General features: G+C 44.7%; 2 protein-coding genes and 1 long non-coding RNA gene across 9 annotated transcripts; 2 read left to right on the forward strand and 1 right to left on the reverse strand.

The window, feature by feature from the left end:
- Positions 1–23090: 23090 nt before the first annotated feature.
- Positions 23091–73711, forward strand: LOC128341924 (solute carrier family 2, facilitated glucose transporter member 5-like). 7 transcript variants are annotated; one of them, XM_053288579.1, is made up of 13 exons: positions 23094–23408; positions 25568–25622; positions 28252–28347; positions 34969–35114; positions 44888–45012; positions 45495–45647; positions 45734–45859; positions 47364–47551; positions 68204–68314; positions 69445–69546; positions 71148–71223; positions 71351–71478; positions 73213–73706. In XM_053288579.1, exons 2-13 carry the CDS (start codon positions 25608–25610, stop codon positions 73537–73539), a joined length of 1593 nt encoding a protein of 530 aa, XP_053144554.1. In that variant the 5' UTR covers positions 23094–23408; positions 25568–25607; the 3' UTR covers positions 73540–73706. The 7 variants fall into 7 exon arrangements, with proteins under 7 accessions (XP_053144556.1, XP_053144557.1, XP_053144554.1 ...); XM_053288581.1 differs by lacking the exon at positions 45495–45647 and having other exon boundaries at positions 23091–23408; positions 73213–73711; XM_053288582.1 differs by lacking the exon at positions 34969–35114 and having other exon boundaries at positions 23092–23408; positions 73213–73710.
- An 8290-nt stretch (positions 73712–82001) lies between these two features.
- Positions 82002–120087, forward strand: LOC128345289 (E3 ubiquitin-protein ligase TRIM7-like). The gene is made up of 8 exons (XM_053297073.1): positions 82002–82109; positions 87213–87645; positions 92986–93081; positions 100576–100806; positions 103217–103239; positions 109604–109722; positions 113065–113097; positions 117846–120087. The coding sequence occupies exons 2-8, from the start codon at positions 87223–87225 to the stop codon at positions 118406–118408; spliced, it is 1488 nt and encodes a 495-aa protein (XP_053153048.1). The 5' UTR covers positions 82002–82109; positions 87213–87222; the 3' UTR covers positions 118409–120087.
- On the reverse strand, positions 106965–107959 carry LOC128345292 (uncharacterized). Its single transcript, XR_008316365.1, has 2 exons — positions 107823–107959; positions 106965–107414 (listed from the first exon to the last, which is right to left on the reverse strand). It is a non-coding gene; the product is annotated as an uncharacterized LOC128345292 (long non-coding RNA).
- Positions 120088–121896: the final 1809 nt, after the last annotated feature.

Below are 121896 nucleotides of genomic sequence, written 5' to 3' on the forward strand. Positions count from 1 at the left end.
GCAGTGTCTTCCTTTTAAACACGATGTACAGAGGCAACTTCTCACTGTTGCATGTGCCTCCAGCATCACTGTGAACAACTGTGAAATACCCCCCCCCCGCCCAATCACTGTGAACCAGTTTAGCAATCCAATTTTATCCAATTCTGTTTACAAGACCATTTGGGGATGGGTTGGAAGGTTGGAGAGCTCTTACCTCATTGTCAGCACAGACGTAGAGCCTGTATATGGGCCAGCAAACTTAGGAAACACATGATTAAGCCAGACCCAGCACCCATGGTTGAAAGTGAGAGATGAAAGTCCTCCAAGGCCTCCATGCATTTCCAGCATGTTTTATGCAGCCATCAAACTGGAAAGCCTCATGACAGCAGCAGTTGCCCTCTGACTGGCCACAAAGGAGCAGGAGGAGGACCCAGCCCTGCTGAAGCAGCTTCAGCTACAGGATCTTAGAGTGTGCTCTGCAGAGTGCCATATCCACAGAGGACAGCCCCTGCAGCCACAGCTATTATTTCCATGCCTGCTGAGTCCCGATAGCTGGGTGAGGTAAGTAAATCCACACAAACAGAAAAGCAAAGTAGAAGAGCAACCCTCTCCTCTTACCTTGGTTAAGAGCAGGGTACAAAACCTGGGTTACCCTCCTTCGAGCAACCTGGGCAGGAGGGATTTGAAGGGGTGCTTGCAATCATGCAAAGCTGGATAACCCATCTCCCACTCTGATTTTAATGATTGTGTGAATAAGCCTACTTACTTGGGAGTAAGCCCCATTAAATCAATTGAAACTACTGAGTGAGCTTAGGACCTCGTTGCATTTGCAGATGGGATCTGAGGTCTAATGGCCAAAGTGATTGGAAAAAATTTTTGACTTTGGGAATTATTGACTTTGGGTAGCATCAATAGTGGCACTTGCAAAAGCACATTTTGTCACTGCGGTTGTACTAGTTTACTCTTAATGGAGGAGGAACATTATGAATGTGTATATGGGCTTGTCCAAGAGGTTATGCTAGCATAGGGATAGCCAGGCTGAGGTGCTTCCATCATCCCAGGCATTGTGGCTGGGGATGATGCAAGCTGTAGTCCAACAACAGCTTGGAGAGCCTCAGGCTCTGTTAGCACGAGATTAATCTGGATGCTGCCCTTTCTGTTTCTCGTCTACCAAGCAGAAAGCAGCAACTACAGAATGGACTTTTAAGGCCCACCCTATGAAGGAAAACCACTGATTAATTCACACATCTACATGCTTTCAGCTTTCACCCAGAGCACACCACAAAGTGCATTGTCTATTACCAGGCCCTATGCTACAATGGCATTTGTTCCAGCCTTGACAGGAATTCATACCAGAACACTTTATACCACGCATTCCTATAATTACAGCACTAACCCAATGAAGCTGAAAGACAAGACCGACAGAGCTAGATGGGTATTCAGGAATAATCTGCCACAGGTCAGCCCCTGAAATGTCAGAATACCACTGGTTGTCACCTACAGCTCCCATATAAAACCACTCCACTGTATCATCTACTGCCTATCCTGGACAATGAAATGTCTCTTTTTCACAGGACTAGGATGGTAGACCTGTCCTCCTACAGGAGAGAGACAGCACACTTAAATGAATACTTACCATGAGCAAATTAATATAACAGGCAAAAAAACCCCACAGGGTCCATACCCTGCCTTAATTCATGATGCCAACTCTATCCCCATATCTGCTGAAACAACATTACAGGACTCAGTGTCATCATCTATACTATCAGGGGCTCACTCACTTGCTCATCCTCCAAAGTGTGAGATGTGCTCTCACCTGTCAATGGTGCTTTTCTGCTATCTACACAGAACAACTGATCAGTCTTTACGCAAAAGACACAAATGTGATATCAGAAATGGCAAGATTCAGAAACCAGCAGGAGAATGTTTCAATCCTGCAGCACACTCTTCTGCAGACTTGCTCTTTTGCCAACCTTCAACAGAAGAACTTCAAGGAAGACTCCAGTATGAGACAGCCAAATTAAAATGTTTAAAAATATCTGACATTACTCACTGTCAGGTGTGAAGCCTCATGGCCCTCAGCCAAAGTTCTTTCCTGAATGTGCAAAGCTCTGCAAGTCCTCAGAGACAATCTGAGGCAGAGGTGAGGTTAGTTGGTACCTTGTTCCCTTTCTCCCAGCTGGTACACCTCCTCAGGGTCCCAGGGTAGCTTCAAGCCCAACGCTGGTGGCTCGGTTTCCCTCTGCTGCTGCTGGCCCTCATCATCGGCCGAGCAGCACTTTAATATACGGGGGCATGCTGAGCACATCTCTCACCTTTTGGCGTCCCTCTGCATCCCACAGGGATGTGCACGGCTTTGGTTCTAAGTCCTTCTCCTATCTCCCTGTGTGGCTAGCTCAGTGCTCCTCCACCGCTGGTGTCAGCACGTGTACCATGATGTCATCTATTGAGGACATCAGGAGACACGTGCACAGCTGTGGACCAGGTCCTTGGTTGACTGCTATTTTGTATTTACTTATTTATGTATTGGATTATTATACTGTCAAATTATAAATCATCACGACAGTTTACAAAGAATTGACAGTTTAAAAAAATTAAAACAAAACCAGTTAAAAGCAAATGGAAAAAAATAAAAATAAATAAAAAACCAATTAAAATATCAACAAAAAGATTGGTTAAACAGGTGTGTCTTTAAGGCGTTCCTAAAGGCCCCCCAGAGAAGTTAAGCCTTTTACTCCAGCAGGGAGCTCATTCTGAAGCTTGGGGCACCTGCAGAGAAGACCCAAGGTGAACTCACCACTAGACAAACTAGTGGCAACCACAGGTGGACCTCTCCAGCTGACCTTGACAGGTGGTGGAGTTCATGCAGAAGAAGGCATTCTCTTAAATACCCTGGGCCTAAGCCATTTAAGGCTTAACGGGATCACCAGCACTTTGTATTTCACCCAGAAATATATCGGCAGCTAGTGTAATGCTCTTAAAACAGGACTAATGTAATCTCTCCGAGTTAGCCTGGGGATCAACTTGGCTGCTGAATTTTGCACTAGCTGAATTTTCTATACTACATACAATGGCAGCCCTATGTAGAGTCCATTAAAATTAGGGGTGTGCAAACTGATTCGCTGAGGAATCGATTCGGATAAAATCAGGGGTGATTCAGTGATTCTACCTCAAATCGAATCGCCCCGAAAAAAGGGGCCAGATCCAGGGCAGAATAGAATCACTCCCCATTTTACCCGAATTGATTTGGGAGATTCAGGCACCATTTTGAGGCCTGTTTTGCTGGGGAAATGGGCCTCAAAAGGGTGGGGAGAGCTGGTCTCCCAATTGGGATCAGTGGGTAGGCAGACTGATATGCTAAGTCCTGAGTGGTGTGTTGGTTTACCCGCCGATCCCAATTGGTAGACCATCTCTCCCTGCCATTTTGAGGCCCATTTTCCATACAGTTTGACCTGATGAATAGCCAGCCTGCAAGCAGCACAGCTCTTTTAAACGCCAGGGCAGGGTGGAATGAGAGGGGGAGGGAGAGGGAGAGGGAGAGGAGAGCAATGTTGCTGCCAGGAACTGGAGGCAGCTGTGTCTTGTTCAGGACCCCCTCCCCACAAACTCATTAGAATGGGCCACTCCTGCTGATGCAGAAGTCTCAGTCTTCGTCTATTGAGCAATGCAATTCTCCAGAGAGATCCTTTACCCCTTGTTTTGGGTGCACAAAAATGCAATGCTATGGTTACATTCCTCATTTAGTGTTCTACTACAGGTATTGCATTTGCCTTCATCTGAATTGTATGTTTGAAATGTATGGCAGGGCCAGGAGTATCAGCAAAAACATCTGAGAAATCAGCAATCAAGAAGCCTTGGAAAGGTTTAGGGTTGGCTCTACTAGTGATTATGTTGATGCTCTTGTGCAAACATGGAATAATGAACTAACTAGAGCAGTAGATGCAATCGCTCCTAAGTGTCCTCTCCTATTTGCTTTAAAGACAGCCCCGTGGTATTCAGATGGATTATGGGAGCTGGAGCTGATGGGAGGTAGACAATTAGAGCGCATGTGGAGGAAGACTCGGCGCAAGTCTGATCGGGCACAACTCAGAGCACATTTGTGGATCTATGCTCTGGCAGTGTGGGCGGTAAAGCAGTTCTTTTCTGCCTGCATTGCTTCCGTAAATTCACATCCAGCTGAGTTGTCTAGGGTTGTGAGTGGGCTCGTATGTACCCCTCCCCCTTGATTTTAAATGTGGAACCATTGGTCACTCACTGTGACTTTTTAATGACTTTTAAAAGGAAAAAATCTTTCATATTCAGGCCGAGCTGGATTCCACAGTTACTGCAGAGTCTACTGTGGAGGTGTCCAGCAACTCCTCTTATGGAAATAGATTGGATCGTTTTCAATTTGTGACCCCTGAGGAAGTGGACAAACTGCTTTGGGTTGTGCATCCTACAACTTGTTCTCTTGACTCTTGCCCAACTTGGCTTATCTCATCTGATAATCATATTATCAGAGAGGGTCTGGTAAATATTATAAATGCTTTCCTAAGGGAGGACAGTATACCTCCTTGTCTTAAGGAGGCTATTATTAGACCACTTTTGAAGAAAGTTGCACTGGATCGCTCAGAATTAGCTCATTACAGACCTGTTTCTAATCTTCCATTGTAGGGCAAGGTGATTCAACAGGTGGTGGCCTCTCAGCTCCAGGCAGTTTAGGAAGATGCAGATTATCTAGACCCATTTCAAGCTGGCTTTCATGTGAGCTATGGGGTGGAGATTGCCTTGGTTGGCCTGATGGATGATCTCTAACTGGCTATTGACAGAGGGAGTGTGACTCTGCTGATCCTTTTGGAACTCTCTGTGGCTTTTGATACCATCAACCATGGTATCCTTCTGGACCGCCTGAGGGAGGTGGGGGCACTGTGTTACAGTGGTTCCAGTCCTATCTCTCTGGTAGATTCCAGATGGTGTCATTTGGAGACTGTTGTTCTACAAACCGAGAAATAAAGTGTGGAGTTCCACAAGGCTCCATACTGTCTCCAATGCTCTTTAACATTACATGAAACCACTGGGAGTGATCAATATGCTGATGATACTGAGATCTACTTCTCCATGAAATCAGGAAATGGCATATTCCCTAAATGCCTGCCTGGAGGCATGGGCTGGTTGAGGGATAACAAACTGAAGTTGAATCCAAATAAGATGGAGGTACTGACTGTGGGGTATGTGTGTGTGAGAGATGACCCGAGAGATGGTTTAGATCTGCCTGTACTGGATGAGGTGTCATGGCCCAGACCTCTGAGTCAGAAGAGTCAGAGGAGGAGCAGGAGGACTTGGTTGGGAGAGCAGGCTCAGAAGCACAGCAGGAGGACCTGGCTGTGAGAACAGACTCTAGAGCTGAGGTGAGGCGGCAGCAGACAGGGGAATCTGAACAGCTCGCGGAGATGAGGGCTGAGGAGACTGATCAGGAGGAAGCTGGAATTTCACCTGTGTTAAGAAGATGTCTCAAGAGAAAGGCTCAGTGGGAGACACTCAAGTGCAAGATCTCACAGGACAGGAAATAGAAATGCTGAGTCAGGAAAGCCTGATTGGCTGCCGGTTATCTCAAACCCTATATCAAGCTTTACCTTGGTACTGTCAGCAACGTTGCCTTCCTCAGACAGTGTTCCTCGTACTTAGAATTGTTCACTCTTTCTTGTTTCAGCCTGTCCTTGTTCTGTTCCTTCCTTGCTCTTTTGTTTCAGTTATTGTTCAGATATCGTAGAGGGGGGCACCTAGTTTAGTTTCAAGGGACTTAATTTTGCTTATGCTACTTTATCTTTGACAGTCATTCTTCACTTTCGTCCATGCGGCTAAGCTGCTACTCTTATCTACAGAATTTTGATCTTTTTTTAAAAAATTCAATATTTATTGATTTTAACAATAGTAATGTTATCATTCATAACAAATAAACAAAAGTGGACTTCCCACACACATCTCTTCGTGAGTCATCAGCTATAAAGTTTACCCTTCCTATAATAATAATTCAAAACATAAATTTAAACACTTACAAACACAGTTAATCTACCCAACCCACAGTTTTTACTAAATTTCAAACCCTGCTGTAAAGTCCATAGTAGGAAAATAGTTCTTTAGATACAACAAAAATGGTTTCCAATCTTCTTGAAAACATTCTAAACTTTGGTCTCTTATCAGTGTTGTAAGTTTTGCCATCTCCGCATATTCCAAAATTTTTATCAGCCAATCTTCTTTTGAAGGCAGTTCATTACTCTTCCATTTCTGTGCATATATAATTCTGGCCGCCGTAGAAGCGTACATAAAAAATGTTAAATTAGTTGTAGAAATTGCACCTTGTGTTATTCCCAGCAGGAAGGATTCTGGCTTCTTAGGAAATGTCATTTTAAATATTTTCTTTAACTCATTATATATCATATCCCAATAGGCTTTAGCCTTCCCACAGGTCCACCACATATGAATAAAAGTGCCTTCAGAATGTCCACACTTCCAACATTTGTTTGGAACATTTTTATACATTAATGCCATTTTTTTTTGTGTCAGATACCATCTATACATCATTTTATAATAATTTTCTTTTAAAGCATAACATGCAGTAAATTTTAAGTCAGTTTTCCATAATTTTTCCCAGGCTGCCATTTCTATATTACACCTCACATCTTGAGCCCACTTTATCATGGTCGTTTTAACCACTTCCTCTCTTGTCTCTTCCAGAAGTAGAAGTTTATACATTTTAGAAACTAATTTTTCATCATTTTCACATAATTCCTTCTCAAAGCTCGAAATCTGATCCTCAAATCCAACTTTAAAATCCTTCTTATATATCTCATTTAACTGATGATACTGAAACCAATCTCTGACCAAATTTTGTACTTCAGTTAAACTTTTTAGCTTACAGTCCTTTTCCTAAAAATATAACAAATCCCTATAGGTACCCCAATGCAGTTGCATATTTACTTCTTTACGTGATAAAGCTTCAATCGGAGATATCCATAACGGAGTTTTATGTTCCAACTAATTTTTATATTTTAGCCACACCCTCATTAAACTCCTTCTTACATAGTGATTCAAAAAATCTTTATGTATTTTGCTTTTTTCATACCACAAATATGAATGCCATCCAAACCTTCTATCAAATCCTTCCAAATCAAGTATTCTAGGGTTTCTTAATGTTATCCATTCTTTTAGCCACGTCAAACAAACAGCATCAAAATACAACCTTAAGTCCGGCAAAGTAAGACCACCTCTTTCCTTTACATCAGTTAAATTCTTAAAATTAATTCTTGGTCTTTTCCCTTGCCAAACTTAGTTATATCCTTCTGCCATTGCTTAAAACAAGTTAAAGTATTGATTATAGGAATAGCCTGAAAGAGAAATAACATTTTAGGCAAGACATTCATTTTCACCACTGCGATTCTTCCCATTAAAGACAAATGTATTTTAGACCGTCTTTGTAAATCAATTTTCACTGTATTCCATATTTCAACATAATTATTTGTAAACAACAAAGAGTTATTATTTGTTAACCAGACCCCCAAGTATTTGATTTTCTTCTCCACTTTAAACTCACTTTTTTCAGAGAATCTGTCCTTAGATTTCTGATCCATATTTTTAGTCAGAACCTTAGTTTTGGCCTTATTTATATATCAGAATCAGCTTTTATTTCGATCAATGACCAGAACAAAAAACAAGCAAAAAAAGAAGGAGAGAGTAAGACATCATAAAATGGTAATACGCAACTTGCAAGCAATATAACAAAACTTGGCCACAGAGTTAGTACTCATACTATCAAATTTAGACAGTAATAAATCAAGATAAAAGTCATCTGAGCGGCCACGAAAAGGCTTCAACAAGGGTGAAATAAAATCTAAACGGGCATCCCTGTAGAGGTCACAATAAAGAATAAAATGTGCAGTCGACTCAATAGCACCTGAGCCACAGGGGCAGAGGCGCAAAACATAAGGAATCCCCTTGAACCTTCCCTTAAGCACAGATGTTGGAAGAGCGTTAAGACGTGCAAGGGTCAAGGCACGCCTAAATTTAGGAAAAGTTATGTTACTTAGGTAATCAGCAGGCTTAAGATTGTAAAGCTGGTTACCTATATACAAACCTCTAGGTATTTTGGAGGCTTCAACCTGTAGGTCAGTATCTATTATTCGCTGTTTAATAACCTTCATAGCTGTAGTAGAGCCCATCCTAACAAGTTCTTCAAGTGGGATCCCATAAAGTTGAGATTTTATTTTAAGCGACCGTTTCCATCTCGAATCAAAGGAGTCGGTCATAGTAAGAGGGACTAATCCCACTTGTGAGAACTTCAATTTTAACCAGAATAGGAAAATACATTTCCAATAAACCGATTCCAAAGTATAGAGGCCTGCCTCCCATCTAATAGCGGCATTTGAGACACTATTTGGGACCTGGAAGATGGATCTAAGAAATTTTGTCTGTATGGCCTCCAGAGGTGAAAAATTGCAGAAAGGGCCCAATTGTGCACCATACGTAAGCTGTGGGTGTACTTTAGCTGCAAAGAGTTTAATAGCAGCAGGTATATATGCAGCACCCTTAGTGAAATAAAAAGATCTAATTGAGTTGGCCGAATGCTGGGCTTTCTGTATGGTGTAATTCAGGTGGGCCTGACGGCCTCCCGAAGCATGGAAGACTATGCCAAGTTATTTAAATATTTTGACTTGTTCTATTAATTGGCCATTTATTTTCCATACATGGGGCTTGGGGCGTTTGGCAAATACCAGTACTTTAGTTTTCTGGTAGTTTACCTCAATGGCCTCCTCTGCACAAAAATAGCTAAGTGATGCAAGTGCCCGCCTTAGGCCGACTGGAGTCAGTGACAGGAGAACCATGTCATCGGCATACAGCAAAACTGATATATGTTTATGAGCCAGTTTGGGCGGATGAATAGAAGGAGCATTCATATGAGTTACTATAGAGTTAATATAGATGTTAAACAAAATAGGGGCTAAAATACACCCTTGTCTGACTCCTCTATGTGTGGGGACTTCAGCAGATAAGTGACCCCGTGCACTACAACGAACTCTTAGGGATGTATTTTCATGTAGCTTATAAATTAATAATAGGAGACACTTATCTATGGATAAATCCCTCAACTTAGCCCAAAGGCAGCCCCTAGAGATGGAGTCAAAAGCAGATTTTAAGTCAATAAATGCCGTATAGAGGGCAGAGCCAGCCAACTGGCCAAATTGTTGTATTTTATCCAAGAGTCTTCCAATCTTGTCCATTGGATTTTCTAAAAAAAAGCACAACATCATCCGCAAAGGCTCTCAACTTGTAATCTTGTTTCCCAATTTGGGGGCCATGTAATTTATCATCTTCTCTAATACTTCTACAAAGCACTTCTAGAACCAATATAAAAAGCAATGGGGAAAGTGGACATCCTTGTCTAGTCCCTTTTTGTATTTCACAATTGTCTGATAATTCCCCATTTACAATAATCTTAGCATATTGCTCCGAATAAATTGTCTTAATTGCCCTAATAAAGTTGTTGCCAACACCCATTACATCTAATAATCTCCACATAAATTGCCACAAAACATTATCAAAAGCTTTCTCTGCATCCAGAAAAATCATCGCCATCTGTTTATCATTATGTTTTTCATAATACTCCAGTACATTCAGGACTGTTCTCACATTATCTCTCAATTGTCTCTTTGGCAAGAAGCCAGCTTGATCTTCATGAAAGATCGGGTACATAGCTTGGGAGTTCTCCTGGACCCCAAGCTCTCCCTGGTTTCTCAGGTTGAGGCAGTGGCCACGAGCGCTTTTTATCAGCTTCGGCTGATACGTCAGCTACGTCCATTTCTAGAGGTGAATGACCTTAAAACAGTGGCACATATGCTGGTAACCTCCAGGCTTGACTACTGTAATGCACTGGGCTGCCTTTGTACATAGTCCGGAAAATACAATTGGTACAGCAGCCAGATTGGTCTCTGGGACAACATGAAGAGACCATATTACACTGGTTTTGAAAGAACTGCACTGGCTGCTGTTATGTTTCTGGGTGAAATACAAAATGCTTGTTATTACCTATAAAGCCCTTAATGGCTTGGGTCCAGGCTATTTGAGATCATGCCTCCTTTGTGATAATCCCTGCCAGCTGTTACAATCTTCTGGAGAGGTCTGGTTACGGTTGCCACCGGCTCATTCGTTGGCAACTGGCCATGGCTGGGCTTTTTCACTGGCCATGGCCGGGCTTTTTCTGTGGCTGCCCCAGGGCTTTGGAATAAGCTCCCTGCTGAAATAAGAGCATCTCCTTCTCTGTTTGTTTTCAGGAAGAGCCTTAAGACTCTGACTCTCCTGTTTTCTCAGGCTTTTATTTAGAATTAATTTTAATAGTTTAAAAAACTTGTTTTAATAATTTATTCTACAGTTTTTATTGTCATGTATTTTAATCTTAATCAGCCTCCTGATAACACCCAGCGCCAAATCTCCTGATGACCTCACCCAACGGTCTTATGTAGATATTAAAAAGCATTGGTGACAGAATGAAGCCCTGAGGGGCTCCATATAACAGCTCCTGTTTTGAGGAGCAACTGAACTGTCACCAAGCTCCACCATCTTGAATCTACCCGAGAGATAGGAACGGAACCACTGCAGGACAGTGCCCCCTATTCCCCAACTTCCTCATGCGATCCATGGTTGATGGTATCGAACACCGCCAAAAGATCCAAAAGAACCAGCAGCATTTTGATAACTGAATCTGCAATTCTGTGTGCACACACAGAAGGAACTAAAACTGCATTAAAGTCAGTGGGACTTGCTTCCCTATAATGAGGGAACAGTTAAGCAATCCCTGAAAAATGGTGTTGGGGGAAGGGGAGAATAATTGAAAGGTCCTTTTAAAAAGGTGAGTGGAAAACAATGGAAAAACCTTTGAGGTTAACCCACCACTATCCCACTCAGCACACAGATTGTTCTCAAAGAATCTGAAATTAGCCAAAGTGTCCGCAGGCCATAAGATCTGTCAGTATATTTAAAACAAAAATGCCAATAACCCATCCTCTCCTACTTTGTAGAGAATGCAGTAAGAAAGAGATAGAAACTGAAATAATTAGGAACAAATACGATGGAGTCAGTACTTCCATCTTATTTGGATTTAACCTCAGTTTGTTATCCCTCATCCAGCCCATTACTGCCTCCAGGCAGGCATTTAGGGGAGATATGCCATTTCCTGTTTTGCCATTATGCCTGTTTTGAAACAGTTGCACTGGCTGGTGATATGTATCTGGGCAAAATATAAAGTGCTGGTTATTACCTTTAAAGCCCTGAACGGCTTAGGTCCGAGTTATCTTAGAGAGCGCCACCACATGTTAAGGTCATCTGAGGAGGTCTGTCTTCAGTTACCACCAGCACATTTGGTGGCAACTCAGAGGCAGGCCTTCTCTGTAGCTGCTCGTGGGCTGTGGAATGCACTCCCAGCAGAAATACGTAATCTGAATTCATTATTGGTTTTCAGGAGAGCCCTTAAAACCTATCTGCTTGGCCTGGCATTCCAGGGTTTTTAAACTGTTTTAAGTGTTTTAACTGTTAATTGGTTTTATGTTGTTTTTATAGTTTTTGTTTTAAACTAATTGATTTTAATTGTTTTTATTTTAATGTAAATTGCCTTGAGCCATTTTTGGAAGGGTGATATATAAATCAAATAAATAAGTAAATAAGTAAGTAAAGGAATGAATGGCAGGTGTACTCCAGCCCAGCATCCTCTTTCTCACAGTGCTCAGCTACATGCTTCTAGCAAGCTCCAAAGAAGTGCAGCAAGGAAATCCCAGAAACCATTTCCACCCAGTGCCAACAGACTATTATTGTGGTGTAAACTATCCTTGAACATGGAGGTTCTACATGAGAGCCAAACTGCCTATATATATGGAGGCTTTGTTTTTCCCCATTTTTTTTTTTTTAGTGAAGCTTCCATATTCACTGGCAGTTTGGCTCTGATGTAGAACCTCCATTACTCAAAAATCACTAGACTGATGTGTTTCAAACAAACAAAAAATGCACCAGTCCAGTACACAAGAACAGCCGTGCTGGATCAGGCACAAGGCCCATCTAGTCCAGCATCCTGTTTCGCACAGTGGCCCACCAGATGCCGCTGGGGAGCCCACAGGCAAGAGGTATGTGCATGCCCTCTCTCCTATTGTTGCTCCCCTGCAACTGGTATTGAGAGGCATCATGCCTCTGAGGCTGGAGGTGGCCCACATCCATCAGACTAGTAGCCACTGATAGACCTGTTATCCATGAATCTGTCTAAACCCCTTTTAAAGCCATCCAAGCTGGTGGCCATCACCACATTCCATGGCAAGGAATTCCATAGATCAATTATGTGCTGTGTGAAAAAGTATTTCCTCTTGCCAGTCCTAAATTTCCCAACCTTCAGTTTCATGGGATGACCCCTGGTTCTAGTGTTGTGAGAGAGGGAGACAAATTTCTGTCTACCCTCTCCACTCCATTCATAATTTTATACGATCCTGTCTCCCCTTAGTCGCCTCTTTTCCAAGGTAAGGAGCCCTAGATGCTGTAGCCTAGCCTAAGGAAGGTGCTCCAGGCTCTTGATCGTTTTGGTTGTCCTCTTCTGCACCTTTTCCAGTTCTACAATATCATTCTTAAGGTACAGTGACCAAAGCTGTACGCAGTACTCCAGATGTGGCCGCATCATAGATTTTTATAAGGGCATTATAATATTAGCATTTTTATTTCCAATCCCCTTCCTAATGATTCCTAGCATAGAATTGGCTTTTTTTCACAGCTGCCACACACTGAGACAACACTTTCAATGAGCTGTCCACCACGACCCCAAGATCTCTCTCCTGGCCAGTCACCGACAGCTCAGATCCCATCAGCATATATGTGAAGTTGGTGGTTTTTGCCCCAATGTGCATCGCTTTACACTTGGTTACATTGAACCGCATTTGCCATTTTGTTGCCCTGTCCCCCAGTTTGGAGAGATCTTTTTGGAGTTCCTCACAATCTGTTGTGGAGTTCACTACCCTAAATAGTTTAGTATCATCTGCAAATTTGGCCACTTTGCTGGTCACCCCAACGTCTAGATCACAGTTTCTCAACCGCCAGTCCGCAGACCAGTGCCGGTCCGCGACGGGTTGAGTGCCGGTCCGTGCCTCCTCCCGTCACCACCAGCCTTTCTCTCCCCGCCGGGCTTCCTCTCCCCATCATTTTTGGCCGCTGCCGCTCAGCCGAAAGCATAGCTGTAGGGTATGTGTGTGAGCCTTCCATCCCCCACCTCCCCACCCGTCATCGTCGTCGAGCTTTCTAACGTCCCCATCAGTGGCGGTGGCTGATACAAGAGCGATGCCATGGCCTGCTGTCTGGCCCGGCGTCGCTTCCCAACTGCAAAGTGTGCTTGCATAGTTAATAGGCTTAACTGTGCAGGCCTGTCTCGCAGTTGGGAAGTGACGCCAGGCCAGACAGCAGGCCACGGCATCGCTCTTGTATCAGCCGTTGTTGCTGGGGTGGGGGTAGAAGTCTTGCACACCCCCACAGTTATGCCCTCGGTCATGCGGCAGAGGAGGCGGCAGAGGAAGTGGGCGGGTTCTGGCAGAGGAGGCGGGCGGGTCGGTGGGGAGGGAGGGAGGGAGGGAGGGAGAGAAAGGCATGCTCTTGTATCAGACGCTGCCACCAACGGGAGGGGGGGTAGAAGGCTTGCACCCCCCCCACAGTTATGTCTTCAGCCATACGGCAGCGGCAGACTCTGGCAGAGGAGGGCGGGTGGGCGGGCGGGCAGACAAAAATGGTGGGAGGAGGGAGCCGAGCAGGGAAAGAAAGCCGTGCCGGGGGGGGGGGGGGGAGGTCGAAACAACTGTTAAAGTTAACGGTGTGTATTGTCCACAAATATGTGATGCAACAGGATAGTGTATTATGCATACTGACCATGCAGCAATTGGGATGTCGATCAGCTCCCTCTTAAAATGCTTCAAGTAACTCTGTTCCTTCCCTTGGGTAATCCATGTTATTTACCTTGCTTTATTTTTAGGAATTTTGGTGGTATGAGTTACAGTGGAAGGGAATATGGTAATTGCCTGTGAAGCTGTACTTTAACAACTCGCTTTGCCTCATGCTGTGTGGCTTTGGGTGGCTGGAAAACCCTTAGGTTCCTGTGTGGCTCCAGAGAGACCACTCCACAGTAGACTTTGGGCAACAGTAAACAGGGTGCTGTGATGATGTTTATTGATTTCTCTAGCAACACCCCCTTAGCCTTTGTGTGGGAGCTGGGAGTGGCTGTACTATTGCAGCAGCAGGGAGGAAAGGTCTGCTCTGCAAGCAGCTGCTCTCATTAACACATTAACGCTTAACAACTGAAAGCCAGTCACCCCTAAAAGATGGACTTTGAGCAGTTTCTCCTCTGATCATGTTCCTGAGGCTCAGCGTAGGTTATCGTGCACTCTAAAGATATTGCAGTATGATGTTTATCCATATTGTAGCAGACAGTGTTGTGCTTTTATTTTCATAGTCCTTCGTGAGGAAGCTTTGGCGAAAAAAACTGGTACCTAGACAGTTTTCAAGGACTATTCTGGAACTCTGGAAATTTGAATATATCCACCTCAGTCAGCTGCTCAAGGCTTCGAACTTGGAATTCATCCATCTTAGTCAGCTGCTCTGCTTCCTGGATTTGGAATGTGTGCACCCATAACTCTTCATTTCTTCAGTGACCCATGAGGTTTATTATCAAAGACATCAAGGATACATCAAAGAAACATTAGAAACTATACTCTCTGGGTCCATATAGGAGTCTGGCTCCTCCTCTGTGCACAATATGTTTGACAGCAATATATGGATATATGAATATATGGACTGATTATACCATTTATTTAGTATTTATTTTTCCACTGCATTTGAGTGTTCCATCAACACGGTATTCTGATTGAGATTTCTTGATTTCACATGTTCTCCCTTTTGTAGTGTGATTTTCAGCGTAGGGTCTGGCAGGTCTGCCCATGATGTTTGCCTTCAGCCTCTACAGGCACAAAGGAAAGAACGTGGGAATGGACTGAGGCGGAAGGGAACGGGGGAAGCAGCAGGGAGAGAAAGCATTTTATTTAAAGAACAATGCATTTTATTATGTATTTTGTACAGATTTTATTGTATTTATTAGAATTTTTAATTCAGTTTATTTTATTTCAATTTAAATTACTCTTGTCCTGACAGAATTTCAAAAGTTAAATTTTGATTAAATTTACTTTAATTAATTCCACTTTGATTTAATTAATTGATTGATATTAAGTGTTACTTTAATAATCAGCACCCTAAAAATTGACCTTGGCCCCCATGAACTAAGTCACGGTACGTTTTGGCCCACCAGGTCATTTGAGTTATGCACACCTGTGTATAGTACTAATAGATAAACTTGAAACTCCTTTACTAACTGCTGGTCCAGGAAACTGTGCATGAAGGATGCAGCAGTCCTTGACTTCAAAAAGGTTGAGAAACACTGGTTTAGATCGTTTATGAACAGGTTAAAGAGCACTGGACCCAGGATCGATTCCTGGGGGACTCCACTTCCTACCTCTCTCCATTGTGAAAGCTGTCCTTTTATTCCTACTCTCTGTTTCCTGTCCTTCAACCAGTTACTGATCCACACATGAACCTGTCCCTTTATTCCATGACTGCTAAGTTTACTCAAGAGCCTTTGGTGGGGAAGTTTATCAAAAGCTTTTTGGAAGTCCAAGTATACTCTGTCAATTAGATCACCCTTATCCACATGCCTGTTGAAATTCAGTATGGACCTGAATCTTTGGGAAATGCTGAAAAACCTATTTTTAAAAATTAAAAAATATACTATCTGTGGTGAAAAAATGTCACCAACAGTGTGAACCCTCTTTTTAGGAGTTAAAAACATAAACTACTGTATCTCATCCAACATTCCCTTCAAATGCAGCATAGCCCCTAGTTCCCCTCTTAGTACCAAGTAAGGCCAAAATATTTCACTGCTGGCTATCAATTGCATTTTTAAAAATTTATTTCATACATTTAGATACCACTTATTTGCTAAAAGGTGAAAAAATTGAAACAAGTTATCACTTAAAACTAGTTAACAGCAGCAGCAGAGCAGCAGCAGCAACCACAAATAACCCTCAGCTAAAAGCCTCATAGAAGAAATGCACATTCAAGCCCTTATTTATTTATTTATTTATTTATTTACTTACTTACTTACTTACACAGACCTGGGATGGCTGAATTTTATTCTCAATATTGTTGCTGTTATTATAGATATCGTCACAGAATATAGGCCGTTCCCAGTAAAGCTGCTTTTTGTAATTGGCTGATGGTGATTTCTGTGGCCCCAATGGTGTTGAGGTGCTCTTCAAGTTGTTTTGGAATTGCACCTAGGGCACCAATTACCACTGGGATTATTTTGGTCTTTTTCTGCCACAGCCTTTCAATTTCAATTTGTAGATCTTTGTATTTGGTGATTTTTTCTGTTTCTTTTTCTTCGATTCTGCTATCCCCTGGTCGATTATTTTGACTTGTTTTTCTTTCTTCTGGTATATTGTGTGGCAGATGTTTGTCTGTTTGTAGTCGGAAGTCCCATAATATTTTTGCATCTTCATTTTCTACAACTTTTTCAATTTTATGGTCCCACCAATTTTTGGCTACAGGTAGCTTGTATTTTTTTCAGATGCAGGGGCATATCTAGGGTAGGGCTGGCAGGGCACGTGGCCCAGGCACCACTTGAAGGGGGGCGCCATTTTTTAAAATAATTTTTTTTTAAAAATGGCTGCTGGAAACAAAATGGCCACTGCGCATGCTCAAATAAATGGCCTCTGTAAGGCCCTAGGCCATGCTTCGCCTTGCAGAGGCCATTTGAGATGCACGGTGGCCATTTTGTTTTCAGCGGCCATTTCTTTTAAATAAAATATTTTTTTAAATGGCCACCGCACATGCTCAAATGGTCCCTGCGAGGGCCTAGAGGCCAGCGGGGGAAAGGGGAACCTTTGCAGACCCTCCCCATCTCCTGCTAAATAGTTTTTGAAATATTAAAAGATTAATGAGCTTGACTTGTATTATTCAGCTGATATTATGGTAAAGTTATCTGAAAGATGGGTGTCAGATGCTTGGACAGTGGGCGCAATATCAGTGCTTGCCCTATGCGCTAGTTTCCCTAGATACACCTCTGTGCAGATGTCCCAGTGTATCATCCCTGCTACCTTGTCATGCCTTTGTTTGTAGTCAGTCTGTGCGATCTTTTTACAACAACTGATTAGGTGGTCCACTGTTTCATCTGCTTCTTTACAAAGGTGGCACTTGCTGTTTGTTGTGGATTTTTCGACTTTGGCTCTTATTGCATTTGCTCTTAGTGCCTGTTCTTGTGCAGCCAGGATTAAACCCTCTGCTTCTTTCTTCAAGTTGCCATTCTTAAGCCATTGCCAGGTCTTGGTGATGTCTGATTTCCCACTTATATTGTGCAAACAAATATTGACCATGCAATGGCTTATTTCTCCATTTTTCTGCTCGGTTCTTGATTTGTTCTTTCTTGTAGGCCTGCTTTGTTTCATTGGTGTTGAATAGTTTCTCATTATTGACCACTTGAAGTGTATCTTCTTCACTGTCCTTGATATATTCTTCAAGGCCTCTTTTCTCCTCCTCTACTGTTTGATGGACTTGCTGCATTCCTCTTCCACCTGAGCTGCGAGGGAGGTATAGCCTATCTATATCACTGTGAGGGTGCAGAGCATGATTGATGGTCATGATTTTCCTGGTCTTACGATCTAGCTTCTCTAGCTCTGCTTGGGTCCAGTCTATTATTCCTGCAGTGCATCTGATAACAGGTACAGCCCAGGTGTTTATGGCTTGTATGCTGTTCCCGCCATTGAGTTTGGACTTGAGGATTTTTCTAAATCTCCTGATGTATTCACTTCCCATTTTTCTTTTAACTTCAGCGTGTGCAATGTTATCAGCCTGGAGAATGCCCAATTATTTGTAATGTTTTTTCTCTTCCAGGTTCTTGATGTTGCTTCCATTGGGCAGTTCTATTTCTTCTGTTTTTGTTATTTTTCCTCTATTCAGTATTAATGCCGCACACTTGTCTAGTCCAAACTCCATTGCTATATCGCTACTGAATATAAGGACAGTGTTTGTTTAGCAGTGATTCAGTTTCTGACTGGGACTTTCCATATAACTTCAGATCATCAGTGTACAGCAGATGGTTGATTTTACTTGATGTTTTAGATGTTTGGTATCCTATGCCTGTTTTGTTTAGTATTTGTGAAAGTGGAATCATCCACATACTCATTGCTTTTTAAAAAATAAATACCTAAATCCATGCAACACTTAGATTTGTTTTTCTTCTCTTGCAATTTTCTAAAATCATTTTGTCAATCAGCAGCAGGTCTTTTGTGCCTCTGATATTCGGGCAATTTCCTTTCTGTTCAACTGGAAGCTGTTTTTTAGTTAATAAGTGATGCATCACTTCATCTGCTATTATTCCAGTTAATAATTTGAACATGGTTGGCATGCAGGTTATCGGCCTATAATTACTTGGAACTGCACCTTTTGCTGGGTCTTTCATGATGAGATGAGTTTTCCCAGTTGTTAGACATTGTTCAATATCACCTCCTTGCAAAATGTGATTGAACTGTTTTGATAGTTGTTTATGAAGGCTTGTTAGGTGTTTAAGCCAAAAGCCATGCAGTTCATTGTCGCTTGGAGCAGTCCAATTTTTAATTTTCTTTGCTCTTTCACTTATTTATTCTGGTATAATTATTAGATCTTGCATTTGTTGGTTACATTTTTCGACCTCTTTCATCCAGCCTGCTTTTTTATTGTAATCTATTGGATTGTTCCATAATTTCCCCCAGAATTGCACTGTTTCTTCTTTATTTGGTGTTTCTAGGTTTCTTGCAGTTTCTCCTTCTATGCTTTGGTAGAAATGTCTCTGATTAGACTGGAATTGGAGATTCTGCCTGTGTTGTGTGATTCTGGCTTCGTATCTGCTAATCTTCTTTGACACTGCTGTTATTTGCTGCTTTATTATTTCCAGGACTTCTCTAATTTTCCTTGAATCTAGGTGGTATTTTTGGATCAGATACTGTTTGGTGTTGCTCAGCTGAAGATCCTGAGTCCTGTAGCGCACTTGCCACCAGATGTCCAGGGACTCCAGCACCTGGCGCGGTCCTTGTTGACCTGGGCGACGACCGATCCGGTATAGATTTATTAAACTTATGTCTCACCATATTGTTGATGGGAGAGGCACTCTTTGTCTGGCTCCTCTGGTGAGACCTGTCCAGTATGGTTGGACCTCTGACATAGCTCTCACCTTCCTCAGAGCACACAAGCCCCACAATCATCCCAAGGTAGTGCCTCATTAAATTATTCTTATTCTTATTATTAATTAGATTTCTATACCGCCCTTCCAAAAATGGCTCAGGGCACTTTACACAGAGAAATAATAAATACATAAGATGGATCCCTGTCCCCAAAGGGCTCACAATTTAAAGATAGACACCAGCAAGAGTCACTGGAGGTACTGTGCTGGGGGTGGATAGGGCCAGTTACTCTCCCCCTGCTAAATAAAGAGAATCACCATGTTAAAAGTTGCCTCTTTGCCAAGTTAGCAGGGATAATCCGTGCCAAGTTTGAGGCAGAAAGGATTTTTTTTTTTAAAGGCTTATTTATAGGAGGTAAAGGTTTGACAAGTGACTCCTATGCTTTGACAGGTGTTTGTAATTCTCCACCCCCACCCCCACCCAAAAGACTTTCAGGACTATGGAGTCCCAAGTGATTTCTTCATTTGTACTCTGTCGGTTAGACAGTCCTCACATTAGTGCACTTGACCCTCAAAAGTTCACATGTCTACCATCTTGGATTGGGGTGGATGACATTATCACAACCTACATCATTGGTGCATCCCTATGTGTCCCTACAGCTGCAGCCATATTGGTTCAAATTGGTTAACTGGCTCACAAGTTAGCCCACCTGCACCTCAAAAATTTATCTGTCCGCCATCTTGAATTGGTGTGGATTACATCATCACAAACTATGCCACGGAGGTGTCCCTGTGTGTCACTCACTGCAGCTGTACCTGATTTGGTTTAAATTGGTTAGACAGTCCACAAATTAGCCCACTTGCACCTCAGATGTTCATGTGGCTGCCATATTGAATTGGAGTGGAAGACATCAGCACACACCACACCATTTGGGCATCCCTATGTGTCCCTACAGCTGCAGCAAATTTGGTTCAAATTGGTTAGGCAGTTCATAAGTTAACCCATTTTTGCCTCAAAAGTTTACACATCTGCCATCTTGGATCGGGGTGGATGACATAATCACAAATGATGCCGTTGAGGTGTCCCTATGTATCCCTACAACTGTACCCAATTGGTCCATATTGGTCCAGGCATTGTGAAGTAGATGGACACACACACACACACACACACACACACACACACACACACGGAATGCCGGGTAATCTCATAAGCCTTCTGGAAAGTAGGCTAAAAATCACATTGGCAACCATCACCATGCACATGGCATTGAGGTCTAGCAGCTAGTAGTTTAAAAAACTGTTTCTACAACCACAGGGCTTTGTAGTCGCCAGGAGTCGACACTGACTCGACAGCACACTTTATTTTACCTGGAGTGAATCCTTCTTGGAAGTTGTACATTCTGATTGGGAAACTCTGACACCTAGGTCTGCTTCACACATGGGTACTGAACACTTGAATCCTGGCAGTGGTATGTGTGAACTGACTTTGTTGGGAAATGCTGCGTTTGAGCCAAGGTCTTTATAGCTGTGATCAGCCCCTTCACACACAGGACATTACTAGACTTTGCAGACAGCCATCCATTTTTGAACAAATATGGGTAAACTAGCCGACCCCCGCACAGAGCATCTGTTCGCTCTTTGGGGCCGGCTCCCGCTCCCCAACCCCCACCTGCCCCAGTCTCCGGCCAGGCCGAGTGCCAAGCCCAGGCTGCTGGGCCGAGCACAGGCTGCTGAGCTGAGTGCTGCGGCTGGGCCGAGTACCACCGCCGCGGCTGGACCTGTTGCCGCATCACCACCCCGCAGCTGGGCCTGCCGCCACCTCTTCACCCTGCGGCCAGGCTGGGCCCGCCGCCACCACCACTGCGCTGCCAGGCCCGCCGCCCTGCCCGTCGCTGCCGCATCACATCTGCGGCCAGGCTGGGCCCGCCAGCTGCCGCCTTGTATCCGCGGCTGAGATGGGCCCGCCGCCACTGCCTTGCATGGCCGGGTCTTCCGCCACCGCCTTGCATCCATGGCTGGGTCAGGCCAGGCCAGGCCCACCGCTGCCGCCTCGCATATGCCCAGCCAGCCAAGTCTCCTGGGTGCGCCAGCCAATCAGTCGCCTCCACAGCCCAGTCAATCAGCTGGGCTGCCGGGATGCTTTTTCCCTGGCACACCCAGGAGAAATATATATACTGTATATAGATCATCAGTGTGAGCTGTCATTGCTCAGTGTTGAGGGAAATACTCCCAGAGGGTGCCCAGAGATACTCTTCCTTTCTTATCACTTCACATATTCCAAATTCAAATTTAATTTTAGAGGATGTTAATGTAATGATTTTAGTATTTGCATAGCACTCTTATTATTTATTTATTTATTTATTTATTTATTTATTTATTTATTATTAAAACTTTTATACCACCCTTCCAAAAGTCTCAGGGAGGTTTACATTAAAACATTAAAACAAAAATAATAAAGCATAAAAACAATAATTAACAATTAAAAACATTGTAAAACAACAATTAAATAATCAGAAGAATTTAAAAACAAGTTTTAAAAAGCTGAGAAAGCCTGGTTGAAGAGATGTGTTTTCAGGTGTTTTTTGAAAATTGCCAGAGATGGGGAGGATCGTATCTCAGCAGGGAGCGCATTCCACAATCTCAGGGCAGCAGCCAAGAAGGCCCGTCTCTGTGTAGCCACCAAACGGGTTGGCAGAAACTGGAGACGGACCTCCTCAGATGACCTCAATGGGCGGTGGGGGTCATAGCGAAGAAGATGCTCTCTTAAATAAGAGGCTCTTGAGTGGCCCTAACCCTTTCAGGAAGTTTAGAAGACAATATAACCCCATCAGTGGGGAGATGGGGTCCTAGTTCAGTGGCAGAGCATCTGCTTTGCATGCAGAAGAGCCCAGGTTTAATCCCTCCCATCTAAAGGAAGGGCTGGGGGAGACTTCTGCCAGCCATTGTAGACCAGGGCTGCACAACTTTGGCCCTCCAGCTGTGTTTGGACTACAACTCCCATCATCCCCAGCCACAGTGGCCAATAATGAGATATGAGGTGGGGGACTGGAGTTGTGCAGCCCAGGCATAGAGAGTACTGAGCTAGATGGGCCAATGGCCATACACAGTATAAGGCTGCTTCCGATGTTCCTAAGGGCAGCCATGATAAAGAATAGACTCTTCACATACAGAGGCAGTAGACCTCTGGTTTCCAGACGCAGCAGGGCAGGGCCTTCACTTCTGCACCCAATAACTAGTCTCACATAGTGCTGATTTTCACAAACAGTGTCTGCTGCTGCTCCTACTATTACTATTTATATACTGCTTTTCCACAAAAGTTCTCAAAGCAGTTTACATAAAGAAATAGATGCTACAGTCTCTCCATGTACAGTAAGTGTTGCTGGTCCGTGAATCCAGTGGCTTCTCCCAAACACTCTTGGGGTACTTACAAAGGAGCCTCACTGAATGTATTATGACTGGAAGGTGGATGGATCAGAATATTTATATCAGGATGGAATTTCCTCTCTGCTGAAATCAGCTAGACACCCTGCATACTACTTCTCCTCCCCCTGCAGCATTGTGGCTCGGCTCACTTGCCTGAGCCGCCTTCAAACCTTGGCTCAGAAGGCATTTTTCTCCATGTGAGTGTTGCTGAACTACTGCTAGAAACAATATTGTAATCTTAACAATGGCCCTGTCAGGTCAGTCAGTATTACTCCCAAATGGCAGATGGCGAGGCTAAGGCCACCTGGCACGCTGGTGGCAGAGGTGAGGTCTGAATAGGGCACTTCCTGATCCGGAGCTCAGTGTCTTAGCCATCATGCCAGGGCTACACAAGTTTGGCCCTCCCGCTGTTTTTGAACTACAACTCCCATGGTCCTCAGCCACAGCGGCCAATAGTCAGGGGTGATCCGAGTAGCCCAATCATGGGGGTAGCCCAACCACAGCTGAAGGGCCAAAGTGGTACAGCCCTGCGCTATGCGATGCCATCCCTAGTGAGCCAGTCAGGAATGTGCGCAGTGTGATACGGATCCACACCCTTTCACCTCAGAGCCCAACTGTCAACAGCAGATCCTGGAACCTTCTGGCATCCTTTGCCTGATTGGCTCTCGCAAGGCCGTTCACCTTCCGAGTGTCTCATTTCAAGAGGACACTGGGCTGGGTTGACTTCTCCTCTCCTCACCAGTACAGGAAGAGAGTCTAGGTTAGTTTCCATGCTTTTTGTCTGTTTGTCCTGAGCACCTCTGTGGAGATCACCCTACGAAGAGCGGATTGGCCGCCTGTAGGTCGTCTCGATAGCTACCCATGCTTGGGCCTTTTTAGAGCCCAGTTACCCTGGAGAAAACAGTTTCAACTGGGGCCCTGTCCAGGCGTTATATAACACTGTACACACATAGGGCACCATTCTGCCTAGTCTAACCATTGGAAAGCCACCAGGGCCAATGGAAACAATGAAAGTAGCACAAGGCAAGAGGCTGCACAGTTATATTTATTTATTATTTATTATTTATTAAAATGTTTCTATACTGCTCAAAACTTACGTCTCTGGGCAGTTTACAACAGAATAAAAACAAAGTAAAACATTTGTTAAGACAGAAATGGGGCAGGGGACACACACATTACAACAATTTAAAAATTCCCAACAATACTTTAAAACAGCATTAAAACAGCATTTAAACCATTAATTAAAAGCCTGGGTGAAGAAATGTGTTTTTAAAGACTTTTTAAAAGCTGTCAGAGATGGGGAAGTTCTTATTTCACTAGGGAGCACATCCCAAAGCCTTGGGGCTGCTGAATATGGAGATTCACAACAGCCCCAAGGCTACCTTTGATGTGTGCTGCAGCCCTACCCACTTGCTAATGTTGTGGTTTGACAGTGCAAGATGACAGTCACTAAGGTGCTTCACACGATTGGTGTGAAGTGCCAGACCGGGTTTGTGTGGGGAGAGCATGCTTAGCCCGCTCTCCCTGCGCACAAGCAGTCGCTCGTTTCTGGGTGGCCAGATTGGCTGCCCAGACGAGTAGCTGTTCCGGTTGGGCGCTCCCGTGCCCAGCTGCAGCTCTGTCGGGAGCTCCGTGGGTCGGGGAAGGGGAGCACCACCATGCGGCGCCCTGGCCACCCCAAACCCCAGGAAGGCACCACACGAGTGCGCGGTGCCTTCCTGGGGTCCCCCCTCTCCCCCCCCCAGAGTGTCAGCTGCGGCTGACACACGATCAAATAAACAAGGTTAACGGAGCGCTCGTGCTCACCTCTGCTCCTGGGTCTCAGGGATGATGGTGCCTTCTGGAGACAGGGTGGGAGGTCTCCAGAGCTCCAGGGCTTCTCCAGGTGCACCTCCAAGAGGGATAACAAGCTCTGGCTCCTCATGGTCTGTTGAATCTATTATTATTATTATTTACATTTTCTATCCCACTCTTCCTCCAAAGAGCCCAGAGCGGTGTACTACATACTGAGGTTTCTCCTCACAACAACCCTGTGAAGTAGGTTAGGCTGAGAGAGAAGTGACTGGCCCAGAGCTTTCAGTAGGCTTGGGGTGGGGGGGTCTTGGCTGGGCCATGCTTGTTGTTGCTGCCCTCCTCCAAAACGGCCTCCCCCAGCTCAGAGTCTGTGGGTCCGGACAGAGAGGCAGGAGCGCAGCAGGCTGACTATTTCCACCCTCTTCCTTGGCCAATGGGCTGGTGGTGGGATGTGGTGGTACCAGCTCTTTCTCCTCTTCAGAGGGTGGAAGAAGCAGGAGGACCTGCCACCACCACTGCATTACCTCCAATGACTTGGGGTGGGGGGATGAGAGGCTGGGAGGGGAAGAATTGATCTGGCCAACCAGGGCTGTCCTTAGGGCATGGCAAGCAGGGCAACTGCCCCGGGCCCCGCTCTTTTAACCCCCATTAGAATTAACTGGAAGGGGGCCCCACACTGGCTGATTTGCCCTGGGCCCCACACCCTGCCAGGGCTCTCTAAGGATGGCCCTGTGGCCAACCCCTGATGCTGCTCCTGGAGGCAACATACTTCTAAGCACCAGATGTTTTAGGGGGGCACACAAGGACTATCATGGGTGGCCAATCTGAGGCTCTCCAGTTGTTGACAGACTACAACTCTCATCACCCCCGACCACAATTTTTTGTGCCCGAGGATGATGGGAGTTGTAGTCCAACAGCAGCTGGAAATTCATAGATTGGTTATTCCTAGACCATCACCACGATGTGCTTGTGAGTTCTCTTGGAGAGCCGTCAGGCTGGTTGTTGTTACAAGGTAAATGATGGACTAGTTCGGCCTTTGGCCTGATCCAGAAAGGCGGTTCTTATGTTCTTCAGTTGAAAGAGTCCACAAGCTCCTAACAAGACCCCACTCTTCTTTCCCTATAGCTGAGCCTGGTTTCTGTTCTCTACCCAAGAAAGCAAGGAGATGGGAAACTTCCAGGTGAGCTTGGAGGGTTTGTCTGTTCTTCTGGGTTTATACATCATTGACAATCTAAGCTAATGTGTTCTTGATTTCCAAGGCCATGGATTTGAGATTTATATGAGAATATGGGGGGGGGGATAGTAAATTGGGAAGACAGAAGAGTGGGGGAGAGGGATTGAGACAGAGACAGTAAAAAAGAAGAAAAGAAAAATATCGAAGAGGTAGCGGAAGGATATAACATCAACAAGGCTCATTTCTGAATAAATGTGTCTCGGATCAGGTCTGTGAGCTATTCCAGGCAGCAATAAAAAGCACTGGAGCTGTATTTTTCAATTGTGATTCCCCCTCGTTCCACACATGCTCGCAGACTTTTGTAGCCTTAAGCAGTGGGAATCCATATGCTGCCTTTATGGGCAGCAGGGGGGTCCTAATGCAAATTTTCTGAGCACCACCTGCTGGCCAGCTCTTGCTTTCCATGAAGAAGTGATTTCTGTTCTTCTGGCAAAAGGTCATTCTTTACAGAAAGCAAGAGCTGGCCAGCTGGTGGTGCTGATAAAATTGTGCCAGGACCCTCTTGCCCATATCGACAGAGTGGGGATGTCTGTTGCCCAAGACTCCAGAAGCTTGCTGGTATGTGTGGAAAGAGTACCATTACTCTTGGACAAGCACTGCTTCCGCACTTTTTATTGTTGTCCGGAAGTGGCTCAGTGGTTTCTGGAAAGGTTGTAATAAATAAATGATGCTCCTGGCTACAAACTACAGATGGGCCTTCTAATTACATTTTGTTGGAAGTTTAAAGATGTGGCATGCGGGGAGAAATGCTAGAACAATGGGAAGAGCCCTCAAAATAAGGGGGGGGGGAGTTTGTGACAGACCATTTTCTATAATTTTGTTGTATTACAAGATTACCAAACAAACAACACTCTACATTAAAGTCTATAGATACACACACTTGCACACCCACACAATACACAATAATACAACCAAACACAAATTAATAGTAATACAAATAATATATACTGCTTTTTAAGCAAAAAAAAGTTCTCATAGTTGGGGGGATAGCTATAAGCTCAGGTGGGGGGAATAGCTTTAAGGACTGGGGCGGGTGCTCTTACCCTCACCCCACCCCCACCTTTCCCCTATCAGCGATGTCCTTAAAAATGGTCCCACAGGGTGGCAGCGTACCTCCTTGCTGACCTGGTGCGTCGCGGACTGGAAGTACTCAGAAGTACCCAGTGCACGTGATGCGATGTGCACATGAGCGAGCATGATGTGTTCGTGCACATTGTGTCTTCTGGGCACTTCTGGTCCGTGATGCACCAGGGTGGCCAGGAGGTATGCTGCCACCCCATGGGTGGGGGAAACATGGTGTGTGTGGGGGTAAGAGCACTCTCCCCTCCCCAGTCCTTAAAGCTATGCCCCCACCTTCGAACCAGCCGAACCGCCAGACCTTTGAACCAGTTTGGAGGTCCATAAAGGGCCTCTGAACCAGTTCTGTGCATATCCCTACGAGCAAGGGCCCTCCGCTCATCATCTCAGGCACTGCTCATGGCCCCAGCACTAGTGGCGATCTGGTTGGCAGTGGCTAGAGACAGGGCCTTTTCGGTTGTGGTTCCTCAGCTTTGGAACAAGCTTCACCATGTTCCCTCTTCTTAATGATTAGCTTTTTAATGATTCTTAATGATTAGCTTTTAAAATAACTTTTACTTTGAAACTTATAAAACAACAGTGGTAATTCTGATTGTGGTTTTAGCCTGAACTTTTAACTTGTTTAATTTAACTTGTTAACTCGTTTAACTTAATTTGGTTAATTTTCTTTGTTTTATTTTACATTGTATTTATCTTATTGTTGTGAGCTGCCCTGAATAGTAGTGTACTGGAGGGGTAGCATATAAATATTTTAAATAAATAACCATAAAGAAAAAGACACTTGGGACATTAGCAGCAGCCACTGGAGGGATGAAACTGAATAGGGACAGTCATTCTCCCCCTGCTAAAAATATGAGAGCTACCCCTTAAAAATGTACCTCTTTGCCCAGTTTTAACAGAGACAACAATGTGCCAATAGACTCTTACCCACCCAAAATCTTTACCACATTTCACAGAGAAGCTCCTGTATCTTTCAGTATTTTTTAATATACACTGAAGTATTTTAATACATAGAATGAATGAAGACTGGTTAAGCTTGGAGGTCTTTTGTGTTTATCTTCTTGTAGTCAAGTGTATTCAGTCATTTTTGTCATATTTTCCAGCCTTTGGGAAGCTATTCTTTTAAAATAAGGGGCAAGAGTTCCATGGCACAACATGGCAGACAATATTAATGTGCAAACTTACTTTTTGTAAAAGCTCTGGGATGTGTTTGAGATTAAGCAGGACTCCACTTCGAATGGAACTTGTTATTTTGTGATGAGATAGAGCAAATCCTTATGAAAAAGAGAAAGAAGAAAGTTTAACTGAACTATTCAGAGTGCACAAGTTGCATTTACAAATGCCTGACTTCTCTTTATTTTGCAATTAACTGCAGATGTTTATTTTTAATGTAGAAGTATATTTAAGATGTAATGCACTGCATGATTAATTTAAAAAGACATTTATGAATTATCTGCCCTGGACACTCACACCGCAGTTTCTACTGTCCTTCCTATAGGAACTGACAGGGTCATTTATCCTGATAACCGTGATTTCTTGCTTGGGATCTTTGCAGTATGGTTACAACTTCTGGATCCTCTACAGCCCAACTTTGGTAAGATGGCCCTATAGTGCAGATGAATTCCTCGAGCAGGGCTTAAGACATAAGCTTCCAACTATTCCCGTTGTTAATGGATATTCCACATTTTGCCTTTGCAGGAGATTTTGGTGCTTTAAGAAAAAATCTTTGAAGTTAATCCCTCATGTGGGGGAAGAGCAGTTGCCTCTTGGCACTAGTGCACATGATGAGAGAAGCACGGTCGCTGCTGTCTCTTCCCACCACAAAGTAAACCCACCGAGTACTGGGAGGTGAATGAGAGTGACGCCAGCAGCAGTGACAAGCGTCACTGGAGATACAGGATGCTCCACGTTAAGATGAATGGCAGCTAGGAAACCTCTACACTGCCACCTTGTTTCAAATTTACAATGCAGTTCCAGCTTTACAAGACCTGCCACAGGAAGGGAGATGCCACTAGGCTGCTGCTGGTATGTGGGTAGTGGAGGAGGCGGCGGCGACAACAATGGCATTTCAGGCTCATACTGACATTGGGCCTGGCAGTCCTGGGGCAGCTGCTGCTTCATCTGAGGCTGCAGAGCAACTGGCTGACTCAGGGGTGGAGGGAGGCCAGCAGTGGCCTGGGTTCTGTCGCCGCCCCCTAGCCCCACCCCCTGCATCTGACAGCAGATGCAGAGAGCATTTAACCCTGCCCCCACATCTGACATCAGATATGGGGGTGTGGTTTAGCTCCCAAACAGGGCTGTGCAGCCCCATCTGGGAGCTAAATCGGCCAGTCCTGCGTTTGCAGCGTGGCCAGGAGTGGCTCTCCCTGCCTTACAAGGGCAGCGGCCCAGGTTCTTCGAACCCGTCTGGTCACCGGTGGCTCCTCCCCTGGGCTGACTCACCCATCCACAAGGCCATTGCTTCAACTCCTCCTCCTCCAGGGCGCTTTCCAGATTAACCCCTATAACTGTAGCTGCTAACTCTGCTTCCAGACTTCCTGTGTTGTGACACAACAGTCCCTCCGCTGTCAGCAGGGTGCCGTTCACATTTCAGATGCCCTGTTTGGGATTTTATCACTGTGATTTAATGCTATGACACTGTATGTCGATTGCAAAAAAGTAGCTGTATTTTCCATTGTAGATTCTGGGGGTTATTTTCAATTTGATCCTGCCAAACTGAAGCCTGTCGCAACAGTTCTAGTGAGTAATCTGGAAATCACCCAGGTGCAGCGGCTGTGCTGTGATGGCAAGAGAAAAAAGAACCCAGGGCATTCACAGTCCTTATGCTGCTTCCTGCCCACTCTCTTTCCTCCCCTGTCTAACTATTGCCCAGGAGGAGGAGGAGCAGAGCAACCCAATTATCTCCTTCCTTCTTGGAAAGGTGAGAGCCATGGGGGGGACCAGGAAGGTAGTGGGTGGCAAGGATGAGCAAACTTCAGATTTCCCAACATCTATTGCATGTTTCTACATCTGTGACTGATACATTGTCAGCTTTAGCAGCAACAGGGTGAGGTGGTGGGGAGGAATGTGTCCGGACTTGGTTGAGGAACCAAACCACCATTTTGTTTCCTATGGAAAAATAGGTTCCGGGTTCAGAGGCTTTGACTTAGGACAGAGTTTCCAGGAACCAGTTGTGTCTCAAGTGTGAGGACTTCCTGTATGGGGCTGGGCATTGTGAGGAAGTGAGGGGGATTCAGATAGTTCGCCTTCAGCTGCAGAGAGGGATGCTAAGTTCAGATTATACTGCTCTGACCGGCCCAAACACACATGATGAGGGTGTATATTCATGTATTTCTGACCCCCTCCCAGAATGTCAGGGCACCTTTCCCTAATCCAGGGCTCAACAATTCCTAGGTGCCAGTTTACCATGGCACCTGGAAATTGAAGTGTGGCACTGGAGCCAGGGGATGGATGGACAAGGCCAGGTGAGCAAGCAAGGTGGGGTCAAGTTGCTCCCCACTCCTCCTGGTCACATCGGTCCATTGCCTGCCTGAGCCAGAGGGATGCGAGCAGGAGAAGGAATGAGCAAGCAAGGTGACATGTCTGCCCTCCCATGGAGCGTAGGGTATTTCTGAGGGCAAGCAGTAAGTCCAGCCCCTGTGGAGCAGAGGTGCCTAAATTTGGAGACTGGGTCCTAGAGCCAAGGGAAATGTGCTGAAGCCAGCCCTAATCACATGGGGGTGGGCTTCATCTGAAACACTCCTCTACAAGTGCTATAGAATGAACTGGTAGCATAATCCAGACTGGCAGCAGTTTCCGAGTCCGGGACAACACTCGCCCAAGTTCCCGTCCCTGCAACTTTGCTGTATGATGGAGCATCCTGGCTCGGTATCGAGCCCCCATAGGCTGCCACTCATGTGAGAGAGTGGTCCATGGGATAATGGGCTAATTTTGTAGCATGCACTGAGAGTAGCACCTAGTGCAACTAGAGTATCATCTCGTGAATCTGCAGTTAGTCCTCCCAGATGGCTCTTCTCATGAGTAAGCTAGGGACCGATAACTCCGAAGGGGTAGGGGCTGGAGCTGCTTTCCCCAACCTATATGTGAAAAAATAGAACTTTGCTGCTCAAGGTCCCCCGCTTGGTCTACCTTTCCTGTTCAACCGTTCAGCTTTTCTATCCAACCCTGCCCCCCCCCAACGTTTGCTCCCCTCCCAAGCGCTGTGATGGCATGCCCTGCTTATGTCGAGAATAGGTCTGTTTTGTGCTTGTGAACACACATCACTGTTGCTCCCTTCTCAGGGAGCAAAGCACGCAGTGCCCGTCCTGTCATCCTGTGCCCTTTCCATACCACTTGTCAGACCTGGAGGTGGGAGAGCAAAGGACGGAGTGTGAAGAGGGGATGCCCCTGAGCAACTGTTCAGCTTGATGGGCTGACAAGTCCTGGATGGGGCGTGGGTGGCAGCATCCCTGTAGCCTGGCAACTCCATAGCTGCAGAGTTGACAGGAAGGGTGGGGCTAGTTCTCTGAGAGGCTGCCAACAAGAAGTGCCAAAGTTCTGGAGCGACCACGTGCTTGGGTGGATCTGCGCCACCAGCTCTATGATTGTGGTTTGGAAATTGGCTCAAAACCACAGTTATGGCTGCGCCAGGAGTCGAACGTAACGCCTTGGCAGCCAAACCTCAGGTTTCAGCGGTGAACTTTAGAGATAACCAAAGGTTCAATTTGGAGTTTGGCAAAGCAAACCGGAGGTCGCTTTCAGCCCATAACCTTGGCTTCACAAGTTTGGGCGTACTGGAGTTCCAACCTCAGCCATGTTTAACTCTGCTTATGTGTGAATACGGCCACACACAATGTACACAGCAGACAAAAAGTCCAAGACCACATATATTCCAAAAACGCTACAATGACCAGCTCAGTCTAGACAGGCTGTTTCAATCTTAAAATAATAGTAGAAAAGTTCTTGCAGACTAAGAAGTGTGCCTTAAAACGTTTCTATAAGATATCAGTAAATAGCCTCATACTACAATGGTACATGGTACAATACTAATTGTACTCAGAGTCTCCAATGATTATTATAGTAAGGCATGCAGAGCCAGAGAAGCGACTTAGGAGCATGCTCTTGTACATATCTACTCAAGAGTAAGAAGCATGAATTTCAATAGGACTTACTCCTAAGAAAATGTGCGCCAAGAATCCTTCTTTGGAAATACAAAATTCAGCAACTTTGGGACTCCATCTCCAGTATCTGTATGTAGCTAACCCAAGAAAAGAGCCCATTTGAGTCAGGCCTTACACTGACCTAGAAGCAGAACCTAGTTTCAATGCTGCAGTTCAGCCACGTAGATATCGCTACTGAGAGGAACAAAATGCCTTTCATTCACCACCAACTAACTATAACTATGACATAATTTTAGAGGTTCACCAGAAATCCCCTTTATTTTGTGAACACAATCAGCATCCCCTCCCATGCCCAGCACATACCTGCTTCCGGGGTTGGCTTCTAATGTGGAGAGAAAATGGACAAATGGTTTCTGTGCTGATCTGTTCTCTCCCTTCTTGGAGAGGGAGGAAAGCCTAGAGGATTGATTGTTGACGTGAGATGCTATAGCTGTTGTCGGGCTAAAACTCCCATCATTCCCAGCTACAATAGCCAATAATAGAGATGGTGGGATTTGTAATCCAATAGCTGCTGGCGGGTCTTAGGTTGGCCAATCTTGAGAAGTAAAGTAGTCTGAAGGAAATGAAGGCCTTTGACAGGGCCCAAATTAGGAGGAGGCGTGGCTACATTTGACCAGGGCTCAGGGAAGCCTGGACTGATCTTTTGCAAACTGGACTGCCTACCACCATGAGGGGGAAACTGATGCTAAATGGTCATATAGAAGAGGGATTCTCAACGTTGGGTCCTCAGATGTTATTGGACTTCAACTCCCATAATCCCCAGCCAAAGGTCACTGGGGCTAGGGATTGTGGGAGCTGAAGTCCAAATACATCCGGAGACCCAACACTGAGAATCCCTGATATAGAACAATCTTAAGATTGTTTATATACATGTATGTCCACTCCAATATATTATGTTTGTACCGAGGGAGTAATCAGGCCTTGTAAGAGTTGCAGGAACAAATTTATCCTTGATTAAGATCAAATAATTGCAGCCATTTTTTTGGAGCCAGCCCTGAAAATTTTTTAATGTTTGACGGAGTAAAACAGGTGAATCATACAGGTACCCTCACTGGGCAGCCAGGTTTAGCAAGCCCAGTTTTTTGCCCAATAATGTGCCCTATAGCAGTGTTTCTCAACCACTGGTCCATGGACCAGTGCTGGTCCATGAGCTGTTGGGTACCGGTCCGTGAGGGTACGGGTCCCTCACATGTAAAAGGGTGAGGCTTGGGATCCATGGAGCCCGGGTGAGCTCTCCGGAGCTCATTTCTAGGCAGGCAGCCCTAGTTGCTGGGTAACGTTAATTTAGCTTCCTCAAATGAACATTATCAAGCAAGGAGGGCTGCCTGGAAATGAGCTCCAGAGATCTCCCAGCGGTGGCCCCTACCAGCCCAAAATTGTTTTGGGGGGCCTGGAGTTGGGGCTGAGGAGGCTAACCCTTTTACTAACTGCTGGTCCGGGAAACTGCACACCAAGAATGTACCAGTCCATGACTCCAAAAACGCTGAGGAATACTGTCCTATAGTGTAGCTGCTTACATAGTTTCCTGCAGTACTACAGTTCCCAGCACTCTGAGCAAGAGAGACAGGAAGTCACAGTACAAAGAAAGACTGGTAGAAAAAAAGGCTTAATACATAGATTAAATGTTGTTGCTTATTAAATTAATATAATTTACAACTCTGGAGCTATTTGCTAAAGATTAAACAGGAGACCGCACAAGAAGTGGTGACAAAACTGGGATATCAGACAATTGCATCAGTTATGGCCCACGCTGGCCTTGCAGCCCCACAGCCTAAATATTAATGCATATTACCTGTACACTGAGTACAAGCTATGGGTTGTCCCCTTTGCATTCTATGAAATTGCTACCAACTTAGATAAGGAAGATGATGCTATCAGTAAAGCAACATTACTGCATTGTTTTAGAGCTTCAGTACAGCACATTTGACTGGGTTGACCGGGTATGGTTCAAACAGAACCAAAAGAGAACAGGGCTGGGTTGATTCAAAACTGGCTCGGATTCAAACCAAACCAGCAAAACCAGTTTTGTGTACATCCCTAGTTGCTAGCAATACTACAGGTGACAAACTTCAGTTGGCATACAAAAATGTATACTGTGTTATCCTTTGGAGCAAGTTAGAGTCTCCCTTTGAACTTGTCAACGCTCAAGATGGCAATGTTTTTATTAGAAACATCAAACTTCTGAGAAAAGTCCCATGTCAACGGAAATATGATGATTTAGTAGGCCCTAGTAATTTGGATTTGTCTACCCCTTTGATGCAGGACACTGAGGAACTCTGAGAATAGTGATAGCAGAACAGTTAATGAAAATGATACTCCTGATATAGATCCAGCCCCAGAGGAGACTGAGAAGAGGATGAGTAGTTAAAAGACCCTCCAGATTTAAGGATATGGTTATATAGGTTTTGGCAGCATGTTAGGAAGAAGCCTATTTTCAAAAATGTTTTTAAAGTTTGATTGTGTTTACTGTTTGTTTAATCCAACAAAGGGAGAGATGTAATGTAGCTGCTTACAGTTTCCTGCAGTACTACAGATCCCAGCAGTCGGTGCAGCAGAGACAGGAAATGGTAGCAGAGATAGGAAGTAATAGTACAAACAGAGACTCTGAGACAGAAATGGGTAGGAAACAAAAAGAAAGGAAAGATTGTGCTGTTGATTTGGTGTTGACTCCTGGTGACCACAGAGCCATGTGGTTTTCTTGGTAGAATACAGGAATGGTTTACCTTTGCCTTCCTCCTGCACAGTATGAGATGATGCCTTTGCCATTGTCACTAAAGTGAGCTTCTACCTCCAGCACCTTCCTAAATCACTGCTGCCCAATATAGGTGACTACAAATATATATTTGCTAGGCACAGTCTGGGAAGCACACTGGCGGGGATTCAAACTAACAGCCTCTTGCTCCCTAGGCAAGCTGCTTCCAAATGGTTTAGTAAATGTGTTAAGTTAAATGTTGTTGCTTATTAAAGACCACTCTGGAACTATTTGTTAAAGATTACACAGGAGACTACACAACATGTCCCAAAGCTTTAACACCAGTTATGCTTTTATCTTTTAGATTGAGGAGGAATTGGACAACGTAACCTTCCAAAATTTCAGATGGGATACAAACATATTTTATAGGGAGCTCACTGTAGCTATCTTCCCAGTTGGAGGCCTCCTGGGGTCCCTTTGCTTTGCTTTCCTGGCTGATAAGTGTGGCAGGTATTGCTATTGTGACTTATCCCAGGGGTTCTTAACTGGGGGGTGCATGCCTCTTGAGGGCCCATGTGGTACATTCAGCGGGGTCCATGAAAAAAGGAAAGGTACATAAGAACATAAAACAGCCCTGCTGGATCAGGCCCAAAGCCCATCTAGTCAAACAACCTTTTTCACACAGTGGCCCACCAGATGCCGCTGGAAGCCACAGGCAGAAGTTGAGGGCATGCCCTCTCTCCTGCTGTTACTCCTCTGTAACTGGTACTCAGAGGCATCCTGTCTTTGAGGCTAGAGGTGGCCTTTAGCCCTCCAACTAGTAGCCGATGATAGACCTCTCCTCCATAAAGTTATCCAAACTCCTCTTAAAGCCATCCAGGTTGTTGGCTATCACCATATCTCGTGGCAGAGAACTGCACAAGTTGATTATGTGTTGTATGAAAAAGTACTTCCATTTATTGGTCCTAAATTTCCTGGCAATCAATTTCATGGGATGACCACTGGTTCTAGTGTTATGTGAGAGGGAGAAGAATTTCTCTCTGTCCACTTTCTCCACACCATGCATGGTTTTATAGACCTCTATCATGTCTCCCCACAGTCATCTTCTTTCTAAACTAAATAGCCCCAGGTGTTGTAGCCATGTGTCGTAAATCTGTTAGCTCGGCTAACCCAACAGAATTTACAACCCTCTTCAGCACTCCCTGGTGAGTTAACAGAAAGCGGCAGCTGAACTGCATGAGTGAAAAATAAAAGGCTCACAAAGAAAAACAGCAAATGAATTAAGTCCCCTGAACTGCACTAGGTACCTCCCTCTAACAATAACTGAGTAATAAGTGAAAGAAAACACAGAGCAAAGGCATGAAAATAGCAAAGGACAACAGAAGCAAGGAATTAACAGAACAAAGCAGGAAGCATAAACAAGGCAAACTGGAACTTGGACAAAGTTTAGGAATTCAATGGCACACTGTCTGCAGCCAGCGAACGTTGCAAACAGCCCTTGAGCAATTAAGAGACTACCAAATATATATGGCATATATATATATATGTATATATATATACCAGCAGCCAATCAGGCTTCCCTGAGCCAGCACTTCGGCTTCCTCTCTAGTGATCTCCTGTGCCTGCGTGACTCTCCGGCTTTTCCCTTTCAGTTTTCTTTTCACCATACTCCTCATTTTGGAGAAGTTTCCTCTTCTGAAATTCAAAATGTCTGTGTTAGAATTCTGTGATTCTCTCCCTGCATGTATGCTAAATTTGATGGCACTATGGTCACTCGTCCCTAAAGGGTTGATGACACTGACATCACTCACCAGGTCTTGGGTGCCACTCAGGATTAAGTCCAAAGTTGCCTTCTCTCTGGTTGGTTCCAAGACCAACTGTTCTAGGGCACAGTCATTCAGCGTATCCAGAAATATGACCTGTTTTTCATTATCTGACAGTGAATTTACCCAGTCTATGTGTGGGTAATTGAAGTCACCCATTATTACAGCCCTGCCTCTCCTTGATGCCTCCCTGATTTCCTCCTGCAACTCTCAGTCACTGACAACGTTTTGATCCAGACAGCGATAGCATGTCCACAGTAGCACATTCCCTTTCAGGCCTTGTATTGTCACCCATAGGGTTTCTGTACAGGACTCCCGTACATCTAGGTTTTCTAGCTTGTTAGATTCTATGCCTTCTTTAACATACAGTGCTACTCCACCTCCAAGTTGTCCCTCCCTGTCCTTTCTATAGAGTTTATATCCAGGGATAACAGTGTCCCACTGGTTCTCACTGTTCCACCATGTTTCTGTTATGCCCACTATATTATTATTATCTCTTGTTTACACAGTCAGACAGGTGTTATTGACTGGTTTGTTTTATCCAAACATCGAGTCCTTCCCAAGGACCTAGGATGCCAGAATTTTATTGTCAATGTTGTTGCTGTTGTTATAGATATCATCGCAGAATATAGGATGTTCCCAGTAAAGCTGCTTTTTGTAACTGGCTGATGGTGATTTCTGTGGCCCCTACGGTGTTGAGGTGCTCTTCAAGGTCTTTTGGAACTGCACCCAGGGCCCCAATTACCACTGGGATTATTTGGGTATTTTTCTGCCACAGCCTTTCAATTTCAATTTGTAGATCTTTGTATTTGGTGATTTTTTCTATTTCTTCTTCTTCTATTCTGCTATCCCCTGGTATTGCTATGTCGATTATTTTGACTTGTTTTTCTTTCTTCTTGACAACAGTTATATCAGGTGTGTTGTGTGGCAGATGTTTGTCTGTTTGTAGTCGGAAGTCCCATAATATTTTTGCATCTTCATTTTCGACCACGTTTTCAATTTTATAGTCCCACCAATTTTTGGCTACAGGTAGCTTGTATTTTTTGCAGATGTTCCAGTGTATCATCCCTGCTACTTTGTCATGCCTTTGTTTGTAGTCAGTCTGTGCGATCTTTTTACAACAGCTGATTAGGTGGTCCACAGTTTCATCTGCTTCTTTACAAAGGCAGCACTTGCTGTTTGTGGTTGATTTTTCGACTTTGGCTCTTATTGCATTTGTTCTTAGTGCCTGTTCTTGTGCAGCCAGTATTAAACCCTCTGTTTCTTTCTTCAAGTTGCCATTCTTAAGCCATTGCCAGGTCTTGGTGATGTCTGATTTCCCACTTATATTGTGCAAATATTGACCATGCAGGGGCTTATTTCTCCATTTTTCTGCTCGGTTCTTGACTTGTTCTTTCTTGTAGGCCTGCTTGGTTTCATTGGTGTTGAATAGTTTTGCATTATTGACCATTTGAAGTGCATCTTCTTCACTGTCCTTGATATATTCTTCAAGGCCTCTTTTCCCCTCCTCTACTGTTTGATGGACTTGCAACATTCCTCTTCCACCTGAGCTGCGAGGGAGGTATAGCCTATCGACATCACTGTGAGGGTGCAGAGCATGATTGATGGTCATGATTTTCCTGGTCTTACGATCTAGCGTCTCTAGCTCTGCCTGGGTCCAGTCTATTATTCCTGCAGTGTATCTGATAACAGGTATAGCCCAGGTGTTTATGGCTTGTATGGTGTTCCTGCCATTGAGTTTGGACTTGAGGATTTTTCTAACTCTCCTGATGTATTCACTTCCTATTTTTCTTTTAACTTCAGTGTGTGCAATGTTATCAGCCTGGAGAATGCCCAAGTATCTGTAATGTTCTTCCTCTTCCAGATTCTTGATCTTGCTTCCATTGGGCAGTTCTATTTCTTCTGTTTTTGTTATTTTCCATCTGTTCAGTATTAATGCAGCACACTTGTCTAGTCCAAACTCCATTGCTATATCACTACTGAATATACGGACAGTGTTTAGCAGTGATTCGATTTCTGACTGGGACTTTCCATACAACTTCAGATCGTCCATGTACAGCAGATGGTTGATTTGACTTGATGTTTTAGATGTTTGTTATCCGAGGCCTGTTTTGTTTAGTATTTGTGAAAGTGGGGTCATGGCGATTACAAACAACAGAGGGGATAGTGAGTCCCCTTGGAAAATGCCTCTTCTAATGCTAACCTGTCCAAGTGTCTTGCCATTGATTGTTAACTGTGTACTCCACATGCTCATTGCTTTTTAAATAAATATCTGAATGTTTTTGCTGACACCAGTTGTTTCTAAACATTTTAGTATCCATGTGTGAGGCAATGAATCAAAGGCTTTCTTGTAGTCAATCCATGCAACACTTAGATTGGTTTTTCTTTTCTTGAAATTTTCTAAAATCATTTTGTCAGTCAGCAGCTGGTCTTTTGTGCCTCTGGTGTTCGGGCAATTTCCTTTCTGTTCAACTGGAAGCTGTTTGTTAGTTAATAAGTGTTGCATCACTTCATCTGCTATTATTCCAGTTAATAATTTGAACATGGTTGGCAGAAAGGTTATTGGCTTATAATTACTTGGAACTGCACCTTTTGCTGGGTCTTTCATGATGAGATGAGTTTTCCCAGTTGTTAGCCATTGTTCATTATCAAAATGCTTGCAAAATGTGATTGAACTGTTTGGATAGTTGTTTATGAAGGCTTGTTAGGTGTTTAAGCCAAAATCCATGCAGTTCATCGTCGCCTGGAGCAGTCCAATTTTTAATTTTCTTTGCACTTTCACTTATTAATTCTGGTGTTATTATTAGATCTTGCATTTGTTGGTTACATTTTTTGACCTCTTTCATCCAGCCTGCTTTTTTATTATAATCTATTGGATTGTCCCATAATTTCCCCCAGAATTGCACTGTTTCTTCTTTATTTGGTGTTTCTGTGTTTCTTGCCGTTTCTCCTTCTATGCTTTGGTAGAAACGTCTCTGATTCGACTGGAATTGGAGATTCTGCCTCTGTTGTGTAGTTCTGGCTTCATATCTGCTAATCTTCTTTGACACTGTTGTTATTTGCTGCTTTATTATTTCCAGGACTTCTCTAATTTTCCTTGAATCTAGGTGGTATTTTTGGATCAGATACTGTTTGGTGTTTTCATTCTTCAGCTTCTTGTCTTTCATATTTTTCAATTTACTAGCATCTGATCTAAGCCTGGAGATTTTATTTTCTAATCTAATCTTCCATTTAGGTGCTGTACTACTTTCTTTTTTTACAGGTCCATTGATCTTATATCCGAGCTCTTGGGTTGTTATTGTTGCTGCACTCTACATTAGTTGGTTTGTTTCTTGCAAATTATTGGTTGTTATTTCTGCAAGTGCAGCATTGACATCTTTTAATACCTGAGCAAGTTGTTTTTTGACGACTGTTTTTAGAGCTGGAAGTCGAACCCTGGTGGTTGTTTGGTTCATGTGCTCAGTTATTTTTTGCTTTAGTTCTTGTTGCTTTTCTGTTAAACGGCATTTGGGTTTTTGAGGTGAAGGCAAAGGGGTGGTTGCCTGGTTTTGATTTTGAAACAGTTCAGCAACAGTGGTATCCTCTATTTCCAACACCTCCTCCACCTGCACCTGAGCAACTTATTTCTTCTTCTTCTTCTTCTTCTTCTTCTTCTTCTTCTTCTTCTTCTTCTTCTTCTTCTTCTTCTTCTTCTTCTTCTTCTTCTTCCTAATAATAATAATAATAATAATAATTCGATTTCTTTACCACCCTTCCAAAAATGGCTCAGGGCGGTTTACAAAGAGAGATAACAAACAAATAAGATGGCTCCCTGTCCCCAAAGGGCTCACATTCTAAAAAGAAACATAAGACACACACCAGCAACAGTCACTGGAAGTACTGTGCTGGGGCTGACTCCACCCCCTCCAGGCAGCTGACTCCAGATCTTTGTCTCTCTGAGCTTCTCCAGAACTATATCAATTTCTGTGTTAGCAACCAAGCACTCCAGCTCACCCATCTTGGTTCGGAGACTTGTAGCATTGGCATATAAGCACCTATACACTGAATCTATCACCTCATCTTTCTTTTGACCCTTTGATCTGCTGGCACAGGCTCCTGTCTGCTCTTTATGCATTTCTGCTCTGTCCCCTTCTGTTTTATCTGAATCCTTTGCACCCTCACACTTTAAAGGATGGCTTTTGCCAAACGGGATACTGCCCAGCTCCCATCGGCTGTTCCCCAGGTGTCACTTTAAAAGCTGCTCTGCAACCTTTTTTATTTTAAGCACCAGCAGTCTTGTTCCATCTTGGTTCAAGTGCAGCCCATCCCTTTTTTACAGGCCTTGCTTGCCCCAAAATGTGTCCCAGTGCCTAACAAATCTAGACCCCTCCTCCTGGCACCAACATCTCATCCACTCATTGAAACCCCTCAGCTCTGCCTGTCTCACTGTACCTGCATGTGGAACAGGTAGCATTTTTTAGAATGTTACCTTGAGGGTCCTCAACTTCAGCATGCTACTTATCAGCCTAATTTTGGCTTCCAGGATCTCCTGACTACATTTCCCCACCTGGTTGGTGCCGACGTACACCACGACAGCTGTCTCCTCCCCAGCACTGCCTAACAGTCTATCTAGATGCTGCGTGATGTCCGCAACCTTCGCACCAGGCAGGCAGGTCACCATGCAGTCAACACGTCACAAACCCATCTCTTTATACCTCTAATGATCAAATTGCCCACTACAAGGAGCCCCCCCCCCCGAGGAGTATCCCCTGTGCAAGAGGATATGGGCTCATCATCCATGGAAGGGGTCCCTTCTAAAGGAGCATTTCCCTTTTCCTCAGATCAAGGTCCTCCTTGCCCTAGACCTTCATTCTCCCTGACAGCAGAGGAGCTATTATCCCTGGAGTGGGATGCCTCTACCACGTCCCTGAAGGTCTCGTCCACATGCTTCTCTTTGTCTCTCTGAGCTTCTCCAGATCCGCCACCTTGGTCTCAAGGGAACGAATTTGTTCACTGAGAACCAGGAGCTCCTTGCACTGAGCACACACCCAGGACTTCTACCAGGCTCCTTGTGATCACAGGGGCTTGTTCCAGGCTCCCACACACACTTCCCACTAAACTCCTGCAAAACTCCAACGTCCTGTTTGCTATCCCTGTTGGCTATGCTCTGGGGCCTTCACCTCTTATGTAGAGTGTAGTCTTCCAACTGAGACACAGGATGTGAGTCAGAGGAATGTCAAAGGAATGTGGGGCCTCCCCCAGCCCTGGCTGACTCCAACCCCTCCAGGCAGGGACAAACACTGGAGTTTCTAGCCCTGGCAAATCACACACACCCAGTGTCCACATTTGCCCCCCAAATTCAATTTGCCCCCCAAATTCAATTTTTATTGATTTTAACAATAATAATATTCATTCATAACAAACAAAATAAACATAAGTGGACTTCCCACGCACCTCTCTTTGTGAAACATCAGTTATAAAATTTACCTTTGCTATAGTCATAATTCAAAACATAAATTGAAACCCTTATAAACACAGTTAATCAAACCAACCTGCATTTTTTAAAAAATTTCAAATCCAGCTGTAAGATCCATAGTAGGAAAATAATTTTTTAAATACAACAAAAATGGTTTCAAATCTTCTTTGAAAGATTCTAAGTTTTGGTCTCTTATCAGTGTTGTCAGTTTTGCCATCTCCGCATAGTCCAAAATTTTTATCAGCCAATCTTCTTTTGAAGGCAGTTCATTACTCTTCCATTTCTGTGCGTATATTATTCTGGCCGCCGTAGAAGCATACATGAAGAATGTTAAGTTATTTGTAGAAATTACTCCTTGTGTTATTCCCAGCAGGAAGGATTCTGGCTTCTTAGGAAATATCATTTTAAATATTTTCTTTAACTCATTATATATCATATCCCAATAGGCCTTAGCCTTCCCACAGGTCCACCACATATGAAAGAAAGTACCTTCAAAATGTCCACACTTCCAACATTTGTTTGAAACATTTTAATACATTAATGCCAATTTTTTTGGTGTCAAGTACCATCTATACATCATTTTATAATAATTTTCTTTTAAAGCATAACATGCAGTAAATTTTAAATCATTTTTCCATAACTTTTCCCAGGCTACCATTTCTATATTACGCCCCACATCTTGAGCCCACTTTATCATGGTCGTTTTAACCACTTCCTCTCTTGTCTCCTCCAGAAGCAACAGTTTATACATTTTAGAAACTAATTTTTCATCATTTTGACATAATTCCTTCTCAAAATTTGACATCTGATCCTCAAATCCAACATTAGTGTCTTTCTTATATATCTCATTTAACTGATGATACTGAAACCAATCTCTAACCAAATTTTGTATTTCAGTTAAACTTTTTAACTTACAATCCTTTTCCTGGAAATGCAACAAGTCCCTATAAGTACCCCAAAACATTTGCATATTTACTTCTTTGCGTGATAAAGCTTCAATCGGAGATATCCATAACGGAGTTTTAGGTTCCAACCAATTTTTATATTTTAACCACACCCTCATTAAACTCCTTCTCACATAGTGGTTCAAAAAGTCTTTATGTATTTTAGTTTTTTCGTACCACAGATACGCATGCCATCCAAACCTTCTGTCAAATCCATACACACCTATGCCTTAAAGAGAAACCAGCCTCTGAAAATCTCCCCTTCTCCTGTTAGTTAGTTTGAAGCGGGAATAGGCTAGATGTTTAGAAAAGCTTGCTCACCTCCTGAAGCTGTGTCTTCTCTTCACAGAGTAGTCCCTCACTTGCTCATTTGGCCGCCCAGCAGCAGCCCCTGCCTTCGATTCTCAGAGCTGCTCTGCTCAGCCTGCCTCAGAGCAACTTGCTGGAGTCTTCTAGACTCAGCGTCAGCACAGTTCAGGAAATTGTGTGGACAGAGCAGCACTCCAGAGGCTGGACATCTTCTCCTGCCCAGAGTTAGGATCATGGCAGCACCCCCCCCCCCAGGCCTGAGACTTTAAGAGGGGTGCCTGCACACAGCTTGGGCATGCCCTTGCTCAAGTAATGGGGGGGGAGTGGCAGCAGCCCTTTGGGGGAGCGGCCCAGGTTCTTTGAACCCATTTGCACAATGGTGGCTCTGCCCCTGTGGTAATGGCCACTAGCTTGGATGGCTTTAAAAGGGGCTTAGACAAATTCACGGAGGGCAGGTCTATTAATGGCTACTAGTTTGGTGGCTATAGGCCACCTCAGAGGCAAGATGCCTCTAAATACCAGTTGCATGGGAGCAACAGGAGTATGGAGAGCATGCCCTCACGTCTTGCCTGGGGCTTCCCAGAGGTATCTAGTGGGCCACTGTGTGAAACAGGATGCTGGACTTGACAGGCCTCCAGCCTGATCTATGTTGGGATTTGTAATTATTCAGCAATGCACCAAGGAAGCTACCACTCCAGTTACAGAGTACAGAGTTTAATTGTTGCAGCTATTTCAATAACATGCATGGAGATCACTGCAGATTCTAAGTTACTTAACTAGTTTATTGGTGAAGTACATTTAGGACAGGAAAGAACTATCCTAACTATCAGCTACGTAATGAATAGGAAGGGGGTGAGAGAGAGATGTTTCCATCTTCTCTCTTGGAGGAAAGGAAGAGGACTGACTCAATACAGTAAGTACCTGAAGAGTCAAGGCAGGGGTCATAGAGTAGAGGCAAGCAGGGACAGGTAAAGAGACCCTCACTAACTACCTCTATTCCCAATGCGCCTAGTGGTCATTAGGATAGTTGGTGTAAAAGGACGATGCACTGGAACTCCATCTCCAACAATCCAGCAGGGCTGTTCTTATGTACAATAATATTTCGTAAAATACATGTGTGATGCCTTCTCCCTCAACTGGCCAGTAGCATTCAATCAATTAGAACAACTTGGGAGAAACAGTAAATGTGATTTTGTCCCATCACCAATATCTTTTCCTTATAAGAGGAAAGAGGAAATGCAGAGGGAGGGCAGTGAAGGAACATGCCCTCCAACAACTAGTTAATACCACCTGCAATTTGGCTTCCATTGATTCTTTCATCTAAGATTAATCTCCAGTTCCATTAATATACTGTAAAAGATGATTGGGGAAGGACCACATATTTTTCATGCAGAAGGTTTCAGGCCCAATCCCAAACAATTCCTGTAATGAAATAATGTTGCAAAGCAGGACTGAAAGGTCAAGTTTGTAGCCCTTATGCAAATGTGTGGGCAACATCCACTGAAATCTAAAGCAGTCAAAGGAGGAGGTTAAGCAAGGTTTATGGTGGTTGGGGCTTGGAGATTCAGTGTGTTGCAAAGCTCCTTGTCCCTTCCTTTGATATCCCTTCCCAAACACCAGATTATGCATAAAAAGATCAGGACCCTATTGCAGTTCTGTTATGCTGCTCCCTCTCCAGTCTTTTTCTGCTCCTCCTTTGATGCCACCATACATTTATTGTGATCCCACCTCTCCTTTCATTGTCTTTTTTAGGAAAGGTACCATGATGCTAAATGACATTTTGTCTGTACTCTGTGCTGTCTTATTGTGTTGGTTCAAAGTGATAAACTCTTTCCCATTATCCTTTGCTACACGCTTTGCTGCTGGAATAAGCACAGGTGAGTCTGAATCCTGGATTGAATGGTTTCCTTTAAAAAAGAAAAGAAAAGAAAAGAAACGGTTAAAATCTGCCAAGACTTTGTGCCCTTTGCTCTTATTATTTTAATAAGAGAGATTATTTATTATAAGCGAGAACTTATTTTATTTATTCTCTCGCTGACCCCTGCACAGATCATCGATGATACTCAACTCTGGTAATTAACTCTGTTCACATGTTATGTTCAGCACTTGTACAGTCTGTGTACAGTGTACACAGAGATAGATCTGTTTGTAGGTACTGTTGTGCATGTACTGCTGAAGGCAGCTGTACACTGCCTATCTGTATCTTGCATATCAGCAGGCTTGTACCAAGTTCACTTTTAAAATGAATGGTTATTCACATAAACACATGTTCAAGCGTACAGACATCTTAATACAGGTACAACATAATGTCTGAATAAGGCTATGCTGTGCATTAATTCTTGACTTATCATCCAACTAGGCATTTTGACCATTGTTGCTCCAATGTACCTTGGAGAGATTGCCCCTGTAAACCTGAGAGGAGGCATTATCGAAATGTGCTTGGTCTTTATGTCTCTCGGTGTCGCTATGGGTCAGACTGTTAGTTTTCCTGAATTCCTGGGGAATGAACAAGGTAAAATAGAGCGGTGCATCCCTGGATCCTGGAGCAGATCAGATGAGTGTCACCGTCACAGTTCATAAATATGTCTTCTTGCTCAGGTTCACCAATCCTTGTTGGCCTAACTGGGATCGGGTCATTATTTCAGCTCTTCCTACTGCTATTCCTCCCAGAAAGCCCAAGGTATCTACTGATTCAAAAGAAGAAGGAAAGGGAAGCAAAGCAAGGTAAAATGGCCCTGCAAAGCACAAAAATGCAAGTAACTGTAATAACCTTTCAGGCTGGAGAGACAATTGCCCTCCTCTCATGTGGACTATAACACCGTTATTGATCCTTCTCAGATGATCACATGGTTCTAATGCTTCTAAAAAAAATCACTCTGGGCCAATCACTTAACTCAAGCCTAACCTACATCCCAGGGTTGCTTTGAAAATAAACCTCACTGCTTTGGACTCCTTGGAGAAAGAGTGGGTGGCTCTCCCCCAAGCTGCATCATGTGGAAAGAGAGTTGATAAATGCCAACACTTACTTTTTCAAACAGAGTATTTCTCCATCTGGAAATGCCCCAGGATTGGCTCCAGAAGATGGCAAGGCTGAGCACTTGTGTTTCTAAATCAACAGGAGTCACGAGATACATACAAAGAAAAGCAAACAACCCAACATGACTAGAACAGTAGACAAAGGAGTACTCAAACCATCAACTTAACTCCCACAATTAATTTATCTGGTAGCCATATTGGAGCTGGCCTTATCTCACCATGGTGTTTAGACTAATACGCCTGTGGAGACATGCTTACAACCTCTAGGTACTCCCTTCCTTAGGTACCTAGAGGTTGTAAGCATGCCTCCACAGGCGTATTAGTCTAAACACCGTGGTGAGATAAGGCATGCATTGAATCAGAATGAAAGCATGCATTGCTTATACTTAGAATGGTGAGTGTTTTGAATTTGATTTGTATGTGGGAAGGTCAGCATTCGTTAGGAGACTGAATAGATATGAGATTCTATATGATGTGATGTGTTGTTTTCTTGTTTAGGCATATCTGAAGAAATAGACAGTTATGAAACAGATTAATATCCGGAAAGTCTGTAATATGGTATATTATTTGGCGTATTGCACATGGACTTGGTCTTGAAAGCGTATGATTACATTACACGTATTGTCTCCACTTGGAATGGATGGAGAAGGAGATGTATTACCACATTATCATACTATGAAGAGGAACATCTTCCCCACTGGATTCCACGGGATTTGTATCTCTACTGTGGACTAACAGCTCTACAGGATAAGAACTGGTTATTCCTATATGTGAAGCTGTACTATACAACTGGGGGAAGACTCCTTGTTACATTTTGATGTACTTTCTTATGTTTAGTGTGCAAGCCACTTTGGCTCCGATATGTCTACCAGATAAATTAATTGTGGGAGTTAAGTTGATGGTTTGAGTACTCCTTTTTCTACTGTTCTAGTCACGTTGGGTTGTTTGGTTTTCTAAGGCTGAGCACTTGCCAAGACCAGAAAAGGGCTCACTGCACATCAAGTGCTACAATTTTTCCTTTTCTGTGAAAGTCTCAGTATACAGGTCTCTTCACCCCACCTCTTACAGGATGCTGCAGTTCTCCTTAGCTTAAGGCCTCTTGAATCCTGGGTTTTCTGTGGTACCCAAATGTCTCCTAGCCCAGTGTGTCCCCCCAACATTTCAAATCCTCCCCTCTTCTCTTCCTATCCAGTCTTGAAGAGGCTGAGAGGTTCACACTATACGGAGGATGAGATCGAAGAGCTCCATCAGGAGGACCACTGTGAGCAGGAAGAAAAGGGGATGAGAGTTCATAAGCTGCTATGCTCTCGAAGCCTGCGCTGGCCACTTCTCTGCTCCATCATCCTGACGGTGGGCCAGCAGTTCTCTGGCGTCAATGCGGTAAGGCTGGCGTGGATACCTCTGTTTAGATGACTTCTCATACCCCAGTATTTAGATTACCTCCAAGCTATAACAGAAAACTGCAGTGCGCAAGGCTACTATCCAAAGCATATACCACTCTGTGGGTTCATGTTCCTTATGAGGATACTGCACAGATAATAAGATGAACTCAAGATAAAAAAGTCTAGTAAGGAGGAGTTGCATGCTATGTAAATAACATATACATCTGCACAGAAATCCATGAATCTGAGCATGGAGGCCCAGCTGAAAGTGTCTGGATAAAAATGAAGTGAGAGATAAATAAAAATAATACCACTGCACACATTTCCCATAGACCATCTGGCCAAGTAGAAGAACTAGATGTTGCTTTCCTGAATCGGACTGCCAAACTTTCAAAGGGGCAGGCCGTAGTAATACTTGTATTTACTCGAATAGAAGACAGCTCTGAATTTAGGTATACTTCCTATTTACCTGAAAGGTGTAGGACTCTGAATTTAAGATGACCCCCTGATTTCTAACATCAAAGAACTTTAAAAAATTGTTGAGGTCATTCATACAATCAAAAACTGTTCTACCTGGGTTTGGGAGCTGTGTGTGCTCCCAGTTTTCATTTGTGTGGAAGCAAGGTAAGAGGATAACCTCGGTAGCTTTTCCTTTGGGCCTCTGCACATGTGCCTGCATGTGCAAAGAGCCCCTAAATGGGCCAGAAATGGCCCAATCTCTTATTTGGCTGGCAGGCGGGCTCAAGGAAGGAGCTCTTGCCATCACTTCCACTTCCCCTGCCTTGGTCTCCCCTCGAGTGCCCATGCCATGCAATCCACTGGCTGCCCCCACCCCTGCCTTGCAGCGGCAGTTGAAAAAGAGTTTTAAAAATATGTAATTTGTGTGGCAGGGCAGTTGGTGAGGGGCAGCGACAGGGCTCTGGGGAGGCCTCCCAGAACCTTTGGAGGGCCCCCTGGAGACAGGACGCCATGGACCAAATCCCCAAGGTCCGTGGCCATTTTGGAAGGGCAGCATATAAATGGAAAAAATAAATAATAATAAACAATAAGAAGTACGCCTCTGGCTCTCTAATCTGATCTTCATGCAAAGTGTTATGGCCAATTCCTAAAATGAGGTCACATAAAATACTGGAAAGAACAGCAAACCACCCTGAGCCATTTTTGAAAAGGCGGTATAGAAATTGAATTAATAATAATAATAATAATAATAATAATAATAATAATAATAATAAACAACTGTAAGTCTGGGCTAATTGTATTATAAACTGGCATAAGAAGCCAGAAACTTCTTTTAGTGTATACTCATGGACTTCATAGGCTAACTTTTCAGATAATTGCAGAGTGGCTTCCCATGTGGGTGTGGTGTAGAAAAGGAATGGATTCTGTTGGAAGGAACATAATTTAAAAATTCCATTTGCTATGCAGAGAGCTAACCAGGGTTTTCTCTGGATTGTGACCAGTATTGTAACATTGATATGTCCACTGGCAGATATGGCTTGCTAAGATGTTGTTTGCTAGGATGGAAAACCAGGCTAAATGTTGGGCACCCAAGGCAGGCAGAGAGTGGCACCCAGCTGTTTAGTAGGCATGGAGTGGGGAGAGGGTGTCCCCATGTATCTTTGCTTTGCATGGTGTCTTCTAAGTTACAGGAGATGGTTCATAGCTGCAGCAAGCATAATTGAAAAACCTGTGATTTTTCTATTATTTATGTATGCATTATTGAAATAGGCAGGCAGAGCTGCCCTTATAACTTCAGAATGCATGTATTCTCCACTTTTGTAGCTGGTCTCTGCTTTACTTGTGGGGTTAGATGTATATACTTTTACATGTATAGCCTGTGCTTCCTCTAAGAAGCCCAGATAATGCACATAATTACATTTATCCTCTCAACAGTCCTGCGAGGAAGGTTATGCTGAGAGATAAGTGACTGACTCAGAGTCACTCAGTGAGTTTCGTGGCTGAATGGCCCAGTCTAATCCAGAATACTAACCACTGTACTACTCTGGTTCAGAGTTCTTTCTTGTTATTTATTATTCGTAGTATTCATTTTTTAAATAATTAGGCAGGCATTGTTGCCCTGGACCTTTCCCAGACAGCAGGCTTTATTGCAGTATTAAGGGGAGTGAAATATTGTGAGATGGTGCATATTCGATATTTCAAATTTGCCAAAAAAACAAAAAGTGGATTTTTTTTATTCCAGAGATAAACGGGGTAAGCTCCAATGTGCAATGAAAAACCCAAATCGCCTATGGAGTGCTCCCTGATCACTAGCAGGGACTTTAATGTAAATCTGAACGACATGTGAACGCACACTGCCTGCCTTTCCTGTTATGAATCAAAGTGAAATTGCCATCTGGGAATGGCCCAGGAAGGGTTTTTAAGGGGCTTTTACAGCCCTTTAACTTGCATCTTCTCCAGAATGGAGGGGGTGCGTTCACATATCAGCCAGATTTACCCTGAAATCCTTGCGAGTTATCAGGGAGCAGTTCACACACAATTCAAGTTTTTTTTACAGCACGTTAGAGTATAGCCCGATCTATATCCAGGGTAAACAAATTCACTATTTGTGTGGGTTTTTGGGGACAACTTCCAGTTCACAGTAAAGCCTCCTAGTAAACTTGAGGTAAAGCCTGCTGTGTGTAAAATTCCCAGGTGACTTCAGAATGCATTTACTCTCCACAGAAGCAGCCTTTTGTAGCTTGCCTATGCTTTACATGTGGCTTGTACAGTTCTTTTCCTTTGTGTGTGCTTGTTTTCTACACACTGTGTTTTACAAATACACACTGTAGTTTTGTTAAGCACTATAAAGCAACTGGTGTTTTCCATGTTTCTGATAAGCAATTGAGGATTTCTGTGCTTGTGTGTGTTTATATTTTGATCCCACTCATGCTAGCTACAATTCTACACTTTGCCAGTTATCGCTAAGGTAGCAGCCTAGCCCTGGCTCCACCTTTGCAATGCCCGCAGTTGGCTTTGTCTCCTGTACTACTCACAATTGGCTCCACCTCTCACTATCTATGGCTCCACCCATCACCTGCCCTGCCTAGCACACTCCCAGTCCAAAGAACCACCTGCCACCACTGACGGTCAGTGGTAGTGGTCACATTATCTTGGAATTAAGGAATTCAGACCCACATTTCAGAAAAGCTGATTTTAAGGTGCCCAGAGAAAATCTATTTAAGATCCAATGGCTAGAAATCCGAAAGCCATAAAGATTCCAAGAGGGATTGGAGATTCTAAAAAGCAAGATACTTATGGCACAAGCACAAACAATTTCGATAACAAGGAAAGATAGAAGACATTTCAAGGAACCAGTGTGTTTTACAAGTACGCACTGTAGTTTTGTTAAGCACTATAAAGCAACTGGTGTTTTCCATGTTGCACAGAGAATTCTCTGAACAATTAAGAAACAAGAAAAGGATACACATAGGAAATGGGGCTAAGGCTCAGATTGTGCTGAGACTTCCAAGGGATGCCAAAAACAAACCAAAAAAGGGGGTGGGTTTTTTGTTTAATATATTTCTAAAATAAGAGGAAGGTCAAGAAAGTGGTGGGTCTGTTGCCTGGAGGTTTTTCACACATGGCTCTATGCCTCGGGGTATCTGAAGAGTGCATCTGCTTCTCAGCAGATTTGAGGGATTTTAATTTGAGGGATTAGATGGACCATTCCCATAGCCATCAGCACCTCCTTCACATAGCCATCAGCACCTCCATCAACACTTTGGAGAAAGCAGAAGCCCTGGAGTTTTTTTCAAAAGCTAAAAGAAATAGAGGATTTTTTAACCCCAGACATAATTCAGGCTAAGCCACAATTCACAGTCTCCCTTCGGAGAAAAACAAAGCCCTGTCTTTCCTGGTCCCTAATAGGCCACAGGGAGGTTGGGTTAAATCCAGCGAATATGTGGACTGCCTCACTCCAATCAAGAGTGGATTCGGAGGGGGGGACGGACCCTGTCTGTAAAGTTTCCTGGAGAAGGTGGTGAAATGGTAATGACAGAGAGAAGATGGAGCTGCTTAAAGCCTTTGTTGAGCGAAGCCACTTCGAACTACACTCGCAACATTAAGGGGAGCAGCCCCTCCTCTCAGCTCTCGGATTTTGTTTTGAAACAATTTCACATGGCATGCTCTGTGTTTTCCTTCTAGCCAACTGTGGGGTGGGGGTGGAGAGTGAGAACTTCCTTAAGAGCCATATCTGCATTTCTAAAGATACATCCATCTTATCATGCTAGTGATTTTATGTCAGTGCCTCTTCCTATTTGCTCTAGTGTTTTCAGAAAAAGTAGCTTAAAACCAGCATTTTTAAAATCCAGAAATACGTCGAGATAAACTAGAATTTGCATCACAAAGCCCAATTTGTGTGTGGAGTGGGTCCAAGAATTTCAAAGGGACTTTGCGGTAAGTTTGGCTGGTGTGTGAATGAACACACTCTCCTCTGAAGTAGATTCGGGGTGGACCAAAGTTTAGAACGTTTCAAGGAAGACTGGAAACCTTTTTTGGTTTATTTAAAGAATTATTTTCCTACTATGGATCTTACAGCAGGATTTGAAATTTGAAATGCAGGTTGGGTTGATTAATGGTGGTGGAAGGTTTAAATGTGTGTTTTTCTTCTTTAATTAATATTACAATAAGGGTAAAATTTATAGTTGGTATCACGAAAAGAGGTGCGCAGGAAGTCAATTTGTGTTTATTATGATTGTTATGATTGTTATGATTATTATTATTGTTAAAAGTTAATAAAAATTTGAACGGTTAAAAAAAATAAATTCCCCTGGTGAAGTAGATTCGGGGTAGAAGCTTTGTGTTTAAAGCCTCCTTGAAGTTTTTCACACAGGGCTTTTAAATTCACATCTCTTCCAGAATGGAGGGGGTGCGTTCACATATCGGCCAGATTTACCCCAAAGCCCCTGCAAGTTATTGGGGAGCAGTTCACACACAATTCAGGTTTTTAACTGCACATTAGAGTAGCCCGATTTATATCTGGGGTAAAAAAAATCCACTTTTTGCGTCAGTTTTTTGGGACAACTTCAAGTTCGCAGTAAAGCCACCCAGCAAACTCACAGTAAAGCCTGTGTAAAAGTTCCTGGCTACCTTAAATGAGTTTGTCTCCAGATTGAGATGATTCCTGGGCACTTGCAACATGCAGATGTAATCTCAGACTTCCTTTCTGTAATCTGTGAAAACTCCTGGAGAATGGCTACATTGCCAGAAGACCCGAGCTAGGCAAATATCCCAATTTTCCAAAATGAGGGGGAAGGAGGAGCTGGGAAACTACAGACCAGCCAGGTTAACATCGATACCTGGCAAGATCCTAGAACTGATTATATTACCTACTTGGTGTGTGAGCAAACCAACAACATGAAATTCAGTAGAGAGAGAGAGACAAATGTAGAGTCCTGCATTTGGGTAAGAAAAACCAAATGCACAAGTACAGGCAGGACTGGACTAAGACATGCTGAGGCCCTAGGGTATGTGAAGACTGCGGCCCTATTACATTAAAAAATACCTTATAACAAAAAGGATAATAAAAATATAAGTAATCAAGGTTTAATTTTTTTCCTATATATTTGGCAAAGTTGCAATGGAAAACTAATAATCTAAGAAAAACAGTTAAATTGCAATTAGCCTATTTGCTTTAGAAATACCTTTAAATGAAAATAAATTCTGATTTTTTACTTTAAAAATATCAGAGATGCTAATGTACAAAAGCACAAGAGTGCTTACACTGTTCAATTTAGTTCATCTAAATTGAAAACAACAACCACCTGAACTATGTCTGCTTTGCATTTCATATAAAACTTAAAACATTTTATTTCATTTTTAAAAGCAAAGTCATTTATGATGTCATCAAATGAGAGGTTATGAATTTTATCACTTTCTAGGCACAGAATGCTTTGTGCAGAAGGCCTTTCTTGTAGCATTGTTGCTCACAGTTGTAGCAGATTAAAGCCTTTGTCTCAGAGCAAGCTCACATGAGGGAAGAAATGCTGAATCATCCCTGTCGAGCTGCCTGGCTTGGCTTTTCCTAAAACTCTTCTGTACTATTGGTAGGCTTTTCCTAAAACTCTTCTGTACAGTTGGTAGGTTCAAAGGCTACCACTACCACCCCACTTTATCGACAGAGCTTGAACCTCCCTAGGCTTGGGGTGGAATCCCAGGGAAAACTCTTTATTTTGCTATTGGAAAAGTACAAAAATCTTCTATGTCCAAGCCTACATATGGTGAAAAAACTGATAGCTGCTGAACGTCTGAGGACATGCTTGCACCAGAGAAAATCCCCCTTCACACACCCCCATTTCAAGAATTAAAAACTAACTCAGAGAGTTTGTAAAAAGAAAAGACCAAAAAAACAAAACCCAAACCCCAGTTTTATTGAATTACTACAGACTGCTTCTGTCTGAGGCATCTAGCGTTCTTAGATACAGCTAAGAATACTTAGTAGATTACAAAAATAGTTTGTCTTAAGCACGTTTAAATGTTTTTAGAATCTTTTGCAATGCCCTAGGTTGGATGGGTGTAGGCTAGTGTTTCTTATTTTAATTATGTTACAGGTAAACAATAATAGAACAGTATCAGGGATCTACAAAGCACACACCAAAGAAACAGAAATTCCAACACAAAGTCTGACTAAACAAGCTTTTCCCTAGACTAAACTACACAAACCAAAAGCCCAGGCTTCCTTTTCTTGAACTCACCAAACACCAGTTGAGAATTCAAGCTTCCTGCCCTCCTGGCTTTCCAGGACCTGCAGAGTCATTTTCCTGCAGCCATCCTTCATGGCAACATATACCCCTCTAACAACAACAACAACAACAACAACATTTATATACCATTTTTCAACCAGTTTCCAAAGCAGTTTACATCAAAAAATAATAAATCAATAAATAAGATGGATCCCTGTCCCCAAAGAGCTCACAATCTAAAAGAAACTTAAGACAGACACCAGCAACAGTCACTGGAGGGTACTGTGCTGAGGGTGGATAGGGCCAGTTTCTCTCTCCCTGCTAAATAAAGAGAATCACCATGTTTAAAAGGCTCAGTTAGAACTGCCTTCTTCCTCCCAACAGCTCTCTAGGTCCAACTAGTGTTCTGATTGGCTGAGTCCTGGGGTTCACCAGCATGCCAGTTAGGATGTGTTCACTTCTGGTTAACTCTTTAAGGGGAGGGGTGGCTGATGACTACACCCACCTCCTTAAATTGAGACAGGTGGCCGGAAACAGGAGTTGACAGCTCCTGTTTCAAACAGGTTGGGAACACGAATCTTAATTTCCTAACTTAACTGTCTATACATACAGAACAGTAATAAACAATTAGATGATGATGCTGATGATGCAGATGATGATTTACATTTTATATCCCGCTCTTCCTTCAAGGAGCCCAGAGTGGTGTACGACATACTTAAGTTTCTCCTCACAACAACCTTGTGAAGTAGGTTAGGCTGAGAGAGAAGTGACTGGCCCAGAGTCACCCAGCAAGTATTATGGCTAAATAGGGATTTGAACTCGGGTCTCCCTTTGTTTCAAAGCAAGCCCACATGAGGGGAAGAAAAATGCTGAATCATCCCCTCTGAGGTTTCTAGCAAAGGCTTCTCCCAAAACTTTCCTGTAATATTGGTAGTTTATTCACTTCCATGACACCCAATTTAACAACAGTGTTTATCGCCCTCTGGTCTTGGGTGAAATTCCAGGGAAACTCTCCTCTTACTATTGGAAAAGTACAAAAACCTTCCACGTCAAGCTTACACATGGTCTGAAAACGGATGAGAAATGATGCACCAGAGGGGGGTGGACCCCTTCCAGCCCCCCTTTTCTGAGTTAAGAATCCATTCAAAGAGGCTTGTTAAAACTGCAAAGAACAGAAAGAAAAATAAAGCTCTATTCAAATGCTACAGACTGCTTCAACCTGAGGCTCTCTCAGCTTTTAGTTACAGGTAAAAGAAATAGTCAGTAGGTTACAAGAATACTTCAAAAAGCACCCCAGTTGATATTGGGGCAGCACACTTTAAAAATTGTGGTTACCCAGTTGCCAAGAACTGGGGATGGAGGAAAACACAAAAGTACTTATTATCATTATTTATTTATTTATTTATTTACACAGTCAGACAGGTGTTATTGACTGGTTTGTTTTATCCAGACATTGAGTCCTTCCCAAGGACCTGGGATGGCTGAATTTTATTGTCAGTGTTATTGCTGTTATAGATAACATTGCAGAATATAGGCTGTTCCCAGTAAAGTTGCTTTTTGTAATTGGCTGATGGTGATTTCTGTGGCCCCTATGGTGTTGAGGTGCTCTTCAAGGTCTTTTGGAACTGCACCCAGGGCCCCAATTACCACTGGGATTATTTTGGTCTTTTTCTGCCACAGCCTTTCAATTTCAATTTGTAGGTCTTCGTATTTGGTGATTTTTTCTATTTCTTTTTCTTCTATTCTGCTATCCCCTGGTATTGCTATGTCAATTATTTTAACTTGTTTTTCTTTCTTCTCGACTACAGTTATATCTGGTGTGTTGTGTGGCAGATGTTTGTCTGTTTGTAGTCGGAAGTCCCATAATATTTTTACATCTTCATTTTCTTCAACTTTTTCAATTTTATGGTCCCACCAATTTTTGGCTACCAGTAGCTTATATTTTTTGCAGATGTTCCAGTGTATCATCCCTGCTACCTTGTCATGCCTTTGTTTATAGTCAGTCTGTGTGATCTTTTTACAACAACTGATTAGGTGGTCCACTGTTTCATCTGTTTCTTTACAAAGGCAGCACTTGCTGTTTCTTGTGGATTTTTCGACTTTTGCTCTTATTGCATTTGTTCTTAGTGCCTGTTCTTGTGCAGCCAGTACTAAACCCTCTGTTTCTTTCTTCAAGTTGCCATTCTTAAGCCACTGCCAGTCCTTGGTGATGTCTGATTTTCCACTTATATTGTGCAAATATTGACCAATGAGAGTGGAGTCAAGGTTTGTATTGAAAATCTCATTTGCTACCAGAGAATCTACACTCAGAACACCTCAGAAATAATAGAACCCTATACCCAATGGGTTAGAAACCCATGGGGGTGGCTGGCACCCTCTGTTCACCACACCGCCACTCACTCTGGACCACTCTAGCGCCCCCCAAGTGCAGTTACGGGGCTGCTGAAACCTACATGATTCCCTATGGAGAAAAACCTTAAAGATGCGTAAACTTCAACAAATCACCAAAAATCAGCCCTCTGCCGAAATCCTTTGAAAAAAATCTGGTAGCTTTCTTGCCCACCTTGGGCACTACCACCAACCCCACACCATTCTAGGCCACCCCTTTCCCCCAACGTGAAGTGATACACCTCCATTATACCTTACTGGGGAAAACCTTAAAGATGCATAAAATCCAACAATTCACCAAAAATCAGCCCTTTGCCCAATCCCTCTGCAATTTGGGTGGTAGCCTCCACCCCTTAGGCACTACCACCCCACCCCACTCTTCCACCCCAGATCCCACTTTATGCCCCAAATCTGCCCCAAAGACACTAAACCTTCAACAATTCACCAAAAATCAGCCCTTTGCTCAATTCGTCTGCAATTTAGATGTTAGCCCCCACCCATTAGGCACTACCACCCCATCCCACTCTTTTGGCCCTGGAACACGTTTTTTGATCCAAATAGATTCTGATTTGGATTAATCTGGATACGAATCGAATCTGGGGTGATTCGGATGGGTCAGATTTTGACCCAAAAACAAATCAGGGGTGTTTTGATTTGGATCCAAATCGAAACACTAAAAATCCAAATTGCACACCCCTCATTGAGTGCTGAGACAGACTCTGAGATGAGCTGTCACTCGGAATTGGAGAGGTCATACACCTGCAAATCACACCTCCTGTCCAGATTATGTATGGCAGGTTCTGGAGCAAGAGATGGGTGGAGTTCCACCGGGTCTCAACATCCCAGGGATGATTTGTCAAGGAAGGCCAAGCTCACGCTGCTGCTCATGGAGCAAGCACCTATCCTTCTCACTCCAGTGGAAATAGGCTACAATCTTGTGGTACCTCTCCACAAGTGCAACTATGGAAGCAGCAGGACCTGTATGCAGGATGCCTCACTCTCTGGATGCCTTGGCCTCCTTGAGGCCACAGGCGTCCATCACCTGTGCAGAGTGTGGGTAATACAGTGTATGGACACACAGTGCAGCTTCTGCACTGCCTTCATCATATTGGACCCATTGTCAGTGGAAATGAGGCCCCGCCTGAAGTTTGGCTTCCTGGTTAGCCATTCCTCAATGTGTTTGTTTGTTTGTTTGTTTATTACATTTTATATCCCGCTCTTCCTCCAAGGAGCCCAGAGTGGTGTTAGCTTAATGTCCATTCCAGGCAAATTGATGGAAAGCATCTTCAAGGATAAAATTGTAAAGCACATAGACCAGCATGGCTTCCGCAAAGGTAAATCTTTCCTCAAAAACCTTTTGGAGTTCTTTGAGAGTGTCAACAAGTGTGTGGATCAAGGTGATCTAGTTAACATAGTATACCTGGACTTCCAAAAAGCTTTTGACAAAGTTCCTCATCAAAGACTCCTGAGGAATCTTAGCGGTCATGGGGACAAGTACATGTGTGGATTGCTAACTGTTTGAAAGAAAGGAAACAGAGGGTAGGTATAAATTGAGAGTTTTCACAATGGAGGGAAGTAAGAAGTGGGGTCCCCCAGGGATCTATACTGGGACTGGTGCTTTTTAATTTATTCATAAATGATCTAGAAGTAGGGGTAAGCAGTGAGGTGGCCAAATTTGCAGATGATATCAAACTCTTTCAGGTAGTGAAATCCAAAACAGATTGTGAGGAGCTCCAAAAGGATCTCTCCAAACTGGGGAGTGGGCGACAAAATGGCAAATGCAGTTCAGTGTTGACAAGTGTAAGGTGATGCACACTGGGATGAAAATCCCCAGCTTCAACTATACACTGATGGGATCTGAGCTGTCGGTGACCGACCAGGAGAAGGATCTTGGGGTCGTGGTGGACAGCTCATTGAAAGTGTCGACTCAATGTGTGGCAGCTGTGAAAAAGGCCAATTTCATGCTAGGGATCATTAGGAAGGGGATTGAAAATAAAACTGCTAATCTTCTAATGTCCTTATACAAAACTATGGTGCGACCACACTTGGAGTACTGCGTACAATTCTGGTCACCACATCTCAAAAAGGACATTGTAGAACTGGAAAAGGTACAGAAGAGGGCAACCAAGATGATCAGGGGCCTAGAGCACCTTTCTTATGAGGCAGTTCTATAACACCTAGGGCTTTTTAGTTTGGAAAAAAGACGACTGCGGGGAGATATGATAGAGGTCTATAAAACCATGCATGGTGTGGAGAAAGTGGATTGAGAGAAATTCTTCTCCCTCTCCCATCACACTAGAACCAGGAGTCATCCCATGAAATTGATTGCCGGGAAATCGAGGACCAATTTTCCCGGCAATTGATTGCCAGGAAATCGAGGACCGGGAAATCGAGTACTTTTTCACACAACACATAATCAACTTGTGGAATTCTCTGCCACAAGATGTGGTGACAGCCAACAACCTGGATGTCTTTAGTGCACCTGGCCTGTACTGCATGGGAGGGGCTGGTCACCATGGCAGCAGCACCGGATGTCCTCTCTCTCGCCTGCTCTCACCAGTGAGTAGTGAGAGACAGGACGGCAGCAAGCATTCCATTGATGCAGGTCCACAGGTCGGTGGTGAACTGCACACTGGTTTTGGGCCCTGCTGACTCCAGCAGACCTGACATGAGCTCCCTACATGCCCAGAACAGGGAGAGGACCACCCTCTGACTGAAGGTGGTCCTTGAGGGCAAGTACCTGGAGTAGCCAGCAGAAGGCAGTGTTCTCTGCAATCTGAAGAGGCTGGTCATCCAGAGCCATCATCTCCCCAGTGGTCCGGGTGATGAGATGTGGGTCTGGGAGATCAGGATGCTTGACCATCGACTGCAGCCACTGTACGTCCACTGCTTCAGAGGAGCTGGGGCGCATCCCTTGCCACCGCTGGTCAAAGGCACACAACTAGGCGCTCTAGCACTTTCAGCACTTGAAAGGAGGCCAGGATGATGCCATTGGATGTATCTCCACATTGACAACGTTCCCAGATGCTTGATGTCCTCTCCCCTGAACCCTCCAAAACTAGCTCAAAGACATATTTTGATCCTGTTGCGTGTGGACAATCTGGCAATTTTGTCGCTAACTCCTATAGGGCTTAAGATATTGGCCAAATATACCTGGGTTTGCAGGTAAATCATCAAAAGACCAAAATAATGACTTTTGCCAAAACAAACAAACAAACAAACAAACAAACAAACAAACAAACCCCCAAAGAGGAGGTGGTGCATAAATGGTCATGAAACAGAGCAGGTTAAGGTGTTTAAATATTTGGGAATAGTATTACAAGTTTCTGGTAGTAAACAGATGCATTAAAAATATATGGTTCAATCTGCATCAAGGAGTTTATCTGCTATACAGAAATGTTATAAGGTTAATGGATGACAATTTGTTCCAGCAGCCCTTAAACTATTTGAGTTCAAAGTTATTTCCCAAGTGTTATATGGGGTGCAACTTGTGCCTTACAATAATTATAATTACTAGCTGGCCCAGGTGCAGAGCATCTGTGCCTCTAGTTCGCCTCCTGCCTCTCTCTCAGCGGTCCCCCCATTTTCATCACACACACCCTGGCTGCCGCCGCTTTCTTTCTCACCATTGCCATTTTCTCTCCCCCGATACCGTTTTCTCCCCCGCCCCCGCCATCGTTTCCTCCCACTGGCCCTTTTCTCCCCCCACCGGCCACCGCAGTTTTCTTCCCCCCAGCCACCACTGTTTTTCCCCCAGCCAACTCCACCGTTTTCTCTGTCCGCCGCTACTTTCCTCTCCCCTTCGTGGCAGCTAGCTGATGAACTCCCGTGAGAGCTGCCACACATGGCATTAGCGACAGGTATGTCTTAGAGAATTATACAGATAGATAGATAATAATTACAATAAATATAGCTTTAATAATTGAAGCTGTTCAAACAAATTTTTTAAGGGAGATCCTGCAGATGGCAAGGGGAACCTCTAATTCCTTTATATGGTTGGAGACTGGTATGTGTAAAATGAGATTTGAATGTAGATCTGTTTATGTCATTATTGTCTTAAAGTGAAGTTACATCCAGTGTGGCTGGTTGCTTTAATTCTAAAAGATGAGTTTAACTCATTTTGGAAACAAATTACATAAACGAAATTTAGTACCATTGGTTTGGATTCATCATTTCAGGTTAATGTAGGCTGTTAAGTCAATGGTTAAGCAACTACCAACAGATATAGATAGATAGGTCTATCATCAGCTACTAGTCGGAGGGCTACAAGCCACCTCCAGCCTCAAAGGCAGGATGCCTCTGAGTACCAGTTGCGGGGGAGTAACAGCAGGAGAGAGGGCATCCCCTCAACTCCTGCCTGTGGCTTCCAGCAGCATCTGGTGGGCCACTGTGCGAAACAGGGTGATGGAGAGAAGAGCTGGTCTTGTAGTAGCAAGCATGACTTGTCCCCATAGCTAAGCAGGGTCTGCCCTGGTTGCATATGAATGAGAGACTTGATGTGTGAGCACTGCAAGATATTCCCCTCAGGGGATGAAGCTGCTCTAGGAAGAGCATAAGGTTTCAAGTTCCCTCCCTGGCTTCTCCAAGATAGGGCTGAGAGAGATTCCTGCCTGCAACCTTGGAGAAGCCGCTGCCAGTTTGTGAAGACAATACTGAGCTAGACAGACCAATGGTCTGACTCAGTATATGGCAGTTTCCTATGTTCCTGTGGACTAGATGGGCCTTGGGCCTGATCCAGCAGGGCTGTTCTTATGTTCTTATGTTCTTATAGAATGATATAGCATGGATTCCTGAATAGAACCCATTCAGAGTAAGAGTTGACACCAGAATCAGGGGTGTAGATTGACTAATTATGTCACATCTCTTGTAACTGCATCACATAGGAGAGCATATGTGCAAGCAAGCTCTGATGCCCTTTGCTAAGCAGTTTTGGAAGGAAGATATGCTAAAATTCACTTTGGAGAACAAAAATGCCCCCTGATGATGTCAATCTGAGAGATTACAACATAGAGCACATTTGAAGATTTATGCTCTGGCAATATGGGCGGCAAAGAAGCGATTCTTTTTTACCTGTATTGCGTCCGCAAGTTCACGTCCAGCGGAGTTGTCCAGGGTTGTGAGAGGGCTAGTGAGTGCCCCTCCTCCCTTGAATAAGAATTTGGAACCATCTATTACCCACTGTGACGTGTTTAATGATTTTTGTGTGGATATAATATCTTGTATTCAGGCCGACTTGGATTTAGACCCCACAATTATTGCAGTGCCTGAATCAGAGGTATCCAGCAACTCCCCTTATGTGGTTAGGCTGGATGAGTTTCAGTTTGTGACTTGTGAGGGTGTAGACAAGCTGCTTGGAGCAATGCAGCCTATCACCTGTTCTCTTGACCCTTGCCAGATGTGGCTAATAGTATCTGTCAGGGAGGTTGTTGTGGAAGGCCTGGTAGCGATCATAAATGCTTCTTTGAGGGAGGGCAGGATGCCTCCTTTTCTTAAGGAGGCCCACTATTGGACCACTTATGAAGAAACCTGCCCTGGATTCCTCAGAATTGAGCAACCATAGGCCTGTATCTAACCTTCCGTGGCTAGGCAAGGTAATTAGGAGAGTGGTGGCCTCCCAACTCCAGGCAGTCCTGGATGAAACTGATTATCTAGACCTGTTTCAGACCAGCTTTTGGGGGGGCTATGGGGTGGAGACTTCCTTAACCAGCCTGATGGATGATCTCCAATTGGGAATTGACAGAGGAAGTGTGACTCTGCTGGTCCTTTTGGACCTCCCGGGGGCTTTCGATACTATCAACCATAGTATCCTTCTGGAGCATCTGAGGAGGTGGGAGGCACTGCTTTGCAGTGGTTCCACTCTTCCCTCTCGGGCAGATTCCAGATGGTGTCTCTTGGGGACTGTTGTTCTTCAAAAACTGAACTTCAGTATGGTGACACTCAGGGCTCTGTATTGTCTCTGATGTTGTTTAACATCTACATGAAACTGCTGGGAGAGATCATCAGGAGATTTGGTTCACGGTGCTATCAGTATGCTGATGACACCCAAATCTATTTCTCCATGTCAACATCATCGGGAGAAGACATAACCTCCCTAATGCTTGCCTGGAGGCAGTGATGGGCAGGATGCGAGGTAACAAAATGAGACTGAATCCAGATAAGACAGAGGTACTTATTGTGCGGTTTCAGAACTCGGGAGATGATTTTGATCTGCTTGTTCTGGATGGGGGTCACACTATCACAGAAGGAGCAGGTACGCAGTCTGGGGGTGCTTCTGGACACAAAACTCTCCCTCGTGTCCCAGGTTGAGGCAGTGGCCAGAGGTGCCTTTTATCAGCTTTGGCTGATATGCCAGCTACCTCCATTTCTTGAGATAAATGACTGGTCACCTCCAAACTTGGCTACTACAATGCACTCTATGTGGGGCTGCCTTTGTTCATTCTGGAAACTTTGTTCTGGAAACTGCAGTTAGTCCAGAATGCGGGAGCCAGATTGGTCTCTGGGTCATCTTGGAGAGATCATATCACTCTTATCTTAAAAGATCTACACTGGCTGCCAATAGGTTTCCAGGCAAAATACAAGGCTTGGGTTATAACCTATAAAGCCCTAAACAGCTTGGGGCCCTGTGTATTTAAGAGAACATCTACTTTGCTGTGAACCCTGCTAACTGGGCAAAGAGGCACCTTTTACCATGGTGATTCTCTTTATTTAGCAGGGTAACTGGCCCTATCCACCCCCAGCACAGTACTTCCAGTGACTGTTGCTGGTGTCTATCTTATGTTTCTTTTTAGAATGTGAGCCCTTTGGGGACAGGGAGCCATCTTATTTATTTATTGTTTCTCTTTGTAAACCGCCCTGAGCTATTTTTGGAAGGGCGGTATAGAAATCGAAATAATAATAATAATAACAACAACCACACCGCTCATTGAGATCATCTAGAGAGGTCCGTCTGCACTTGCCACCAGCTCATCTGGTGGCTACTTGGGGATGGGCCTTCTCCATTGCTGCCCTGAGGCTTTGGAACACACTTCCTGCTGAAATAAAAGCCTCCCCATCTCTTACAACTTTTAAAAGGGCATTCAAGACACATTTGTTCACCCAGGCTTTGAATTAGATATTGTTTTAATTGTGTGCTTTAATAGTTTTAACTTTTTAAATTGTAATTGTTAAAATGTGTCAATCTTTTTATTGGTTGTTTTTATTGTTTTGTAAACCACCCAGAGAACTTGTGTTTTGCACTGTATAAAAATATGTTGAATGAATGAATGAATGAATGAATGTACTTGAATCTATTGAGCATATGTTTCTATACTGTCAATTATATCGAGATTCATGGAGAGAGCTAATAAAGCCTGTGATAGGAACACTTCCTGGACATTCAGATGAGTTCTATATCATTTGGTTGCTATCTGATTGTAATAATGAAATAATATAGTAAGTGGTGTGGTTTTGTGCTATAATTTGTAGAATTCATCATTGGATGAATTAAGAATTGCTCCCTACTTTTCTTATGTTGCTTTATTATACATATTTAAGTATAATTGTATTGAGACTTTTTTTTCAGATGTCTTAATCCAATGATGTTAATATTGGTTGCAGATAGCAAAAAAGTTATAATTAACAGCCATCTTCCAATACTAAAGGCTGTCACACAGAAGGAGGAGAGGACTTGTTCTCTTTTGCTTCTGAGGGTAGGACTTGAACCAATGTGTTGAAATGACAAAGAAAAGCAGATTTAGGATGGAGATGAGGAGGAATTTCGTAATGGTGCATGCTGTTCAACAGTTTGCCCCATACAGGGTTGGGCTCTCTTCCTCTGGAGGTTTTGAAACAGAGGCTGGGTGGCCATCTGTCATGGATGGTGTATCAACATCTTACAGTGAGCAGGGGGTTGGACTAAATGACTCCCAAGCAGTGTTCTCTCTAATTTTTTTCATCTGTGTGCGGAATGAGGTTTTTTCTGGGCGGCAGTATCAAGGCAGAATATGCACACATGCATTCAGAGTGGGGTCTTCCTGATTCAATCTGAGCGGGATCTAAAATTAACTGAGCAGACATCAAAAAACTTTTGAGCTCACGCCCATGCGCACACCTTAGAAGGAACACTGCTCCCAAGTCCTTTCCAAATTTCTATGGTTCTATGAATGTGGAACTGCCTAATTAGGGAGAAAGAAGCTAGAATAAATGGCTTCCTCTTCCCGTATTCTAGGTAAAAGGCAGCTGACCTTCAAGGATCAGTGGCTTCTATAATGTGCAGCATCTCAGCAATGTCAGGGCTGCTGTGGTTGCGGAAGGCAACCATGGCGCTGTAGAGAACGAGTAGTGGCATGATCAGGGCTGCCGCTGTTACTCTCTTTTATTGCAATGGGAACAGCAGTGGCAGCGCTGGTTGTGCCACCACTTATTCGCTACATCAGGGCTGCACAATTTTGGCCCTCCGGTTGTTGTTGGACTACAACTCGGGGAGGAGGCGTTGGGGAGGGTCGGGGAGGAGGCGTTGCAGTCATCTTTCGAGAGACCCTCCCCGTTTCCAGGTGCCCGGTCAGGCAATCTCAGAATTTCGAGTGTTTGTCCTTGAGGGTGGGCCTCCGAGATAGGCTGGGGATTCTGTTGGTGTACCGACCACCCCGCTGCACTTCAGTCTCCCTACCTGAGCTGGTGGGGGTGGTCTCGGAGGTGGCCTTGGGTTCCTCCAGGCTTATTGTTTTGGGGGATTTCAATGTCCACGCTGAGGCCCCCCTAGTGGGTGCGGCTCAGGATTTCATGCCCTCCATGGCAACCATGGGCCTGTCTCAATTGGTATCGGGCCCTACCCACGTGGCGGGACACACTCTGGATCTGGTTTTTGCCGACCGGGAAATAAATGATCTGGAGGTGGGGGAATTTGAGACCACTCCCTTGTCATGGACAGATCATCACCTGGTGGGGTTTAGTTTGACTGCTCCGTCTGCCCTCTGCAGGGGTGGTGGGCCGATTAAGATGGTCCGCCCCCGGAGGCTTATGGATCCGCTTGGATTCCAGACGGCCCTCGGGGAGTTTCCAGTGTCCAGAGCTGGTGACCCTGTCGACGCCTTGGTTGATCTCTGGAATGGAGAGATGGCCCGGGCTGTTGACACGGTTGCCCCCAAGCGCCCTCTCCGGCTTAGTGGAGCCCGTTCCGCTCCTTGGTTTTCCTCGGAGCTTAGGGCGATGGAGCAACTCGGACGACGGCTGGAGCGACGCAGGAGGAAGAGTCGTCATGAATCCGATCGAACACGGGCTAGAACCCATTTTAGGGACTACGCCGTGGCGGTGGGGGCGGCGAAGAAACATTTTTTCTCCGCCTCCATTGCGTCTGCTCAGTGCAGGCAAACACAGCTGTTTCGTGTGGTGAAAACATTGCTCCACACATCCCCCCGGACAATGGGGAAGGAGCCATCTACAGCTCTTTGTGATCGGTTTGCCTGTCACTTTGCAGATAAAGTCGCTTGCATCCGTGCTGACCTGGACTCCAGAGTTTTGGCAGTTCCGGCAGACGTGCCTTTGGTACCATCTGGTCCTGTTGTTTTGGATTCTTTTCGGTTGGTGCGGCCTGAGGATGTGGACAAGATCCTGGGCAGTGTGCGGGCGACTTCGTGCGCTCTTGACCCTTGCCCTTCATGGCTAATAAAAGCTGCCAGGGAGGGGACAGGGAGATGGCTGGAGGTGATGGTTAATGCTTCATTAAGGGAGGGCAGGATGCCATCGTGCCTTAAGGAGGCGGTGGTAAGACCTCTATTAAAAAAGCCCTCCCTTGATCCCTCCAGCCTGGACAACTATAGACCTGTGTCTAACCTGCCCTTTTTGGGCAAGGTGATGGAGCGTGTGGTGGCGTCCCAGCTGCAGAGGGTCTTGGATGATATGGATTATCTGGACACTTTTCAATCTGGCTTCCGCCCCGGGTATGGGACTGAGACTGCCTTGGTCGCTCTAGTGGATGACCTAAGCCGGGAACTAGACAGGGGGAGTGCATCCCTGTTGGTTCTGCTGGACCTCTCGGCGGCGTTCGATACCATCGACCATGGTATCCTTCTGGGCCGCCTCTCGAGTATGGGAATCGGAGGCACTGCGTTGCAGTGGTTCCGGTCCTTTCTTGAGGGGAGGGTCCAGAAGGTGGTGCTGGGGGACTACTGCTCGGCCCCGTGGCCGTTGGCCTGTGGGGTCCCGCAGGGTTCGGTCTTGTCCCCCATGCTGTTGAACATCTACATGAAGCCGCTGGGAGAGGTCATCCAGGGATTTGGACTGAATTGTCAGCAATATGCGGATGACACTCAGCTCTATCTCTCCTTGTCATCTGATCCTAGGGAGGCGGTGGATGTCCTGAACCGGGGACTGGAGGCCGTGATGGGTTGGATGTGGGCTAACAAACTGAAATTGAATCCGGATAAGACGGAGGTGCTGTTGGTCAGTAGGAGAGCCAATCGGGATGTGGAGATTTTACCAGTTCTGGATGGGGTTGCACTCCCCTTGAAGGAACAAGTACGCAGCTTGGGGGTACTACTGGACCCGGCTCTGCTCTTGGAAGCTCAGGTGGAGGCGGTGGCCAGGGGTGCCTTTGCACGGCTTCGGCTGGTGCGCCAGCTGCGTCCTTTTCTTGAGAAGGCAGATCTGGCCACAGTTACCCACGCCTTAGTCACGTCGTGGCTGGATTACTGTAACGCGCTCTACGTGGGGCTGCCCTTGAAGAATATCCGGAAACTGCAGCTAGTGCAAAACGCGGCAGCGAGGGTGTTATCCAGAGCTGCCCGTTGGGAACATATCACCCCCATTTTGAAAGAGCTGCACTGGCTACCAGTTTGTTTCCGGGTCCAATTCAAGGTGCTGGTTTTGACCTTTAAAGCCCTAAACGGTTTGGGCCCAGGGTATTGAGGGACCGCCTGCTCCCAAGGGTTGCTGCCCGCTTGACGAGGACATCTGAGGGGGCCCTGCTCCGGGTGCCGACAATGAGAGAGGCCCGGCTGTCGTGCACTCGGGACAGGGCCTTCTCTGTTGCTGCCCCCAGACTCTGGAATGCTCTCCCAGTGGTCATTCGCTCCTCGGACTCCATCATGGCTTTTAGAAAGCTTGTAAAGACTTGGCTTTTTACCCAGGCTTTTACATAATCATTTTTACTGCTGCTTCTGGGTGTTTTTATTTCTTGTATTGTTTTATGCCTGTTTTTATATGTTTTTATACTCTTAGCATGTTGTTTTTATTGTGTTTTTATTGTATGTTTTTAACTTTTGTAAACCGCCTTGGGGCTATATTTTAACGAAAGGCGGTATAAAAATGCAAAAATAAATAAATAAATAAATAAATAAATAAATAAATAAATAAAAACTCCCATCATCCCCAACCACAATGGCAATTAGACAGAGATGATGGAAGTTGCAGTCCAAAAACAGCTGTTAGTTTGAAGTTCTGCAGCCCTGCACTAGAGCATCAGGGCAGCCTCATGTATCCACAGTGTCACTGAGGCACTGTGCATCATGTATACCAGTTCCCGCCCCCCACTCTCCCCAACCCCTTGGTCACCAGTACCTTCTTCCATGCAACTAAGATTTCTGGTGGCTCTGATATGATTTCAGGCATACTTTTATATAGACGTTATCTTCAATTCTACGGGAATAGGAAAGAAGAATGTTGAGTACCTCACTGTAGGAGCAACTTGTTTCCTCGTGATGACACATATAATAGGGGTAAGTATCTCCCACCTCTGTCTCTATCCCTATCTCTTTGCTAGAAACTTATCTTTGCTAGAATCTCCTAAGAGCATATCTTTGTGAGAAACCTTCAGTTTAGCTGTCAAGGCTCCTCTCAAAAAATACTGTGCATTGGGATAAAAAAAATCCTGAAAATTGTAAATTGATATGGGTTCTTCTGAGCCTCTGTTATCCATGGCTGACATTCTCTGCAGCCCCCAGAGAAGGTAGTTGGGCTACAAGTCCATCAGGAACCTTCATTGTCTCTGTACTGAGGGCTTTCTGCGCTGTGGATGTGTCTTGGAGGTGGGGAGGGGAGAGTGATTTTTGTGAACAGCTCAGGAACAGATGTATAGAAGGGGAAAGAGCTTTTGGAGGGGAGGGGACAGATGTGAAAGTCACTCCTCCCTCCATACTCAGTCTGCGGTGCAACAAGCCTTCTGGCAGGAATGCTTAAGTCCCCTTACAGATTCCGCAGCCCTCCTTTTGCTTTTGGAGGGCTATGGAGGATGTCAACCACTATCTGATTATGCATATCCATGTGGTTGCATAACACATCCATATTCATGTGGTTGCCTGGCTGTCAGTTTGACTGGCAGGTTGACTAAAGAGAAAATCAGCTTGCAAACTCTCCCTCTCTCTCTTTTTGTTACATGAAATAAACCTAGAATTAGAAAGCGCGCCATACCACTGAACAATCTGCCTAATGGAGTAGTGGACTCATTTTTTCTCTTAGTTTCCAAGCAGGCTGGATGTTCATTTGTCAGGGTTCCTCCCCTGTGTGTGGGCCTGAGGCAACTGCACCCTTGTTCCCCCCACCCCCGAAAAGGGCCCTGATACTGTCCAATCACAGCTACACTCAATTTCTGGATTTCCAATTGGCATCTGTCGCTTTAACCCCACAACGAGAAGGGGGGGGGGGCAGAAACAGTGTGAAAAGGGACCAGAAAGTCTCAGTTCCTAACCACTGAATTTCTTTCACATAGTGATTGCTCTAATGTCAGCCATTTAGCTTCATGTACAAGCAGTGACTTGAATGCACCTAAGTTTAAATTCAGCACTCTATCCAATACATCTTGCTGGCTTGTAATAACTATCGTTCTCTGCCCTGCCTTTATATTCTCTAGATATATGGCGTTGATGCTTGGGGACGGAGAATTGTGCTTCTCTATGGCTTTGGGATCTGCAGCATCTCTTGCATTCTGTTAACCATGACCCTCGAACTTGAGGTATGTAACTCAGAACTTGAAGCACTGATGAATTTAGAGCGGAGTATTGTGAGCTGCCATTGACATCCTTCCCTTTCCTCATTACCTATGATGGATGCCAGCCCCAAAGCCATCAGGGAACTTCATGACAGACATGGCAGACTAATTTTAAAAAGGTTATTCTTTGGAACAGTAGCTGAGATCTTCTCTAAGGAGTCGGACATGCTTCAGTTCCTTAGTGAAGAAGCCATGTTTGCACAGAGGGTGTGGGGACAATTTTCTCTGCTTGCCCTGGAAGTGCCCTGTGTAACATAAAAATATGTCCTTGAGAGCTGCATCCCCCACCCTCCACACTGCACAGCTAAGCAAGCTCTCCACACTATGGGCATAATCTCCTGGCATACATCCCGTACCTACCTCATTCATTCATTCATTCAATTTTTATAGCGCCCTTCCAAAATTGGCTCAGGGCGGATGTGAGGATGTCAACCAGAAATATTTTGAAATGTAGGATCTCCTCCTCCTGGTTGGATCATCCACAAAGTAATGCATGAGAGAAACATTACTTTGGAATTTGAAAATCACTTGGGTTTTATGAGATGGAGTAAAATGGAGAAGTAAGCAAGGATGTAGATTTCCCTTGACAGAACCTCCCTGCAAAATATACTTGGATGCTGTATTTCAATGCCACAGAGTTCACGTGGACACAGATCTCAGTATTCTGTTACATTCCATAGGCCAGCAAAGCTCTGGTATTCCATAGGCCAGTAGCAAAGATGGAAACAAGAAAGGAAACGGGGTCCACGGAATGGAAAAGCAAGAACAATGGCAAAAAACCCATGGACAAAGGAAATAATGAATATATATAAATAAAGAGTGATATATATGTGTATTATGAGAAAATGAAAAACCAGCTATCAACACACACGACAGCAAACAGCCACATCGGTATCACATGTGTAAACATAGATAAACATAAGGCTATATAAAATTACAAAATGCAGTAACAAAATACACAAAACCATATGTGCAGATATCCAAATGGGGTCCAAAATGTCTTCAAATGTGAAAATGTAAAGAGTACATACAGAACAAATGGTAAATTCTCAATTCCAGAGGAAGGGACTGATGTCCTCAGGAAGAAATCATGTCATAAATGCCTGAAGTTCAGCTGATGATTCAGACTTTCAAACGGAACAAGCAACATGCTCTGAGGTGGCTGATAACAACTGACGATAGGAGCCAAATAATGCCAGGAAAATAACCAGATGACAACCGCCCCGGGATAACAGCTGTTTTGCCGAAAGGCTTCATCAGAGACAATTTTCCATACGTAAAGACAAGAGTGAAAAACCCATGGCTGTACAGACGGATTTATCAAGGCATGTTAAAGCCCGAAAATACATGTTGCCTGTTCTTTATATATATATTCATTATTTCCTTTGTCCACAGGTTTTTTGCCATTGTTCTTGCAGTAGCAAAGATGGGCCATGCCCTAAGATAGGCATTTTCATACTTGGGTCTCCAAAGTTATAGTCCAAGAACTTCTGGGGATCTAAGATAAGGAGCACCTACAACTGCAGCCTTGCATGACCTGATGCATAACCATCTTTCTCCAACAGACCACCATATCGTGGATGCCTTATATGAGCACAATTTTTGTCATAATCTTCCTTATTGGACACATCATCGGGCCAGGTAAGTGCTCATACGATGGAAATACTAAGATCCTTGGGGGGGAAACCCATAAAATGTGAACAGGAGAGATAAATTAGTGCCTTAATTGAAATGGTATTAAACACCATGCCTTCTTTTTTTGGCCCAGGTCCAGTTAACTATGTGTTGACAACAGAACTGTTCCTACAGTCATCCCGGTCCTCAGCCTTTGCAATCATAGGATCTGTGCAATGGTTCTGCAATGGTTTAATTGCGCTTGTGTTCCTTTATATACAGGTGAACAATTTTGCAGATCAGTTTGGTGCAGTGAGGGTGGACGGTCCCAATCTGTGAACTAAGCCCAGCCCACACATATGAAGCTGTGTCTTAAGAATAATCAGTGTGTCATCAATGGCTACCTCTAAAAATTAAAGCCAGTGGCTGGCATAGTGTGCATGTTTTAGTCAGGATTTCGGCCCATGGGGTTAAAGTTAAATGTTCAGGTTTCTCAGAGATGTACACTCTCTGCATGGCCATGTACACTGCATGGCCTCGTGCATTTGTCTTTTTGGTTAGCCTGACTCTCTGGGGATCTGGGTAGGGATGTGCACGGAACAGTCTGGCCTGGTTCGATTCGAGGCTGGACTGGCCTCTAATGGAACCGGACCAGTTTGGTCCGGCACCCTTTGAACCTCCCCCCTCGCCGGTCTGGTCTGGTCGGGTGGGGGAGGGTTTCATGAATTTTAAACACTTAAAATTTTCTAATTACCTTTAAAATGATTGTTGAGGAGAGGGGTGCGGGGGTGCACAGAGGTCCCCCCTCCCCCTGCTGGCCTTCAAAACGCACCCCTCAGGCCTTTTTTGCTAAAAACGGTGTGGTGGCCAAAATGGTGTCCACCACACATGCTCAAAAGGCCTCTGTGAGGCCTGGCATGACCCACAACCTTGTAGAGGCCATTTGCGCATGTGTGGGGGCCATTTTTGTTTGGGAGGCCTTTCCGCCCCACCCCCCCAAATGGCCACCACACATGTGCAAATGGCCTCTGCGAGGCCGTGGGTCATGCCAGGCTTCACAGAGGCCTTTTGCACATGCATGGCGGTCGCCATTTTGGCCACCACACCATCTTTAGCAAGGCCTGAACAGGCTGAAAAATGGACCTAAAAGGCCTGAGGGGTGCATTTTGAAGGCCAGCGGGGGGAGGGGGAACCTCAGCACACCATAACACTTTCTTCTGCCTTGTTCAGTTGTGCGGCAGCAGAGCATGGACAGCAGCGAGAGCTCTGCCCGCCTTCCAAACTATGACGGCCAAGTGGGGAGCTTGGGGTGGTTGTGCTGGAGACAGATGGGCTGGCTGGAGGCAGGCAGGAGAGAAGGTGGTGAAATAGCTCCTCACCCAGACCCACCTTCCTCCCAAATGAGGCAGATGGGGCCAATTTCAGTCCTTGCATGCACAGAGGCCTAAAATCAGCCTGATCTGCCTCATTTGGGAAGAAGGCAGGTCCGGGTGAGGAGTTCTTTCACTGCCTTCTCTCCCGCCTGCCTCCAGTGCACACACCCCACCCCTGACCTCACTGCTGCCATCCCAGCTCTGCCGCCACCACCCAGCATCAGCTTTTAAAGTGGTGTTTTTTTAAAAAAGGAGGAAAAAAAAGAAGAGTCAAAAAGTGGGAGAAATTGAGTTCCGAATGGGATGAGCATTTTCCCACAGGAAATCGGGACATCCTCTGCAGTACAGGACAGTTGGCAACCCTAGCAAGTTGTGTCAGTCTGACAGGAACTTTGGAACTACAAAGAGTTCAGACATGACAACAGGGATTTTAGTGCTTCAACTGTCAGGGCTCCCTTATGGCTCCCGTAACTGAAGTCATTCTGATAGTGCCCACCATTGGTCATATCAGCTTGACATTCCTGTCAGACAGACAACATAGCACAGCCCTAATATACACATGATAAATAAATAAGCTTATGTATTGTGCTCATCTCTCTCTCTCTCTCTCTCTCTCTCCCTCTCTCCCCCCACCCATCTCTAGAAACATATTGGGCCCTACAGCTTCCTCATCTTCTTTCCTTTCAGCTTTGCCACACTTTTTTATATCCTCAAGTATGTTCCAGAAACTAAAAGAAAGACCTTTCTGTCTATCAGGAAGCTTCTTGAAATGAATGTGGTCAAAAATCTGGGAAATGAGCAAGAAGCTAACAAAGAAGTTGTGCAGGAGCCTACAAAACAGAATGAAGGGAAGAGGGAGTCTACTGAGAAGCGGAAGTCCTTGCCAGTTGGTGGGCAAAAGAAGTCCTTGCCACGTGGTGGGAGAAGGAAATATGGGTCACGTGATGGGAAGAGGAAGTCGATGCAATAAATGCAATAAATGGTACAGAAGATGCAAGGATGCTAGCAACTTGATTCTCCCAAGTGCATCTTCTAATGAAGTCTAGTTTAAAAAAAAAAAAAGTGATGTCATTTCCTCACTTCGGTTCCTTTGCTACCATTTGAACGGGGAGGAGAAACACTCGATACAATGATGTCACATTATTTATTTATTTATTTATCAGATTTGTACATTGCCCCAAACTTCTGTCTCTGGGCGGATAGCAATAACATAAAAACAAGTTTAAAATATACACAAAAACTTAAAACAATTTTAAACAATTTAAGTTCAAACACAGATTAAAAACCTAAACAATTTAAAAAGCTGAAAAAACTTGGGTGAAGAGGTGGGTTTTCAAATGATTTTAAAAGATCGTCAGAGATGGGGAAGATCATATTTCAGTAGGGAGCACATTCCACAATCTCAGGGCAACAACCGAGAAGGCCTGCCCCTGTGTGGCTACAAGGCAAGCTGGCGGCAACTGGAGACAGAACTCTGCAGATATCCTCAATAGGTGGTGGGGCTCATAATGAAGAAGATGTTTTCTTAAATTCTTAGGGCCAAAGCCATTTAGGGCTTTATAGGTTATGACCAGCACCTTGTATTTTGCCCGGAAACCTATTGGCAGCCAGTGTAGCTCTATCAGCAGAGGAGTGATATGCAGGGGCGTAGCAAGGTTGGAATGGGCCCAAAGACGAGATTTTAAAATGCCCCCCCCCTCCAGAGTCCAGGGCCTTCGCACACCCCAGGCCCCCAGGATTTAAGACTGATATTTCAAAATAGGTATGCTGCCTGGAAATACATTTCACTGAATACAGACATGCACACTTCACAATATATAGTGATATTCATTGACTACTATAGATTTGTGCTACTTTTAATGCCTAGAGCACACAAGAAACACTAATTATTAAAATGGGCTCCTCGCTGCAGATTAGCAAAGGAGACTTTCAACCATGCAGTGTGAGCCTATGTATGTTTTCTCAGAATTCTGAACAAATTCAGTAAAGTTTGATTCCAGGAGGTTTTTCACACGAGGCTTTTAAAGCCCTTTAACACAGGAGGTGCTGCATTCACACGTTGGCCAGATTTACCCTGAAGTCCCTGTGAGTTATTGGGGAACAGTTCACACACAATTCAAGTTTTCCACTGCTCGTTAGAGTGTAGCCTGATTTATATCTGGAGTAAAAACAACAACAATGCTATTTTGCGTTGGTTCTTCGGGACAACTTCAATTTTGCAGTAAAGCCTCCCAGTAAACTTGCAGTAAAGCCTGCTGTGTGTAAAAGTCCCAGGTAAGTGTGTGGAGAATTGCAGCCTCAGGCAGCAAATCTACTAACCACATTTAGCTGGAAGTACTTTTCATTGAAACCTAAAGGACTTACTAGCAAGAAAAGCATGTCTACTTTAAAAAAAAACATTGCATTCAGCTGTCTGAGATCCTTCCCTGGTAAGTGCATATAGGATTGCACATGCTCAGGGATGTAAAGCAAACCAAACTAATTTGTGCTCCCAGCATATTTTGCTCCCTATAGGAGACCAGTAAGTCCCACTGAAGCAAGGAAGATAGGTGCAGAGAAACAGAGAAAAGAGCAAGAATTAGCACCAGTCCTCAGGAGAAAAAGTGGGGGTGGAGAGAATGAGGAATCTGCCTCTTCTTGGTAAAATTTTAAGATAGATGAGACATGCTTCAGGAGCTCCTGAAGCTATGCCCTAGTCTGTCCTAAAAGTCATTCTCCCTGCTCCCCAATGTGGAAGTAGGGCTGGTTGTGGTCTCTCACTGTACTGAGATTCAAAACACTCTCTGCAGGTGCTCAGAAGCAGGGTCATCCCTAGTGGGGTGAGGGGCGGGGTGGCAAATCAGCATGTGCAAGGCCTCCTTAATATTTCATATCATTACAGAATCATACTGACTGATGACATACAGTGTAAATAGTGTGGGTGAGGTTTTTGGACATGTCCAACCAGCTTGGCATTTCTAAAGAAAAATAAAATAAAATAAAAGCACAACACATGCTTACAGTTCTCACTCAGACCTTCTGGGTTGCAAAACAACTTGAACATAAGTGCATTCATGAATGAATGAATGAATGAAATATTGTTTGTTCCAGAGGTTTTTGTAATTTTCTGCCATGAAACAAGCCACTTATAGGACTTTTGTTCAAATTAAATATTCAGAGACTTCTCAGTCGCCCCACCCCCTGCGCATATCAAAGCCCTACAGCAAGCAAGCAAGCAGATAAAATAACCACAAAAAGGAATTCACATTCTACCTCCATTACTGGCAAAGGCTGGGCAGAGGATCTGAAGAGAATTGTGGTGGGTAAGTGCAGCCAGTGCTGGCCACTCTGCCTGCCTCCTTCCTTCCTTTGGCACTCGAGTTCAGGCTTCAAGGAAGCCTGCACGGAGGCCTCTCTGGAAGCCCCGCCCACCCGCTGATCAGCTGAGAGGCTGAGAGAGAAGGAGCTCTAGCAGCTTGCAGACTGCTTAGATTGCCGGCCAGGAGGAGAAGTAGGAGAGAGGGAGAACAGGGCACGGGGGACTGGCTGAGTGAGGGGCCTTGGGGCTGGGTAGGTGGGCCATGGGGAGTCATGTAGCATGTCTCTGGGGGGGCCCCTCCAGGCAGTGGGGCCCCTAGACAACTGTTTCCCCTTGCCCGATCGTAATTACGCCCATGGTGATATGGTCTTTCCGAGATGACCCAGAGACTAACCTGGTTGCCGCATTCTGTACCAACTGGAGTTTTCAGATTACGTACAAAGGCAATCCCACATAGAGCGAATTGCAGAAGTCAAGTCTGGAGGTTACCAGCACATGTACCTGTTAGAGGTTGTTGATTTTTACCAGCAATAGGTAAAACAGCAGAGCACTAAGGAATGAGCAGACACTCCAGTTACAGAGTAGGTAGCGGAGGATGGTTTGGATATTGCAGCTATTTAGAGAAAACACATGGAGATCCTTGTATGACTAAATATTTATTGGTTAAATACACTTAGATAGGAAAGACCTATATCTAATCTAAAGGACTACATAATGGATAGGTAAGGAGAGAGAGAGATGTTTTCATTTGCTCTCTAGGAGGAAAGGAAGGATTGTTACTTAGCACAGGAAGTGCTGCAGAGTCAGTTCAGGAGTCATAGAGTAGGGACAGATAGGGAGACCCTGACTCACTTTCTCTATTCCCAATGCCCCTAGTGGTCATTAGGACAGTTGGTGCAAAATGTCGATACACTGGAAGTTCATCTCCAACAGTACCACTGTTTTGAGGTCATTCATCTGAAGAAATGGACGCAGCTGGCATATCAGCCAAAGCTCCAAATTCCCTGATGGTCTCTCCCAGCAGTTTCATGTAAATGTTAAAAAGCATTGGAGAAAGTATGGAACCTTGAGGGACACCATACTTAAGCTCAGATTTTGAAGAGCAACAGTCTGCAATCGACACCATCTGGAATCTGATCAAGAGGTAGGAGCAGAACCACTGTAAAACAGTGCCTCCCACATCAAACACTCTCAGACGTTCCAAAGGGATACTATGGTCGATAGTATCGAAAGCTGCTGAGAGATCCAGAAGGACCAACAGAGTCACACTTCCTCTGTCAATTCCCAATTGGAGATCATCCATCAGGCTGACGAAGGCAGTCTCTACCATGTCGCCCGCCCAAAAGCCAGTTTGAAATGGGTCTAGATAATCAGTTTCCTCCAAGACCATCTGGAGCTGAGAGGTCACCATCTCAATTACCTTGCCCAACCATGGGAGATTGGAGACAGGCCTATAATTGCTCAACTCTGAGGGATCTACTGCAAGCTTCTTTAGAATAGGTCTAATAATTGCCTCCTTAAGACAAGGAGGCATGCTGACCTCCCTCAAAGAAGCATTTATTATTTCTACCAGGCCTCCTACAAGAGCCTCCCTGCTAGATAGAACAAGCCATGTTGGACAAGGGTCAAGAGAACAAGTGGTAGGCCTCATTGCTCCAAGCAGCTTGTCCCCATCCTCAGGAATCACACAATGTTAAAATAAAATCCTCTCTAATAAAACGCTTGGTGTCCGTCCGTGGACGGACACCAAGCGTGCGTTCGTGCCTGGCCTGTTCTGGGCATGCTCAGAACAGGGCAAGGGAGGCACGAACGGCAGGACCCGGCGGCCATGTTGGGGCCAGGAGAAGTGGCCGCCGCCTACGCCAGGAGGAGCGTGCGGGAGAGGCGGCGGCGCAGCCGTGGCCACGGCCAGAGGTGGCGGTGGCCGCGACGGGGCAACTGGCGGTGGGAGTGCGGGTGAGGCGGCGGCGTGGCCAGAAGCGGCCGCCGCAAATAAAGGAGAGAGGCGCCGGGGGAAGAGGCGGCGGGGAAGCTGGCCGAGGTGGCGGCGGAGCCGCCGCCGAGGCCTGGCGCCGCCAGTAAAGCCGGGCGGGGGGGGGAACCTTGGGGCCCGATCCCACCATTCCCGTCCCCCCGCCAAATTACTAAGGGCCAAATTGGCCCTGAAAAATGCCGCCGCCGAACCGCCCTCCCAGCTGCCCGATCCCACCATTTGTACAGGAAAGAGGAGCTCGCTAGCAGAGCTCCTCTTTCTGCAAAGGCTCTTCTCAAACTGGCGCTTTGAGCGGAAAGGGCGTCCTTTCCGCTCAAAGCGCCAGTTTGAGAAGAGCCTTTGCAGAAAGAGGAGCCCTGCTGGCGAGCTCCTCTTTCCTGTACAAATGGTGGGATCGGGCAGCTGGGAGGTTCGGCGGCGGGGGCCGAAAGCATTACTAGCGCCCGTTTTTCAACGGGCTAAAATTCACTTGTGTTAAAATAAAAAACCAAGGTCACACATGATCTTTCAATGTTGTCCTTCAAGTGTTTCATGTCCCAAGTTGCAGGGGAGCAAAGGCAGGAAAGGGGGTATGCTGTCATCTTGTGCTTGTGGGCTTCCAAGAGGAATCTGATGGGCCACTGTGAAAAACAGGGTGCTGGAATAGATGGGCCTGATCCAGCAAGGCTCTTCTTATGCTCACTGAAGATAGCTGTTGACCTTCTGGTCCAAATAAACATGCTTACCTTCACAATTTAAAAAAAATAATGCTCATGTTAAAAAGTAGAAAACTGGATAGAGAAAGAGAAGGAAACACATATAATTAGAGAGGTGAATCTATGAAAAGCCCTCTTGGCTCTCTTAATCTATAATCCTAGCCTTTTGCCTATTCAGTGATAGTCTTCATCTGAATACTATGTTGGAAACGGAGAGATGGAAGTCCTCCGAGACCAGGATAATTTAGACCACACATTCCTAAAATTACAGCACTAACCCAATGAAGCTGAAAGACAAGACCGACAGGACTAGATTATCCCAGGAATAATCTGTCACAGGCCAGCCCCTGAAATGTTAGACTACCACTGGTTGTCACCCACAGCTTCCATAAGAACAGCCTTCTGGATCAGGCTCAAGGCCCATCTAGTCCAGCATCCTGTTTCGCACAGTGGCCCACCAGATGCCGCTGGAAGCCACAGGCAGGAGTTGAGGGCGTGCCCTCTCTCCTGCCATTGCTCCCCTGCAACTGGTACTCAGAGGTACACCCTTGAGGCTGGACGTGGCCCACAGCCCTCTGACTAGTAGCCATTGATAGACCTCTCCTCCATGAAGTCATCCAAACCCCTCTTAAAGCCACCCAGGTTGTTGGCTGTCACCACATCCCATATAAAATGGAATGTCACCACATTCCATATAAAACCACTCCACCATATCACCTACTGCCTACCCTGGACAATGAAATGTCTCTTTCTCACAGGTCTTGGATGGTAGACTTGTCTTCCTACAGGAGAGAGACAGCACACTTAAATGACTACTTACCATGAGCAAATTAATATAACAGGCAAAACAAACAAACAAAACAACACAGGGTCCATACCCTGCCTTAATCCATGATGCCAACTCTGTCTCCATATCTGCCGTAACACCATTATAGGACCCAGTGTCATAATCTATATCAGGGATTCTCAACATTGGGTCCCCAGATGTTATTGGACTTCAACTCCCATAATCCCCAGCCCCAGTGGCCTTTGGTTGGGGATTATGGGAGTTGAGGTTCAACCACATCTGGGGACCCAACATTGAGAATCCCTTATCTATGCCATCAAGTATGTGCTCTCACCTGTCAATGGTGCTTTTCTGCTATCTACACAGAACAAACTGGTCAGTCTTTATGCAATAGTAAAAACAGACACAAATCTGATATCAGAAATGGCAAGATTCAGAAACTAGCAGGAGAATGTTTCAATCTTACACTCTTCTGCAGACTTGCTCTTTCACCATCGTTCAACAGAAGAACTTCAAAGAAGACTCTAGTGTGATATAGCCAAATTTAAATATTTAACCATTTCTGGCATTACTTTCTCTCAGGTATGAAGCCTCAGTAGCTCAGTAGCCAAGGCCCTATCCCTGATGTATCTGCAAGGCCTCAGAGTCAATTTGAGGGAGAGGGGAGGTTAGTCAGCACCTTCTTCCCTTTCTCCCAACTGGTACACCTCAGGATCCCAGGGTAACCACCAGCCCAACTCTGGAGGCTTGGTTTCCCTCTGCTGCTGCTGGCCCTCATCATCAGTCGAGCAGTGTTTAACGAGCACATCACCAGGCAGGCCCACCTTTAGGGACCCTCTGTGACCCACAGGGATGCACATGGTGTTGGCCCTGAGTCCTGAGTGAAGGCCCTGAGTTGGCCCTTCCTCCATCTCCCTGTGTGGCTGACTCAGTGCTCCCCCACCCGTTGGCATCAGCGCATGTACCATGATGTCATCAATCAGGGACATCAGGAGATGAGCGCATGACTGAGGACAGGCCCGTCCAGGTTCCTGGGTGACTGCTGTTTTGTATTTACTTATGTATGGAATTGTTATACTGTCAAATTATAAATTCTCATGACAGTTTACAAACAATTAACGGTTAAAAAAAATTAAAACATAATCAATTAAAGCAAGGGGGGATTAAAAAAAATTAAAGGGGAAGCAATTAAAATATCAACTAAACAGGCTTGTCTTTAAGGCCTTCCTAAAGGGCACCAGAGAAGTTAAGCTTTTTACTCTAGAAGAGATCTCATTCTAAAGCTCAGGGGTACCTGCAGAGAAGACCCAAGGTCAACTCACCACCAGACAAACTAGTGGCAACCAAAGGTGGACCTCCCCAATTTACCTTTACAGGCGGTGGGGTTCATGCAGAAGAAGGCATTCTCTTAAATATCCCGGGGCTAAGCCATTTAGGGCTTAATAGGTAATCACCAGCATGCACAGATGCCACTTGTCCAGGGCTTTTTGGGATGTGCACTGCCCCAGCAGGAAGCTGGAAGGGGCGGCTAAAAGTGCTCAAACTGTGCTTAGAACTGCAGTTCAGGCACATCCCTATCTCCGAGTTACCTTGGGGACCAACCTGGCTGCTGAATTTTTGCACTAGCTGAAGTCTCTGTACTTCATACAACAGCAGCTTTATGTAGAGAGCATTACAATTGTCAAACCTAGAGGTTATCAGACGGATCCATACAAAGGTAAGCATGCCTTAGGCAAGAAGAGAGACAATGCTTAGTTACGTACACAGTAAAATTCCAACATTCTCCTTCTCATTGTCTCGTTCTTCAGTTCACAAGTCCCATTGCTTCCTACAAATACTGAAATTGATCTTTAGTTAAAGGTTCCGTGAGTATGTCGGGTAACATCTCCTTTGATGTGTGGCCAAGATGGCATCAGGTGAGCAGCTCCCTTGAAGAGCTCCTGGGATTTTAAGAATATTTTCATAGTTTTAATGGAAGATTTTACCAAGGGTTTTAAGCTGGAGATGACTGCACCAAAGTGGGCTTGAGTATGAACTTTATGTGATTCTGTTACCTGTGACCTTTATGTGATTCTGTTACCATAGTTACGCCATTTTGATTCTAGCTGAACAGAGCAAGAGTCTCCTCCTGCCTGTATGTCATTTGTAAAGAATTTGATTAGTTTGTTTTGGTTCCCATCCTTTCTTCCTTGCTAGCCTTGTGAACTTGCAACATATTATTCAATCTCTATGCCTTTCCTGTTCTGGTCTACTGGTCAGGAGAGGGAACGATGCTGATAACGAAACTGCCTACTAGGGGCTGCGTAGAAAAACCTTAACAATGGCAGTGTTGTAATCCTATTGGCCTAATATGGTACTGTACTACTGGATTACCTAGCTAGCTTGTTGTTAATGATAAGCATGCTTGAAATGCATCAATCATTGTCTAAAAGTCCACGGTAGACATTCTTTAGGCTGCTGCCCTGTTGTGAAGCTATTCCTCAGGGTTGCTTTTGCTCTGCAGAGTAAAATAAAGCTTTGAACTAATCTCAGTTTCTGGTGTTTTTATTGGCTAATTGCACCAGGAAAAAGAATCTGTTTATTGGAGTTATCAATTCAACTACGTCCAAATCACTAAGTGAACAGAGGCAGGGCGACTGCCAACTAACTGTCTGATAATGGGCCACAAGAGAAGATGGAAAATTACCCCCCAGGTGAGGAGGAGTGTTTTACAAACAAAGCACCAAAGCAACGGAGAATTCACAACCTTTTACACCTGAGAGACTCTGTGAGTACTCCTGATTCCTTGGCAGTAAAGAATCGTTATGCTTAATTAGATACAGAATCCACCTTTGTGGAGCCTGTTGATTCAGTTGGAGGTAGGGATGTGTATTTCGTTTTGGATACAAAACTTTTGTGCACAAAACAGGCCATTTCGGCTGTTTCGTAGCCAAAACAAAACACCCAGTGCTCAAAACAGAAAATGTTGTAGCTGAAACAAAACATCCCTGTTTCAGATATTAAACGTTTTGTTGTTTTGGAACTCCATTTTGCAATCGTGAAAAGTCTTTCTCCTTCAGTCTCCATTTTGAGTTTTGATATCTGTTTGAATTTCCGGCCCTTCCAGCCTGCAGATTGGCCAGTGAAAGCATGGGCTGATCTGCTGGCAATTGCCTCCTTATTCCTTTTAAGGAAATTTGAGGGTAAAATTTACTCTCATTGGCCAGTGGAGCAGTGTGCATTTCATTGCTGTTTCACACTCTTGTGTGTAGATCAATTGCATTTCTGGCGGGATGTGGATGTGCATGACCTTTGGAAATCTGCCTGGTTCTATGCAAAGCTCTGCTGTTGTTGATGTGTGATGTTGATGTTATTTGGGGTGGATTTGGGGCAGAAAGGAGGCTTTGGGGGCAGAAGAGTGGGTCAGGTGGTAGTGCCCCAAAGAGTGCCTGCTGCCACCCAGATTCCAAAGGAATTGAGGAAAGAGCTGATTTTTAAAGAATTTCTGAAGTTGACATGTCTTTGGGGCAGATTCGGAGCAGAAAGGGGGCCTGAGGGGCAAAACAGTGGGTTGGGTTGCAGTGCCTCAAGGGGTGCCTGCCACAACCCAGATTCCAAAGGAATAGGGCAAAGGGCTGATTTCTTAGGAATTGTTGAAGTTTATGCGTCTTTAAGGTTTTTCCCCATAGGGAATAATGGAGGTTTCAGCAGACACATAACTCCACCTGGGGGGCACTGAGGTGGCTGGGAGCGAGTGGTGGTGTAGTGCACATAGGGTGCCAACCACCCCCATGGGTTGCTAACCCCCATGGGTTGTTTCTGAGGTGTTCTGAGTGTAGATTCTGAGTGTGCTAACGCCCATGGGTTGTTTCTGAGGTGTTCTGAGTGTAGATTCCCTGGTAGGATATGAGATTTTCTACAACAAATAATGAATCCACTCTTATATGCTATCAGAGAATCTACACTCAAAACATCTCAGAAACCAGTTAGCAACCCATGGGGGTGGTTGGCACCCTATGTGCTCTACACCACCACTCGCTCTGGGCCACCCCGGTGCCCCCCAAGTGCAGTTATAGGGCTGCTGAAATCTCCAACATTCCCTATGGGGAAGAACTTTAAAGACGCGTAAACTCCATTAAATCTTTAAAAATCAGCCCTCTGCCCAATTCCTTTGAAATAATTCTGGCAGCTTCCTTTTCCCCACTGGGCACTACCACACACTCTACTCTGCTCTGGGCCACCCCTTTCTCCCCGACATGAAGCTATACTTCTGTTGAAACTGCCATTCTTCCCTATGGGAAAAACCTTAAACTTCAAAAATTCACCAAAAATCAGCCCTTTGCCCAATTCCTCTGAAATTTGGGTGGTAGTTTCCACCCATTGGGCACTACCACCCGCACCCACTAGTTTCCCTCCAGGGCTATTTTTTAAAATCCAAAACATTTTGGATTCAGATTTTGCTATTTCGAACAAAGAACAAAATGGGGGTGTTTCGGATTAGGGCCAAAAAAAAAAAAAAGCCAACAGAAAAAAAACCAAAATGCACAACCCTAGTTGGAGGTGGACAGTGTTATAAGGAGACTGCTGGGAGACAGAGCACTTATACACAAGCAACAGCAGAGGAGTCAAGCTCTCTAACTCTGAATTCCTGGCTAAATGCATACTTAAGAATACACTTCTCATGGCAGAAACTGTAATTTCAATTTTTTTAAAAATTGAGAATGTGGGAAAGAAGAAGACATATGATCATTTTTCTAAGCTTATGCAGAGGCTACCTGCCTCAGAGGTCCAGCAAGTCCTGGTTCTTAACTGTCAGTCTGATTTCGAAGCTAAGAGAAATAGTCAGAGCCATAGAAAGCTAGGTGATAAGATTGCCATGGAAACACCCTTGGCTTCAACTATTTTCAGAGTCGGTGCCCAAAAGCAGAATGATTTTTTAAAATAAAGATGAGAACCAGGTGCAGTCAGCCACACTACTTTTTAGAGTTAACCCCTTCGGTGAAGATTTTCCAACTCGAGCTGAGCTGAAGGCCATGCTCTTGGAAACAAAATGTGCATTTCTGACATGCATTTTGCTTACAGAGAGGGCACGAGATTGCCAGAGGAGGAATACAGCCCAGCGTAACACAGGAGAAATCATGATGGGGCGAGGTCTGCGTGCTGGTGCTGGGGGTTTAAGATTCCTGCTCCCCACTCCAGCCCTTCATGCCACATGTGAGACTTGAGTCAGTCCTCACCCACAAAAGGAGGAAATGTTAGCAATGCATGTGTACTCTGATCAGTACTTGGCTATTGAGCTCACAGATGGAGCTCGAGCAGGGCTGCTCAACTTTGGCCCTCCTGCAGGTGTTGGCCTACAACTCCCATAATCTCAGACTATTGGCCACTGTGGCTGGGGATTATGGGAGTTGTAGTCCAGAAACAGCTAGGGGGCCTAAGTTGAGCAGGCCTGAGCTAGAGTATGCTACTGTTTCCCAATCTAACCTACCTCACAGAGTTTCTTGTGAGATGAAAACAGCCCCCCTCCTTGGAGCTGCTGGAAGGAAGGTTGGGGTACAAATTAAACAAAGTGCCGAAGCTGACATTCCTGTGGTGCAGGAATGAGCTCAGTGGTGAGGCACAGACCTTCTGCCTATGCTTAGAGACACTCTTGCTCCTCCTCCGGTTCCAGGGCTGTGATCTGGTATGAACTGGCTCAAGTTACCCTCTTCTCTAGAGAACATTGCGACTGAGAGCAGCCAATGCAACCACATCAGAATCATGTGATTGGGCATAACTACTGAGGATTTTTCTTGGCATGTTTTTGAAGTTTTCCCTTTGCTCACACATTTACTGTGAGGATGGAACGTTAGCTCAAAAAACACGTAAAATAATAAAGGCTCCCATTCAAAAAAACCATTACATGCATTTTCACAATGATGCCACTAGGGGGCAGTGTTTTACCATGAATAAGTGAGATTGTGCCCTCCAGACAGCCCAACTCCTGGCAACCACAGAGGCATGTGGTTTTCGTGGTAGAATACAGGAGTGGTTTATCATTGCCTTCCTCCCATGCAGTATGAGATGACGCCTTTGCCATTGTCACTGAAGTGAGCATCCGCCTCCAGCTCCTTCCTATATCGCTGCTGATCAATACAGGTGAACAACAAATATATATTTAACATCAGCAGTGATTCGAACTGACAGCTTCTTGCTCCCTAGGCAAATTGCTTCCCTGCTGCACCACCAGGAGGGGCATGGACAAGTGACCTGTGCAATATACATGATGAAATGAACAGTGCTGCAAGTCTTTCAGAACAAATAGGTTCTTAGCAAAGATGATCATAATGTCAGACTCAAAACGGCTGGAATCCTCTTAGATCACCTCCCTGATCTTAGGAATAGTTGCTGCTCTTTACAAGGAGTGCCATGCAGTGAGGCAGCACCTTGGTTTTATTGACTGATTGATTCATTGATTGACTGCTTATTTGTTTATTTCAATTTGCAGCACTGTTCATTTCATCACGTATATCGAGGGAGACTGTGCTGGGGGTGGATAGGGCCAGTTGCTTTCCAGCTACTAAATAAAGGGAATCACCACATTTAAAAGGTGCCTCTTTGCCTAGTTAGCCGGGGTTTCAGTTTGCTGGTCCACATCCAGGCAATCACTGCCTCCAGCCCCCCATTTCAGTACACCCACCGCTTCCCTAGGATCTGATGTCAAAAAAAGGGTAGAGCTGAGTGTCATCTGCTTATTGATGACATTTCAGTCAAAACCTCCTGATGACCTCTCTCAGTGGTTTCATGTAGAAGTTAAACACCATGGGGGACAATACCGAGCCTTGCCAGACCCCATAAGCCGGAAGCTTAGGGGTCGAGCAGAATTCTCCCAGCACTACCTTCTGGAACCTTCCCCCAAGAAAGGACTGGAAACACTCCAATGCACCACCCCTGATCTTTATACCTGAGAGGCAGTCCAGAAGGATACCGTGATCAATGGTATCAAATGCCACTGAAAGATCCAGCAGTACCCACAGGGACCACTCCCCCTATTTAGTTCCTGGCATAGGTCATCCACCAGGGTGACCAAGGCAGTTCCAGTCCCAAACCCTCCCAGGGCGAAAGCCAGATTGGAAAAGGTCTAGATAATTCATATCACCCAAGACCCTTTGCAGCTGCACACACATTCTGTCATCAGAGAGCCAGCGTGGTATAGTGGTTAGAGTGCTGGACTAGGACCAGGGAGTCCTGAGTTCAAATCCCCATTCAGCCATTATACTAGCTGGGTGACTCTGGGCCAGTCACTTCTCTCTCAACCTAACCTACTTCGCAGGGTTGTTGTGAGGAGAAACTCAAGTAGTACACCACTCTGGGCTCCCTGGAGGAAAAACGGGATATAAATGTAATCATCATCATCATCATCCTGGAAAAGGAGAATATTTGAAACAGGCCGATAGTTCTCAAGGTTGGTGGAATCAAGGTTTGACTAATTGATGCTCAAAATGCTGGAAGCACAATTCTAAATTACACAGAATCCTTTTAAAATCATAGATATCCAAAGCTTAAATAACAACACAGGATCTACATGTGCAGGCTGATGAACAACACTCAGATTTTTTTACCAGGGGAGGTCTGTAGCTCAGTCGTAGGTCAGGGCACATGTTGAATAGCTAGTTATTCAAGTGGGTGAAAGAGGTGGGGTTTTCCAAATCGAAGGTGACCAACTAGCTGTCAGTGTTTTAACCATGACTGTGTGGTGTTTTAACCAGTCCTGTGAGTATTTTAGATCAGCTTTCCACTTGATGCTGGTTTCACACCAACAAGGGCCTTGAATAATTTCCCAGAAGGGAAACGCCCTTCTGAAAAAGGTTTAGGAGAAAATGAAAGTAAAAGCTTTACTCTTGTTTTCCAGGGTGGCAGCTATGGCAGCTGAGGGTGCCTTCAAGGAGCTCAGCGATGAAGCTACTTGTCCCATCTGCCTGGACTATTTCAAGGACCCAGTGACCATTACAGAGTGTGGGCACAATTTCTGCCAAGCCTGCTTGTCTCAGTTCTGGGGGGAGACGGACAGGGACGCGTCCTGCCCTGCATGTAGGGAAACCGTTCAGCCAAGGAATCTCATCCCAAATCGGCAACTGAAAAGTGTTGTAGAACTAATCAAGAAACTCAGTCTTCAGGGGGGAAAGGGGACAGAAAGAAAGGAGAGTGTGTGTGAGAAACACGGCGAGCCCCTGAAACTCTTCTGTAAAGACCATGAAAGGCCCATCTGCCTGGTTTGTGATAAATCCAAAGAACATGAACATCACAAGGTGATTCCTCTGGAGGAGGCTTCTGAAGAGTATCAGGTATGGAATCATTGTGAATGATTCTCTTTCTCTGACTATTTCTAATAAGACCCTTAAGATGCACCTGTTTTCTCAGGCTTTTAATTAATTTTAATTGATTTTATATCATAATTGTTGTAATCACTTTATCCTGTTTTTATATTGTATTTTAACATGTACACCACCTAGGGATGTGCATGTCAGGTGGTATAAGATAGATAGATAGATTTTAAACATTTTAATGGGAAGCGGAAATAAAAGGCTGAAGTTGGTTACTAGGTCCTGGTTCCTTATCTCACCCGCAGCTTCATGGGCTTTCTACATGGGAAAGTAAAGTGTACATCCCCCTGTCTGCCAGAGCAAGGTTTGTGCTATCCCCCAAATATCCACCTTTGTGACCAGAAGACTCTGGTCCTCTTTGAGATGCACGATTCTGTCTGACCCAAAGTGTTCTTTTTGTACAATTTGCTTTAAGATGTGAAACCGCCCCCGCCCCCCACTGCCCCCAAGGCAACACTAAGGAAAAGGGAACTGGGAACACACAAAAATAAGCTTTGGGTTACTCAAATGAAAGACCCACAGTACCAAAATACTGTCCTTGAGGAGACACCCCATCTTTGTGTCGGGCCCAACGTTCTTTTTGAACACGGAGGCATCAAGCACTCTGCCCATCCCGCAACAATACTTGCCAATAGACACTTACGGAAGTGACAATGTGCATCTAAGCATAATCTTTGGGCCATGCAAAATGATATCCTCTGTCGCTTGGATTGGAAAAGGAAACTTGCAAACCTTTCCCCATGGAGTCCCAGGAAATGGCACCTTGAGGGTGTGGGGCAAAGCAAATCTTTGAGGGGGTAGAAGGGTTCATTTTGGTTTGCTTCGCTGTGGGTCCAAGCATGTTGAATCCAAATGTGCCCCTGAAGCTTGGCTCAGTCATGCTATGGAACTCTGTGGTATAGAGATTCACAGGGACTTGGGGAATCCTCCTGAAAGGCACAGGAACACGGGGCAGATATCAAGGATAGTATTCATTTTGCCCACCTCTCTCAGTTTTGATTTGATATAAAGGTCGTACACACAACTGTGGGTTGGGCAGGGAGGGCAGGTGGGGATGGGGAAGACACAACATTCCTTTCCCCCCAGATGAGCGATTCTTTCCTCTTTGACGTGCCACCGTGCACCCACTCAATCCACGCTGCTCCGTGCAGTAGGGATGTACAAACCAGCTCAAGGTCAAGCTGGTTCACCATCGAACTGGTCCAGCTCGACGGCTCACTCTCAAGCCAGACCGGGCCCAGTTCAGCTCAATGTCAAGCCAAACAACAACAACAACAGCAACCCAGGCTGGCTTGGGGCCAGTTTGGGGATTCTAAAGTTTAAAAAAAAAAAAGCACTCACTGCCAGGTCTAGTGGCCTCAGGGGATGCTGCCACAGCCACGGAGGGGGAGTCTCTGCAGCTTCCCCCTCCCCCCGCCGGCCTCCCCCCCCCCAGTCTTCTAAGGGCAATTTTGGCCCTTTCTCTGGTGGTGGACATTTTGGAGGCTGCTGGGCATGTGTCCAGGCCATTTGCATGGCTGGGTCACGACCTATGCCACGCAAATGTCCAGGGAACATGTGCAATGGTCTCCTAAATGGCCGCCACCACCAGAGAAAGGGCGGGAATGAACCACAAACAGGCCAAAACAGCTCTTAGAAGACCGGAGGGAGGCTGGTGGGGGAATGGTGGATACCTCCCCCCAACAGCCATGGCAGCACCCCCCAAGGCCACTGGACCCAGTGGTATTTACTTTTTAAAAATTTGTTTTTTGAAAAAAATAGAACCCCTGAACCACTCAGATTTGAGCTGAGGTTGTTTGGGGGCACAAAACCAAACATGACCAGTTCGGTTCAAATTTGGACTCAAACTGATCCGGACAAACTGGTTTTGTACATGCCCCTACCATGCAACATGGATCTTTGAAGGCCAGGACTCATTTCCCAGCCTCCAGAAAACCCACAATACACCACATGATGAGCACAGTGCACTGGGTGAGTTCCCCATGAGTCGGGTGCTCAGGGGCATAGCAAGATTGGATTGGGCCCAGAGACAAGATTCTAAAATAGCCCCCCCACTCCAAAGTCTAGGGCCTCCACACCCCAGGCTCCCAAGTATTTAAGTCTGATATTTCAAAATAAGTATGCTGCCTGGAAATACATTTCACTGAATACACACATGCACACTTCACAATATATAGTGATATACATTGAATACTATATATATGTGCTACTTTTAATGCCTAGAACACACTAGAAACATTAATTATTAAAATGGGCCCCTCGCTGCAGATTGGCAAAGGAGACTTTCAACCATGCAGTGTCAGTGAGCCTATGTATGTTTTCTCAGAATTCTGAACATTTATAAATGAATGAATGATAGAATATAATATTGTTTGTTCCAGAGGTTTTTGTAATTTTCTGCCATGAAACAAGCCACTTATAGGACTTTTTAGATAGTAAAAAAAAAAAAAAAAAGCCCGCAAATTTTCCAATCTGTTTCAAATTAAATATTCAGAGATTTCGAAGTCTCCACCCTCCCCCCCATATCAAAGCCCTACAGCAAGCAAGCAGATCCCTATATATGGGGTGGGGGGTAACCACAAAAAAGAATTCACTGGCAAAGGCTAGGCAGAGGGTCTGAAGAGAACTGTGGTGGGCAACCCCTGCTAACTTGGCAAAGAGGCACCTTTTAATGTGGTGATTCTCTTTATTGAGCAGGGGGAGAGTGACTGGCCCTATCCACCCCCCAGCACAGTACCTCCAGTGACTGTTGCTGGTGTCTATCTTATGTTTCTTTTTAGATTGTGAGCCCTTTGGGGACAGGGATCCATCTTATTTATGTATTATTTCTGTGTGTAAACCACCCTGAGCCATTTTTGGAAGGGCAGTATAGAAATCGAAGAAATAATAATAATAATAATAATAATAATAATAATAATAATAATGGCAGTCAGCGCTGGCCACTCTGCCTGCCTCCTTCCTTCCTTTGGCACTCGAGTTCAGGCTTCATGGAAGCCTGCATGGAGAACTCTCTGGAAGCCCCACCCACCCGCCAATCAGCTGAGAGGCGGAGAGAGAAGGAGCTCTAGCAGCTTGCAGACCGCTTAGATTGCCGGCCAGGAGGGCAAGTAGGAGAGAGGGAGAACAGGGCACGGGGGACTGGCTGAGTGAGGGGCCTTGGTGCTGGGTAGGTGGGCCATGGGGAGTCATGTAGCATGTCTCTGGGGGGCCTCTCCAGGCAGTGGGGTCCCCAGACAACTGTCTCCCCTTGCCGGATTGTAATTACGCCCATGCAGGTGCTCTAGGTGCCCGACTCTGTGTATGCTCGCATACTCCCATACACACGACCCTGGACCTGGGGTAAAGGGCGCGCTCATGCCCTTATGTGCCCATGCAGGCACGGTTCTGTTCTTGGGAACTGAGCTGAAGAGACATACACACGGTGGAAGGTGAATAAATGACATTTTAATCAGAGAAAGATAAAGAGTTGAAGGGCTTACATCCCTTGAAACACACACTACTGGGGATTTTATTTTTCTTTATTGTTTAATATATTTTATACCACACACTACCAAAGTCTCTAGCTAGTTTACCAAAAATAAAAATAAAAATCAACACATTTAAAACATATATAAAATTAACACTTAAAATAATCAATAACATTCAACTATAAACATCAACAGAAAAGCTTGGCTGAAGAGAAGTATCTTCAGTTGTTTCATTAAAAAGCCATCAGGGATGGAGCAACTCTAATCTCAGCAGGAGGTGTGCTCCGTAGCCCTGGGGCAACTATAGAGAAGGCTCACCTTTGAGTCACCATCGGACAAGCCAGTGGCACTCCTACAAACCTCGCCTGATGATCTTAATAGGCAGCAGGGTTCATAAAGAAGAAGGTGTTCTTTTAAATACCTTGGGCCCAAGCTGTTAAGGGCTTTATAAGTGATAACCAGCACTTTGTATTTTGCCCTGAAACCTACTGGCAGCCAGTATAGTTCTTTCATAACAGGAGTAATATGTTTTCTTTGGGACAACGTGGAGGCAGCATTCTGCACCAATTGACATTTCTGGGCTACATACAAAGGCAGCCCCACAGAGTGCTTTGCAGTAGTCAAGCCAGGAGGTGACATTTTCACACAACGCATAATCAACTTGTGGAATTCTCTGCCACAAGATGTGGGGACAGCCAACAACCTGGATGGCTTTAAGAGGGGTTTGGATAACTTCATGGAGGAGAGGTCTATCGATGGCTACTAGTTGGAGGGCTATAGGCCACCTCCAGCCTCAAAGGCAGGATGCCTCTGAGTACCAGTTGCAGGGGAGTAACAGCAGGAGAGAGGGCAGGCCCTCAACTCCTGCCTGTGGGCTTCCAGCGGCATCTGGTGGGCCATTGTGTGAAACAGGATGCTGGGCTAGATGGGCCTTGGGCCTGATCCAGCAGGGCTGTTCTTATGTTCTCATGACCAGCATGTGCACCACTATCACAAGAGCACACTCTTCCAGGAAAGGGCTCAGCTGGTGTATCAGCCAAAGCTGATAGGAAGCGCTCCTGGCCACCACCTCCACCTGAGATATCCAAGAGAGTTGGACCCAGAAGTAACTCCAAACTGCGAACCTGTTCCTTCTGGGGGATCCCATTGCAGTAGGGGATGTGGCTCTTTTTGGTGTTAGTCCAGGGCATTTACACGCCAGTCCATCAGTGAGATCCAATTAGCACTCTAAAGGGGCTGCCTTTTATAGTTGATTGCATATAAACTCCACTTGCTGGCGAATAGACCCACATGAGCAAAGCATGACCAACACAGGTGTACTGAGAAACATTATAATGAGCAAGGTTCTCACACAGAACACTGATAAGGCGATGCAGCCAATAATATCACTAACTGAAACAAGGGGCTCAAGAAGAGATGAAAGAGAGAGAGAGAATGCTTCATACAAGCCAGTAACTCTCAAGCAAGCAAGATGGCTGCCCTGTGCTTCCTACACAGGGACTGGCACATGCATTACACTACATTTCAAGGCTGAGATCCTGACACAGACACTAAACATTCCCTCCTCGTGATACAATGGTCTTGTGCAAGGGGATCTTTCCCTACCATGTCAGTACACTGAGCTTTAACCCAGGTTAAAGCCTGGGTAAAAAAAAACCCGGGCTACCAGCGGAGGCCACACCAGGATCAGCCTCAATCCTGGTGCTGCACACGAGCATCCCTCCCCAGGTAGGGCTGCCCTAAGCTAGGTAGGGCTTCTTGTGTCTCCAGCCTGATAGGAAGTCTTAAAAAAAAACAAAAAGGAACCAAATCTGAACTTTTGTTTTCTTTTTAGGCTCAAATCTGCAGCCATTTAAAGATTCTGAAGAAGGAGAGAAAGAAAATTCTGATGTATAAATCTAATGCAGAAAAGGAAAGCCGGGAGTTGCTTGTAAGTGTCGCTAGACTGGGAAGTTAAAACCCCGTGAAGGAAAGTAGGAACTATTCCTAGTTTTCTATGTTGTGTCTGATTCCATTTCATTGCTTGCTAATGCAGAAAAAGAAGGTGGAGATTGTTGTCTGGTTGTATCAGCACGTGCTGACACATTCTCTTTTGAAAAGGCACTTTCAGCAGGTTGTGTGAATGTGTCTTCATCTAACTTCTATGACTTACATTGCTTTATCATGTCAATGCCAATTCACCTATGCTATCTTGTTATATGCACACAGAATTCTGATTTGAAACTGAATACACCTTAAGTAGGAAGTTCTTTGACACAACTAAAGAATAAGTGAGGGAAGTAGGCCAATTCCACTCCGTGGTGATTCACTTTTATTTAGCAGGGGGAGAGTAACTGGCCCTATCCACCCCCAGCACAGTACCTCCAGTGACTGTTGCTGGTGTCTATCTTATGTTTCTTTTTAGATTTGAGCCCTTTGGGGACAGGGATCCATCTTCTTATATTTATTTGTTATTTCTCTGTGTAAACCGCCCTGAGCCATTTTTGGAAGGGCGGAATACAAATCAAATAAATAAATAATAAATAATAATAAATCTCTTACAAAATGGAGATGAATACTATAGAGAGTTCCTCTTACATGGTTAGTCAGGTTAACTAAATTTAACCTCCATTTCCAGAAGTTGTTCTTTCCTCTTTTCCCCGCCCTGCCCTGTAAAAGTGGTATATTATGCTAGCAACTCTGTTTAAGAATGTCTGCTGAGGTGGATGGGTAGGAATTGCGGGGGGGGGGCGGTCCTTGCTGCCCTGCTTTAGGGCTTTTTACAAGTGTGGGGATGGGATGGGTACTGTGGGGAAAGGTCCTGGACTAGAAGAAGTGAAGCAGTGCTCTTACTCATGAATCTGATGATGAGCAAGTGGAGCCTCCACATTCACAGGCAATTAACCTGTGACATAGAACCTCCATCTCCAAAAACGGTCTACCTCAGTCAGAATACAATTCATTCTTTGTTGGTGGAGATAGGGTTGGTATTTCCTTTGTGTAATTCTTTCCCTTAAGGCCCAACCAGGTGCTTCAAGGAAGCTTCAAAGAACTGCAAGAAAGAAATACACCGATCCCCACCAACCAAGAATAACTATTATTCTGCTGTAAACTGCTTTTAAACATAGAGGTTCTACTTGCACCTTAAATTGCCAAGTAATATAGGTGCTCCACTTGCTTGTTATGTGTAAGAGCCACTAATATATTTTTCTTTACCTCTGCTAAACAGGTGGAGCCTCCATATTCAAGGAAGTTTACCAGTGAAATAGACCTTCCATATTCAAAGGCAGTCTACACATTTATTTTTGATTGATGGGGATGGAAGGAGTTCCTTCCTGTACTTTTTTGACGTTCTTTCCCACAGGGCTTAGACAGATTCCTCAAGGAACCTTCCAAGGAGGTGCAAGAATAAAATACCACTCCTCATTTGCACCAATGCGGAATAAATATTATTCTGATGTAGACTTCCTTGGATCATGGAGCTTCGACATGCAAGGCAAACTGCCTGTGAATCCTCATCATGAGTAAGAGACATTTTTCCTTACCCCTACTGGACATGTGGAGCTTCCATATTCACAGGCAGTTTTTCTTGCGATGTAGAACCTCCATGTTCAAAGGCAGTCTTCATCAGAATACTGTTGATTAGTGATTGGTGGGAATGAGAGGCAGTTCCTTCCTGCACCTCCTTGAAGGTTCCTAGAAGAATCTGGTTGGGGCCTGTGGGAAAGAGTATGCTGAACTAGGAAAAGTGTAACAGGGGCTCTTACCCTTCTGAACAATTGATTGATTGATTGACTGATTGATCAAGTCCCCCTGCTAACTTGGCAAGGAGGCACCTTTTAACATGGTGATTCTCTTTATTTAGCAGGGGGAGAGTAAGTGGCCCTGTCCACCCCCAGCACAGTACCTCCAGTGACTGTCGCTGGTGTCTGTGTTATGTTTCTTTTTACGTTATGAGCCCTTTGGGGACAGGGATCCATCTTATTTATCTTATTTATTTGTTATTTCTCTGTGTAAACCACCCTGAGCCATTTTTGGAAGGGCGGTATAGAAATCGAATTATTAATAATAATAAGAAGAAGAAGAAGAAGAAGACGAAGTGCCAATTGGAGTCTTCATTTTCACAGGCAAACTATCCCCTTTTAGAGAAAGGTGCCCTGGGCATGGGGTGGGGGTGAGGATGTGTGCTCTCACTGCATGCACATATCCTCAACATGTGTTGTTGACTTGTGGACACACCCTAAAATGCAATCAAGGCAAGCTCTAAGACAGGTACATTAATTTGGTGAGTTCTCTTGTCTTGGTATTCCATATGAACAGTGATTCGTGTCTTTTCCTCTAGCCTGTCCAGAAGGAGTCTTCTTCTAGTTCAAGAACAGAGAAGATAGTTAGGAAACTATTGTGGGGCTAGCATTCAAATCCCCAATTACAACTGGATTAAAGTGTGCCAAGTCGATTTCGACTCCTGGTGCCCACAGAGACCTGTGGTTGTCTTTGGTACAATACAGGAGGGGTTTACCATGGCCTCCTCTCGCGCAGTATGAGAGGATGCCTTTCAGCATCTTTCTATATCGCTGCTGTTCGATATAGTAGCAGCGGGGATTCGAACCGGCAACCTTCTGCTTGTTAGTCAAGCATTTCCCCGCTTTGCCATTAGGTGGCTCTTAGCTGAGGGAAATCCAGACTCCATATTGCTATTATTAGCTAAAGTATTTTTCCTGTTTGGACTGGTTAGCTTTTACCAGTCTAGAATGTAAGATAAATATTAAAGATCAACAAGCATGATCTATTGATGGTGGCTAGTTTTGATGACTATCTCCAGGGGCATTGCTAGGTCCATAGCCTTCCTTTTGATAAGCCAGTGTGGTGTAGTGGTTAGAGTGCTGGACTAGGACCGGGGAGACCCGAGTTCAAATCCCCATCCAGCCATGAGACTTGCTGGGTGACTCTGGGCCAGTCACTTGCTGGGTGACTCTGGGCCAGTCACTTCTCTCTCAGCCTAACCTACTTCACAGGGTTGTTGTGAGGAGAAACTCAAGTATGTAGTACACCGCTCTGGGCTCCTTGGAGGAAGAGCAGGATATAAATGTAATAATAATAATAATAATAAAAAATAATAATAATAAAAACTCAATCATATCCCCCCAAGAATAATTATGGATGCTTTTTCAAGTCTCTAGACATCATCTCATAGTGTGCAGGAGGAGGCAATGGTAAACCCCTCCTGTATTCTACCAAAGAAAACCACAGGGCTCTGTGAGCGCCAGGAGTTGGAATCGACTTGACGGCACACTTTACTTTAATATTATCACACATCACCTATGAAGGTGGAAGTAGCAGAGAGCCTGGTGAGGCTAGGAGCTGTCTCCTATGCTCTGTGCAAAGAGGTGTTTATTAAGGCAAATTTAAAGTGCTGTGAAATGCCTGGAGAGCTGGCAAGAAAAGAACATACTCATTCTCTCCATTTGTAGCCTGTGCCCTTACCCTGATGAAGCAATGAAAAAATATGCTTCAGTCCCACAGAAAACATGAACTTCAGAAAAGCTTACCCCAGTGCTGAACTCTAACAGGATAGTGAAAAGTTATGGTCTGACCATCAGAAACATTACCCATCAGGAAACCTGACCTTGGCACTGGAGTCTGACAGACATTTACAGTATAGTCCATCCTAAAACACCCATCAGAAAAGCTTGCCTCTGTAATTAATCTGACAGATTAATGAAAATTTTCAGTTTTGTCCATCATAAAACATTATTCATCAGAAAAGCTTGTCCCAGTATCGAAATGTGAATGGGCATTGGACAATACTGAAATCTGACAGAATAATGAGAAATTATGCCCTAGTGCATCAGAAAACATTACCCACTAGAAAAGCCTGCCCCGGTATTGAAATGTGCATGGGTGCTGAAAATGTTCAGTCTAATCCATCATAAATCATTACCCATCAGAAAAGCTTGTCCAGTACTGAAATCTGAAAGGGTAATGAAAAATTACATTGTTGCCCATCTGAAAACAGTACTGGGTAAGGAAATCTAAGAAAAAAATTTCACCTGGGGCTGAGATTTAGGGTTCTAAGCAATTCATTGGGGTGCCCATGCCCCATGGGCCATCCCTAATGACACCTCTGGCTACCTCCAAGATCAGAGGAGGATGACTGTGATGAATGTGAGTTACAGGAGAGCAAGAGCAGGGGAGGGGCCATGCTGGTTTGGGGGCTTCCCACCCAGAGGCAAACAGTGGGCCCCTGTGGAAAACAAGATTCTGGACTACAGTAGATAGGCCTTGGGCTGATCCAGCAAGGCTGTTATGTTCTACACATGGCCCAAATTCTACTTTAAACTGGTATTTGTGCCATGTATAGAATAGCAGTTTGGGGAAACCTCCCCCCACCCACCCATGTGGTGAGGAAAAGGCACCCCAGCACACTGGAAGGAGAGGAAGCACATGTGTGCTCATGGTGTGCACACACCCTTATTGCATGTGGTCAGCCGGCAGATGAAAGCTTCCCTGAAAGTTCAAGGATGCTTGTTGGGTGCTCTGCCATCCCAGACAATTGGCAGAGATCCAGGCATAGGCGGATTAAAGGAGGGGGAGTAGAGGCGGCTGCCTATGGCGGCAAAATCCCCCCAGCGGCATTTTGAGAAAATATTTCACTGTCTGTGTCTGTCTGTGACGTGTTTGATTTGCACCTAGCAGTGGCGGCAGGGCAGATGGATGGCAGTAGCAGTCAGCAGCACAACGCAATGTTGGGCAGCAGCCAGCAGGGGTCTGTGCCTTCGCTTGGGCTGCTGCCTGCTGCGGGCAGGAACTTCCGAAGGAACTTCTAATCTGCCTGCGGAGAACACGTGCACTCATGTGAAGCGGACTCTAGTTAATGGAAGCGATAGCACTATAATTGCTTTAGTCTACCCCTCTGGAACTGCAAGACTGCATTGTTTCTTTTATCACTTAATGAACTTGCCAAGGCAAGTGTTGAACCAGCGATAAAACTCAACTCCTATCCTTTACTCGGATGCAAAGGGACTGGCTTATCTTGGCCACACTTTTTGTCCCTATCACTCAGAGTGTGGATAGGTGCATTTTCCCTTGGTATGAGATTCTCCAAATTACGGGCAAGACTCCTTCTTAGCCCTGTTCGATTCTCCCGAGGAGCTGAGTCTATTGGCTGTGTGCATGCAATGGGTTGGTTTGAAAAGAAAGATGAGAAAGAGGGATGGAGCTTCACAAGTGGAGACGAACTGCAGCCTGGGGGGTGGGGGTGGGGGCGCAGCATGACAAGCACGCTTATATATTTTCTCTGCCCAGCTGCCTTTTAGGTGTGAAATTGCAAGTAGCCCCTGCTGCAGAGAGAGATTGGAAGAGGGGGAAGGAAAGATAAAGGGGGTTGGGAGGGGGAAAGGCAGATAGGTGGGTAGCTGTGCATTTACAAAATGCAGAGGGGTGGGAGGTGAAAGAATGGAAGGGGAAGGAGGATGGAGAAAGAGGGGTGTGAGATTTTTGATGTTGAGAGAACTGGACCTGGAGACAGGGGAGTAACTATAATGGGGCAAGGGGAGACAGTTGTCTGGGGGCCCACTGCCTTGGGGAGCCCCCCAGAGGCAAGTCACATAACTGACTCCCCCAGCCGCGCACCCGCCCGGGCTTCCTTCAGTTGTATTCATCCTCCGAAACTGATGTGAGTGTTAAGACCTGGAGCTACCTCAACAGCATGTCTTTCTCTAGTACAATTAAATGACTTGCATCGTCCAGAATTTACAAAACCTTAAAAAAAATAATTTAGGATGATGTTCTATTGTGGCACATAGGAAGTGTGTGTGTGTGTGTGTGTGTGTGTGTGTGTGTGTGTGTGTGTGTGTGTATAACACTATGCTTTTTGTTTATTTATTTATTTTATTTTATTTTTGCATTTTTATACCGCCTTTCGTTAAAAGATAGCCCCAAGGCGGTTTACAAAAGTTAAAAACATACAATAAAAACACAATAAAAACATCATGCTAAAAGTATAAAAACATATAAAAACAGGCATAAAACAATACAACAAATAAAAACACCCAGAAGCAGCAGTAAAAATGATTATGTAAAAGCCTGGGTAAAAAGCCAAGTCTTTACAAGCTTTCTAAAAGCCGTGATGGAGTCCGAGGAACGAATGGCCACTGGGAGAGCATTCCAGAGTCTGGGGGCAGCAACAGAGAAGGCCCTGTCCTGAGGGCACGACAGCCGGGCCTCTCTCATTGTCAGCACCCGGAGCAGGGCCCCCTCAGATGTCCTCGTCAAGCGGGCAGCAACCCTTGGGAGCAGGCGGTCCCTCAAATACCCTGGGCCCAAACCGTTTAGGGCTTTAAAGGTCAAAACCAGCACCTTGAATTGGACCCAGAAACGAACCGGCAGCCAGTGCAGCTCTTTCAAAATGGGGGTGATGTTCTCCCACCGGGCAGCTCCGGATAAAACCCTCGCTGCCGTGGTAACCAATAGTGGTTTGTTACCACTATTCAGTCTCATTTATGATTTCTTCTTTACTTCATGAGCTGAGCTTCAGTCGGGGTGTGTGTGTTAAAATCTTGTCTCTGGGCCCACTCCAACCTGGCTATGCCCCTAGCTGGAGATCAACTCCCGGCCGGCCCAACAGCACGGGAAGGAGGAGCCAAGGAGAGAGTGCAGCCACCCTGGGCGTGGAGGAGAGGCGTGCGGGATGACCGAACAGTGAAGCAAACAGCTGAGCCTGAGTCCCCCTGCCCAAGGAGGAGGAGGATGGACGGAGGAGCTCCAGCCAGGGTGGTGGGGCCTGGCTGGGGGCGTGTGGGAGCTCAGCAGACCAACTGCTGCCTCAGCCTAGCCTAGCCTAGCCCCTCGGCCTGTCCACCTGCCACAGCCCAGCCGCAGGCAGCTGCTTCTGCTCCAACCAGTCCAGCAGGCGGGCAGCATGCATGGATGTATCGTTGCCCACACGTGGCATGGCGGCAGTGGCCAAGAGTGGGGCTGGCCAAGCATGGCCAAGGCTTCTTGGAGGCTGAGCGGAGGGTGGAGGAGAGCAGCGGCTGTGTGCGGTGGCGGGTGGTGGTGGGGAGGGCAGCGACATGCATAGCGTTTGTCACCACTGTCCATGTCTGTGAGTCTCAGATTCTGGTTAATTGCTGCCGAAGAGTTGGGAATGGCTTTGGGGCTTGCGGGGTGGGCTGGGAGGCGGAAAATTCCTTGCTTGCCTAAGGGCAGCAAAAGGGTTAATCCGCCTCTGGATCTGGGTTGTGTGACTAAGCTATTTTGGCTCAATAGATGCCTGTCTCCCTTCTGGCACCAAATGCTTCTTTCTTTAACAGTCTCATGCAGGGCTAAGGCTAAATCCCAAAACAGGAGAGGTTGTCTCATAATCCAGCTCCTGATGCTGAAGAAACTGACTATACTCCTGACACTGACCTGTTCTTCTTTTATTTAAATTTACTTGTTGCAGGAGCAAACAATAGTAGAGAAGCAAAAGACAGTGGTTGAGTTCAGACAACTGCACCAGTTTCTAGAAGAAAAAGAGAAACTTCTGCTGACCCAGATGGAAGAAGTGGAGGGGGAGATTGCAAGAAAAAGGGATGAGCACCTGGCCATACTCTCCAAGGAACTCTCCTCTCTTGAAAGCCTCATTGGGGAGATAGAGGAGAAATGTCAGCAGCCAGCGAGTGAACTCCTGCAGGTAAGGTGGCCTGGTCCACCAGAAGGAAAGGAGTAGAATCTGGAGGTGGGAGAATGGAAGGTAGATTCCTTCAGATTGAAGGTGGGGAATTCTGTTTTTTTAATTATCTGCCACATAAAACATTTAATGGGAAGATGACAATTCGTACGTCAGAGAGAAAGGTCCTATCCCACCCCTTCCCTGTCTTTTTTGTTCTTAACTTACAGGGATTTTTTTTTTTTTAATTATTTTTTGCATACATAATCAGTAAAAACATGTGATGCCACAAGTCAGAATTTATTATTACTTTATTGAAACATTCAGTATCCTCTACTAGGTCATGACGGTTATCCTCAGAAAAAAAGCTGTGAACTAAATGCTAGGCCCTCCAGAAGGGCTCACAGAAAAATGTCCGGACACATTTAATTAATTAATGATATAAAAGTACTTTATTAGGCTTTCCACCAGTCAAGATGAAATCAATCATTTCAGCTAGCTGAGTGACCACCAGGCCTTGGAGAGTTGGCATGGGGCTTTCTCTGCAGAACTGGCGATACCTCCCATTCGTACTTCACCATTCTTATACCCATTGTCCCACAACAAAACCCTTAGAACACCTTACTGTTGACCTTTTCTTGTTTATCAGAATATTGATTGACTGCAACCCTTATTCCTTGAACTTTCATTTCACCTGAGACATGTATATCAATTGTGGGGTTTCACTTTCTGTACTTGAGTAGATAACATCCTTTGATGTAGATGAATAGTACTTTTTTGATGGGTTATGTGCTTCCTTGACACACCTAGTTTGATATTATTGATGGAATACCTTAAAACTGAGAATGTATTTTATTTATTTTATGTATTTATTTTCCAAATGTGTATACTGCCCCAAACTTCCATCTCTGGGCAATTTTTTTCTAGTTAATCTAGAAGTTATGAACTTAGACCTTTGGTTATAAGATCAGCTTGGTCAGAACCTTGGAACTTGACCTTGTATGGAAAAAGGAATTATAGACATAGAAAAATTGACCTTTTGCAGAGAGCTGAAATTATAGTTCAGAGATGATACTCAGAGGCATAGAGGCTCACATGCAGAATAAGGAAGGACCAACACTTCTTATGCTGCACTGCTCCTGTACTGCTTAAGACTAGCAGTGCTCTGCTTGACACACGAGGGGGCAATTATTGCTGATCTCCCCTGCCCCTCAAAGGTCTCCCTCTGGCCCAGAAGTAAGCCAGTGAGGGCTACTCAACCCTCTGGGACCTATTTCTAGGTTGCAAGGAGCACTTCCAGGCATGAAAACTTGGCAAAGAGGCACCTTTTAAAGTGGAGAGTCCCTTTATTTAGCAGGGGGAGAGTAACTGGCCCTATCCACCTCCAGCACAGTACCTCCAGTGACTGTTGCTGGTGTCTATCTTATGTTTCTTTTAGATTGTGAGCCATTTGGGGACAGGGATCCATCTCATTTATTTATTATTTCTCTGTGTAAACCGCCCTGAGCCATTTTTGGAAGGGTGGTATAGAAATCAAATTAATGATGATGATGATGATGATGATGATGCGGAAGATGGGTATCGACTGCTTCCTGCCTGTGCACATGTTCACACTGCATTCACTGGGAGCACAGCAGTAGTGAATGTGCAACACTAGCACATCCTGAAAAGCATTGGTGCTTCCTTAATCTATATCTGAGCCACTGCCTCTGAACCTGGAGGTAGCATATAGCCATCAAATCTAGATGCCACTGGTAATCTTTTCTTTTATGAACTTGGCTAATGTGTTGCTATTAAGCTATGTAGTTAGGAGAGGGTTAAAATGCCCTCTGCCCGTTCATGGAGGCAATGTAGCTGCCCTTTCTACCCTCCCTCAACTGGAAGTATGGCCCCCTTTAAAAACTAGTTGCTGGCAGGGGTCCACGGCTTCTGTAGGGCACGACCCGGAAGCTAAATGGTGGTGCCTGAGGGGTGGCTACAGAGTGAGTGTTTAGACAGGATGAACTGCAGGGCATGTTGGTAGATGGGGTGGCAGGGGGAGGCTTGAACTTCTGGATAGTGTTAAAAGGCTAAGAAAACAAATCTGTTAGGGGCTGCATGTGAATAGCAACAGTCCAATATGCAGCTTTTAGGAGAACTGGAAACTAGGCCATAAGTGAGACCGGTCAGTGTATGTATTAAAGGGCAGGGGAAATATTTGTTTATTGGAGCCAATATTTCCAGGTCCCCATTTTGCACTGCACTGAAATGCTTCCACTTTGCCTACTGATTTCATGATATCATGAAGATTTTCCCTCTTCTTTGTGAAGATACACCGCAGTCTTGAATGTTATGTGCTAGTCAGACCACTTATGCCGGGATACAGGGTCTGAATGCCTTCATAGCATGGTTTGTGCCAAGCACTAAGTTCCTTCTTTTTCTCTTTTCTCTCCAGGATGTTAAATGTATCTTGCAGAGGTAAGTGGGTCCCACTCATTTCCCTTTCTGCTTTCCAATGCTGGGAAGGATCGGAACAGCTTGTTGATATAACATGGCATTACAGGTTCCTAAGAAGAAATTGTCAGATCCAATTTCCTGGAGCATTTCACAGATGAAACGGGGGGTATTTTTTCTGAACTTGTAACACCCCAATTCTCATACCAGGGTTAGTGCACCCTCCTCTTTATTACACATTGCTGAAGGATCTTCTCTACCTGCTGTTGTTAGGATTCATGTATTTTGTATTAAGGGTGTGCACGAAACACATTTTACGTTCTGTTCTGAGCTCGGCATGGAATACAAAATGTGTGAAGCATTCTGTCAGAACAACCGGGCAAGCTGGTTCTTCCGATGGAATGACCCCATTCACCTGGAACAGCCCAAACCCCATTCTGAGCACCATTTTGGATTCCAAAATGGTGCCCGGAATGCAGTCAGAACATTCTGCCTTGGAATGGGACATTACGTTCTGAGCTTGGAACAGGACCCCCTTTTAAAGATGTTCGGTTATGAGTTCGGAACACTCAAAACCATTTCATTCATTTCAAGGTGGAATGTTATTACCTTGGAACATTCTGCACATCCCTACTCTGTATTCATTATAAAACAATTAAGGATTTCTCTCAAAGGTAATTGTGTATATCTTTATATACACAAATATCCTAAAATGTTCATGATGCTTTCAGCTCACCACAGTTTCTTCTTTAGAGAACTACAAAACATACACAAAGCCATTTCGCATCCATGTAAAATCTACCTGTAGCCAGCCTCAAAGTCTTGCGGTGGGGGAATCACAGAAGTCAGGGAGGTTATATGGCCTTTTAAAAACAATTTGCAGCCTGGGACACTTATATTGATGTAGTGCAAAAGTCAACAGAAATTGCAATTTTCTGAATCAATATCTAATAAATGCAATAAAATTTCACATTTCACAATAAAATTTCACTCCACCCTCTGTCTCAAGAGTCCAAATGCGCACTTTTGCCCTTAATAAATATTTAAATATAAAAAGAGAACTTTGGCAAATGACATTTTTCTTAATACAATATTGCAGTGGTGAACTTGAGCATAGTAGAACTTAATAAGGCTTAATTAATGCATATTAAGTCATCTAGAAATTCATTGTAATCACAGATGCTCCCCTCCCCTCTATCAATGATTAATGCATGAGCTCTAGGGTCTTAAGTTGCAGTTCAGAAAACAACAGCTTGCATCATGGTGAAGTCTGCACGCTCCCAGGAGCCGTTCAGCCTGGTCTCAGCTAACAAAGCTGAACTTAAAACTGGTTCTGCTTTTAAATACAGCGTATGAAGCTTCCTTGGCTGCAACTATGCCCATTCAATATGATTTATTTCTGAGTGCACATGTACAGGATTGGGCTTTCAATTGGCAAAACTGCTAAATCATTCCTTTTTGCAGGAATCTTTCCATTCTGCCTTGAGGGGGAATACCTTAGGAACACAGGAACACAGGAAGCTGCTATATACTGAGTCAGGCCACAGGTCCATCTAGCTCAGTCTTGTCTACACAGACTGTCAGCGGCATCTCCAAGGTTGCAGGCAGGAATCTCTCTCAGCCCTATCTTGGAGAAGCCAGGGAGGGAACTTGGAACCTAGATGCTCTTCCCAGAGCAGCTCCATCCCCTGAGGGGAATATCTGGCAGTGCTCACACACATCAAGTCTCCCATTCATATACAACCAGGGCAGACCTTGCTTAGCTAAGGGGACAAGTCATGTTTGCTACCACAAGACCAGCACCTTACAAATGCAAAATGGAACAATGCATGCCAGCACTCATCAACCAAAAAAAGTTCCCATTTTCTCAATAACTAAATCATGCAGCATTCTGCACCAATGAACCATCAATGAATAGATTTTTTTAAAAGCAAAAAAGTATGCTTCATACTGAAAAAGAGCTGAAAAGTAATTGGTATAGAATTTAAGGGATCTTTTAAAACAAACAGAAAGAGAGTCTTCACTTTGGGAGAGCCAATTTTGCTCTCTCTTCCCTGCCATATATATACAGATGAAACTCGAAAAATTAGAATATCGTGCAAAAGTTCATTAATTTCAGTAATGCAAATTAAAAGGTGAAACTGATATATGAGATAGACGCATTACATGCAAAGTGAGATAATTCAAGCCTTAATTTGTTATAATTGTGATGATCATGGCGTACAGCTCATGAGAACCCCAAATCCACAATCCCAGAAAATTAGAATATTGTGAAAAGGTTCAACAGTCTAGGCTCCAGGTGTCCCACTCCAATCAGCTAATCAATCCATAACACCTGCAAAGGGTTCCTGAGCCTTTAAATGGTCTCTCAGTCTGGTTCATTAGGAATCACAATCATGGGAAAGACTGCTGACTTGACAGTTGTGCAGAAAACCATCATTGACACCCTCCATAAGGAGGGAAAGCCTCAAAAGGTAATTGCAAAAGAAGTTGGATGTTCCCAAAGTGCTGTATCAAAGCACATTAATAGAAAGTTATGTGGAAGGGAAAAGTGTGGAAGAAAAAGGTGCACAAGCAGCAGGGATGACCGCAGCCTGGAGAGGATTGTCAGGAAAAGGCCATTCAAAGGTGCTGGGGACTTTCACAAGGAGTGGACTGAGGCTGGAGTTAGTGCATCAAGAGCCACCACACACAGACGGATCCTGGACATGGGCTTCAAATGTCATATTCCTCTTGTCAAGCCGCTCCTGAACAACAAACAACATCAGAAGCGTCTTACCTGGGCTCAAGAAAAAAAGAACTGGTCTGTTGCTCAGTGGTCCAAAGTCCTCTTTCCTGATGAGAGCAACTTTTGCATCTCATTTGGAAACCAAGGACCCAGAGTCTGGAGGAAGAATGGAGAGGCACACAATGCAAGATGCTTGAAGTCCAGTGTGAAGTTTCCACAGTCTGTGTTGATTTGGGGAGCCATGTCATCTGCTGGTGTTGGTCCACTGTGCTTCATTAAGTCCAGGGTCAACGCAGCCGTCTAGCAGGAGATTTTGGAGCACTTCATGCTTCCTTCCGCAGATGAGCTGTATGGGGATGCTGACTTCATTTTCCAGCAGGACTTGGCACCTGCCCACACTGCCAAAAGTACCAAAACCTGGTTCAATGACCATGGGATTACTGTGCTTGATTGGCCAGCAAACTCGCCTGACCTGAACCCCATAGAGAATCTATGGGGCATTGCCAAGAGAAGGATGAGAGACATGAGACCAAACAATGCAGAAGAGCTGAAGGCCGCTATTGAAGCATCCTGGTCTTCCATAACACCTCAGCAGTGCCACAGGCTGATAGCATCCATGCCACGCCGCATTGAGGCAGTAATTGCTGCAAAAGGGGCCCAAACCAAGTACTGAATACATATGCATGCTTATACTTTTCAGAGGTCCGATATTGTTCTATTTACAATCCTTGTTTTATTGGTTTCATGTAATATTCTAATTTTCTGGGATTGTGGATTTGGGGTTTTCATGAGCTGTACGCCATGATCATCACAATTATAACAAATTAAGGCTTGACTTATCTCGCTTTGCATGTAATGCGTCTATCTCATATATCAGTTTCACCTTTTAATTTGCATTACTGAAATTAATGAACTTTTGCACGATATTCTAATTTTTCGAGTTTCACCTGTATATGGAAGATGGCAAAAACTGTCAGAGCTGCAAATAGTACAAATGTCTAGTGTTCATAAACACATAGAATGGAACAAATTGATATTTAATAAATATACTCTTATGACCCATAATTATTAACAATACATGTCACCTAATAAAAACACATATCCATGAAAAGACATACATTTTACAATCATCCTAACTACTGGAACTACCAATGTCAGTATTCAAGAAATATAAGAACTTGCGAATCAGTCTTTCATATAGCAAGTTTCTCAATAAATAGTAGTTTAGTGTAAATGTAAGAAAAATTCAATGGTTCTTGAATTCGATGGTCCAGTAGGTTCTGAGTCTTCTAGGACACTGGCATTCATCACAGCTCACAAATGTATTCACTTTCGCTGGACTTGTTTCAGCCTATAGCAGGCCTTCTTCAATGGCATTCCTGTAGTGTCCAAACAGTGACTTTGCTTGTCACATGGAGCCCAATTTTTAATCCGCAGTTAATCAGATTTCAAATTTCCTGTAGCTATGGGCCTGGAATGTGATAATAATATAATACTTGTAACATCCCAATTCTCATAGAGGGATCAGTGCACCCTCCTTTCTTTGCACATTGTTGGATAATCTTCTCTGCCTGCCCTACTTAGTATTCATCTACTCTGCATTCATTACCCAGAATGAGTACCCAGAATGTTGGGGGCAATATGCTAAGTCATTGTAAACCGCTTAGAGAGCTTCGGCTATAGAGCGGTATATAAATGTAAGTGCTATTGCTATTGCTATTACAACAAGGGAATGTCTCAAAAACGATTATCAGTCCTTTTATACAAATATCCTTCAGTCAATTTCTTCTATAGAAAATTACAAAATATACAAAGCTATTTCATACCAATGTAAAATCTAATCATCTATCTTCTATATATTTAATTCTCTAAGGCATACCTGTGGCTAATCCCATGTGTGGCAGCTCTCGTGAGAGTTCGCAAGCAGAAGCACCTGATTGGGCAGTGGGGATTCCATATGCAGATAGGGAGAAGGAGCCTGTAAGAGGAGAAGCACCATGGTGATTGGTCAGTGGGGATTCCATATGCAGATAGTGAGGAGGAGTCTGTGGCACCGTGGTGATTGGGCAGTGGGGATTCCATATGCAGATAAGGAGGAGGAGCCTGATGGTTAAGGTCAGTTGGAATGCAACTGTTACTGGGCAGAAGATGTTCTTAATTGTAGAGGAGAGGAATCTTCTATACATATATATAAAAGGATAGCAGGTGGGGTCTGCGAAGAGAGGGGTCATGATGGAGGAAAGAGCCCCTTCACAAGAAGGAGGCTGCCATTGTGTGAATTAGATGAGGAAACAAGATGAACAAGTTCTGTTAACTCAGAGAGGGAGAAGGAGAGGGAGAGAGAGCATGAAGGGAGGGAGAAGAAAAAGTGAGGAAGAGCGAGTGGAGGAGAGAGAATGAGAGAAAAATAACGGAGGCAGAAGGAAGGGCAAGGGATGGGCCCAAGCCTGTTAGCAGCCTGAGGGGACTGAGCAGCCATGATGGCACCGGCAGCAAGGAAGGGTCCAGTAAACCACTGCTGCTGTTTGGGGCTACTGAGGCCATTGTCAGAGGGAGGCAGGCAGGCAAGGGACGGACCCAGGCCTGTCAGCGGCCTGAGGGGAACAAACGACCATGGTGGTGGTGGCAATGAGGAAGAGCCTGACCAACCGCTGCTGCTGCTCCTGTGGGGAGGAGCAGGAGCGGGGCTTGGGTGGGGAGGTCTCTGGGGATAGGAGGCTGCAGCTTGGCCAATAGGCACCAGCAATGCTGCAGCTGCAACCAAGAGAGGTTGGGGGGTGGAGTAAAGGGATGGATGAGTGACCAATAGGGGTGAGGGGGATGGAAGTAACGCGATGGAGGAGGAGGAGCAGGAGTGTGGCTGAGGTGAGGATGGGGAGATCTCTAAGGTGAGTGGGGCTGTGGCAGGGGGTGAGGGGAGCACTCAAGTACTAGCGCGCAGATGCTCTGCGCAGTTTAGGCTAATTAACATAATTCCTTATTCTGGGGGAGGGCAGGGAACACCTCAATATATGAAAATTATCTAAGCAGTTCCAATACTTGTAGTGTAATCTCATGTATATCTATGCAGAAGTTAATTCTATGGAGCTTAATTGTGGCTACTCATAGGCAGGAGCAGCAGACCTCTTGCCAAGAGCAGCAGTTCTTTGCCTCCTCTCCATGTCTCCCTGGTGACATCTAGAGGAAAGGAAATGGTTGTTGTGATAGCATAATACTCAAAGACTTCATGCCCCTTCCATGTAACAACTGATGAAACAGAGCAGAGGCAGAGAAACATTCAGGGGCGGAGCCACTATTGCTTGAACATGTTTAAAGAACCTGGGCAGCGCCCCTGCCACGCCCCTACATCTGACATCAGACACAGGGGGCGGGGTTTTCACAGCCAGCGCCAAATTCATGGTCAGAGCCGTGTTCACAGCGTGGTTGGGAGCAGCTCTCCCTACTTTAAAAGGTAGGGAAGATGCATTCCTGGCCCGGCTGGGAAGCCGGCACTGGGCTAAGCAGCTCAAAAATAGAGCATCACATCCTGCACATCTCTGACACTACACATCCCTGACACCGTGGTTTCTGCTGTTTTCTTCTCTTCCATTTCATTTTTTTACTCCACTCAGAAATTCTGGTTTGGATGAATAGTGGGTCAATGTCCTTTCTCTCCATCAGGTGTGAGAAGGAGAATGAATTTAAGAATCCAGTGGCTTTTCCTACTACACTGAAGTGGAAGATCTGGGATTTCTGTGATATAAATCCTTTTCTGGAGGTTGTCATGAAGCAGTTCCAAGGTAATGAGCATGTAAAGGCTTTGATGGACTCCCAAAAATATAAGAACACTTCTGGATCAGGAAAAGGGGGCTATCTAGTCTAGTATTTACTTACTTACTTAATTATTAAAATTTTTCTTATATACCACCTCCTCCAAAGTCTCTAGGCGGTGAACAAAAACAATACCAATTAATTAAAATAATAATAACTAAAGGGCAAAGGGCTGGCGAAACAGATGGGTCTTAAGAAGGTCCATAAAAGCAGCCAGGGAGGGGGCTGAATGAATCTGGGGGGGGGGAGTGTTCCAAAGAAGGACACTCTTCTTTATGTTACCCCACAGGCATGAGCAGGGTGCTTCTAAGAAGCAGATGGCTGGACATATAGGAAACAGACTCCACCCCTAGTGGCTGCTCCACCAAGAATGCGTTTTAGGCACACTCATTAATCCAGAGATTCCAAGGAGATCATCTCCTCCATCAGTCAACATGAGTCCAATTTCATTTGCATGGTTTTGTGGCTTTTTGTGTAAGTCAAGTTCATTGATTTTCCTTTTTTCTTTTTTCTTTTTGGTCTAACATGGGAAGGAAATGTACAAACATCATCATTTATCAAAACATCATCATTTATCAACATTTATATCAAACATCATCATTTATTAAAAGTTTCCCCTCTTTTAATTCTTTCCCCTCTAATAGAAAAGGACTGAAAAATGCCCTTAAGGTATGGGCACCTCTGGAAATGGTTAGAGTTCTGGTTGTCCCATTTCAAAAGTGTGGAGCTCAAAGGGTGCAGAAAAGGACAACTATTGTGACCAGAGGATTGGAGCACCACAATTACAAGGACAGGCTAATGCATTTGGGACACTGAGTTTGCGGGGCGGTGGGGGGAGGGAGATGACAATGGAGAGACATTATGGAGATTTATAAAATTATATATGACGTGGGGAATTTTGATTAGAGCAAAAATTTCCTCCATTTGTCATAACATCACAGCTCAAGGCATCCAGTCAAATTGATTGGCAGGAGATGAGGAAAAGAGCACTTCTTTAAACAGCAATTAAATAATTTTTGAAATTTTCTGTCACAAAATGTGGTTATGTCCTTAGAATTTTTTTTTTTTAAAAAGGTTAGACAAGTTCATGTAAGATGGGTCTATCAATGGCTCTTAGTCATGGGGATAGTTCAGATGTTTGTGCCGGGGTCCCCTTCTTCAATTGGTAGGAGATCTGATTCATCTAATCTGCCTCTCTACATGGACATGAAATACTACTAAATGTAAGAGATTTGGACCAGTTGTAGAGAGGCAGCTTGAATAAACTGCACCCCACCCACCCAAGCAATTAAGGAATAGTACTCCAGCATGTTGAGAGAGAAGTACATGCCTACTAGAATGGCCATAAATAAAATGATGGATTGATTGATGCCTACTAGAGGTACGCAAGCCGACTCGAATTGACCCAGGCTCGGATTGAGTTGGCTCGGCATGAAGGCTCATACTCGAACCAAACCAAACCAGCCCCATCAAGTGGGGAGGTAGTCCGAGTTCGAGCTGAGCCAAGTCTGTCTCAAAACCTCAACTCGCGAGCTGGTTCGAAGGGCTTGAGGAGTATTCATGTAAAGGGGAATCTGGCAAGGATTCCCCTGTACAAGTCAAGGGCTTTTCTTAGTAAGTGTGGTGTGTGTGTGTGTGTGTGTGTGTGTGTGTGTGTGTGTGTGTGTGTGTGTAAAATGGTAGTAGTCTTGTCTTTACCTTCACTTTAAAAAGCAAGCTGGAGGCAGTGATGGGGGCTTCTCCAACCGTCCCCCACACCGTCAACCTGTCAAGTGAGCTGGCTGCTGCCCAGTTCGAGCCTCTGCACATGCACAGGGGCTATTAGAGAGACCTCTGACAATTTGTGTCACCACAAATGATGCAAATGGCCCCTGCACACACAGAGGTCTAAGTTCCTGCATGTGTGAACAGGTCCAAACCGGGCTGCAGGTGACCCAGGCTGTCACTGGGAAGGCCAGGGGTTGGAGGTTGGAGGGTTCCCCGCCACCGCCATCCCCACTGCTGCCGGCTTGCTTTTTAAAGCTAAAGTACAGGTAAGACTACTACCTTTTTCCTTGCCCCGCCCCCATCCGCATTTACTAGGAAAAGCCCTTTGCTTGTAAAGGGGAATCCTTGCGAGCTGGCTCAGGTGGCTCAATGGCCAGGCCAGACTAGGGCCTGGCTCAATTGAGCCCGAGCCACCCGAGGAGGATCGAATCTAGTTTGGATTCAAGCCAAACCAGGAAAAGTGGTGCTGTGCAAATCCCTAATGCCTACTCACAGCAGGTTCATGTTTCCATTATGTATCACAGGCCAGTTAGGAAAATTAGTCCAAACTGACTTATAATGGTATATAGAAATTCCAGATCCAAAATGTAGTGTGGTGAGCCTTGAGATAGAAGAGAACGATCTCAAAACACTGGTGCATCACCTCGTAACTTCCGGGCTTGACTATTGCAATGCGCTCTATGTGGGGCTACCTTTGTACGAAGTTTGGAAACTTCAGTTAGTTCGAAATGCGGCAGCCAGACTGGTCTCTGGGTAACCCAGAGAGCCCATATTATGCCTGTTCTCAAACAGTTGCACTGGCTGCCGATATGTTTCTGGGCAAAATACAAAGTGCTGGTTATCACCTTTAAAGCCCTGAATGGCTTGGGTCCAGGCTACCTTAGAGAGTGCCTTCTTCTGTATGATCCTCATCTCATGGGGATGGTCATCTGGAGAGGTCTATCTCGTTACCACCAGTACATCTGGTGGCGACTTGGAACTGGGCCTTCTCTGTAGCTGCTCCTGGCTTTTGGAATGCACTCCTGACAGATATCCATAGTTTGGACTCGTCGATGGCCTTCAAGAGAGCCCTAAAGACTTACCTGTTTGGCCTGGCCTTCCAAGGTTTTTAAATTGTTTTAAAGTATTTTAAATTGGTTTTAAACCACTCTGGACTGTTTTAAAATTTTTATATTGTTTAAACCTATTTGCTTTAAATGATTTTTGTTCTTGCATTTTACTTGTTGTGCACTGCCCAGAGCCTTTGGATGGGGCAGTATAGAAATGAAATGAAATGAAATAAATAAGCAACTAAGCGCAACTCCAACCTAACTTTTAACATATGCGTGACTCAAGAACACTCTGAGTCACAAACCAGGCAAACATGAATTATTTAGCTGTAAGCAAATGAGAGTTGTGAGCAGATTTCTCCCTGAAGTTAAAGCTTCTATGTCATTCTTCTTTTGAAATAAGATGCTATAATGCCACAGACAGTATTTTTGTTAGAAGATTTGTTACAGGCACACGGATTTGATGCTTAATATCTGTCCCCTTTGCTTCCTTAGACACTTTGGTATCTGGACTTCAGCTGCAGAAAGGTAAATATTGAGAACTAATCTAGACAGAGAGAATCCATGTTTCAGGGGGCAGTATTCACCTCAGCAAATTGCCCTCCATGGGTCTCCTTAACTGGGTGTACCAGAGCTACATCTGTCCACCACCATACAAAAGCTATGGACATAGAGATAGTCTCAGGAAACAGCAGTGGGACCTCTCTCTGAGGTCCAAGAATCCCAAGAATGCCAATCTCTAACAAGGTTCAAATTCACAGGAGAAATGTCTCTAGGACAGGGGTTCCCAACCGTGGGTCCCAATATATGTCGTTGGACTAGAGCTCCCAGCATATACTTCATATATACGCCGATGGGATCTGAGCTGTCGGTGACTGACCAGGGCGCTTCCCAGATTAGACCCTGTAACGGGGTCACGTTGGATCTCAGAAGTGTGCTTTCACCAGGGGCGTAACTACCATTAGGCAAGGGGAGGCGGCTGTCTGGGGACCCCACGCCTCGAGGGGCCCCCCAGAGGCAAGTCACATGAGGCAAGTCACATGACTATATATTGTGAAGTGTGTGTGTGCATCAGTGAGGGGCCCATTTTAAAATTTTGTCTCTGGGCCCACTCCAGCCTTGTTATGCCCCTGGCTTTCACACTTCCTGCATTGTGACACCACAGTCCCTAAATGGACAGCAGGGTGCCTTTCATGTTGCCAGTGCCTTGTGTCAAATTTAATCGCTGCGATATAGAGCTAGGACATTGTATATCTGGCGTAAGGAAGTTGCTGCTTTTCAGGTTGGTAGTTGCTGAGAACTGCTCCCCGTGCTGTTTACGTTTTCAGTGTGACTTGCCTGAATGGAGGCATTTTGCTGCCGTTGAGCAGGTAGTCTGGAAAGTGCCCAGGAGAGAGATAAGAACATAAGAACAGCCCTGTTGGATCAGGCCCAAGGCCCATCTAATCCAGCATCCTGTTTCCACAGTGGCCCACCAGATGCCTCTGGAAGCCTACAGGCAGGAGTTGAGGGCATGCCTTCTCTCCTCCTGTTACTCCCCTGCAACTGGTACTCAGAGGCATCCTACCTTTGAGGCTGGAGGTGGCCTAACTCCCTCTTAAAGCCATCCAGGTTGTGGGTTGTCACCACATCTTGTGGCAGAGAATTCCACAAGTTGATTATGCCTTGTGTGAAAAAGTACTTCTGTTTTCTGGCAATCAATTTCATGGGATGACCCCCTGGTTCTAGTGTTATGTGTGAGAGAGAAGAATTTCTCTCTATCCACTTTCTCCACACCATGCATGATTTTGTAGACCTCTATCATGTCTCCCCACAGTCATCTTTTTTCTAAACTAAATAGCCCCAGAAGTTGTAGCCTTGCCTCATAGGGAAGGTGCTCTAGGCCCCTGATCATCTTGGTTGCCCTCTTCTGCACCTTCTACAATGTCCTTTTTTAGATGTGGTGACCAGAATTGTACGCAATATTCTAAATGTGGCCGCACCATAGTTTTTTATAAGGGCATTATAATATTAGCAGTTTTATTTTCAACCCCTTGGCCCTTTCCTAATGATCCCTAGCATGGAATTGGCCTTTTTTGCCGCACATTGAGTCAACAGTTTCAACGAGCTGTCCACCATGACCCCACCATCCCTCTCCTGGTCAGTCACTGACAGCTCAGATCCCATCAACGTATACTTGAAGTTAGGGTTTTTTGTCCCAATGTACATCACTTTGCACTTGCCAACACTGAACCACATTTGCTATTTTGTCACCCACTCACTCGGTTTGGAGAGATCCTTTTGGAGCTCCTCACAATCCCTTTTGGATTTCACTCCCCAAAAGAGTTTAGTATCATCTGCAAATTTGGCCACCTCGCTGCTTACCCCTACTTCTAGATCATTTATGAATACATTAAAAAGCACCGGTCCCAGTACAGATCCTTGGGGGACCCCACTTCTTACTTCCCTCCATTGTGAAAACTCTCCATTTATACCTACCCTCTGTTTCCTGTCCTTCAACCAGTTAGCTATCCATACATGTACTTGTCCCCTTATCACATTGCTGCTAAGTTTTCTCAAGAGTCTTTGGTCTCTTTTGTCAAAAGCTTTTTGGAAGTCCAGGTATCCAATGTTAACTGGATTGCCTTTATCAACGCACTTGTTGACACTCTCAAAGAACTCCAAAAGGTTCGTGAGGCAAGATTTACCTTTGCAGGAGCCATGCTGGTTCTCTCCCAGCAAGGCCTGTTGTTCTGTTTTACAATTTTATCCTTGAGGATGCTTTCCATCAATTTGCCTGGAATGGACGTTAAGCTAACCGGCCTGTAATTTCCTGGATCACCCCTGGATCCCTTTTTGAAAATCGGTGTTATGTTTGTTACTTTCCAGTCATCCGGTACAGAGCCTGATTGCAGCGATATATTATATATTTTGGCTATCTGGCTGCCGATAGGTTTCTGGGCACAGTGCTAGTTATAACTTATAAAGCCCTAAACGGCTTAGGTCCTGGGTATTTTAAGAGAGCATCTTCTTCGCTACGAACCCCACCGCCCATTGAGGTCATCTGAGGAGGTCTATCTCCAGTTACTGCCAACTCGTTTGGTGTTCACACAGAGACGGGCGGTCTTGATTGCTGCCCCAAGATTGTGGAATGCGCTTCCTGTTGAGTTGCGATCCTCCCCATCTCTGACAATTTTTTTAAAAACAGTTGAAGACCCATTTTTTTTACCCTAGCCTTCTCAGGTTTTTAAAAATACTGTTTGTTTAATTGTATGGTTTTTAAATTATTGTATTGTTTTAACTTTTATATGTGTGATATGTTGAAATGTTTTAACTTTTATATGTGTTTTAATTGCTGTTAGCCGCCCAGAGACTTAAGTTCAGGCGGGGTATAAATTTGATACATACATACATACATACATACATACATATTTTAGTAAGGAGGTTGGTAATTTCACATTTGAGTTCCAGTCCTTTGGTACAGAGCCTGATTGCAGGGATAAGTTATATATTTTAGCAAGTAGGTCAGCAATTTCCCATTTGAGTTCTTTGCTTGGGTGGATGCCATCAGGCCCTGGCAATTTGTTAGTTTTCAGTTTTTCCAGACAGTTTAGAACAGGGATTCTCAACCTTGGGCCCCAAGATGTTATTGGACTTCAGCTCCCATACGCCCCAGTCCCAATGGCCTTTGGTTGGGAATTATGGGAGTTGAAGTCCAACAACCTAAGGGGACCCAAGGTTGAGAACCCATGGTTTAGAACATCAACTCTTGTCACTTCTATCTGACTCAGTTCTTTAGCCTCCATCCCCGAAAAGCCTGTTTCAGGAACAGGTATATGCTCAGTATCCTCTGCCATGAAGACAGACACAAAGAACTCATTTAGCTTCTCTGCAACCTCCATATCCTCCTTAATAATCCCTTTCACTCCCTCATTGTCTAATGGTCCAACCGCTTCCCTGGCAGGTCTCCTACATCTGATGTATTTAAAGAAGTTTTTGTTATTCCCCCTTGAAGTTTTTAGCTAAATGTTCCTCAAACTCTTTTTTTGCCTTTGTTATTGTCACCTTGCATTTCTTTTGCCAGAGTTTGTGTTTCTTTCTGTTCTCTTCATTTGGACAGGCCTTCCAATTTCGGAAGGAAGTCTTCTTCCCTTTTATGGCTTCCTTGACGGTACCTGTTAGCCATGCTGGCATCCTCCTGGACCTAGTGATACCTTTCCTCCTTTTGGGTATACAATCTAACTAGGCTTCTAGTATTGTAGTTTTGACTAAACTCCATGCATTCTGGAGCAAAGTGACTCTGCTGGTTTTCCTTTTCAGCTTTCTTTTCACCATACTCCTCATTTTGGAGATGTGATCCCATAACCTGGAGTATCCAAAAGATGGTGTGCTCTCTGCTACCCCAAAATAGGGCTCTTTGGCAACAATAGAGAGTAGAAATAAACACAGTTTTCACAGTGCAGATACAGACACAGGTCACATGCATGCTCTCCATTCCCAACCAACTTGGGGGCCTTCAGTTTCTGACCAGTTTGTGAGCTGGCTGGCAAGTAATGGCAGGTGGGCAGAAGGATTGGCCGGCTGGCAGATAGAGGGGTCAGGCAAGCAAGGCAGCCTCCAGAGGTGAACAAGAACTTCCAGTTCTTAGAATACACCTGGACACTTATAGCTCTGCCCCTGATGCCATGAAACATGTAAGCTATTAATAATTTATTAATACATATATGCTGCTTTTTGATAAACAAATTAGAAAATGATTCCCTATCCCCATTTTTATCATTACAACAATCCTGTGAAGTACGTTAGGCTGAGAGATCAGCCTAAAATCACCCACTGAGCAGGGAAAGATTTCAAGCCAGGCCTCCTCAATCCAAGTCCAACACTTTGATCACAAGACCACAAGGAGAAGTAGGAAACTCAAACCCACATTTTAATTGTGCCATTGGGGGAGGACTGTGAACTCTTTCATTTTGGGTTTAATCTTGTTTATTTTGGTGTCCTGTTAACTGAGGCTGCAATCCTATACTCACTTACCCTGGAGTAATTCCTATTTGACCACAATGGGGCTTACTTCCAAGTAGACATGCATAGATTGCTCTGTATTATACAAATAGAGAGTTTAAAAATAACTAACCATTTCTGGTGTGGGAAATATGACTGAGTTTAATTATTAAAGGAGGGGCACATGATGGACTTGGGGCCCCAGATCTTTTAATTATCTAGCAATGACTCTAACATTAGTCCATCTGTCAGCTGACTCTGCTTCTCTTTTATCCCCTCCCCTCCCTGCACAACAGCAAATATCACTCTGGATCCAAACACAGCTCATCGCAAGCTCTGCTTGTCTGAGGATCGTAAAAGCCTGAAACATGCACCGTTTACTGCAGAACTGCCTGACAATCCTGAGAGATTCAACGTTTCTTATTTTGTGCTGGGATGTGAGGGGTTCACAGCAGGAAGACACTTCTGGGAAGTCAATGTGAGAACTGCGGGTGGATGGGCTGCAGGGATCGCCAGAAAATCTGTGAGAAGAAAGGGTACAGTTGGCTTTGGTCCTCAAGAAGGGGTCTGGAGTGTGGGAAAGTTGAGACATGGACAGCATTCTGCATGGGAAAAGCTGCTAAATAAGCTATCTCAAGTTGAGCCAATGACTTTTGATCCCCCTGACTCTTTTATATCTCTGAGTCGGGAGCCCAAGAGGCTCCGAGTGTCTCTGAACTGTGCTGGGCAGCGTCTGACCTTTTTTGATGCTGATTCAGCTACCCTACTCTACATGTTCTCAGGAGCCTCCTTCTCTGGGGAGATCCTTTGCCCTTTCTTTTTTCTGGATACATATAGCTGCCTCAGAATCTGTCCTTGAGACTGACCCATGATCTTCCTCACAAGCCCCGTTGGATTCACTCTCCAGACCAGGGTAATGAATAATAAAACCCAGTTATTTGTAGACCAAACCCCCCCTTTACATATCTTGCTCATGCCTTGACAGACTTCCTGTGACTTTGACCAAAACTAAGTAACTAAAATGGAGCCTAAATTTTCCCTTCTTTGCCTGAGTTCCCCCTTTCCTTGTCAACCTATTTCTTTAGGAGACTGTAAAAATAAATAAATCGAGTTAGATCCAATATGATCCAATCCAATATGAAGATTGTCAGAATCAGAATCAAGCCCTTTGATGCATTGATTTTTCCAAGCCCCATTACTGGAGCTTATATTGTAGAGATATGTTAGAGTAACAATATTTGAACAAGACAATGAGCCGGGTCTCACAATCAGTGAGACCCGCTTTTGCCGCTTTTGAGGGGAGAGCGGGCTAAGCCAGCTTTCTCCGCAGACAATCCCGGCGGGAGCCCTGGGCAGCCGGATCGTCTGGCCACACGATTGCTGGCTCTGTGATGGAGCCGGCAGGGGCTGGGGAGCTTGGGGGCTGCGTGGCCCCCGGAAGCTCCAGGATGCCCTGCACGAGCGTTCAGGGCATACTGGGAGACCTTTGGAGCTGAGAGACTGCTTTTTGCCTCCCCTCCGGGGGGGGGTCTACTCACAAGTAGTCATGGAGCCGTGCCGCAGCTACTCACAATCGGACAGCCCGGGTTTGCGGAGTGCTCGCCCCGCAAACCTGGGCTAAGGGGAGGGCTAAAAAAGCGGGCTAGCCACATGTAAACCACCGGGCTCGCCTGCGATCAGCCCGATTTGGGCTGATCGTGAGAATAGCCCCAACATTTGAACAAAAACCCACATTAAAAACAACCCAAATTCACCACATCCTTATGCCAAGAAGTAAAGCAGTTCATAGTGAAGATGAAGTGACAATTTCACCTTGACGTGCCTGAAAAAAGACTTGACCTGGAAGGAGCCATCTTAAGTAGCCTGAGTCGAGACTGACAATTCTGAGCCATTATTGGCTTTTAAGCCAAATCTGCAGTTTGATGGAGTGAGAACAATGCTGCTTTTGGGATGAGCCAACGCTGGAACATAGAAACGGATTTTTCAACTGTAACCAGTGGGAAGACCTTGACTGTCTCATCGCTGCCTGAACATAAGCTACCATGATGGGAGAATCACAAGGTCCAGATAACCCAACCTTCTTGATTCATGCTTGTATCTATCTGGCCTTGTTTGCCTATCCACAATGGAAAATTCAAGAACAAAAAGGTCAGTATTTGAAAATGCCCTGAGCTGTCATTACCCAATATGGATATTTTATTAATAAATATAAATATTGAGGATGCAACCAATGGAAAGCCTGGAAAGTTGAAGTAATTTGGCTGAGGTATAAAGGCTGAAGGCCTGATATGTTGAGGGGATCCTTTGGGGCCTCTTTTGGCATCTTTCGGCTTTTGTTCTTATCTTTTTTTTAGATAAATATTTTTTCAGGATGAAAGGCAGCTTCTTTGAAGGGCTTTCTCTCCACCTTTCCTGGCTTTTCTCTTTTTAGCCAGATTTTTATTTAGTGGTAACATTGTTATACTGGGATGGTGGGGGGTTGCTTTAAGGTGTGAGGAGGGTGTCCTTACCTCCCCTGCCACGTTTCCCCCGCCGGCGCTGCTGTCAAAATTGCTGGTGTGGGGTGGCTGTATACCATCTTGCTACCGCGGTCAGCATAACACCAGAAGTGGCCGGTGCACATGCACGCGTACAGCTACTTCCGATATTAGGCTGACCGGAGTATACAAAGGGTATACAGCCACCCCGCGCCAGCGATTTTGACAGCAACATTGGCAGGGGAAACATGGTGGGGGAGATAAGGACATCCTCCCTGCACCTTAAAGGAACCTCCTCCCCACCTCTGAACCGTCTTTTTGTATTTTGACTGTGAATTGTCAGTCTTTACTGTTGTATTTTTTAACAATGCTATGGTTCATATCATGTATGAAAGAGTTCGTACAGGCTTGTTTGCATGAACTTACAACTAAGTTATACATTGCATATTTAAAGGATATTGTTGCTCTTCTTGGCAATTTCCTGACTAGCTGCTCATTAGCAGCAAAATGCCTCCGTTCAGGCAAGTCACATTCAGAACAGAAACAGCAGGGGGAGCAGTCTCACAGCAACTAACAACCTGACAAAACAGCAACTTTTCCATGCTGGATGTATGATGTCCTAGCTCTATTTCGCAGCAATTAAATTCTAAACAAGGGTTAGGGGCGTATCTAGGGTGCGGCAGGCAGGGCACGTGCCCCAGGCGCCACTTGAAGGGGGGCGCCATTTTTTAAAATGAAAAAAGAAATTAAATGGCCACTGAAAACAAAATGGCCACCACACATGCTCAAATGGCCTCTGCAAGGCCCTAGTATCTGGGAAAAGTCAAATTCTCCATTTATTTTTAAAACTTATGTAATAGTGATGCTACAATGCATAGTAGAGAATTAGACGGGCACTTCTGTTTAGTTTTCCAAGTACACCTCCACATAGTTTTGGGGTATTTCATGAGCCCCAGCATCCTGAAATTTGTAGTTTTCCAGCATTTTTTGTTCTGGCTACATCCACTGCTAAATAGTTTTTGAAATATTAAAAGATGAACGAGCTTGACTTGTATTTTTGAGCTGATATTATGGTAACGTTATCTGAAAGATGGGTGTCAGATGTTTGGACAGGAGGCGCAATTTCAGTGCTTGCCCTAGGCGCTATTTTCCCTAGATACGCCTCTGAACAAGGCATTGGAAATGTGAACTGCACCCTGCTGTCCGCGTAGGGACTGCGGTGTCAGGATGCAGGAAGTGTGGAAGCACACTTCCGACATGCGTCCTGACCCCGTTGCAAGGTCTAGTCTGGAAAGCGCCCTTGTCTGGCTGAGATAAAACAGCACCATTTTCTCCCTTGAAATGTTTTTCTCAAAGTAGCATAAACCGATGTTCTTTCTGGTACTGTTATCTTGCTAGGAACAAGTAGAGCTTCCAAGTAATCTATAAAGACAAGGAAAAATGTTTGATTTAATTGCATAGTCATATGAAGCTTATCATGATGTACTGAAAATATTTCTCTGGGGTTTTTTCCATGCATACATCTAAGTTCCTTTGTTTAATTTTCTTTATTTTCTCTACAAAACATTTAATGCCTGAATAAACCGCTTTAATTCATCTGAGTAAAACCAGTGAGTCAGTATTTTGTGAATCAGTGTGTGTTTGTTTGGCCACATGTTCTGTCATTGGTTAGCCCACTGGGGCAAATAAAGGAATTGATTTTCACATGGTTCTTTTTTACAGCAAAAAAGAGGTTTTTTGTTTTGGGGTGTTTTGGGGGTTTTTGGCTTGTTCGTTACATTCATAGAAAAAGGGCACCCCCCCTCCCCTCCTTTATATAAAAAAAAATCCAGGTATTTCCTTGGTGCTTGTCACATTGAAAACATAAACA

The sequence above is a fragment of the Hemicordylus capensis genome, chromosome 2 (genome assembly GCF_027244095.1).
Source record: "Hemicordylus capensis ecotype Gifberg chromosome 2, rHemCap1.1.pri, whole genome shotgun sequence".
Lineage (NCBI taxonomy): Eukaryota > Metazoa > Chordata > Lepidosauria > Squamata > Cordylidae > Hemicordylus > Hemicordylus capensis.

Excerpts from the sequence above, each read along its gene's own strand:
- LOC128345289 (XM_053297073.1), top strand. The coding sequence starts at position 87,223 with ATGGCAGCTGAGGGTGCCTTCAAGGAGCTCAGCGATGAAGCTACTTGT. Across the intron at positions 100,807-103,216 it reads CAGCGAGTGAACTCCTGCAG|GATGTTAAATGTATCTTGCA; the intron begins GTAAGGTGGCCT and ends TTTTCTCTCCAG. Across the intron at positions 103,240-109,603 it reads GTTAAATGTATCTTGCAGAG|GTGTGAGAAGGAGAATGAAT; the intron begins GTAAGTGGGTCC and ends TCTCTCCATCAG.
- LOC128341924 (XM_053288579.1), top strand. Across the intron at positions 69,547-71,147 it reads CCATGACCCTCGAACTTGAG|ACCACCATATCGTGGATGCC; the intron begins GTATGTAACTCA and ends TTTCTCCAACAG. Across the intron at positions 71,479-73,212 it reads TTGTGTTCCTTTATATACAG|AAACATATTGGGCCCTACAG; the intron begins GTGAACAATTTT and ends ACCCATCTCTAG.